Source organism: Anolis sagrei, chromosome 6 (genome assembly GCF_037176765.1).
Source record: "Anolis sagrei isolate rAnoSag1 chromosome 6, rAnoSag1.mat, whole genome shotgun sequence".
NCBI lineage: Eukaryota > Metazoa > Chordata > Lepidosauria > Squamata > Dactyloidae > Anolis > Anolis sagrei.
The window spans coordinates 36,385,298-36,492,182 of NC_090026.1; the positions used below are offsets into that span (position 1 = coordinate 36,385,298).

The 106,885-nt window shown below is 42.3% G+C and overlaps 1 protein-coding gene across 3 annotated transcripts; it reads right to left on the reverse strand.

Annotated features, from left to right (window-relative positions):
* Window positions 1-8,026: 8,026 nt before the first annotated feature.
* On the reverse strand, window positions 8,027-94,702 carry KCNH4 (potassium voltage-gated channel subfamily H member 4). 3 transcript variants are annotated; one of them, XM_060780955.2, is made up of 16 exons: window positions 94,333-94,699; window positions 55,280-55,513; window positions 48,262-48,393; window positions 43,691-43,818; window positions 36,006-36,249; window positions 34,055-34,212; window positions 30,172-30,373; window positions 28,014-28,208; window positions 25,333-25,532; window positions 23,754-24,003; window positions 23,262-23,476; window positions 16,381-16,419; window positions 13,519-13,886; window positions 11,660-11,766; window positions 10,741-10,817; window positions 8,027-9,797 (listed from the first exon to the last, which is right to left on the reverse strand). In XM_060780955.2, exons 1-16 carry the CDS (start codon window positions 94,406-94,408, stop codon window positions 9,264-9,266), a joined length of 3,159 nt encoding a protein of 1,052 aa, XP_060636938.2. In that variant the 5' UTR covers window positions 94,409-94,699; the 3' UTR covers window positions 8,027-9,263. The 3 variants fall into 3 exon arrangements, with proteins under 3 accessions (XP_060636938.2, XP_060636941.1, XP_060636940.1); XM_060780958.2 differs by lacking the exons at window positions 8,027-9,797; window positions 10,741-10,817; window positions 11,660-11,766 and adding an exon at window positions 19,177-19,198 and having other exon boundaries at window positions 13,794-13,886; window positions 94,333-94,702; XM_060780957.2 differs by lacking the exons at window positions 8,027-9,797; window positions 10,741-10,817; window positions 11,660-11,766 and adding an exon at window positions 19,090-19,198 and having other exon boundaries at window positions 13,861-13,886; window positions 94,333-94,701.
* Between the last annotated feature and the right edge of the window lie 12,183 nt (window positions 94,703-106,885).

A 106,885-nucleotide genomic window follows, 5' to 3' on the forward strand; every position in this document is an offset into this window, starting at 1 on the left:
CTTCTGGCAACCCCTCATGCCCCCCCCCCCAACCAGGTCCCAACCCCCACTTCGAAGCTTAAGATCCTCTGGGAAGGCCCTGCTCTTGGCCCCGCCTTTGTCCCAAACACATTTGGCAGGGACGAGGGACAGAGCCTTCTCGGTGGTAGCCCCCCGCCTGTGGAATACGCTTCCCGCAGAAATTAGATCATCGTCATCCCTTCTCACCTTCAGAAAGAAGGTAAAATCGTGGTTGTGGGACCAGGCCTTCGGGCAATCAGGTTAAAGGACAATTGATAATATTTGACTATGGCTTGGAAATGGATTTGGATAAGTGAAGCAGAGTAATCATTAGTATATGGCTAGATAAATCGCCACCAGACTGGCAATAGGTAAATGGATCGTAAGTATACTGTTTAATTTTTATTTTAATGTTCATGGTTTTGTTATTTTGCTATTTGTATTTATGAAGCGGCATTGAATTGTGGCCAATTGTATGCCGCCCTGAGTCCCCCCAGGACTCATAAATAATAAATATGATAGATATAATATCATAGATTTGAAAGGGCGCCCTAAAGAAGGACAATTATATGTTGCATGTTCCAGAGTAGGCAAACCAGACAATCTCTACATCAACACCGACAAAGCAACAACAAGAAGTACTGTTTACCCATAAGCATAAAGAAATAACATACATTAGAAACCAACACTTTCTCATTACTTTATCTTCCAGATTACCAGACTGGGCCACAGCAACGAATGGCAGGAGACGGCTAGTGATATATAAAAAGCCACAAACAAAGTAAAAAACTTGGCATTGTACTAAATTTCTGTTGACCAGAAGCTGGCCACTTCACGTGCCTCTGGTGTCACTTTAAGGAGGTCCTCCATTGTGCATGTAGCAGGGCTCAGACTGCATTGTAGTAAGTGGTCTGTGGTTTGCTCTTCTCCACACTCGCATGCCATGGACTCCACTTTGTAGCTCCATTTCTTGAGATTGGCTCTGCATCTCGTGGTCCCAGAGCACAGCTTGTTCAGTGCCTTCCAGGTTGCCCAGTGTTCTGTGTGCCCAGGAAGGAGTTTCTCATCCGGTATCAGCCACTGATTGAGGTTCTGTGTTTTCACCTGTCACTTTTGGACTCTTGTTTGCTGGGATGTTTCCGGGAGTATCTCTGTAGATCTTGGGAAGCTATTTAAAACATTGGCGTGCTGGCTGATATCCGAACAGAGAATGGATTGGAGATGTCAATGCCTTGGTCCTTTAATTACTAGCTGCTACTTCCCAATAGATATCAGGTGGTACAATACTGGCTAAACCGTATAATGTTTTAGCCCTCTCTGTTGGTGCCTCACCAAACTACAATCCCTAGAGTCCCATAGCGTTGAGCCATTGCCATTAAAGTGACGTCAAGCTGCATTAATTCTACAGTGTGTAGATCCACTCCTAATTATGTTTGCTCAGAAAGAAGTTGAATTAAATGGGTTGTTGTAGGGTTTTTTGGGCTATATGGCCATGTTCTAGAGGCATTCTCTCCTGATGTTTCGCCTGCATCTATGGAAGGCATCCTCAGAGGTAGTGACCTCACTACCTCTGAGGATGCTTGCCATAGATGCAGGCGAAATGTCAGGAGAGAATGCCTCTAGAACATGGCCATATAGCCCCAAAAAACCTACAACAACCCAATGATTCTGGCCATGAAAGCCTTTGACAATACTGTTGAATTGAATACTTATTCCCAGATTATAGAACTTTGAAGTAAATAGGACAGTGTTGTTTTTAGCATCTGACTACTATGTTAGAAACAAAAACAACACACCTTTTCCTTTATTCTCTGTCATTGATGTTAAAGTAAACTATGTCACTATTTGAAAAAGTTATATAAGTCCCTATATATACTCTGTGTAATTAGATTATTGTCCAGGTAAGCAATCCATTACATGTCACTTCTTTTATCTGCTATTTTCAAAAGATAATTCATCAAAATATGCTTTCTGGACAGTTTCCAAAACTGAAAATACATTAATAAGACAAAAGTAGTTGCAAGGAGAGTCGGGTAATGATGATAATAATGATGATGCTCATTGTTTAATTGGGAGAGAGATTTCTTCAAAGAGACTGGATTCTTCCCCCTCCTCAAATTATGGATCACTGGTAGTGCAGCCGGGAGTGGCAAAACAAGAATAATTAGAACTTCAGATTTTGATACACTTTTAACAAGTCAGATTAAAGTTGAGTAGATAAGCAGATCTTAATCTGATGCTGGGGAAAAACAGGGAAGTCACTGGGTGGACCTGTTTTGAGAAATTATTCCATTATTTTCCACTAGTGTTGCATCAGCAAAAGTGGTTCAGTTCACGGTCTCTCAAATTGTTGGGGGCCCGGACTGTAGTTTGCAAAAAAAAAAAACCCCAAAACAACCCCCCCCCCAAAAAAACCAAAAAAAAAAAAAAACAAAACAAAAAAGAGCATATTCCTATGCACATTGCACATACCTTATTTGTAGAAGCAAAAAATTATGAAAGAACAATGCAATATTTAAAATGAAAAACAATTTTAACCAACATAAACTTATCAGTATTTAAATGGGAAGTGTAGACTACTTTTGGCTAATGAGATAGTTGAGTCCATTAGGATTTAGAAGTCTAAAGTTAAGAGAAAAGATCGTAAATGGCCTTGGAGGGTTGTATCTGGCCTACAGGCCTTAGTTTGGGGACCTCTGCTTTAAAAGAATAATTTGCGAAGTATGGAGACCATATGTGGTTCCATAAAAAGCCCCCAGAGAACCTGTGAAGGCTGGCCAATTTTGAAAACCTTGGGTTAATTTTCAAAAGATGATGCCCAAAATATCCCAGACCATCTGCAAATGTGTCTGCAGAGTCCAACCTTCCTTATACATAGATCCGATATCCATAGTTTCACTTATCCATGTCCAAAAATATTCCTTCCTGGAAATGTTTGTAGTCTTCTGTCGGTCTCACACTGCTAATCTATGGTAAACTTCTGGCCAAGTATAGTTAAGCTTTGCTATTATCCATGGATTCAGGTGTCTATGGGTAGTGATTTTGGAGTATGTCCCCAGCAAATGCTGAGGTTATACTATACTCCTTTCCCACACCCCAGAATACTGTAATCCTTCCAAAACACAGAATGCCAGATGAAACTAGCAATCAAAATGGCATTGTTACGTGCCTTCAAGTCAACTTAAGTTCATGATAACTCCATCGTGATATTTTATTAGTAAGATATTTTCAAAGGAGGTTTGCCATTGTCTTCTTCTAAAATTGAAAGAGTGATATTTGTTCAAGGTCATCCATGAGTTTCCATAGCTAGCTGAAGATGTATATCCGCTACACAATTTTAGGAATTGATAGCATGAAGCCATAGCTGTTAAAATCATATCAAACTGCTATACTTGCATGGTGTAGATTCCTAGGCCAATATTTAACTTTACTAAAACATATTGACTCCAGTGTTAGGTTATTTTTTTTTAAGTTTCTTGATTTATAGGACACCTTTTAAAATAAGCCTTGTGACTTGAGGAATCCCAGGAGAAAGCTGATGGCTTGAAGGTGACTCAAAAAGGGACCGAGATGTGTAATGAAGGGGAAAACAAGTTCTTAAATTATCAGTGCTTCTAACAACAAACTTGCATGGCAAGTGCTGGCAGAATGGGGCCACTGGAAAAATAAGCAATGGGGAGCAGCATGCTCTGGGAAATCCTAACATTTGCAGAAATACAAAATAATCTTCAAACGAGATAGAAATAAAGGGTTAAATCAATAACCAAATAAAAGGCAATTGGAGATGTTCTACAGCTACAAAAGGCTGGAAACGTATTGGTGGTTGGTCAGAAAAGAAAGCAGGGTAGATGAATGGTGGGATAAAGTACTCAGGAAGACAGTTTCATTGACATGTGGAAAAAACAACGCTCCACATGGCAGTATTTTGTCCTTAATGTATCTTTCAAGGAAAAGGGGTTCTCGAAAGCACAGATGCAGATGTGTATAGGTAGTCCATGAGTTATAAATATCCAACTTATAAAGGACTGATAGTTAAGAACAGGGGCAAGACAATAGGAAGTGAGAGAAATCTACCACTTGGAAGAGAAAGCAACTCCCGAAAGAGTTATCATTGGGAAAAGGTGTCTTCTCTGAAGCTGTCTCACCAATGAGTTGTGAGATTTTCAGGATGTATGGTCATATTCCAGAAGCATTCTCTCCTGATGTTTCACCTGCATCTATGGCAGGCATCCTCAGAGGTTGTGAGTTCATGAAAGCTTTGACAATGTATTTTCTTACCAATTCGTGTTACCACAACAAGCCAAATTTTCAATGTTTACCTTTCCAAGCTAGTTGCTATTTTGGATCTGGCCAGTAGGGGTCGCCTCAGGTAAAGCCAAAGAAGCTCACCTTCCTTCCACAATTTCACCAAAAAGTGGAACTGAGGTCAGAAGCTCTCTTCTTGCATTCTTGTGCTAGAAGTTCTTATCCTATTTCCCAAAGTTGGTTGCGATTATTCCAACAGCCTTTGACAACACATATTCCAAAATACGTTGAGAGTCAGAGGCATTACTTAATTGGTTTTGCGAGAAAAAAAAATCAGATATGTGCTGCAAATTGAGCCTGTTCACTCGTATCCACAAATTCCTGCATCCAAGGATGCAACCATCCATGGCTTGAAGATATTTAAAAAACTCTGGATAGCAATCCTTGATTTTATATAAGGGACATCATTTTACTATATAACACAGGCATGGCCAAACTTGGGAACTTGACAGGCGCTATCCAAGGTGCTGAAATCTGGAGTCTGGTTTGGACACCATTTTGGCTGTAGAATAGGCATGAGCAGACTTGGGCTCTCCAGGTGTTTTGGACTTCAACTCCTACCATTCCTAACAGCCTCAGACCTCTTCTTTTTCCCCTTCAGCCGCTTAAGCGGCTGAAGGGGAAAAAGAAGAGGCCTGAGGCTGTTAGGAATGGTAGGAGTTGAAGTCCAAAACACCTGGAGGGCCCAAGTTTGCCCATGTCTGATATAGCAGGACTTCAGCATCCATGGAATATAAAAGCAGCCATAATTCTAACACACACGTCATTTTGAGAGAGGTTCACATGGAGAAATAAGTGTGTCTTAGAATAAAAAAATACATTATGTAGAGTTTCCATCTGAGCCGTTTGAAAGACCAATGCTGAGTTAGGTTGGGGTTAGTTCATTATCATCCCAGAAGTGCACAAAGCCCTGTCTCTGGGGCGGATGATGAAATAAAATTCCCCTTCAGGTCTTGTTAGGGAGGAAGGCAGGCCAGCGTTGCCACGGCGCCAGCAGCTGTGCGGCTGGGTTGCTAGGAGACGCGGGTCCCATCATGACAACAAGGCCGCATCCCAGTGAAGGGGTTAATCAAAGGGCCTGGCCTGAGGGACCTTGAGAAGGAAAAACGGCAGCGGGACACATAATCTGGAATGTGACGCCCCATTCCTCCATCCTGGTCTCTATGCAACTCTGTGGTGACCACCAAAGCAATGGCAACAGTTGCCGTAGCAACAAGGATGCTGCCTTGGATGCTCAGCCACAGCAGTGTCAGTGTAGCATTGAACAAAGAAGGCAAGGAAGGATGGATGGTGTTTATTTGTTTGGCGGCAGCAGCTGTTCCTCTTCCTTCAGCATCGTTGAACCCACAACTATGTGATGCCTTGAAGCACCCTGCTGTGATATCATATAAACCCAAGGCGGTCCGTCTCAAAAGTATCTGGTGCTGTGGACTGACATTATCCTCAAATGTGCCTGTGTTGTACGCACACAGTTTCCTGGGAACTCATCACAGACTGGGAGCCAATGGCTTCAATCCACAACTAGTCTATCAGTCCTTGACAGATAGTCTGTAAACCAGACATGTACAAACTTAGTCCCTCCAAGTGTTTTGGACTTCAACTCCCACAATTAGGAATTGTTAGGAATTGGGGGAGTTGAAGTCCAAAACACTTGGAGGACCCAAGTTTGTACATGTCTGGTTTATAGACTATATTTCAAGGACTGATAGACTATTTGTGGATTTTCCTGAAACAGACTAAGACAGTCCTTTAAAAGTAGGGCCCATTCTACACTGCCATCTAAAATCCAGATTGTCTGCTTTGAACTGGATTGTATGGCAGTGTAGACTCATATAATCCAGTTCAAAGCAGATAATGTTCTTTGATAATCTGGATTATTTGGCAGTGTCAAAGGGCCCTAGGTTTTCTTGTGAACAAATTGTCAAAGTGGTCAAAGTTTCAGGTCACAAATGCTGTGTGTGTGTCTGTGTGTTCAAGTTGGCTGTTAACTGTATTGTCGAAGGCTTTCATGGCCGGAATCACTGGGTTGTTGTAGGTTTTTTTCGGACTATATGGCCATGTTCTAACGGCATTTTCTCTTGACGTTTCACCTGCATCTATGGCAAGCATCCTCAGAGGTAGTGAGGTCTGTTGGAACTAGGAAAAAGGGTTTATATATCTGTGGAATGACCAGGGTGTGACAAAGGACTCTTGTCTTCTGGAGCTAGGTGTGAATGTTTCAACTGATGACCTTGATTAGCATTTGACTGCCTAGCAGTGCCTGGAGCAATCTTTTGTTGAGAGGTAATTAGATGTCTGTTGACTTATAGTGACCCTTTATCAATTTCATAGAGCAGTGGTTCCACGACCTTGTTCCTCCAGATGTTTTGGACTTCTGGAGGACCAACTGGCTGGAGCATCTGGGATGTCCAAAACACCTGGAGCATCAGTGTTTAAGAATCACTATAATAAAATTTTCTTAGGCAAGGAATATTCAGAGATGGTTTAGCCAATTCCTTCCTCTGAAATATAGCCTACAGCACCTGTGGTTTGTTGGGAGTCTCTCATCTAAGTTTTCACCAACCTTGCTTAGCTTCCAAAATGAGACAAGACCTGGAGTTGTTAGTATATTTAAGCAGGACATCTGAAATTCAAAGAATAAAATGAACACCTAGAACCATAAGCATGCCCAGTGGGGTTTTTGCTATAGCTTCTTCATCTCCTGCTGCTTTCTGGGAGCATTGCGATCTGCAGGACCTGAACATTAGGCTTTGATGACCAGTCCTAGCTCTGCCACAGAGTACCTTTGTACAAGTGCAAAACACCTTTTGTTTTTCACTGAGTAGCTGCAAAAGAACCGGCTTTCCATTAAGCAGACAGAGAGAGGCCCCTTCCACACAGCTGTATAAAATCCACATTGAAATAGATTATAGTGCAGTGTGGACTCAGATAACCCAGTTCAAAGCAGACATTGTGGATTATCTGTCTTGATATTCTGTGTTATATGGCTGTGTGGAAGGCCCCTGAGGCCCCTTCTACACTCCCATATAAAACCCAGGATGCTGGGAGTTGGGAAATAAGGGGTTGGGGGGAAAATGTGTGTACCACACAACACACCTTGTGCTCCCTAAGGTTGGATCCAAACTGCCCATATAATGCGGTTTGAAACTACTTTATATGGTCAGTGTAGACTCATATAATGCAGTTTAACTGCACTGAACTGCATTATATGGGTTTACCCTGACTATATCGTGTAGTTTAGATCCAGATTAAATTAATCTGATGTCTTATTTGAGTAGACAACAGTATTCTATCACCAGAGTGGAAGAAAGTTTCCGCTACCAGTCCAATTAACTTTTGTATCTGGAAAGGGATGACATTTTGTACTTCCTCTCAAGTAACAAAATATCTTGAGCCAGTTCCAAGCTTTGTTCGGCTTTCACATTTCTAGAATTAGGCCTTCTGCTTAGAGACTATGCAACTTACAGGTAATTTAAAGCCCTATCATAATTTGACTTAGAAAGAGAGGATCTGGTGTGAAGTCAGAACAGTATTGAACCGTCTGGATACATTACATCTTAGAGAAGATGTGAAAGCAAGAGATTGGCTTTAGCTAATTAGTCAAACTGCTTTTTTCAGGCTGGAAAGAATGAGGCCAATGCCACAGTATTTACCTAGAGCTCTCTCCTCTTGTTTGTAGGTTACCTACACCCCCTCCACCCACAAGAACTGTCAGAATAGGTAGAAAAACAAAAATCTTTAATTTTCAGACATTTCACAGAAGGATCACACACTCCCTCTGGCACCCCATTTCAACATAAATATTAAAGAAGTAGGAGAGAGAGAAAATAATAATTTAATAGAAAAACAAGTTTTGGCTGTATAGCAGGGTTGAAAAACAACCAGTGTCCAGAAGCAAGAGATTCCAGTTATGACATTTGGTGGAGGAGGAGAAAGGGACAAGCTCAAGATGGAACAAATTGGAAGAAAAAAATCACTTAGTGATTGCCTCTACCTTGAGATGGATTATAAAAACACACATACAGTTGAGGTAAGGCATACACCACACCTTGCCTCAAAGTATAGCTATTCTTTAAGGGGATCTCCAGAAATAGTGCTGCTATGGGGCAAGGTGAGGTGGCTGCCATTTGGGACCCAATCAAAGGTGGCCCAGGGAGGATAGAGTTGATCCATAGGGCATAATCCACTGGAGAACATCTCACACAAGCCTCACTGAAATCAAATGGAATAGTGCAAGTATTGCTCTTGTGCATTTCCCATTATCTTTAGTCAGGCTTACATAGCTGAATTTCCTGATGGATCATGCCTCAGGCAAACTAACAACCATGGAAGTCTAATATAGATTCACATCCCTTCAGCGCCAAAATGTTTTGGATCAGCACTATGGTTCACGTGCGTGCATATTTCTAAGTCTTAACATGCTTATTGTTAGAATAGATGGTTGCTGTTAGATTTGGGGATTTTGAATACAGGCTATATATGATTCAGTCTGCAAGTCAATGTGTAAATATTATTGCCTTCAAAACATACCAATAAGATTTTCAATTCCATTTTTTAAAAGTGCCCTGTAAAAGAATAGTGAGTTATCTTTGTTCTTTTACACATTTTGGGCAATGATTCCCACATTTTTACCATTGTTCATGTTGAGTGGCTATGTGGAGAGTTTTCAGCCAAAACATATTGCAAAGCCACAAATTCTTTGCCCCTGCTTCAAAACCCAAAAGCTGGAATCCAAAAAGCTGAAAAACCGAAAAGCTGGAATCCAAAAGTGAGCTTAATTTTCTCTCTCAGAGGAATAATTCTATCCCATCCTCCATGAAGTGACGTTTATTAAAAAAAAAAACCCTATTGGTAACAAAAAACAAACAAACAAAAAATCAGAAAGGATGGTGCTGGCCACAAAGTTTTGAGCACCAACTATCCAAAAGGAAGAGGCTGTGGCAGGAGGTTCCTTGGCATCAGCGAAAACTTTCTGAACTTGACCGTAAAAAGAAGCGTTTAGTTGGCGGATAGCTCTGCCCTGAGCAGTTGGAGAAAGAGTTTCTTGGAGAGAGTGAGGTAACCGAACACAACATTGGAGAGCTTGAACAAGAAGTCATATTGTCCGTCTGCCCATGGTGATGGCTTCTGTGTCTTGTCTCTTCTCGAGGAGAATGGTACCGGTATGCGGGACTTGCAGGGCCACAAGAGGCAGAGCCCCTCTGTTCTTGGGGTTCCAAGGACTCCGTGCAATTGGAAAATTGGGAGCTGGTGAAGGCAGAAAAGTCTACACTTGAGGAGGCCATGAGGCCACAAGTTGGCATGGAAGCGGAGGTGTGAGACAAAGGCAGTCTGCTGATAGGAGGTGTGGAGGGAGAGCTGTGAATGCAGTTGTGGGGACAGGTTGAGGCAGTGAGGTTGGAAGACTGAGCAGCCAGCTGACTCTGAAGGAGGCTCATCAGATGTTGCAGCTCCCGACTGAGTTGGGAAACCTCCCGGTTCAGGTTGCTGATCTAGAAGAATAGAGGGAGAATCAGAAAAAGCAAGCAATGCCAGTATGTGGCCAGGAAAGTAGCTTAGTTACCTCTTTCAAAGGTGTATTTTCATGACATGTTTACACTCTTTCTCCCCCACTCCCCCCTATATATATTGCATAATAAAGCAGAAGGAAGGGCCATTGCAAGTACCAGGTGGGCAGGAAGGCTGTGGTGGTGGAAAGTGCTGCCAAAGTTGGGGTCTTACTAAGAATGAGGAACATAGAGGTGATAGTGGGTGGTAGTGGGGAGAAGAAATAGAAAAGGAGAAGGCTGGCTGGCTTTGTTGCTATGAAATTGTCACCAAGCCATGCTAATTTTAAACCTTGACACCCTGAGTCAGAAACGCCAACTCCGGGGATGCACACAGAAATCTTCCCCCTCATTCCTCCCTCTGTCAGGGGAAGGACAACTCCCCCTTCCCTCCCACATACATACAGAAAGGAAACCAGGCACTAGCAGAAAGCGGTGCATTTGGACAGAGAATATGATTTTGATTTTTGAGGCCCTATATCTTTCTTATATATTCAGAAATGAGGGTCGGCAAGGAAGGGTCTCAAACTAAGGGACAAAATCTTGGAAAGGCTTAATTTTCATTGCATTCAGATTATAAGGCCATTTCCTCAACTACCTGGTTTATGAAGGGGTTTTTTTTGTAGCTACTTAATATGGTAAGAGAAATGGACTATGCTCAAAGGAACTTGTTCCTAGGAGTGTATCCAAATTGCAGAAATGCATCACTTTAACTTCAGTAGTTATAACTGTGTAGTGCAGATACATACCAGGAGGATATTTTGCATTTTAATTCAACAACTTAGCATTATATTTTCCAGGTCTTGTTTCTCTGGCATTGAAAAACAAGATGGAAGAAGGACTCAGTTATAGTGAGACCTTCCAAAAAGTAAACCTTGCTGCATCCCACCTCTTCATTGAGCCTCCTGATGTTCTCCTTTACCTCGTCAGTGTCTGAGTTGAACACAGGGCTGGTTTCTTCAGTTCCTGTGAGAAAAATCCAAGAGAAGCCAGAAGGAGAGATGAAAGGATAGGAAAAAGAGTCACAAATTGTCTTCTGACAGTAGGTTCATGTGAGAAAGGGAGCTTTTCCACCAGAATGAACCCCTGAAACATGGACTGCTGGACTGCATTTGTTGAATACATAAAACTAGGAACAGCTACAATCCACTTTTCATTTCAGCACTTTTATCAGGTAAAATGCAGATGAGGGCCATAGCACTTCATATTTAAAAACCAAAATCGTCTTTATATGGAGATGGAAATTTTACAGGGAAAGTTTCTAGGATTAGAATAATAGAATCATAGAATCAAAGAGTTGGAAGAGACCTCACCGGCCATCCAGTCCAACCCCCTGCCAAGAAACAGGAATATTGCATTTAAATCACCCCTGACAGATGGCCATCCAGCCTCTGTTTAAAAGCTTCCAAAGAAGGAGCCTCCACCACACTCTGGGGCAGAGAGTTCCACTGCTGAATGGCTCTCACATTCAGGAAGTTAAGCTTACATTTAATATACCAGTTTCTTATCCATAGGGCATACAAAACAGAAGGGGAATTAGAGGAACCCTCAGCTCTGTGAGCTATATGTAGTCAGAGAAAGAAACGTCCAGACACAGGTCCAATGCTACACCAATAAAACAATGGAATTCAACAACCTAAGTATAAATTATGAAATCAAGGTCCATCTGCACACGTTATCATTCTAATGCCTTCTTAAATGTCAAGATGGTAAATCAAAAGGAAGTTGTATAGTGTTTACAGGTGTGAACCATTCCTACTGTTTCATAATCCCTATTTCTTTCTGGTAGGAAAGTCTGTCAAGGTTACCTGGCACAGGAGGCTCTTGTACTGAGTTCTGGACAGGCTGATACATATTGAAAGTAAAGGTTTGTGTCTCTGATGCTCTACTATCATCTTCAATTCCATCTACGACTCTATAGAAAGTAGGAGACAAGTCAACTTTAGTAAGGAGTCAAAAGGTAGAAGGACAGAAGTCAAATAATGGCTCTTTGGTTCAAATATCTATTTATCCATTAAGCCTAACTTACTTCATGGAAGCGGGGTGGGGGACGGGGACGGGACAACTAAGTACATCACCTTGAACTCACTGGAAGAAAGGCAGGGGGGAAATTTAACAAAGAAAAAAAGACAAAGGTGTCACTCAACTGGACCTGAACTGTGCTGAAATTCATGATCAGCCTCAATGGTTCTGTGAACATAGACTTTGTTTCATCCCTGCGTTTAAAACTACAATCATTAATTTCCCAACACTAGTAACACAAATGATAATTGTTTTCCTGTGGAATCTTTGAAATGCAGGTACACATCATTAAAAGGCCCACAGTCATGCCCCTCAATAAAAGTCTTAAAAACAGATGTTCATGTTGAGCCACATCAACAAACTACAGAATTTCTAACACTCTTCACCTCTAGTGTGAGCAGATCTTTTGTAAACATGTTAGTTCATCCACACTACAAAATGATAGTAGTTTGACATGACTTTAACTGTCGTAGCTCCATCCTACTGAATTCTGCTATTTTTAGTTTATCATGATACCAGACAGAGAAAAGTAAGTCTCTCTTCGTAAACAGAATATTAGTTGGGTTGTACCTCTGAGGATGCTTGCCATAGATGCAGGCAAAATGTGAGGAGAGAATGTCTCTAGAACATGGTCATTTAGCCTGAAAAAACCTACAACAACCCATTGATTCCGGCCATGAAAGCCTTCGACAATATATAGTTAATCTACACTGTGAACTATAGCAGTTTGACACCACTATAACTTCTACAACTCCATCCTGGAGCCCCCGGTGGTGCAGTGGGTTAAAGCTCTGTGCCAGCAGGACTGAAGACTGACAGGTCACAGGTTCGAATCCGTGGAGAGGCGGATGAGCTCCCTCTATCAGCTCCAGCTCCTCATGTGGGGACATGAGAGAAGCCTCCCACAAGGATGATAAAAACATCAAAATCATCCGGGCGTCCCCTGGGCAACGTGCTTGCAGAGGGCCAATTCTCTTACAACAGGAGCGACTTGCAGTTTCTCAGGTCACTCCTGACACGACAAAAATCAAAAACAAAACTCCATCCTATGGGATTTGTCATTTATTGTGTCATCAGATGTTTCTGATAGAGAAAGGTAAATATCTCACAAAGCTACAAATCTCAGAATGCCAGAATAGCACTGAATTAGGGCATTTAATGTGCTGCCAAAGTACTATAATTTTTCAGTGTTGACATAACTTTAGTTACCCATTCAAGACCAAGCCAAAACAAAATACTTTGGGTAGAATCAGGTTAGTGACATTAGCAAGGAACCCGATCCAACCACTCTGTCATAAGAAATGGGAGGGAGAAAGGCAACCAGATAATGCTCTTATACCGCTTCCTCTCTTTGTTGCCAACTGCAATGGAGTCACCTCTCCCACAGCAGTGATCCGTTGGGATCAGTATCTGCCAGAGGAAGTCATGGAGCTATGAATAGGGAGCTATTATGCACCATGTGCACAATCCTAGGATTTTAGCCTTTTCATTTCAACAGGGGAGAATTCATTCTACTTCTGGATACTGTGAAAACTGCAGCTCAATCTAGGGAGATCCAAGAATAAGGATGGCAAATGATGTCATTGTCCTTCCTAATAAACTGTTCCACCCTATAAACCCTGCATTGCTCTATCCCTGTTCCTACCTGGGGCTGAGGTCTGGGGGTCCACAATTCATGAGAGAAGGAATGAGGAGTTTGCCAGGTTTCCGCGCATAGGTGATCTCACTGTCAGAGAATCGTTCCTCTCGGCGAAACCGTGGAGAAGGACTATGGCCTCGGCTGCAGCGAGCTGGAGACCGACAAGTTAACCGCAGGGCTGAGAACTGTCGCAGATCATCTCCTAGGAGGCTGCTGATGGAGCCCTTCCTCACGGGGCTGTTGAGGTTGGGCAAGAGGAGTTTGCGGTGGGCAATGGAGGCAGGAGAGGATTGGAAGATGTCTTCAGTGTCCTCAATGAATTCCTGGATGGATGGCAGGGGCTTCTCGGGGGCAGCACCACTTTCAGAATGAGGCTGGCCATAAGATAAAAAAAAAGGATTTCAATAGTGAGGTGAGGAAGGATTTTTCTTAAATCACCTTTTAATAACTTCATGCTATACATGTGGCCTTGTGAGCATCACAAATATTAAGGGTATATATTTGTCATGAAAACAACCATTACAAAATATTTCATATGTACACTTCCAATCTGTTGAAGCCTTCCTGTGACAATATGGATGGCACAATTCTAAAATGTAAGAACTGCTGGATCAAGGTTTGTTGGCAAGGTTATTCTCCCATTCTAAATATTTCAAGAACTAAGAGTGAGCCATGCAATCAAGGTAATCAAGGTAACCGCTGTGAGTTGCCTTCGGGCTGAGAACAGCGGTATATAAGTAAGGTAAATAAATAAATAAATAAATAAATATTTTCATAGTCATGGCTGAATATCTGGAATAAAGTGTCCTTCGTGATACTTAGAAAATTAGAGTTCAGATGCAGCAGTCATGAACCAAGACACAGGCTGCAATTTTATACACATTTGCAATAGATCAGAATTAAAACTGAGCATTTTAGTTTCAAACATCTGTCAAATTTAACTTTCAGATTTTGACTTTGGATGAATCATGTCATAAATCTTCTAAAAGTATTCTTTAAAGTTATGCACTTTTGAGTATCATTAAATAGGAAGGTTACAGTGCAATCTTTTATATGCTTACTCAGAAAGGAACTCCGCTGAGTTCAATGGGAGTCGCCCTCACTAAGTGGATATATGATTGCAACGTTAGACTCATGCTTAATGGTCCTCATACTAAAATCCATGTGACTTCAAAGCATTTAATTATCTCTTTGAAATAATGGCTCTGAATATTAACTATTGCTTGGGGAAAAAATTAGATTGCTTTAAATGTAAAGGTCAGGATGGTAACGATGAACCTACCAATTCAATACTTCTAACACACTTATTGTCCCCTAGTTATTTGCTGCCCTGTGTAGACACAACTTATACAAACCTTAGCAGTATTGGCTCTAGGTTTTGGGAGGCTCTTGCATAAAGTTGATTCAATGAGCCTCTCCTCTCTGTCATCCTTTCTCTTTTTCTTCTCTCCAATGCTCTCCTGCCTCTAGGCATGCATGACTGGGCAAAGAAGCAACAAAATGGCCAGTGGCTCCATTTCCCCATTCTTTTGTCATTGCTGCATGCTCAAAGGCAATGTATGCAAATGATAGCAAAAAAAAAAAAAAAAAATAAAAAAAAATTGAAAGCATTCAGACCAAGTCAGTAGAACCTGTGAATTTCGGAGCGTGCCCAATGCTTCCTGTCCCTGAGGACAACCCTACAATATGCAGCACACTCCAAGAAACATAATAGACTAGGCACCAGTTCCTTGTACCATCAAGGATCCTGGTTTGAGAAGGAAAATACAGGCAGTGAAAATCAGAGCAACCCCAGAACCAGGTACCACTCCCTGGTGGCATACATTTTCAGGCTCATTATTGGGAGAGGGTTTTTGCTTTACTCCTTTTTGTCATCATGTTACCAATTTCCTATAGCCTTTCCCAAGTTACATGACCATCCTTGTTGTCCAACTAGTTGACAACCCCCTGCGACTGCAGGAAATTCACAAAGCCCTATCAGCAGCTCCCAAGCACTTCTTGAAGGCCATCTGTGCAGTCAAGAATGTTTTGCTTTTAGCAAACTCTTGGCTAATTATTGGAGAGGGTTTTTGCTTTACTCCTTTTTGTCATCGGGTTACTGCTTTCCTACAGCCTTTCCCAAATTACATGTCCATCCTTGTTGTCCAACTAGTTGACAACCCCCTGCGGCTGCAGGAAATTCACAGAGCCCTATCAGCAGCTCCCAAGCACTTCTTGAAGGCCATCTGTGCAGTCAATAATGTTTTGCTTTTAGCAAACTCAAGGGCTTCTGGTTAATTTTCAGCCAAATATTGTATAGAAATCCCAAATGTTGCCAAGCAAAAAACCTTGTGGAGAGGGGGTTATGAAATTAGGAGTAGACAACTGAGGGTTTTTCCCAGTTGTTAAGGGTAATTTTCAGAGACATAATATTGGCTTCTGGTCTGCTGGAGTTTTCCTCCCCATTGTTGTATGCCTTCAGATCACTCCTGACTTTCAGCAACCCTGACACAGGGTTTTCTTGGAAAGGTTTGATCAGAAGGGCATTGGCTTTGACTCTGCCCTCCTCTGATGCTGTAAAAGCATGTCTTTCTTAAAATCACAGGTGGGTTTCAATGGCAAAACAGAGATTCAAACCCATGTCTCCAGAGCTGCAGTCCAGTGCTCAAACACTACACCAAGCAGGTTGACCTGCTGCAACTTCTCCTTTCCTAAATCAATAATATCTATAACTGCAATTGTTGTGTGAGTGAAATATTTAGGTTAATATAATTCTAATTAGGAGATTATGCTTGGAAATCCCCTCCCCCTCCCATCAATTTGCCATTAAGTCAGGAAATCTTCCACCATCTTTGTCCTTCTGTTCCCCAAAGAGAAAATTCAAGCTACCTGGGATAAACGTGGGGACCTGGATAATCGGAGAAGTCCCTGGAAAGGAAAACAACAATACAAAAGAGTTAATTTTTGAATCTAAAGGCTGACTTTGGTTGTTAGATGACAATTTAGCTGGAATTTAAGAGAAAATACCTGACATACATTTTTTCCTATAGTTCTGTCATCACAAAACCTCTACTGTCTACTCTACTAGAAAGCTATCTATGGCCCCATCAACACTGCCAAATAAAATCCATATTATCTGTTTTGAACTAGATTATGTGGCTGTGTAAACTAATATAATCCAGTTCAAAGCAGATAATCTGGATTTTATATGGCTGTGTAGATGGGGCCTAAGAAACCATGACGGCTACCATCTTGCCTGAACTATGAAATATGAGGTTTTCCCCTCCAGCAGAACCAAGGCAGGATATCCTCCTCTAGGAACAGCTGGAAAGTAGAGGTTTTGAACAAAGGGTTTTAGAAATAGGACCTTATCACAATATTTCTTGTACCAGAAATACAACCTGTCAGGGAAATGAATTTTTAGCACGCGATCTTACTGTGTCTCTGCTTACTTCAGCATCACGTCAAGCTTCTATAGTGATATCATCACTGTCACCTCAATTGAGGTCGGGTGACACAATGGGTTTTCATTGTGTTATATAAACTGGTTGCCTCAGGAATGGAATCTTATAGCCTGAACAACTCTTGGCCTATTGATCCTTGCTTGATCCCAAAGGCAGGCGCAAGACATTTTGTCGCATGATGGCCTGGACAAGATGGAAAGAGGCACCATTCCATGGTCATAAACTGGGTGGACTGACAGTTGGATATGGCTTCAATACTGATGGTGGAAAAAAGCCTTCTATCATACTGCAGGGTAACAAATAAAAGAAGAGGGGCTGGAAACACTGCCTGAAGCATAAAGATGCCCCTTTGCACTTTCTGCCTGAGGCTATTGCCTCAGATTGCCTAATAATAAACCTGGTGTTGCTAGATTCCTTCCTTCCCAGCTTTGACAAACAGTAGCTAAGAGATTACATCAAGCGGTTTCATGTCCTTCCTGCATCCAGAAGATATCATGCCCCAGAGGGACCGAATTGCTTATGTGTTTGGAAGGAAGGAAGGGGAGGAGGCAATTCTGATGATGAAGTATACCTGATTTCAGTTCAAAAGTGGGAAGACGACAGGTTTTGGAAGGAATGCAAAAATCTAGCAGTAATTCCCAAACTCTAGGTTTCTACATCTTTTTGGATTTCATATTAATATTGTGCTATGATAATAATAATATATTGTATTTACTTTTTACTTGTAAGCCGCTCTGAGCCCCCTTTGGGGTGAGAAGGGCAGCATATAAATGTCGTAAATAAATAAATAAATAATAAATACTACTACTACTAATAATACAATATTATAATTATATATTTTATATTACATGTAATATTACTAATAATATTACAATATAATGGTATAGTACAATACAGTAATATATAATACTGATAATGTACTATGCTAATACTAGAATATATCGTATGTATATATATCTTGTAAGCCGCTCTGAATCCCCTTTGGAGTGAGAAGGGTGGCATATAAATGTCGTAAATAACTAGGATGCAGGTTCTGATAGACTGTCTCAAAAATAATGTGGCAGAAAAAAAGCTGAGTTTGAACGCACATGGAGTAAGAAAGCCCCTTTGCGATATGTTCCTTTTCCCCACTGTTTTATTCTCTTTGTGTTTATTGTAAAGTTACGTAGATACCCTTAATGCTCTTTAAAATCTTGGGTTTCTGCACACAAAATATTTTCTATTAAAACAAGGGCTAAAGGGGCTAAAATGCAAAAAAGATTTTTTTAAACTCCACCCCAAACTCTCATACTGTTGCCAACACCCCCCCCCCCAAAAGCATTTTGAAATCATTTGTTTGTTCTTGCTTACAAAAACAACATCAAAAAAGAGAAGATATACATCTCAATATTCAATAATGGAAGATAGATTTCTAGTACCACAGTGTCAGCCCTGTCTTCTCCAAGTACATTCATCCTACCTGAGATGAATGTCTGACAGGCCCGTGAAATGTTGATAGCCTCTTCTTTGAAAATTGACATGTTCTGTCCATATTCTCACCTATGTCTTAGCAAAGTCTTTTCTGAAAACTTCTAAATTTATTTATAGATCTTTTTATATTAAAATTATACATATATAAATATATAGATACAGCAGGTTGTTGTAGGTTTTTTCGGGCTATATGGCCATGGTCTAGAGGCATTCTGGCCATGGCCATATAGCCTGAAAAAACCTACAACAACCCAGTGATTCTGGCTATGAAAGCCTTTGACAATATATATACAGCCTTGATATGTTCAGGAGAGAACCGGGGACAATACTGTTTGGACTAGAGTTACCAAAATCCCCAGCCAGTATGACCAGTAGCCATGTTTGTAGGTGTGTGTTGGGAGTTGTAGTCCAAAAAGTTACTTTTCCAAGCTCTTGCAGGAGCTGAAAATGCACCCCACAATCACAGCAGACAAACCTAGGGACGAACAATTTTCCATGTGCTACATCAAAGAGTTAAGAAGGGAAAGGAGAGAACAAAGTTCAGGATTGCTTTTGACACTGAGTGGATCGTTGTGATGCCAGGTGGGAGCAGCAAGACACATTGAGGGAGGTGATGGAGTGAGGGAAGTAGGGTTGGGTTGGGTTGGGACACAAGACCTTTCACCTCTAGGTCACTGGCTTGAATGTAGCCCAGGCCGGTAGCGCCCAAAGCATGTTACCATCCGACGGCTGTTGGAGAGCTTACGGGTACCTGGCTGCTCACGGTCTTGGTCCTAGTGGACAAAAACCACCATCACAATCAGCAGGGGTTTGGGCAAGTCCTGGCCAAGGGGAAAACTGTAAACAGAGGAGGAGGACATGGGATGAAGGAGAAATGGGGCAGGAAGGGAATGATCCAGATGATGTTCTAGGTCTTTTGTTTAGTAAAGGCTAGAAGGCTCAGGAGGAACAGGTGGGCAGCTGCAACTACTGCCCCAGCATTTGCTGCCAGGGGCAGTTTCCCACTCTGTCCTATAGAAGCGCCAACCATCCCAAACTCAGAAAGAATATCTCTAGCCCAATATAGTATGTGTGAATGAGTGAGTAAGTGAGGCCGGATCCAAACAGGCCCTTGTCCCAGAAGCATCCATGTTAAAAAAAGTGGATATTTATGGGGGCCTGTCCATACCCAGCCCAGAAATCATGTGCTTTCTGGGGTGGGTTCTCCACATGTTCTCTCGGTACTAGCCTGAGAGAATATGTGGAGGTCCTCTCCCCAAGCCCAGATCTCTTAGAAAATGAAGAAAAACTTACATTGTCCCCATTTGAAGCCCCGGCAGGCTCTCCTGGTGCGTAGAAATAACACGGCAGGAGAGCTAGGGGTGGGGGGAGAGTGATTTTCCTCCCTCCTCCCTCCCCTGCTCTTCTGGAGCATCATTTCCATGCGCCAGGAGAGCCTGCCGGGGCTTCAAATGGAGACTACATAAGTTTTTCTTAGGTTTCTAAGGGATCTAGGGGCTTGGGGGGAGAGGGGCAGGTATTCCCACAGTTTACCAGGCTTATTTAGCCCAGTAAACAGTGGGAATGGTGTCTGGACTGTAGTACGTTTATTCCAAGAAGGTGCGGAATAAATGTACTATCAAATTAATTTGCTAAAAACCGGGGTTTTCCTGGTTTGTAGCGAATTCATGCGGGACTGTCCAGAATGTTGTCAGGACAGCCCCTCCTTTATTGTGCGAGTTCCCACAATAAAGGCCCTGTCTGGATGGGCCCCAAGTGAAATTGAGAGGTATTTTCCCCATCTGGAGCCAGCAGACCCTCTACCACCAGTGGTTCACAAGAACTAAAATATGGTCCGCGGCCTCATCATTCCTACACCATTGCAACAAGAGTGACTGGTACTGCAAATCTCTCCTATAGTGCCATGGCTCATTAAATATGGTTTTCTGTGGGCAAACAGATGGTGACTACTGGCTGGTATATGTTCTGTATCATAAACTAAAGCTGATCTGGTCTCTCCAATGCAATTTTCTGAATCAGCACCCCAAATAACCAAACTGAATCTAAAGTTGAGCAAAAACTGATTTGTAACTCTTATGGTACTAATGTTGGAGAGTGGTCTCTGGTCAAACAAAGATTGGGAACCACTGCTCTCCACAGAAGGTGGCTATGTACCAAAGAAGATAGGGTTCGAGAACTTTTGACAGTTGTGTAAGTAGAATATTGCAGGCGGGCAAATCCACAACCCACATCTACTAAAATCTCCTCTTGTACATAACTGTTAAAAGTGTGGGAGCCCATATTGCTTTTTAATGTGACCACTCTTATTTATCAGCAGGTGCAGCACAGAACTCCTTTGTTATTACTGCCTTCCTATTTTTTTTAAAAAAAAACTCTTGTATTTACTGCATGTTCTTTCACTGTAAGCAGCCTTGAAAGGCTTGTTGTCATCCAGAAAAATGGGATGCAAATATTTTAAATAAATAACATTGCCTGATTCATGTGGTGAGCCGCTCTATGGCAACCATTTCCCAGGTGCTGATCATTTGCTGGGTGGAGCAGTTAAATAATCAACCAACAAAAGATACTACACATTAGGCTTATTTTGCTGTAGTTTGAGAGATCTGGGCCTATTAAGATTTTAATATTATAAATTGTCATCGCATTTTAGATTACATCGTCCCCACTTTCAGCATGACTGCTTCACAGACTTCTTGTGTGGATAAAGCAGAAAGGAAGAAAGCAATGTATATGAAATGGACCTCATTAGAGAAAAAGTGAGATATAAATGTTATCAAATAAATAATGGGGATTGTGCACTCCTATTTTCCTGCTCGATCTTTGGTGCAAGTTCCTCAAAATGCACCCCAAGTCGCTCAATGGTTGGGGTGCATTTTCTCCATGATTTAAGATCCTCTTGGGTCATTTTATGCTTAGAACAAGACTTTTTAATAGCCTTTTAAAAAAGCTTATCCTGGGCATAAAGTTTTTATGGCGAATAATCAAGACTAAGTAAATTGTTCTTTAGGACTACAGCTCTCCCACCTGTTAGGAAGAACTTCAAGAAGTTATGTTGGACTGTTGAATATGTTGCTTCAGAGCATGGCCCAGTTGCCTTTTCTGGAGGGTTTTAACAGTGGCTGGATTGCTGTCTATTGGAGGTGCTTTGATTGTGTGTTTTTGCATGGCAGAATTAGCTTGGACTAGATGGCCTTTGTGGTGTTTTCCAACCCTATGATTCAATGAAATACACTGATTATAGAATTTGAGGAGCTGTAATTTATTTAAAAAGGACCCTCCCTGGCTCTTGCTGTCCAGGAAAAGGGGAACATTGCAGCTCACTACAGATGCTTCTCAGTCCTCAGTATGTAATTGTGAAAAAAGGATCCAGAAACAACAGAAGTGTGAATTCTGTTCCAACTGCAGGAGATACTGCAATGGAAAGTCTAAAATAGCTTGATTCAGATTGATTTCAGGGACGTGTACTTTGGGCTCTATACTTTGAATATATTTACATATATATGCTTCCATTATTTTGCAGAATGGAATGTTCTTCTCTTAACTGCCTGCAAAAGAGCTGTTCAGGCTCCAGAAGACCCATTCCTAGACTGCAAGAAAATTCTGCTCTTCCCATATATCGCTTTTGAAATGACACATTTATCCACATACTTTCAAACCATTCCTTGTTGCTTTAATTGGCTGGAATTTGACCTTTAAAAAACAAGACAGTGTGCATATTGAATTTTACATTTAAAATCAATTTATGTGCTTATGTTGAATTATGGAATCTGATGGCCTACAAAACCAAAGTCAACTGACTAGTTAATGATTAGCCAAAATATTCTGTGACCAACTGAAGAGGAGTCCAAACACCCTTCTCCTTCCCATCATAAGACTCAACTATTTAGAAAGTCTTGCTGTCCCTTTCTAACACCAATTCCTGCCCAATTTATCTTCTGTACTATGAATCTGCCTTGGTAGGTTGCTTTACCCTACGGATTGTCCAGGCTATTCTGAGCCAATCTGTAACCATTATTATTATTATTATTATTAGATGCACTTATTAACCGCCATTCTCAGCCCAGAAGGCTTTTGAATTACAACTCCAAGAATCTCCTAAACAGCATGGTCATTCTGGGAACTGTAGTCCAATCAGTATGCACCCAATCATAATACTAGCCCATAAAAAGTGCTCTGATTACCTGTGTTTTCATTCCTTTCTGTGTTTGGAGTAACAGATTGTCAGGGCTGCCTAAATTTGTCACACTCACTTTTTCAGATTTGCTGAAAGATTCACCCCACCCCAGATTTTGTAGCCTTCTTATCTCTGAAAGCAATTCACTTAACAAAGAAAATATGTTTTGGCATAGGAGAAGGTGTTATATAATGCCTGCCCCTGTCCAAGAAACTTCAAAAACCTGGAAGATGTGATTCATTAGTGGCAACCTTAGGGCAAAAAGGAATGAGCAGGCAAAAATGATGGGAAGAGAAGCTTCTGTCGTACTCGTTCAAAACAATTGTCTGTCTCCATCTGCAGGTGCCTTTACCTTCCTTGCAACTTGAGAAATGGATTGCAGAGAAAGGGCAATGCTCTCTTTCACTGCTCAAAGAGGGACATAAGAAGCAATGGTAAAAGGGATGCTGATGCAGTCACACAGGACAAGGAACATGGATGTTGATGGTTTGGAACTGGGAGTAGTAAGCTTCAAAGAAGATGTGAAAGATTCCTGGGGAAGTCAAGTGGCCAGTCTTGGGAGGGACTGGCCTTTTGAGAAACAATGACTAGAAATACAGGGAAACAGAGGGGAAGAGATAAGAGGACATCTGTGTCATCAGCAGCATGCCACATTCACCTACCTCAATCTCACTGCCTTCGCGTAGGTTGAAGGTGAGGTCCTGGTGAATATCCGCCATGAATTTGGCTGAATATTCAGGGTATAGTTCCAACACCTCAAAGAGCCCACGCAAACTGATGTATTGGAGGTCACAGTAGGTGAGTGCCTTGACATCTGCGTTGGTCTTGATTACTTGGTCTTTGCTGGGCAGATCAGCACCAATGAGATCCCCTTTGCCTATAAAACAATCAAGTTTCAGGATTGGGATTAGACTACAGAGTACTTCAGCCACACACCCCAACTTCCTAGAGCTCAAAATGTATGAGTCACAAAGTGTATAGGGAAATAGTAGAGAACTTGCTCATCCTAAGAGTTGACCTAATCTAGGACAGTAGGATTGGGGCCTTGTGACAATACTGTGTAGGATCACTGCCAATAATGTGTGGAGCAAGTCCCCAAAGTGTGGGATTCTGATGCTGTTGGGTTTTGCTTCCTTCTGACCTTGAGTACTTACCCAGAATAGCCAGCACGATGTTGTCCTTGAGGACTTCAAGGGAGCCTGAGCAGACAAAGTAATGTGCTTGCAAGGCGTCCCCCTGCCGAAGCAAGTACTCTCCAGGGGCGCAGAAGGAGGTCTTGATGTGCAAAGATAAGGCGCGCAGACAGCCCCGGCTAGCACTCTCAAACAGTGGCAGTTGCAAAATGTCCTTGTTTAGGTGCATGGCGATGTCAGCACGTAGTTCATCTGGAAAGTCACGCAGGAGCTACAAGGAAAAGAAGGGAGTGAGGCATTTTGCATGGGGGTTGCGTGCCATTTGAATCTGTCACTGGTTCTCAACCTACTGAGTGTTTTCCATATAAAAACTCTATTGTATTTCCCTCCATGTAAAGTTGTTCCAGAATTTAGGAGCTTAAGATTCAGGCGAAAGAGTCTGAGAAACGTAGCTCACATGGATCAGGGGGTTGTGGGTTGTTAGAAGAGAAAAATAAAACTTAACAATCTTGCACTACAAGATTGAGAATGCTTCCAAACTGTATCAAAATGTCACAGCTCAAAGAACAACATGTTCTCAAGGACCTAGGACAGGGCTCAATTGGGAACCCTTGTACCTCGTCCATTCACCACTTCCCTGTCATCTGAGGGCACCTTTTCTTTTGGACCAGACCTTTTTTATAATCTTTTAATTGACCCTGGAATTGAGTGGTGCAAGTCCCCTAGTAGGGCCATTGCTGAGACCCGATCCTTGCACTGTAGCATTCAGCCAGCCCCATTTTTCCCTTCTCCTTTCACTAGCCTTAGTTCAGCCCATTCCAAATAGTCCAGGTCCCTTATTGAAATATTTGCCCCTGGCAGCTTACTTTGCATGAAGAAGAGAGCGGAACTGGTTTTAAATTGATTTTAATGTATATGTTGTTTAACAGTTTATGCCTATGTTTTGTATTATTTTGCATATACCACTCCAAGTCCCCTAGGGGAGATAGGGCGGTATATACATAAAGTTTATTATTATTATTATTATTATTATTATTATTATTATTAACCCTGTGAGATGGCAAGGTCATTTTGCTGCCTGAAGTAACATACAAAATAGTGCCCTCAGCCTCATTTTGTCCATAGACACACCAACTGGAGGTGGAATCTAACTGTGTGGCAGCTATAGCTCTGTTGATGGTTCATTTTTAAAATTGCCTTTCCCTATGGCATCTCTATCTATGAAACACCTCTAAAAACCTTTTCATCAAACATCCTGCTGAGCTTTCTAACTCAGGATTCCAGCTTCCTTGACTGGTTCTACTGTAATGTCTTTTTCTGCTTTTCCCCATTTTTCCCATGCATTAATGGTTTGAGTCTTGGAGTATGACTTTAGAGACCAGGATTTGAATTCCTGCTCAGTCATCAAAATAAACTGGGTGACCCTGGGAAAGCCAGACATTCTCAGCCTTATAAAACCCTGTGATAGGTTTGTTTTTTTATTAGCATAAGTCTAAAATGACTTGAAGGTATGCAATAACATTTAACTGTTGGAACAGACAGTTCCTCCTTACCCCCTTCCAAAAGAAATTAATGGAGCGAGTTCTCCTTCTCTCAATACCTCATTGGCATCAATGCCATTGTTGACGGACCATGTAGTCTGAAAGTACTCCAGCATACGTTGTTTGAGCTGCTGGGGCAGGCGATGGACGCGGATGAAATCCTTAAGATCCTTCATGCGGGTATGATAGAGGGACCGTCGGGAATACATGCGCTGGATGATGGCTGTTACATTTCCAAAAACCACAGCATGCATCAAAGCTAGGGCAGGGAGAAAAAAAGAACATAAGAAGAGCTCCATGGGATCAGACCATAATTCAGTAGCCACCTGCCTTCAGGTAACCCAGAGAAAGGAGCTGAAAACTATATCTCCTCCCCTGTTGTTTCTCTAAAGATGTAATGACTTCAGGTAGACTGCATGTGAACGTAGATTTCTTTAGCGTATATTGGCTAAAAACAGGAACTGATCTATTTTCCTGAATGCATGTCCCTACCCCACAAGTGACCTAGAACATTGCAATAAATTTAGAAGAAAATTCTAAAATTAGAAAATCATTTAAAAGGTTCCCTGCTCCCTCCCCCCCTCTCTCTACACACACACACACACACACACACACACCATACTCACAGACATTCTTTCTCACTCTTTTAGGGCTTCCCATGAGCCTTTCCCATTTGGGATTAGACTCAGAATAATTTCCTCTCCATTTTTTACCAGTTGCATTTATATGTCACCTTTCCTTGAATGAACTCAAGGCAATGCATGTGGCTCTTTGCTCCTCCCCACAACATCTTGCAAGGTAGGCCGGATTGAGAGAGAGCAACTGTCTCCCAAGAAGTTTTGTTGCTAAATGGAGTTTGGTACACATATCTTCTAAATATTTACATGCATTGAGGACCAGTGTGATGTCATGGTTTGAATGGTGGGCTACAACTCTGGAAACTAAGGTTCAAATCCCTGCTCAACCAGGAAACCCACAGGGTGACTTTGGACAAGCCACACTTTCTCACCAGAAGAGGAAGGCAATAGCAAACCTTCTCTGAACAAATCTTGACCAGAAAACCTTAGGGTTGCCATAGCTTAGAAATGACTTGAAGGCATAAAATAACAAAAGATTATCAGCACAATGATTGTGTAGAATAATGTGCTCCTCATACAGTTCCTAGTTTCTTGAACTCTTATGCTATCATTAAAATACCAGGAGCCCCCAGTGGTGCAGTGGGTTAAACCCCTGTGCCGGCAGGACTGAAGACTGACAGGTCACAGGTTCAAATCCAGGGATAGCGCGGATGAGCTCCCTCTATCAGCTCCAGCTCCTCATGTGGGAACATGAGAGAAGCCTCCCACAAGGATGGTAAAACACAAAAACATCTGGGCATCCCTTGGGCAATGTCCTTGCAGACGGCCAATTCTCTCACACCAGAAGCGACTTGTAGATTCTCAAGTCACTCCTGACACAACAAAAAAAATTAAAACACAGAGCTAAGAATCTCAGAAGACCCCTCTCTGTTTTTTATTTGGAGTCTATAAGGCAGAGATAATCAAATCAGACCATTTTTCTCAATTCCATCTGTTATGATTATTTCTGTAATAAAGATCTGTGTCTTCTTTCAGCTCTCCATACAGTACAGGGATGGACAACTGTGGCCTTCCAGATGTTTATGACTGCAGCTTTATTGACTCCTTGCTGTGGATTATACTGACTATGACAAATGTTTTGTTTTGGATTGCAGCTCCCAGAATCTCATAGTCAACATGCAGATCATACTGATTAAGGCTCACGTCCAAAAAACTTTAATTCAAATTCTGGCAGAGGATAATGGATACAGCAGTCAAAGAACACCTAGAACATTGCAAGTTAGTTGTCCACTCCAGTTTAGCTGCATCCAGATTTGGAATCCAGACTTGTGGTTTCAAAACAAAAACAAAAAAAAAAGGTTCTGTCTTATAAAGAGACCAGAATCCAGGATGCTTATTTGCAAAGTAAAGAAAGCCAATCCTGATTTGTTTAGCAGTCACTTCAGTAGGAAGAGAAGCAAATAGTCTTCCGATACAAACACATGATCTGTTTGCAATAAGACACAATTCTTTCAAATTCGGCTTTATTGTTTCAGTCAAGGAGAATGATATGACCAAAGCTTTATAATGAGTTTGGGACAAAAATAACTTCTGGTCTTTCTGATCCAAGCAAAAGAAAAGGTTTTTTAAAAAATGCACCGTGAAAATTCCAGTCATCAGACTGGGAAAAGCAGAGGAAAATTACTTTTTGGATTACAAATTGTAGAATTCTTCTGTCAGCAGGGGAATTCCAGGAACTATAATCAAAACTAGCCTTTCATACCTCTGCAGAGGTTCTTCCATCATATTCCTCCTTGCACTTTGTTCAATTAATAGCAAAAAAACAAAACAAAACAATTGAACGCCAAGCTGAAATTCTAAACCAGACATCCTGGTAAAATATTTTTACAGGTTCTTGTTTTGCTTAATATATTCTGTTCTGCTTGTGATTAGGTATAGAAAAATTATAGTGAAGAGATCAGAAGGCCTACCCATGGCCACTACCTGCTGCATTCAGTTTGGGGTCAAAACATTCATTATTAACTCCATCTTTGCACATTTAAGAAGCACAATATTATATTCTTTCCCAAAATGAAAGCTGGGATTCTCTGGGTGCCTGATTCTTGGAGACGCAAGTGTCAAATATCATGCATTTTATGGTGAACTGTGAATGATGTACTCACCGCCAATGAGCATGGTACAGATGGAGAAGATTTTTTCTGCGTCCGTATTGGCACAGACGTTGCCGAAGCCGACGCTGGTTAAACTACTGAGGGTGAAGTATAGTGACGCGATGTAGGCGCTACGGATAGATGGTCCACCCACAGAAGTGTTGAGGTACGGGGCCTCGATCCGCTTGCCCAGTTCATGGAGCCAACCTGACAGTCACAGTGAAGTGGGAATCAGATCTCAAGAGGAGCCATGTCATGTTATCACATTAAGGCGTTCAAGGACCCAAAGGCTGAGGAAAACTTGAAAGGGTGCAGAGATTCATATCAGAGAGTGTCTCTCTGAGGGTTTGATACAGATTCCCATGAGAGGGAAATTCCAGAAGCCAAAACTGCACTGATTTGTTTACTTCAAACTTTTATCCAACTTGATGCCCTCCAAATGTGTTATCTCAACATGTTGATTCTTACATGTCTCATAGTTCTTTTGGTGAAACATTATGGGTGCTGGAGTACAACACAAATGAGGAGGACAGCTGGAAAGGCTGGTTTTTTTTTTATCTCTATGGCTTACTCTTCAGAATGTTCTCAGTCAAGAAGGCAATGGACCAGAGCCGAAAAGTTACTTTTTGGATTGTAATGCTCAGGTTCTCTACAGCAATTTTTCCAAGCTCTGAATACCACATCTAAGATGCAGTCAAAGACAACACTTTTGCCTAATATGCCACTTAAGAAATGAAGTCTGTGCCCTTTTCATTCCTACAGTCTTCTTCCAGAGAAGGCAAGGTCTGAAACTTCATTCTGATTGCAACTTTGAAATGGATCCGGAGTTCTCCGGGTTTTAGTCCGAACTTAAAGAAACTGCACAAGGTGCTAAACACTACCCCCCATATAGGTTCAGGACTTTTGGATCATTTGACCCATACCATTCAAATAGGTTCAGGGTTTTGGATAGGTATGTTCAAGTACAGACCATAACCTAGAGTAGATTCCTGCAGACATGGAATTCTGCTACTGCTGCTACTACTGAAGCTTGCATTCTATAAGGTCTGATTCAGACACCAACAACTGGCAATCTACATGGTTTTGATTCTTCTAAACAGTTGCCATCCTTGGATGCAGTTTGGAATTAGACAGGGATAGACTCCTCTGGATAATCTGCCTGTGTATGTAGTGCTGCAATTCACAGACAAGACGGAGGCAGTTCCAGGGGATTTTTCTATCTCCTTTTCAATTTGCATAACAAATAAACATACCAGAAAGTCAAATATTGGCTCAACAACCAGTCTTTGCCCTTCCCACTATACTTCAGGTGCACCAATTTACCTGTTTTGATTTATTTAATTAAGCAAAATCTCTATTGGCTTGTCTGTTCATGAATGTACAGTAGACTCCCAGTAAACCAGCACCCATTGGAATTGGTAGCTGCCAGATAAATGTAGTTTCTGGTTGCTTGAGAGTTAGTATTAAAAAGAGGCTGAAGTAATGCCATACCCCGTACTATATCATACTATAAACACTGTATTAACTTGATGTCAGTATTGAAATACAGCAATTAAAAGCAAATAAAGACAAACGTAACTTGATGTAACACAGTTTTACTGTCTTTTAAAAACTAATTTTATTGTATTATAAAAATTGTTTTATTTTGTTTCTTAATTAAAGTATTATTTCTTCACTTTTTGCCAGTTACTTGAGAGTCCCATTGCTTGAATTACAGTTAAATGAGAGTTTATTCTATTTGTAAAAGTCTCAAGCTCCCAGAATAGCAAAAGCAAACAAAATGCAAAAGGGTTCTAACAAGCAGTACTTTGATGTCACTTCTGGTTGCCCAAAACAGCAGCTGAGATGACACACTAGGTCTCTCCAGAATAGACCACTATGGTCAGATTAGCTAAAAATCAGGTAATGTGGTTCTCTGGTCTCTAGAACATGCAGAGATCAGAGTCCTAAAAGTAATTTTCCAGGCTCTCTTTCTGAACCAGCCCTGGCTGGCCTTAAAAAGTTTGCATTTGACTTCATTCTCCCAGTCCTGTTCAAACCCCTACCCAGCTCTACCCAGAATGCATAGTAAGCTGGACCATAAATTCCAAAGAAGCTATATCTGATCACACATAGTGCCCTTGCACGAGATTTCTGTGACAAGCACCTCCAGACCATGCTCAAAGCTCACCGATGTCCCAGGTCACTGGATCATTGCTTTCCTGACGGCCGATGACATACCAGATGCAGGCCATCCAGTGGGCCAACAAAGCAAACATGGACATGAGTAACGTCAGGACCATAGCACTGTACTGAGAATAACGGTCTAGCTTTTGGAGCAGGCGGAGCAAGCGCAGGAGACGTACTGTCTTCAGCAGGTGCACAAGATACGTCTAAGAGTGGGAGATAGAGAGAAAAAGAGAAAGAAAGGATCAATCTGTTGTATTGTTTAGAGAGTGCGATACAACAGTTAGAACTGGGTGCCACCATCACTGAAGCAGAGAGCAACTGATTCTGGGGGACAGCAGAATTAACCGGTTATTCTATGCTTTTGGACAACAGAGTTGTGTTTGCCATTTACAGTGTCTGTTGGTGTCTTCGCCAGCATGGTAACTCTTTTGTGGGTATTACTGAACTCTCATACCAAGAAGGAGTGGGTATTAAGGGCCACTGGGCATGTGGCTAAAGTAATTTTCAAGCACATCTTGGTATCAGACATGCTCTGCAGGCCTTGGCAACAGGTTTGCCTGTGATAATGATTCAGTGGGTACATTGTGAACTGGGTTGACCGTTCCGGCAGCCATGTCCCCAAGAAGAGTTCTAAATGCCATCATGTGCATCAAACCATATCAACAAAATAGTTTCAGGATATTTGTGTCCACCAGGAATGTTTTCCAAACATAGTTTTTTAGTTGCTGTTTAGTTTATTAAGTTTAATTAGATTGTGTTATATTATCAAATGTGTTTATATTGACATAATTGTCTGTATAGTTTCTATCCAGCAAATGAATGTTTGCCTTACATGTTGGAAACCGCCCTGAGTCCCTTTGGGGAGATAGGGCAGTATACAAATAATGTATTATTATTATTATTATTATTATTATTATTATTATTATTATATTATGAGTAAGTCTTTATTTCCTTTTGATAGAGAAGGCCATCTTCTGAGTCTACTACTCCCCCTCCCTGATACACTCTATCGGTTTGAGAGGAGAATGGAGTTTGACAAGAATTAATTAAGAAGTGAGGTATTGACTTCTAGCAACCATCCCAATTTAGTCTGTATGCCATCTAGGAAAAGCAACAGGTATCTACCAGCTCAGGAACAATTTCAGAGGTCTCAAAGACTTGATGCTGATGGCACCATTGTATCCTTTATCTAGTTGCTTAACAAGACTCCCTGGGACACAGAAATGAAAGTGCATCCATTGGCAGGAAGAGGTAAACACAGGACAAGAGATTTGCGGGTGGAGAAGGAGTCTCAAGCTAGGTCAACAGAGTGTAGATCTGATCCTGTTAGAACTGAAATAAAATTTTGAGCCAATCTGAAATTCAGTGAAGGTCAGCATGGGACTTGAATCTGGAATGGTAAGTCATACAACTTGTGGTTTAAAACATTTTGAGAACATCTCCTGGCTCCCAAGAAACACTGCTAAATCTTGAAAGCTGCACCACCCCCATTAAAAGGTGATACATACACACACATGTTAGTAACTCTACAAAATAGACCAGTTTTGTGATGGCATTCTTGCATGGTGTTTGACATCTCTGAGAACCCACTCCTGATCAAAAGATGGAAACAAAGACACACATTTGTGCGTATTCCATATACAAATAGCAAGTTAATTACTCAGTGTCATCGAATGACATCATCCATGAAGAGGGGGAAGGAATAAGAGTGCTTAGGGGAACCCTAAACTTTGCAGAAATAAAAAATAAGAAAAAAGGGGGTAAGAATAAATCAGAATAGCCCTGTAAGGACAGAGTGTGTTCAGCAGACACATTGACACTGGCTGATAGTTTTGGGGCAGGGGAGCAGAATGGAGTTGTTGAAACAAAACACTTGCACATCCTAAATAAAACAGTGAAACAAATCACCATATTGCAAAATGTTGTTACATGTCTCACTTATATAAACTCTGTTTTTTTCACATCAAGAAACCCGTCTTGATTCTGATGGCAGGTTATGCACCGCATGTGTTTTTGTGTGCACATGTGCTAATCTGTAGTGAAAGCACATCTGGCTCTTGTTCAGCTGTTTGATCACTGAGAAGTGGGAAGGACTGGAGTATGAAGAATGGCTAATATTGTCTCAGATGCACATCTGAGACATTTTCTGTAAGAAGTATGTCCCAGATCGCCCAAAGTCAAAACAGTCCAAAATAAAAGAGTGCCCTTTACAAAAGACAGCTTTCAGATAAAAGGACCTGTATTCCCGGTGAACAGAAACAATAGGCACTGGTGCTTTCTTTGTCTTTCTGGAGTTCAGAACCAAGCTGGAAAGCCGTTTTTCTCAGTGGTTTATCTCACTGTTTTATTCAGCTGTTTTGTCTCAACAATGGAGATTTCTTTTAAAGCCATTGCTTTTCCCCACCCCATTGCTACTGTCAAAGAAACATGATTGCAAATGACCCTTACACTGAGTTATTTATGTCTCTGTGTTATAAAGCAAAATCCACCGAAGATCTTGTTTTGTGGCAGTTGCAAAGCTTAATTCTAGTCAAAGCTTAAGTTCAGTTCCAGAACCAGTTTTGACCCACAGATCCATTATACAAATAACATTGTGGTCTCTGAGAATGTCCAAAGAACACTTCCAACCACTGCTGGCTGACCACAGTTTTGTTCCCAATGCGTCTTTAGGGATAAGGAGTGAGATTTAAACCTGAGTCCAAAAATAGTAAACAGAATATAGAATAGCAGACTCCAAGTTGTGAATCAAGCTACCCCTATTTCCGATCTTACCTCACTCATTAGATTTCATATGCAATTTACATACATTTACAATTTATTATTATTTCCAGTATGATATCCTATACAGTAAACAGAGAATCCCTGTCTCAACTTAAGTCCATAAAGGTCCAAAATAACCCCAGTCATGTACAAAAGGGAAGACATATAGAAGAGCACCCCAAGGTTTGCAGAAATACTGAAAATCTTTCAAAGGAGGAGTCCTGCCCAGGAGGGAAAGAGAAATTGAAAAATTCTCCATGAGGTCTGACAATATTCAATAGCCACGAGAAGATGACTGACTGGTGGTGGTGGGTAGGGTGACAATTTGGGAGTGGCTGAGAAAAAGGACCAGAATATCCTGAAAGAAGGCACGGCCATATGGCTGGTTAGCCAGCTGAACTCTGGACAAAAATAGTCTGTACTGAAATATTTTACAGCAGCAGTATCTGTGGAGAGAATAATACCAATCAAAATGTCAAGACTACCAAAAACCTTATTGAAAAATGATATGTTTCTGAGAATGTGCAAAGTCTTTCTGGTTTCTACTTGGTAACTACAGTTCTTCTTCCACTTATGCATTTGAGATAACATGGCTGCGGGCATCTCTTTGCTACCACTGTTTGCCATTACTATGGCTCATTATCACATGTTGCCCATCACGTTCACTCTTGCAAGAACAGAAATATCTGCTTTCAATCGCACAGATCAGAGGCTGGCACCTCTGTGTGTAGGCAACCCTTTTTAGAAAATGACTGTTCAGCATTCACAGAGAGATAACTTGGAATCCAAATATTTGCTAATTCCAAAGCATGGATTTAAAGTAGGGGGTGGGTCATGGCTTCCAGAGCACAGAAGGTCCACGTCCTGCATTTTTGCAGGTTGCACACCCACCCTCCCTTCCCCAATAATTTTAACATCAAAATGAAGAGTCACCTTCCGCAAACATAATTTACATTAAAACCACACTGTGCCTCTTGTCTTATCATGAAAAGGGGAGGAGGTGGAAATTGGAGAGAGATACGTCATCAAGAGAGGATAATGTTGCTTGCACAGGACTGAAAGGGGGTGAAATTAGTCCCCAGACTGTCTCAAATTATCCACCATCTGTTTAAAGAGTCACTCACCACAGGAACATTGAAGACATAGAGGAGATCAAAGGGCAAGGCTGCGATCAAGTCCACAAAGAACCAGGTAGCCACGTAGTGGAGGCAGATAGAACGAGGATCATAAATCACCTGGCCCGACTGGCTAACGTATGTGGTCCGGAAATTCAAAATAATGTCTGCCAAGACATAAGAGGCAAAAAGATCAAACACTCTGCACATATTGTCGAAGCGACTCGAAGGCTTTCATGGCTGGAATCACTGAGGTGTTGTGTGGTTTCTAGGCTGTATGGCCATGTTCTAGTAGCATTTTCTCTTGACGTTTCACCTACATCTGTGGCTGGCACCTTCAGAGAGTTTCTACACTATATGCCCTTCCACACAGCCCTATGTCCCAGAATATCAAGGCAGAAAATCCCACATTATCTGAATGTGGACTCAGATAACCCAGTTCAAAGTAGATATTGTGGGATTTCCTTCCTTGATATTCTGGGATATAGGGCATTGTGGAAGGGCTCTATGTTTCCACCATGAATCACTGGGCCTTTCCACGCAGCCATATAACCCAGAATATCAAGGAGACAATACACAATATCTGCTTTGAACTGGGTTATCTGAGTCCACACTGCCATATAATCCAATTCAAAGCAGATAATGAGCAGCTGTGTGGAAGGGACCTCAGACAGAGGTTGGAAAAGTTAGTTGTCTGGATCACAATTCCAATACACCTCAACCAGAATGGCCAGTGATTGTTACTGGGGTAGATGACTTCTCCAAGTTATATTGTATAATGTACTAGCTGTACCCACCACATGTTGCTGTGGTCAATCTTCCCTCCCTCTTTCTCTCTTTCATTACCTCTTTCCTTTGCTCCCTCTTTCCTTCCTTCCCTTTTTTCTTTCCCCTCTTTCTCTCTTTCATTACCTCTTTCCTTTCCTCCCTCTTTCCTTCCTTCCCTTTTTTCTTTCCTTCTCTCCTTCCTTTCTTCTCTAGCTCTTTCCTTCCTCCCCCCTTTTCCTCCTCTCCCTCCTTCTTTTCTTTCATCCTTCTCTACCTCTTCCTTTCCTTCCTTCTCTCTTTCCTTCCTTCTTCCCCCCCTTTCTCTCCTTCTTTCTTTATTTCTTTCTATCTTGCTCTCCTTCCTTCCCTCCCTCTTTACTCCCTTCCCTTTTTTCTGTATAGTCATTTAGCTTTTCATCATTTAGCTTTTTGGGGTTTTAAGTCCTTTCTGCTCTTTTGGGGGGGGGGGGGCACTTATGAGTGATGGTCACTCATTGGTCTGTTAGGGGTGTAGTGTCCAAATTTCGTGTCAATTCGTCCAGTGGTTTTTGAGTTATGTTAATCCCAGAAACGAACATTACATTTTTATTTATATCAATTCTTTGTTTTTAATCTATTTTAAAACCAAATGTACTTTAGTTTTGTCACATTCTAAAGAACTTGATCCCCTATTCTTCAGTTCTGACTACAACTTCCATCTGCTCTTGCCATGACAGAAACTAGTAAAGGGTGATGGAAACTGTGACGCAACATCTGAAGGGTCACATCTTCCTCACTGCTCTCCTGTTGTTCTATAGTATTTATAATATTATTATAATACTTTATTTATTACCCACTTCTCCTTGCAGCCTGAGGTGGAGTATAACTAGTAGCAAGGTAGGACAAAGCATTATTAAAATACGTGTAACAAATAAACACAAGTAAAATGCAGCTTAAAATGTACTGATAAAATGCAGGTTAAAATCCATAAGGTAGGGTAGACATGCTGGAAGAGATAGGTTTTTAACTGTGTCTTAAATTCTGACAACAGATTTAGCTATCTGATCTCTTCTGGCAGATCATTCCACAAACTTGAGGCAGCAGATGATCAGAACCCTTCTCTTCCTTTCCCCACCTCACTGCTAATTAAATCGTGCAAGTGTCTATCTGTAATTTTCTGTTCCAGGAATACAAAGAGTTGTGTTGTTCTCACCGACAATGAAGAGCATCTCCACTGCGATGTCACTGACAATGGTGCTGCGGGCAGTCGCCAAGCTGTCTTCGGTGTCTGTGAAGCAGACGTTGTAAGGAACAGTCACGGCTACATAGAAAGTGGCCAGCAGGATGAGCCAATCCCACAGGGCCTTGAAGACACTGTAATGGAGGAGGATGAAGCGTGACTTCTGTATGGAGGCTACTTTATACTCGGGCACAGAGGGCTTGCTCTCGAAGACATCCTGAGGGATAGAGGAGATGAGAACCTCTTAGTCCTCAGTTTCACATGCATCAACAGGCTCAGTTGTTTTTCAGCATTTTGTAGGGTAGAACATATGATGCTTGGCCCTTCAAATGTTGGAAAGCTTCTCCCCTCAGCTTTAGCCAGCAGAGGAAAGGTAAAACATGATGGGAGATGAACAACAACATCTGGAGAGCCATATGTTTCCTATCCTTTTGTAAGGGCAGCCATGTGTAACTACCTACCATTCCAAGAACGCCCCTGAGAATAATGATGCTATGTCATGATGTTATTCCCAAGATAGCTTTATTCAGCTAAGCTAGAAACAGCCATAGCAAGGTTTCTTTGAAAAATACATTAAATTGGACTAGGAGAGAAAGAACCTTGTACTTAAAGGTTAGATTCCCACTCCTCATTAAAGGTTTTTGAGTTACACACTCAGAAAGAAATATGCACTCTTTCACAATTTCACCAAAAAGGTGGAAAATATTAAGCAGATCTTATCCATAAGCATCCCAAGCTCTGAGGATTACCTGGGAAGGAATACCACTAGAGCAGTGGTTCTCAACCTGGGGTCCCCAGATGTTTTTGGCCTTCAACTCCCAGAAATCCTAACAGCTAGTAAACTGGCTGGGATTTCTGGGAGTTGTAGGCCAAAAACATCTGGGGACCCCAGGTTGAGAACCACTGCACTAGTGCATTGCAGCACACCCAAATACCTGGGAGTTACTCTGGACCGTGCTCTGACCTACAAGAAGCACTGCCTGAATATCAAGCAAAAAGTGGGCGCTAGAAACAATATCATATGAAAGCTGACTGGCACAACCTGGGGATCACAACCAGATACAGTGAAGACATCTGCCCTGTGCTTTGCTACTCTGCTACTTAGTACGCATGCCCAGTGTGAAACACATCTCACCACACTAAAACAGTAGATTTGGCTCTTAATGAGACATGCCGCATTATCACGGGGTGTCTGCGCCCTATACCACTGGATAAATTACATTGTTTAGCCAGTATTGAACCACCTGACATCCTCTGTGAAGTAGCAGCCAACAGTTAAAGGACCAAGGCAGTGACATCTCCAGCTCATCCCCTGTTTGGGTATCAGCCAGCATGTCAACGACTTAAATCAAGAAATAGTTTTCTAAGATCTACAGAGACACTCGCTGGAACACCTCAGCAAGCAAGAGTCCAAAAGTGGCAGGCTCAAACCCAGAACCTCAATCAATGGCTGATACCAAATGAGAGACTCCCTCCTGGGCACACAGAAAACTCGGCGACTTGGAAGGTGCTAAACAGATTATGTTCTGGCACTACGAGATGCAGAGTCAATCTTAAGAAATGGGGCTACAAAGTGGAATCCACCTCATGCGAGTGTGGAGAAGAGCAAACTACAGACCATCTGCTGCGATGCAACCTGAGCCCTGCTCCATGCACAATGGAGGACCTTGTTGTGGCAACATCAGAGGCATTCCAAGTGGCCAGCTATTGGTCAAAAGACATTTAATCAACTACCAAGCTTGCAAACTTTGTGTTTTGTTTGTTTGTTTGTTTAAAAATGCAATGCAACTGTTTGGCTTGCTCCTGACATGATAAATAAATAAATAAATAATCCATGAGATGTAGACAATGAATGTAACTACTGATACCAGGCACGTGGATTCTGCAATCCTTGTAAGCATCGTGTTAAAGTGGTCCAATGTCATATTCATTTAGTTGACCGTGAGGCAAAAGCAGTCAGATATTCATAAGTCACATTAATTCCTACATTCACTGAAGCACATTTTAACCCGACTTTCAGCAAAGCTACAAAGGTTGAGATAAGTTTAAAAACATGGGTGTCGATCTGCTGTTAACAGCTGGACTTATATCCCGCTGACATTAATGAGATAAGTTGCTCATGATTAAATTATCTCATCCACTTAAGGGAATCTAGATAAGTCTTTCTAAGTTTTACTTAGATTAGCAAATTAGATTAGTGTCAGCTGCCTTTTTAAATAAAAAAGAACAACAATAATTGATCCATCAGACTCCTTCAACCTGGGGTCTTCTGGAGGATTGTGACTAAAGCTCCAGCCATCCCCAACCACCCATAGGCGGGATTATGTGGTTTATAGTTCAATATATATGGTACATCCCCTGATTGTGGAAGCCCATTTCAACATATCCTACTTAGTTTGAAAGAAAAAGCTAGGAGAAATCAAGTTTGGGAAGCTGAATGCAGTTCTCGGAGAAGACATTCAAAGTTGCTTCCCTGGGACTCTGAAACATAATTCAAAGCAAAAGTACTGAAATGCCTCGAATTTCTATTAACTATTAGGCAAGTGCTCTACGACTGCCATAGTGTGAACTTGGAATATAAGTAATTGTCAAACCTTTAGGCCCAGACATCAGCGTTAACCCCAACTTGGAATTTACAGATTAAACAACAACAAAATGTGTATCCAATATGTATGCATACATTTCCTCTTTGGGATGCTTCATCTTGCTGATGGGAAGCTTCCCACCGGAGTGGACATTATCTATCAGACAGATGGCAAGCTATTTAACCTCGGCAGACTGAAAGCCAAAACCAAGGTTACAACATCTTTAATAGAACTCCAGTATGCTGATGACAACACCATCTGTGCGCATTCAGAAGAAGACCTACAAGACACTCTAAACACCTTCGCAAGCATACGAGAAGCTCGGCCTATCATTGAACATCCAGAAAACAAAGTGCTCTTCCAGCAGTCACCAGCCAATCTCTCTCCAATGCCAGAAACACAGCTTAATGGTGTAACATTAGAAAATGTTGATCATTTCCGCTACCTTGGCAGCCACCTCTGCACCAAAATCAACATTGACACTGAAATACAACACCGCCTGAGCTCTGCGAGTGCAGTTTTTTTCTGAATGAAGCACAGAGTGTTTGAGGACCAGAACATCCATAGGGATACCAAGGTACTTGTTTATAAAGCTATTGTCCTCCCAACCCAGCTGTATGCCTGCAAAACATGGACTATCTACAGACATCACATGCAACTCCTGGAACGATTCCATCAGCGCTACCTGTGGAAAATCCTGCAAATCTCTTGGGAACACAAGTGGACAAATGCGAGCATGCTGAAGAAGCAAAGACCACCGGCACTGAAGCGATGGTCCTCCGTCATCAACTTTGCTGGATCGGCCACGATGTCTGGATGCCCGACCACCATCTCCCAAAGCAGTTGCTCTACCCCGAATTCAAGAGCGGAAAATGGAATGTTGGTGAGCAGGAAAAGAGATTTAAAGATAGGCTCAAAGCCAACCTTAACAATTCTGGCATAGACACTGAGAACTGGGAAGCCCTGGCCCTTGAGCACTCCAGCTGGAGGTCAGCTGTGACCAGCAGTGCTGTAGAATATGAAGAGGCATGAATGGAGGGCAAAAGAGAGAAACGTGCCAAGGGGAAGCCACATCAAGCCAACCCTGACCGGGATCGCCTTCCACCTGGAAACCAATGCCCTCACTGCGGGAGAAGATGCAGATCAAGAATAGGACTCCAGAGTCACCTACGGACCCACCGCACACTGCACACTGACCCTGGAGGACCATCCTACTCGGACAACGAGGAATTGCTGTAAAGTAAGTAAGTAATGGAAAGGAGGGGAAAATAGAGGAATAAGAGCTGCATGGTGTCTCAAAACAGCATACATTTCCTCTGCAGTAAAGTTATTAGGCTATTGTTAAAAAAAAAGTATTTTAAATGTTTTTGTCTGCCTGTCAACTATTCCAAATATCTGCCAGTTCTGGAAAGCTCAAGCAAGTGGGGCATTTTCCCTCCCGCCCAACACATGCACATACACACACTTCCCTCAGCTACCCACCCGGATAATCCTTTACAATTCCTCTGGGACACTTTCTTCCCAAGCGCACACCCCTTCCCCAAAAGCTCCTTAGGCCCCTAAGTGTGGATGAGGATCGGGAAGCCAGTCCTTTTGCAGGGAGATTGTCCACCATTATCAGCTTAGTGCATGTCAGTCCCTGCCCCTTCCCTCCCTCCCTCTGCCCACCCCACGTGGCAGGGGAAGGGTTTACCAGCCTGTAATACAGAATGGATAGTTTACAAGAGCAGCTGCTGAGGTTGTTGTTCAACAGTGTCTCTCTCCTCCTGCCCCCCACCATACCCTGCATCCTCCAACCACCACCCTTCCCTGAAGCAGCCCAAAGCCTTTTAATCTGCCTCGGCGTTAGGTCACAGGGGAACAGCTGTCAAGGCATGAAGAGCGGCAGAGGGAAAAAAGCATAGGTTTTAGTGGTCAGCAGGGGGCCCTTCTTGCTAGGGTTGGGTATCCAGATGTTTCCAAGTCACCGACACTTTCCTTCGAACTCCATCTACCCCATACAGTTACATACAAATAGACCAATTCCTGTGGCAAAATCAGACTGGCAACCACAAGGCACAAACTCTCAAATATGCTCTCTAGAAACAAAAACTATTGCTTTTCTCATACAATTTTTGTTCGTGTCAGGATCTTGGAGTCCTCGTAGACAACAAGTTAAACATGAGCCAACAATGTGATGTGGCGGCAAAAAAACCCAATGGGATTTTGGCCTGCATCAATAGGAACATAGTGTCTAGATCTAGGGAAGTCATGCTACCCCTCTATTCTGCTTTGGTTAGACCACACCTGGAATATTGTGTCCAATTCTGGGCACCACAATTCAAGAGAGATATTGACAAGCTGGAATGTGTCCAGAGGAGGGCAACTAAAATGATCAAGGGTCTGGAGAACAAGCCCTATGAGGAGCGGCTTAAGGAGCTGGGCATGTTTAGCCTGAAGAAGAGAAGGCTGAGAGGAGATATGATAGCCATGTATAAATATGTGAGAGGAAGCCACAGGGAGGAGGGAGCAAGCTTGTTTTCTGCTTCCTTGGAGACTAGGACGCGGAACAATGGCTTCAAACTACAAGAGAGGAGATTCCATCTGAACATGAGGAAGAACTTCCTGACTGTGAGAGCCGTTCAGCAGTGGAACTCTCTGCCCCGGAGTGTGGTGGAGGCTCCTTCTTTAGAAGCTTTTAAACAGAGGCTGGGTGGCCATCTGTCAGGGGAGATTTGAATGCAATATTCCTGCTTCTTGACAGGGGGTTGGACTGGATGGCCCATGAGGTCTCTTCCAACTCTTTGATTCTATGATTCTAGGAGTGACTTGAGAAACTACAAGTCGCTTCTGGTGTGAGAGAATTGGTCAGCTATGGAGCAAGATTATGGTACTGGATTTTAACAATGGTTATAACTGTTGCTACATTTTACAAGATACTGAATGTTGCTCTTTTTTATTGTTTGAATAGCTTGTAATTTTAATATAATTTTACTCTTTTATCAGTTGGTTTACAATGCGCCTTTGGAAGGTTAATATCTTAAAAGAGGGAATAGGTATTTATTTAATAAAAATAATAAAGCTGAATAAATTGCTCAGGAGTTAAGTTATGAAAGTGTCTCTCAAAATATCTCTGTGTTGTTTCTACTTTAATTTAACCTATCTTTCAGTGAGACTAAGAAAAGAGTTAATTCCTATTGTAATGCTTATGTAATTTCTTTGTTCCTATCAAGTGCGAGTCTTCATTTCTAATTCCTGATCAGATACATTTTCCGCCTGCAAGGACATTGTCTAGATCAGGGGTCCACAAACTTTTTAAACAGAGGGCCAGGTCATAGTCCCTCAAACTGTTGGAGGGCTGGATTATAATTTGGAAAAAAAATGAATGAATTCCTATGCACAGTGCACGTATCTTATTTCCCCACCTGTATGAAGGTCTATTTTTACGACCCCGTTCCTTTATGAGTTTCTCCCTAACAAACAATCTGCTCTATCTCTGTCTCATCCTGATTTTTAGTATTTTTAGTGTTTTCGTTTTTCATCATGCACGTGTGGCCTGTTCATTGCTATTTTATTGTGTATGATTTTTATCGTTTTTGTACTTATATGTTGTATGTATTTTATTGTGTTGTTATTGTGTTTTGGTTTTATTTTATTGTAATATGCTGTTGGGCTTGGCCTCATGTAAGCCGCCCCGAGTCCCCATTTGGGAGATTGTGGCGGGGTATTAAATAACTATTATTATTATTGCTATTATTATTATTATTATTATTATTATTATTATTGCTCCAATATTCTCTCACCCTTTGTAAGACTGGCTAAGGCTGGTGAAGAAGGCAAGCCAGCAACATCTGGAAGGCATCATGCTTTCCACTCTTGCTTTCAGTAGCCAGCAGCTTCTACATCAGTGGTTCTCAACCTATGGGCCCCCAGGTGTTTTACCCTATAACTCCCAGAAATCGCATCCAGTTTACCAGCTGTTAGGATTTCTGGGAGTTGAAGGCCAAAACATCTGGGGACCCACAGGTTGAGAACCACTATTCTACATAATTCTGCATTGCTCTGAGCAGGACTTTGGATAGCTCTCCCCTTACTATGCTCCCATAAGGTCTCTGTTACATCTGTGGATCTACAGAGTATCCATCTGTTGCACCATTCCCACCAACTAGGGAAACTCTGAGCTGCTTCAAAGAGTAAAGCCTGTAGCTGAAAGATGACCCTCAGTTGAGGCTGCAGCATTAATGGCCCTCAAAGTGGTGAGCTTAATGCTATTAACACACTGTAGGCACTGGCTTCTGCCCAAAAAATGTCTCTGGAGGATGCACTCTGCTTGGAGAAAGCATGCAATACATAGCTCTACATCAGGAGTAGCTAATCCAAAGAAGTAGTTTTGCTTAAATGTGCACAATTCCAGATGTTTGGGACCATGTGTCCCTCCAGATCAGTGGTTCTCAACTTGTGGGTCCCCAGGTGTTTTGGCCTACAACTCCCAGAAACCCCAGCCGGTTTACCAGCTGTTAGGATTTCTGGGAGTTGGAGGCCAAAACATCTGGGGACCCACAGGGTGAGAACCACTGCTCCAGATGCTCTCAGACTGCAACGAGTGGTGCGGGTTGATGGGAATTGTAATAAAAAAGCATCTGGAAGGCCATAATCTTAGTGCCCTTCTAGACAGGCCCTATATCCCTGGATCTGATCCCAGGTTTTCTGCTTTAAACTGGATTATATGAGTCTGCACTGCCAGATAATCTGGGATAAACAGAAAACCTGGGATCAGATGCTAGGATATAAGTCCTGTCTGGAAGGGCCCCATGTCCCTTCTCTAGGAAGCCTCATCAAATCCACTGGAGAAGTGATGAAATTTCCTAATGAGCAGAACTATAGATGGCTTGGCCGAATCACCCAGCCACACATCCAAAGTCTCATCTCCAAAAAGCCCCCACTTTAGAATGGAACAATAGTTTATCAGAGGAAGCTATTTGGAGAGCAGTCAAGTTACAGCAATAAATGCACCAGCAGGAACAAAACTGAGATATGTAGAGCTACAAAGAACAGTCAGCTCCCCCCTCCCCTACAAATAGGTTATATCTTTACACTGTTGATCTTCATCTCCGTCCGTTCCTTCCTGGTGAACTGGCGAGCGAGATGGTGGAGAGCTGTGCGCCCCTGTCGCCTGGCTGCCCGCAGGTGGGAACTCTCTGCCTTCTTACAGCGGTGCTTTTCTAGAAGAGGAGAGAAAGAGTTGGAGTCACAGAAGTCACAGACTTTATGGTCATGTTCCAGAAGCATTCTCTTCTGATATTTCGCCCACATCTGTGGCAGGCATCATCAGAGGTTGTGAGGTCTGTTGGAAACTAGACAAGTAGGGTTTATTAGGAGTGCTATTACCTTCCTGCCGGAGCAGTACCTATTGATCTACTCACATTTGCATGTTTTTGAACTGCTAGGCTGGCAGAAGCTGGGGCTAACAGTGGGAGCTCATACCACTCCCTGGATTCAAACCTGCGACCTTTCAGTCAGCAAGTTCAGCAGCTCAGCGCTTTAACCCACTGCGCCACTGGGGGCTCCTAATTAAATACGAATGTTATTAAAAATAAACACTAGTTTTAAAAACCATTACAACTGATTTTAAAAATCTAGCTCAGACTACAAAACTTGGAAACATTATTTATCTGATGTGTTGTCAAAGGCTTTCATGGCCGGAATCACTGGGTTGTTGTGAGTTTTCTGAATTGTGTGGCCATGTTCCAGAAGAATTCTCTTCTGATGTTTCACCCACATCTATGGCAGTCATCCCCAGAGGTTGTGAGGTCTGTTAGAAACTAGGCAAGTGAGGTTTATATATCTCTGGAATGTCCAGGGTGGGAGAAAGAAGTCTTGTCTGTTCGAGGCAAGTGTGAATGTTGCAATTGGCCACTTTGATTAGCATTGAATATTTATTTATTTATTTAAAACCTTTATATCCCGATCTTCTCTACCTCTATAGAGGGACTCAGACTGGCTAGCAGCAAAGATTCAATTCCAATAATACAATCTAAAACATCATACAAAAGGATTAAAATACATATAGAGTAAAAATACATATAAGCCAAATTGCCAAGATAAATCACGTCCAGTTCAGTTCACCTATGTGGTCAGTAACTTTAGTTTATTGCCGGTCTCAGCCATTATTCTGGGAATGCTTTGTTCCATAGCCAGGATTTCACTAGCTTCTTGAAGGTCAGGAGGGAGGGGGCAGATCTGATCTCAATCGGGAGAGATTTCCATAGCCGAGGGGCCACCACAGAAAAGGCTCTGTCTCTTGTTCCCACCAGACGCGATTGCAAATGTGGTGGGACCGAGAGCAGGGCCCCTCCAGAAGATCTTAACAGCCTTGATGGTTCGTAGGGGAGAATACGTTCAGACAGGTAAACTGGGCTAGAACCATATAGGGTTTTGTAGGTTAACACTTATTAGGCACTTATTAGAAAATGCTGATTTGGAATAGCCTTTCAGCTTCAAAGTCTGGCTGCTTCTTGCCTGTTAGGAGGTGTTAGCTGGCCCTGGCTGTTGCCTACCTGGAATTCCCATTTTCTGGGTGTTGTTCTTTATTTACTGTCCTAATTTTAGAGTTTTTTTAAATCCTGGAAGCCACATTTTGTTCATTTTCATAGTTTCATGTTTTATGTAGGTTTCAATGCATCCATTTTGTCCCCTTCGGCTTTTTTTTTCATCTTTTCTCCAGAGAATTTGCTGTCCTTCCCTTTGTCTATCCAACCAAATTGAAATGCTGACTTCAGAACCCTATATATGATTTTCAAAGTCTGCCGTTATCTCTCAGGAGCAAGTCATCTCAGATACCAAAGTTTACAATAATGTGGTTTCATAAAGGGTTCTCAAAGCTGTCAACAATAAGACAATCATAAACAGGACAGCTTTGTAAGTGAAGTGAAAAGGCAGCTCAGACAGAAGGAAAAAAACAACAACAAAAAAACACCATATAGAGCAGACAGAACAATAAGCAACCATTTTTGGAATTGGAGGATTCTAGAAGAGACCGGCCAAAGGAATAGTAGAAATAAATAAATTTGAGCTAGCTTCTTACAGCAGTACTTTTCTACAATAGCTGAGGACAGAAAGAGTTTTTGTGTACTGCTCTAAAGTTTGGGGATATTGGTCACTAGACGCAACACAAAAGTTAGACTGGGTTCTGTGGGTTCACCCATTCCAATATGCATCTAACAACAGGAATCTTGCTTTATTATTTTTTTCATTAATCAAAGAACTACTCATCCTAGATTCAAGAAATGGGCATCTTTGTGTCTAGGACGTAAGGTGGTCATGGCAGGCCTTAGTAAACCTTGTTACATTTCATGGGACTTACACCCAGCTATGTATGTATAGGCTTAAACGTTAAGAGAGTCTAAGATCATCAGCTGCTGCCTCCAACTTTATGCATCAGCAGAGACTTTGGCAAGGAATCCTAGTTGTAAAACAAGATTGCCCACTGAAATGGTGAGATCTCCTTCGCTGGACTTCTTCAAAAGGAGGTTGGACAACTCTTGCTGGGAATGATGTAGCTAGAGATCTATATTAAGCAATCAATAGGACCTAATGGTCCACACAATTCCTTCAAATTTTATAATTCCATGGGACCACATCAACTTACTTAACCAAGTAAGTTCCTGGCTATCAGCGTTCAGGAAAATGCCTCCAGCAACTTTAAGAGGCAAACTTCTTGATGACATCCAACCAAATTGTGTTTGGATGCAGCACCACACCAATACTACCCCTACCACCTATCCTAGTTATGATACCATTGATAAAGGACACAAGCATAGCTTGGAAAGGTTATTTTCAGGAGCTATAATGTCTGGAATTTCCCATCCAGTATAGACAGTGGTCATGTTGCTTAGGGGATTCTAGGAGTTGTAATGCAAAGAGCTTTGAATACAGCTAAGAACTTAATATCTGCAAATTTTGATACAGACTGATCTCTCACCCTTACACTTTCTGGATTTGAAAGTATTTGAAAGTGAATAACACTTATTAGAAATGCCGATTTGGAACATAGGAAGCAATCTTGAACTGAGACAAACATTAGTCCATTTATCCCACTATCTTCTACACATTGAATGGAAGGGACCTAAGTTCAAGGCTAGTCCTACCACAGGGTAGGGACTGAAACTATGAGCTTCTAGAGGATACCCATGTGGTTTGCTACTGAGGCCCTTTCCACATAGCTGTATAAAATCCCACATTATATGCTCCATCAATGTTTAACTTTTACACAAATGATCAGCCACTGCCAGAAGGGACAGAGAGTTTCATCTATGCTGATGATTTCAAGCAGGGAGCCTTGAAATGGTTGAACAGAAGCTCTCTGAAGCTTTAGGTGCTCTTACTGCCTATTACAGGGAAAACCAGTTGATTCCTAATCCATCTAAAATGCAGACGTGTGCTTTTCATCTTAAGAACAGTCAAGCATTTTGAGCTCTGAGGATTACCTGGAAAGGAATCTTACTGGAGCACTGCAGCACAACAAAATACCTGGGAGTTACTCTGGACCAAGAAGCACTGCTTGAATATCAAGTAGAAAGTGGGTGCTTGAAATAATATACGAAAGCTGACTGGCACAATCTGGGGGTCACAATCAGATACAGTGAAGACATCTTCCCCTTGCACTTTGCTACTCTGCTGCTGAATGCACATGCCCAGTGTGGGATACATTTCACCACATTAAAACAGTGAATGTGACTCTTAATGAGATATGCCACATTATCTTAATGAGACATGCCACATGTCTACACCCTACACTGCTGGAGAAACTATCTTAAGGTATTTTCCTTACGCTATATGCTTTGCAGCCTGGAGCTTGGGAACATTGCTTTTTTGGCACTGCAAGTGCCATAACCATATTGCTATCTTGGCCACAGGACATGTTGGTTGGCGATTTCTCAGAGGTGTCATCCAAAAATAACATTGCTGAATTCTGCCACCACCCTAACATAGATAGATAGATGATAGATAGATAGATAGATAGATAGATAGATATGCTTCAAACTGGGTTAGATGGCCATGTAACCCAGTTCGAAGCAGATATTGTGGATTATCTGCCAGCTATTCTGAGTTATATGGGTGTGTGGAAGGACCCTGAGTTATATCCCTTTTTCAACTTCCAGATAGTGCCAAAAATAAGAAGAGGGGAAAAATTTGTACATGCCTCCATTTTCAATGGAGATATGATTTCACTAAAAGGAGGCATATGTGCCCCACAAGAAATAATACACATCTTCCCTCATTAGAAAAGGCTCACAGAAGCCAACCACCATCTTGGCTATGAGAATCCCGTATGAAACCACACAAAAGGAGGAAGTCGTGCACTTTCTCCTTTCCTTTTTAATGGAATGTTTCAGATTGGTTCATAGCTAAACACTGTCTTAAGGTAGATCCCTTACGCTATATGCCTTGCTGCCTGGAGCTTGGTTACATTGCTTTTTTTGGCACTGTAATTATGATAACCATATGGTTATCTTGGCCACAGGGTGATTTCTGAGAGGTGTCATCCAAAAACTGGTGAGTTCTGCAGTCACCCTGACCATCACCACACAATCTCCTTCTCTCCTGTATGTCCCCTGTAAGATGCTTGGCAATCCCAACTCATTTCCCCAGTAGTGCCCACTCACCATCCTTTTTCTCGCTGGGCTGACTCTTCCCACGGCCGTCAGTGATATCCTTGAAGGAGAAGAGGAAAAGAACCACCTCTCCTTTTTCATTCTTGATAGGTACAATGTCCAATAGGCACCAAAAGGGTGTTCCTGCACACAGGGAAAGGCAAAAGAACAAAATTTCGTAAGTCTTCTGCATCATGTGTGTATGTTGGAGGGGCGAAGATAATAATGATACACAAACCAAGTTAACTGCGGTTGAAAGCCTCTAAATTTAACAACACAATGCAAAAAATGAAAATATCAATTAGAATAATATACATTTGTGAGTTTTAGAAGCTCCCGGGCTTCTTAAACTTCACATACTTCAGAATGGCATGCAGCTGGTGGCTCCCATGTCACTCAAGCATTGAATCTATTCTGAGTTTTAGTCTGAACTTTAAAACCACCATTGAAGGTGCAGAACCTCTTTTGGGGAGAGGGCTCAGTACTTCCAATAGTTCCTTTAAAGTTTAGTCTAAAATCTATAGAAAATTCGCATCAAAGCCACCAGCTGTGACTGTTTATGTTTAGGGCCTCTGTAAATATTAACCAACCCTAAGAAAAGATCGGCCCCACTCCCACACACACATAATCCCTGCCGTGTTCATCAGCAACTTTCTTTACTCCTCTGTTTTTCAGGATAGCCTGAAGTTTCAGGATTTACTGACCCCCAACACATCTTTTTGTGCAATTCTCCTTAAGCTTAGAGTAGGGAAAACACCATGGACTTAAAACACTCGGTCTAAAAGATCTCATAGGAATGGGTCAACTTTCCATGGGCCAGTCCAGACAGTACCTTTATCCCAGGAGCTTCCACAGCAAACAGGAGGGTGGTCAAATGCCATTCCCTCAAAACGCAGAAGCAATCGCCACAAATGGCAAAAAATGTAAGATTTCCAGGTAAGGGAATATCACAGTTTTGAGCAGAATGTGTGGATCTTTGCATGTCTGTATGTCTGTGCAATCGGAAATCATGGTATTTTTAATCTGGGTTTGTTCCCGGGGTTTTAGATGTCTGTTCCTGATTGGTTGGGTCCCAAAAAGAATGTGACACTTGAGTAGAAGGCAAAAACTTTGTTTGTTTGCCAGAAACTTCATGAAACATGTGGAGGGCACATTTTTTCTGGCTAGGACAAAAAATGGAACTTTTGCTGTTATTCGCTGCAGTGATTCTCTGCATCTTGAGGTTTTGGTTTTTTTTAAAGCCAAAGTTTCTGGTGGAAATCCCACAGCGGCCATCTTTGAAGCCTCTAAATATTGCAACAAAGCATCAAGTTTGGACAACAGAGGCAGAAATCCCGTGAACAACAGGTCTGTATATGGACCTCTTCTGAAGTCCCAGGATTTTTGCCCATTTAAAACCCGTGATTTAGTGCTGTCTGGAAGCGGCCCATATTTGCAGAATGGCACCTTTCCTCGGAGTTGTGGGTTTTTAAAGGAAAAATAGTATTGCTTTTGATCATAGGATAGCATTCTACTAGTATAATTACAAGTTTTTAACTTTGTTTATGTTTTATGGTTTTTCTATACATTATAACCATATTCTCAATTTGCTTCTGACACAATAAATAAATAATTCTACTCATACTCAAATGCTCCCTGAAAAACAAACATTATAGAACCACCCTGATGTTGATTTGGGCTGAACACAACTGCTATGATATGACTCAAATTAAAACTGCTTTGTAAATACATATTGAATGCCTAGGTTTGGATGTACCTCCAGAGAGAGAGAGAGAGAGAGAGAGAGAGAATTTCTTATGCTGCACAAGAAATTCAAGACAGCAATCTGGGAAACCAGCTTGAAATCATCTGGATAAGAATCAAGGGAACTGGGACTCAAAAAGATGTCGTTGTAGGCGTCTACTACAGACCCCCAAGCCAGGAGGAAGATCGTGATGAAGTCTTCTGCCAACAGTTGACCAAGCAGGCACAGAAAAGAGATGTAGTAGTCATGGGCGATTTCAACTATCCCGATATTTGCTGGAAAACAAACTCGGCCAAGAGCACAAGGTCCAACAAATTCCTCGCTTGCCTTGCAGACAATTTCATGGTCCAGAAGGTAGAAGAGGCAACAAGGGGATTGGCTACTCTTGATCTCATCCTAACAAATGCGGAGGACCTGATCGATGCGGTCGAAGTGGTAGGATCCTTAGGGGCAAGTGACCATGTGCTCCTGCAATTTGAGGTACAAAGGAAGGCCGAAACTAAGACAAGTCAAACCCGCATTTTGGACTTTAGGAGAGCTGATTTCCAAAAAATGAAGGAAACGCTGAGCAGCATTCCGTGGACACAGATACTAAAAGACAAGGGAGCTACGGATGGATGGGAATTTCTCAAGAGTGAAATACTCAAGGCGCAATTGCAAACCGTGCCAACAAAGAGAAAAAATAGGACAAGTGCAAAGAAGCCAGAATGGATGTCCAAAGAACTTCTAACTGTGCTGAGACACAAAAGAGACATGCACAAGAAGTGGAAAAAGGGAGAAATCACCAAAGAAGAATTCAAACAAATAGCCAACACCTGTAGGGAAAAGGTCCGCAAGGCTAAAGCAAAAAACGAGCTCAGACTTGCCAGGGACATTAAAAACAATAAAAAGGGCTTCTATTCTTATGTCAGTAGAAAAAGGAAAAACAAGGAGGCGATAGGACCTCTTCGAGGAGAAGATGGGGTAATGCTGACAGGGGATAGGGAAAAGGCAGAACTACTTAATGCCTTCTTTGCCTCGGTCTTCTCACAAAAAGAGAGTCTTCAACCTCAGCAAGATGGAGTGGATGAGGGATTGGAGGACATCCAACCCCAAATTGGGAAAGAAGTCGTCCAGGAATACCTGGCCGCTCTTAATGAGTTCAAGTCCCCAGGGCCAGATCAACTACACCCCAGAGTATTGAAGGAACTAGCGGAAGTCATTTCGGAACCATTGGCAACCATCTTTGAGAGTTCTTGGAGAACGGGAGAAGTTCCAGCAGATTGGAGGAGGGCCAATGTGGTCCCAATCTTCAAGAAGGGAAAAAAGGACGACCCAAACAACTACCGTCCGGTCAGCCTCACGTCGATACCGGGCAAGATTCTGGAAAAGATTGTTAAGGAAGTGGTCTGCAAACACTTAGAAACAAATGCAGTCATCGCTAATAGTCAACATGGATTTATCAAAAACAAGTCATGCCAGACTAATCTGATCTCTTTCTTCGATAGAGCTACAAGCTGGGTAGATGCGGGGAATGCCGTGGATGTAGCGTACCTGGATTTCAGTAAGGCCTTCGACAAGGTCACCCATGACCTTCTGGCAAGGAAACTAGTCCAATGTGGGCTAGGCAAAACTACGGTGAGGTGGATCTGTAATTGGTTAAGTGGACGAACACAGAGAGTGCTCACTAATGCTTCCTCTTCATCTTGGAAAGAAGTGACGAGCGGAGTGCCGCAGGGCTCCGTCCTGGGCCCAGTCCTGTTCAACATCTTTATTAATGACTTAGATGAAGGGCTAGAAGGCATGATCATCAAGTTTGCAGACGACACCAAATTGGGAGGGATAGCCAATAGTCCAGAGGACAGGAGCAGAATTCAAAACGATCTTGACAGATTAGAGAGATGGGCCAAAACTAACAAAATGAAGTTCAACAGTGACAAATGCAAGATACTCCACTTTGGCAGAAAAAATGAAATGCAAAGATACAGAATGGGGGACGCCTGGCTCGAGAGCAGTACGTGTGAAAAAGATCTTGGAGTCCTCGTGGACAACAAGTTAAACATGAGCCAACAATGTGATGTGGCGGCAAAAAAAGCCAATGGGATTTTGGCCTGCATCAATAGAAGCATAGTGTCTAGATCTAAGGAAGTAATGCTGCCCCTCTATTCTGCTTTGGTTAGACCACATCTGGAATATTGTGTCCAATTCTGGGCACCACAATTCAAGAGAGATGTTGACAAGCTGGAAAGTGTCCAGAGGAGGGCGACTAAAATGATCAAGGGTCTGGAGAACAAGCCCTATGAGGAGCGGCTTAGGGAACTGGGCATGTTTAGCCTGAAGAAGAGAAGGCTGAGAGGAGATATGATAGCCATGTATAAATATGTGAGAGGAAGCCACAGGGAGGAGGGAGCAAGCTTGTTTTCTGCTTCCTTGGAGACCAGGACGCGGAACAATGGCTTCAAACTACAAGAGAGGAGATTCCATCTGAACATTAGGAAGAACTTCCTGACTGTGAGAGCCGTTCAGCAGTGGAACTCTCTGCCCCGGAGTGTGGTGGAGGCTCCTTCTTTGGAAGCTTTTAAGCAGAGGCTGGATGGCCATTTGTCAGGGGTGATTTGAATGCAATATTCCTGCTTCTTGGCAGGGGGTTGGACTGGATGGCCCATGAGGTCTCTTCCAACTCTATGATTCTATGATTCTATGATTCTATGATTCTATGAGAGAACAAAAAGCACAGTAGGAGTTTTGATTATTTTTTTTAAAAAGGAAAGAGCACGCTAAAAAAGTGTTCAGCCCCAAACAGATATCAAAAGACATCTGCCAACACAAATTAATTATGTCACAATTTCCGCTAATGCCTTGATCAGGGAGAAGTGTAAATATCATCAGACAAGGAAAAACATTGTACAGGAGTCTAAAAAAGAGTTCATAAGAAAAGTGCAAGTACAAAGAAACACTCCTAATCTAGAAACTAAGCATCCCCGCTTTTTTTATTACCAATGCTATCCAAGTCTTTAAACCGGTGACTGACAGAAGGTTGCTTAGGACTGACTCTTGATAGCAGGTTAGCAAGGATTTCTGGCATCCAATTATCTGATAAGAGGAACATTTTAAAAGCAACACACCCCGTCATGCTGTTAAGAAGAGGGATTAGAGAACAACTGGAGTGGGTTATCATGTGGAATGACTTACAAACTGGGGGCCCTTCCACACAGCCCAGAATATCAAGGCAGAATATTCTACGATATCTGAGTGTGGACTCAGATAGCCCAGCTCGAAGCAGATATTGTGGGATTTTCTGCCTTGATATTCTGGAATATAAGGCTGTGTGGAAGGGCCCTTGGATTTAGTAGTGATCACAACTCCCTGTGCCAAGCCCTGTGGTTAAAAGTTTTCGTTCTTGTATGTTCACAAAAGGCAGGTGGTGATTCCTATGTCAGTATGGTGGAGAATTTATTCTGGCTTTTAGACCTGATCTTAAAGGTGCTTTCGGGCCCTTCCACACAGCCACATAATCCAGAATATCAAGGCAGAAAATCCCACAGTATCCGCTTTGAACTGGGTTATCTGAGTCCACACTACCCTATGTTCCAGTTCAAAACAGAAAATAGGGGATTTTATTCAGCTGTGTGGAAGGGGCCTAAGTATACATTTCAGTTGATAGCATTTTAAAATTTCAAATAAAGCCTGGAATGGATTCAGTGCCCTACTGCCATGGAATATATCAGCTTCCAACCTACCTGAAATCTACTATTGTGCACCTGACTCTGGCTGGGGATCTCAGGAATGCCAATATTGGCTCTTGTAAGCTAGCTCCACCAATTCCTTTTTGAAGGCTCTGTTTCTTACGCAGTTTATTTTCCAAAAATAGCCATTCGGTTAATTTTTATTAATACATTACATTTTTCCTTTGGCAACTGTTTGAGTTTCATCCTTTTTGATGTTGAGTTGTTTTTGTTTGTTTGTTTCAATGCTTGGGACTATTTTTGGAGCTTTCTTTTGTTTTCATTTTTTTTTTGGAGTTTAGGCTTTATGTCTAAGCTCTGGAAATGTACGCAATAGATAACAAAGAATTAAATAATAACAGTAATAATATACTTTTTTAGGAGTACTTTTTAAAAACAGTGATGTAGTTTATAGATATTTATAGTGGCTGGTTTTCCCTTGATATTAAGTCTAACTGTGTCTGACTCTGTGGGGTGGTACTCCTCTCCATTTCTAAACTGAAGAGCCGGCGTTATCCATAGACACTTCCAAGGTCATTTGACCAGCATGCCTGTATGGAGTGCAGTTACCTTCCCACAGAAGCAATACCTACTCACATTTGCATGTTTTTGAACTGCTAGGTTGACAGGATCTGAGGCCAACAACAGGAGCTCACCCCACTTCCTGGATTTGAACCACTAACCTTTCAGTCAGCAAGTTCAGCAGCTCAGTGGTTTAACCTGCTGCGCCACCAGTATTTGCACTAATATCCAAAGCAAATGATGTCATTAGAGAAGGGAAGGTTGTTACTCCTCATAGCTCTAATGTGGGTTGTAGATGCATACCTTCAGTTGAAAAACCAGCTGAGTAGGAACCTCAGAAGTTTTCCTTCAGTTCACAGATCTGGGTTTATAAGTTAATTCTTTCTGATATTTTCATTTGCTATAGGTCAGGAGAGTCTGGGGGTATATTTTGAAGCCTGATGCCATGGCCAACTTAGATGGTATTTGTGGACATAATCCACAATCCTCAATAGAAGAATCTGGTGGCTTTGAAGCAACTTTGGGCGACACAAGAAACAGTTTGGAGGCCATATGTAGCGCCACAGGTTCTCACCTCTGGTCTAGACACAATATTGCATTCTACAGATTGCAATGTGATAGGCCAAATCTTAAACAGATCCATACAGCTAAATGTGTTGGATTATAACCACTGTCATTCTCCACTGGTGATCTCAACATGGCCATTTACAGGTTGGTGTCCTCTAGATCTGCTAGCATACATCAACCACAGATAGAATGGAGATGTTCCCCATATATGATAGGAGTTGTATTCCAATACATAAGGAGGGCATCACCCTCGAGGAAGCTGCTTTCTAGTATTTCGGTTTCAAGATAGGGCTAGGCACTCATGCTCCCTTTCTACGTGTTTTTGCCACTTCGAGCATGATCTGTAGATGAGTTAGTCACCACTGTTTGCCTCTTGGTTGGATTGAAAAAACACAGTCACATGCAAGACAAGAGGTGTAAACCTGATTCTGTTTACATTCCTGTACTTGGATCCCATTGGGTACCACTCTACAAAAGTTGTTCACAAACTCACCGCCCTTCTTGTAAAAGCAGACTTCCGTTTGGTACTCCTGTTTTCCTTCCAACACTTTCTCGATGCGCTGCAAAACAGCTTCGCTGGTGTCGCTGCCATAGAGGAAGCGGCAGCTGCAGTTCTTCTGCATGACTTCTGTCCGGGCAAAGCCAGTGAGGTCGCAGAAGCCGTCTGAGCAGTAGACGATGGGGAACCCACGGTGCACCTGAGCATTGGCCAGGAGGAAGTTGCTGTCTGTGAAGAGCAGAGAAGAGAGACTATGGCCCTGAGTTATTATGTCAACACAGAAAGAGTGTGGAAACGATACTTTGGGGTGGGGCGGGAGGAGATAACTGTTCCAGCAGATTGTGGGAACTGTAGTCTAAAGTGGGGGGGGGGGGGGAGAGAAATTTAGATGGTTTTGCTTCAGTGGCTTATTAAAAACTCTCCAATATTATATGGAAAGAGAGAAGAAAATGTTAATAATATAGCCAGTTTAACTATTAGAAGTCTACGCCGTCAAAGGATATACCCGAGGAGGACAAAATAATACTGAGGATTTTGGGAAATTATGAATTACCAGTATGGGAAGAGCTTGGAAGTACATTTCTTTCTTTCTTTCTTTCTTTCTTTCTTTCTCTTTTCTCTCTCTTTTTTATTCTATTTTCTTTCATTAATATTATTATTTTTTAATTTTAATATTTTTATTAGTATCATTTTAAAAAAAAATCTTTTTCTGATGGTGTCTATTTGGAAATTTCAATCAAATTTTTTTTTTTAAAAAAAAACTCTCCAATATTTCACACATGAAAACTGGGACCCATGGTCAAGCCATATTGGAGTGTGGTCAAAATGGGAAAAGCTATTAATGATGAACATATGAACTTGCTTTTGCCCAAACTTACTGATAAGGGCAAGATTCAACCTATTTCTCTCCCTCCTGCTGGGTTAATTCAAACCGCAGGTTCGAATTCAGGGAGAGTGCAGATGAGCTCCCTCTGTCAGTTCCAGCTCCCCATGCAGGGACATGAGAGAAGCTTCTCACAAAAAAAAAAACCCATCAAAACCATCCAGGTGTCCCCAGGGCAACATCCTTGGAGACGGCCAATTCTCTCACACCAGAAGCAACTTGCAGTATCTCAAGTTGCTCCTGACACGGAAAAAAGAGTGGGAAATGGGAAGAGGAAAGAAAAAAATGGTATATTTTTACAGGTACTGAAGACGTGGAATGATAGGCAATTACATCAGGCTGTACTACTAAACTGAGACAGCTGGAGGATATGTTATTATGACCTGGAGATGCCTCTTCCTGCAGAAGAAGCAGGAAAAAGTTTTTTTTAATTCTGTTGGTTTTTCAGCTTATCAAAACAGCAGGATTTCAATGAAGGAGGCAACATTTGAATATAATGCACACATTCTCTGCTTCTGAATTATAACCTGTCCTGTCTATCCTTTAGCCATACCCATCCATCAGCATAACCAAAGCTAAAGATATTGTATAGATATAAAGATATTATGTCGAAATTAGATCAGCCACCTCCCTTTTAACATTCCGGGAAAAAGTCAAGACGTGGCTTTTTGAACAAGCGTTTGCAAATGCAGAGTAACTGACACAGGAAAATGGAACGACTAGACAATGAGTCCGGACAACATTTTTAACAAGGAGACACTATGAATTTATATTTTATTGATGTGTTTAGTTTTTATTATATGTTATGTTTTTAATTGTATTTATGACATTGTAAGCATTGAATTTTGCCCTGTCAAACACCTTGAGTCGCCTATGGGCTGAGAAAGACAATATACAAATACAGTAAATAAATAAATAAATAAATAAATAAATAAATAAATAAAGACAGATAGTAGCCTGCTCTCATCCCAAGTTTTGAAGGCAGTTAAGAAGGGGGATTGTTGCTCATGAGTGTGTGCATATCATCCCACTCTTTCCTACAGAAAAGCAGACTGGTAAGGGTTTTGATAGATTTTTTAAACTCCGCAACACTCATTCCACCATTACGGTTAGTGCCATTTGTGGACATAATCCATAACGGAAGACAGGCAGACAAATGCCAGTGTGATGGAAAAAGCAAAGACCACCAGCACTGAAGCGATGCTCCTACCCCATCAACTCTGCTGGACTGGCTATGCTGTCCGAATGCCCAATCACCGTCTCCCAAAGCAGTTACTATACTCCCAACTCAAGAATGACAGGAAAAGAGATTTAAAGATGGGCTTAAAGCTAACCTTAAAAACTATGGCATTGACACCAAGAACTGGGAAGACCTGGCCCTTGAGCGCTCTAGCTGGAGGTCAGCTGTGACCAGCAGTGCTGTGGAATTTGAAGAGGCACAAATGGAGGCCAAAAGGGAGAAACATGCCAAGAGGAAGGCACATCAAACCAACCGGGACTGCCTTCCACCTGGAAACTGTTGTTCTCACTGTGGAAGAACATCTGGGTCAAGAACAGGGCTCTACAGTCACCTACATATCCACCGCCAAGACACTACTATACTTGGAGGATCATCATACTTGGACAACAACAGGAGCCCCCGGTGGCGCAGTGGGTTAAAACCCTGTGCCGGCAGGACTGAAGACCGACAGGTCGCAGGTTCGAATCCGAGGAGAAGCGGATGAGCTCCCTCTATGAGCTCCAGCTCCTCATGCGGGGACATGAGAGAAGCCTCCCACAAGGAAGATAAAAATATGAAATCATCCAGGTGTCCCCTGGGCAACATCCTTGCAGACAGCCAATTCTCTCACACCAGAAGCAACTAAGTAAGTAACTATGTGATGCTAAGCGCCTAAGTAAGTAACTATGTGATGCCATTACAATGAATATTGGTATCTCTGACACTTTGTGCATTTGTCCCATTAGCAGAGAAAAGATCTTTCAGAGGCATGGCCTCTCTCCAGCCCATTAAATCATGTTACATAAAATATATTTTTTTAAAAACCTCTGAGCATGTATCAAGTAGTTCTTCAGCCTCAGCAAGGAGCTCCTGCCAGCAGCCTACACAAACTTAAAATTAAAGAGAAACACTTAAAATTAAATCAGTCCTGCAAGCTGCCCACACAAACTTAAAATTAAAGGGCTCCGACAGAGCATGTGTCTTTCTTTCACCAAAACGAAACCTGGAAAGATGAATTTATTGGATCGCTACACCCAGAATCCTCCAACCAATATGTTTCCCCCCAAGATCTGATCAAAACAAATAGATAGGTACAAGGTTCTGTACTTCCCTCTATGACACACTCTCCAAATAAAGTTTTTCGTGGGCCTTCTGTACCATTGTCAGTACTTAGACCAATACCACATTTGTAAAGCCAAACACAGGACCCTTTGTCTATCAAGACTGGAGACAAAGGCAATAGAGAAAGACCTTGCTTTGTGTTTCTGCCTCACAGGTTTCGCATTCGTAGCTGTTTCTTGTTATGTCACCTTCCTAATGGAACTCCTTCCCTCCGGAGGCTCATATGTGCTCACCTGTCCCAAGAGGCCTTTGGAAAGCTGACTAAATCTCTTTTGTTTACACTGATCATGTTGCCTTTCTGATCTCTGACAATATGGAACGCTAGGCTTTAGTGAGATAGAGAGGATAAAGGTAGATAAAGGCAGCGTATGATCCGCGATCCACATACAGGCCCTATCTAAACTGACCATTTAATGTAATTTGAAGTTAGCTTTTACATTGCGGTGGCCAGTCAACAAATCCCAACAAAAGTATGCCAAAGAAAGCCCTTAATGCACGGCAATACTCTGCAATTTGTGTAGTCACCATCTAGAATCAAACTAGTTCAAGGATTTCCTATGTAATAATCAGCACAGTCAAACCATTTTCTCCAATGTCGGTTTGAAACTGTATTAAATTGTATTTTTTGCAGCCTCCAAGTTCTTTTAGGCAACTCATATCTTTTTAACTGACAAATAGGGTTTTTTTTGTGGCAAAGGATAACATTAAAACCACCCAAAAACCTTGGTCAAAATGCACCGACATGTCATAGATTGGGTTGCTGTGAGTTTTCCAGGCTGTATGGCCATGTTCTGAAGCATTCTCTCCTGACGTTTTGCCCACATCTATAGCAGGCATCCTCAGAGGTTGTGAGGTCTGTTGGAAACTGGGCAAGTAAGTTTATATATCTGTGGAATGTCCAGAGTGGGAGGCTCCTAACTCCAGATAGATAGATAGATAGATAGATAGACAGACAGACAGACAGACAGACAGACAGACAGACAGACAGACAGAAACACACACTTTGGATAGTTGTCTGTGCCTGTGTTCAGAAAATTTCACCTCACTTTTTGTCCCTGTGAGAATTGGATTTTGGAAATTTTGGCTTGTTGTGGAAGCAAGCACTGGTAAAGTTTACTTGTCCAAATGTATCTCCTGCTATGATCTACTTAGGGCCCTAAGATCATTTGGGGAGACCCTGCTCGTTGTTCCCCCATTGTTGCAATTGCGTCTGGTGGGGACAAGGGACAGGGCCTTTTTTGTGGTGGCCCCTTGACTATGGAACTCCCTCTTAAGTGAAATTAGATCTGCTGCATCCCTCTTGACTTTCTGGAAACAAGTGAAATCCTGGCTATGGGATCGGGCTTTTGTAGATTAGATTGACTTGCTGACATGACAACTTTTATAGAACTGACTGACTGCCCCTTGGATGATGATTCAAACCGGTGACTGCTTGATTGTTTGTATATTGTTTTATGCTGCTTTACACTGTTTTACACTGTTTATTGTTATACTGCTGTTAAATTGTATATTTATGTTTCTGGCATGGGCACTATGGGGTCCCGATTTGTTGGCCGTTCTGAGTCCCTCTGCGGAGGTTGAGATAGGACGGGATATAAAAGCCTGAAATAAATAAATAAAATTCAGTGGAGACACATTTTCCCCAATGATAGCTCTTGAAAGAGTGAATTTCCTTTCCAAGGAAAAATTTATCTCACTTGCTATTGTTTCACCCCTGTCCTTAATTATGAGTTGTTTGTAAGTTGGATGTTTGTAACTGAGGGAATGCCTGTACTTGGGCTGGAAGCATATAGCAAAATTGAACTGGAATATCTAGAACAGGCGCAGGCAAACTTCGGCCCTCCGGGTGTTTTGGACTTCAACGCCCACAATTCCTAACTGCAGATAGGCTGTTAGGAATTATGGGAGTTGGAGTCCAAAACCCCTGGAGGGCAGAAGTTTTCCCATGCCTGCTCTAGAGGGACCCACAAACATTTCAGGGAGGGAGAGTATTTTTGGAACCTGAATAAATGAAACTATAGCTATCAAATCCATGCATAAGGGGTTTTAATGCATTTACAGGGGCGGCTCAACGCATTACGCAAAGTAAGCATTTGCAGTATAGTTGATTTTGCCCAGGGGCACTCTTGAGGCGCTCTTGGGGGAAAATAGACCTTGACATATGCGAGTTATAGTTACTGGGATGTATAGTTCACCTACAATCAAAGAGCATTCTGAACTCCACCAATGATGGAATTGAACCAAATATGGCACACAGAACTCCCACAACGAACAGAAAATATATATCAGTGATTGGCTGGGGGGGGGGGGGCAAAATACTGTTTGCTTACCGTTGAAAATTACCTAGGGCTGTCCCTATGCATTTACAAGCAAAAACAATATAATGAGAACTTTCTTCAGTGTACACTGGGGTACAGCTGACCCCTGTGTTATGTAACTGTCCATCACGTCATTGACTCAGCACTCAGAACCGAGCACAAGGTGTTGACACAAGGCATCAATGCTTGAACCAGGTGCTATTTCTCCCCCACCATCATTTATTCAGGTCACTCCCCTTACCTATAAAAGTAACTAAAGTTACAAGTATTCCACTTCAAAAAGTGATTGCTCATTTAATTAAAAGCATAATGGAATATAGCTATGCCATCAGTTATGTAAAGAAAAAAGAATCGAGTATCTACGTACGTATACTTTCAAACAATGATTCAGATAAGATGAAAGTATGCTTGAAAAGAAGGACAACCAATCGGAATAAAGCTATTCCAGATGGGGTTGCCCTCGCCGCAAAGAAAGAACAGGTAAGCATTTTGGATAATGTGGTTGTATGTTCCGCTTTGCTGAGAACGGTCCTTTTTGAATTGCTGTTCAGCTTTACATTTAGTGTAAAGATCAAGAACCCAAAGAAGAGATAACAAGCGGTCAACCCCAGACAGAATACTGAGCAGGCACACAGGTCACTTCAATGAATACAATGAGATGTCAGTAGTTTCCAAATATAAATCACACCATAATTATTTTTCTCAATGATCAGCAATGTATATTATACTAGCATATGCATATTTTAATACAGATCTATGTTGTCTTTTGCTCTCCTTCACTCAAATTTCTGCCCATTTGGTGCACCAACTCCTGCCTTTTGTAGAAGACACTCAATATGTCACAGTTATGCGTGCCCTACTTACGTCGAGATTAGATTGCTGCAATGTGTTCTATATGGGGCTGCCCTCAAAATACGTCTGGAAGCTTCAGTTGGTGCAGAATGCTGTGGGAGGACAGCTGACAGGAGCCTGGGTTTTTGATCAGCTTTATATAGCAGTTACTAGGCTGTCTTCCTGTTTGCTTTTGGGCCCAAATTAGGGTGATGGTTGCTCCCTTTCAATCCCCGAATCAGTCTCCTCAACCCAATACTTCCTAGACAATGCAGGGCTGCAGTTTCATTATCAACAACCACCACAAATGTTGGCTCAGAATTATGGAAGTGTGGTCCTACCCATGTGCCACATTGGTGGGTTATTTATTTATCATATCAGAAGCGAACTAAGGGATACAGCTATAATGTTTATAAAAAACACAAAGTTTAAAAACATGGCATTATACTAAATGTTCTTTGACCATTAGTTGACCACATGGAGTGCCTCTGGTGTTGCCTCCATTGTGGATGTGGCAGGGCTCAGACTTCATGGTAATAGGTGGTCTGTGGTTTGCTCTTCTCCACATTTGCATGTCATGGACTCCGCTTTGTGGCCCCATTTCTTAAGTCTGGCTCTGCATCTCATGGTGCCAGAGTGCAATCTGTTCAGCACCTTCCAAGTTGCCCAGTCTTTTGTGTGTCCAGGGGGCAGTCTCTCATTCAGTATCAGCCATGGCTTGAGGTTCTGGGTTTTAGCCTGCCACTTTTGGACTCTTGCTTGCTGATGTGTTCCTGTGAGTATGTCTGTAGATCTTAGAAAATTATTTCTGGATTTAAAGCGTTGGCATGCTGGCTGATATTCGAACAAGGAATGGGCTGGAGATGTGAATACCTTGGTCCTTTCCTTTTTGGTCGCTACTTCCTGGCGGATGTCAGGTGATGCAATACCAGCTAAACAGTAGAATTTCTTCAGTAGTGCAGGGCATAGACATCCTGTGATAATGCAGCATGACTCATTAAGAACCGCATCCACTGTTTTAGTATGGGCATGTGTACTCAGCCGCAGACACTGCATGAATACTAGTGGGTATTTACCACTAAGTAGAAGGTTGACTCAAGCGAGTTTTTAACTCTTCTCAAGAAGATCATACTTGTCTCCTGTGCTATGCTAATATATAATATAATATAATATAATATAATATAATATATTGTATATACATATAATATTTATAATATTATAATGTAATACAGTACAGTGTAATACATGTAATACAGTGGACAGTGGTCCATACTCTTGTTACATCCCAAATAGACTACTGCAATGCACTCTACGTGGGGTTGCCCTTGAAGACTGTTTGGAAACTTCAACTGGTCCAGCGAGCGGCAGCCAGACTACTCACCGGAGCATCATACAGGGAGCAAACCACCCCCCTGCTGTGTCAGCTCCACTGGCTGCCGGTTCAGTTCCGAGCACAATTCAAGGTGCTGGTTTTGACCTACAAAACCCTGTACGGTTTCGGTCCAGTGTATCTGTCCGAACGTATCTCCCTCTACGTCCCACCCCGGAGTCTGAGATCATCTGGGGAGGCCCTGCTCTCGACCCCACCGCTATCACAAGTGAAGTTGGTGGGGACGAGGAGCATGGCCTTCTCGGTGGTGGCCCCTCACCTGTGGAACTCACTCCCGAGAGAAATTAGGGCATCAACATCCCTCCTCTCCTTCAGGAGGAAAATAAAGACGTGGTTGTGGGACCAGGCCTTTGGGCAATCTGACAACTAGATAAGGACAACCAAATGACTAGGACTGACAGGACTGACAATGTGGAATTGGAAATTGGACTATGAGATAGCGAACGCTGACTGTCTATGAGGAGTAATTGGGTTTGTATTGTTTTATTGGTTGTATTGGTTTTAGGGTTGTAATGCAGGAATTGTTGTTTAACTGTTAAACTGTTAAACTGTTTAAGTGATGTTATTTTGTTTTACTAATGTTATGTGATGCTGGCATCGAATTTGTGCCTTTGTAAGCCACCCTGAGTCCCCTTCGGGGTGAGAAGGGCGGGGTAGAAGAAACAGAAATAAATAAATATAAATAAATACTACTAATAATAATATGCTATTATAATTATATATTTTATATTACATGTAATATTAGTAATAATATTACAATATAATTGTATAGTACAATATAGACACCGATAAAGCGTCATTCATGATTCTGGTTCTTTAGCAAGTCAGGCTGGGCCTCTTTTCCTAATGAAACTACAATTTAAAAGTAGACCAGAAGGAATCAATAGAATAAGAACTACAGTTTACTGCAAAGAGTACTTTGGGTTCTTTTGAGACTGAGTTTATTATCTTTGCAAGTTTTAAATAATGTGCTATTATGTGCATTTATTTTTAACAGGTGAGATAGTAAGATGAGGCAAGTCAAGTGCCATTTGATGTCATTTGATGACATTTCGAGGCCAGCAGAGTGGGAGATGGATAGATTTGGCCCATCTATCACAATAAAACAGAAGTCTTCTTAAAGTCAAAAACAACCATGCTAGACCACAACTAAAAACAAAATCCAGAGCTGGGCCATATCTTTATTAAGACGATAACAACAACAACAACAACAACAACAACAACAACAACAACAACAACAGAAATGTGTATGCTTTGTGTTCCTCAGAACTTTTAATCAGGTTAGGCGGAAGAAAAAAATAGAGGTAGGGGAAGAAATAGAAAAGTACAGAAATATTTAGGCCAGATATGTCTGCATCCAGTGGCAGCTATCTACTGGGAATAGCAATGAGGGTGAGAAAGGGGGAGAAGGACGTTCTCCAAGACCCATGTCATTGGCTGTCTCTGGCTGCCTCCGGATCTCCTTCTTGATGCCCTCCTGTTCCATCCCTGAAAATAGACATGCCCACAGGGTGTGCACTGTTCTTCTGAGCCCTCGCCCTGATGCAAATAACTCTGGATCTTAGGGCTGACTATGCACTTTGCTGCCAAGAGACTCAGCAATTGCTAGAGCTAGGCGTACATACATCCACCTCTGTCCCCTCGGGTGGTAGTGATGGGGGATGAGATGTGTCCTAAGCTGACTTGATCCCTGTCAGAACCCTTGAAGAGAAATCAGGATAATGAATGAACTGGCAAGAGTGTACATCCAGAGGAGATACAGGCAATATAAATATTTTCTTTCTTTCTTGGGGCCGGCTCTACCATTAGGCACAATGAAGCAACTGCCTTGGGCAGCAGAGGCAGAGAGGCAGAGGGGGCAGCTCCCCATGGGCTGCATTTTCCTGAACTTCCCAAGCATTATCTCCTGTTGGAGGTTGTTGTTACGTACCTTCAAGTCAATTCTAATAGTTTTCCTGGCAGGGTTAAGTCAGAGGAATGTTGTCATTATCTTTCTCTAAAGCTATTTATTTATTTATTGTATCAGGGTGCATTTGTATTGTATTTAAAACAAACAAACAAAAAACATAGAGTTTGAAAACTTGGCATTATATTAAATGTCCTTTGACAGTACTGGCCACTTGGAGTGCTTATGGTATTGCTGTGAGAATGTCCTCCATTGTGCATGTGGCAGTGCTCAGACTGCATTGTAGTATGTGGTCTGTGGTTTGCTCTTCTCCGCACTCGCGTCTCGTGGACTCCACTTTGTAGCCCCATTTCTGAAGGTTGGCTCTACACCTCGTGGTGCCCAAGAGCAGCCTGTTCAATGCCTTCCTAGTTGCTCAGTCTTCTGTGTTTCCAGGAGGGAGTCTCTCATTTGGTATCAGCCATGGATGGAGGTTCTGGGTTTTTACCCTGTCACTTTTGGACTCTTGCTTGCTGGGGTGTTCCAGCGAGTGTCTCTGTAGATCTTAGAAAACTATTTCTTGATTTAAGGTGTTGGTGTGCTGGCTGATATCCAAACAGGGGATGGGCCGGAGATGTCAATGCCTTGGTCCTTTCACTATTGGTTGCTTCTTCCTGGTGGATGTCAGGTGGTGCAATACTGGCTAAAGAGTGTAATTTCTCCAGTGGTGTAGGGTGCAGACACCCTGTGATAATGTGGCATGTCTCATTAAGAGCCACATCCACTCTTTTAGCATGGTGAGATGTGTTCCAAAGCTGAGAGAATGTCATTTATACAGTACAAGGTCACCCAGTGGGTTTCCAAGTCTTAAAACTCCCATCTAACCTTCAGACAATTCTACCAGATTGGCAGAATAGTATATACTTCACAACCTGTCCTGAGGTCTGTAAAATAGCCTCCTATCCCAGATATGGTGCAAGATGCTACCCCATTCATTGGCTGTGCTCTTGGGCTCTGTATAAGAATTAGGGATCTTATTCTTTCCCTCATGCAACAAAATGTCATGGGCTGATCATGCTTTTTCTCTCCTTCCACCCACTGCAACCAAATCCTAAATGGAAAGAGCAAACTGAATCAAGTGCTAGTTGACTATTAAGTCTGTGTACCAAAAATATTACCAAAGAGGAAGCAGCAATTCAAAGCATCTGCAAGGTTTGCTTAGGAAAATGTGCATCTATTTTAAATAATGTGTTCTGCATCAGGAGTAAGATACTATATAAAGATCTGAACTCCACTCCCTGTGAAAAATAAATAGGCGTTCTCTCCTTAACTGCATCCCCCTGTTTCTGATTTCATCAGGCATTGCCCATTTGTTCGGAAGTGTATCTTCATTCCCAGAGGGTCTAGAAACTCATTTATTTTTAAAAAAGAAATTAAACAGCATCGTGCCCTATGGCTGTGAAACCATGGAATATATTATTTGCCCTCAAATTGTTCCCAGCGTATCACAAACATAAGACATCACAGGGTTTTCTTGGCAAGATCTGTTGCCATTGCTTTCATCTTAGGCTGTGACATCCCTCACTGAGAGAATGTCATTTATACAAGGTTATCCAGTGGGTTTCCAAGTCTTAAGACTCCCATCCAACCCTCAGACAACTCTACCACATTGGCAGAAAAGTATATACATCACAGCCTGTCTGAGGTCTGTAAAACAGCCTCCTGTCCCAGATGTGGTGCAAGATGCTATCCCAGTCATTGGCAGTACTTTCAGACTCTGTATAAGAATTGGGGATCTCTTATTCTTTCTCTCACACCCACCCTGAGTCTCCTCGGGGAGATAGGGTGGAATACAAATAAAATATCACCATCATCATCATCAACATCATCAACATCATCATCATCCTCTGGGTTTCCATGGCGGAGTTGGGATTCACACTCTAGTCTCCCAGAACCTCAGTCCAATACCCAAATCACAACACTGCACTGGCTCTCAATAGAACATAAAATATATGGGGAAAGTGCAGGGAAGTTGGGAAAATGAGAGACAGACAAATTGTCTCTACTGGATACTATACATTATGTTAACTGATGATGGGAAAGTAGCAACACACCTAAATCATGCTAGATTCATTGTAGTGGTAGGTCTTCGTTTCCCATATCAGAAGGGTAGCAAATTAGCTCTGGGCTTCATCCAGAATTTTAAACAAGATATCAAAGCAGGTGACTTTGTGGATAAATCCCGAATAGCTACTTTATAGGCTTGTGAATGGCTTCGAAGTGGTTGGTTTCCTTTGGCCAACCCAGCTTGTTTGTCATGGTTGGATGGCCATAACGGCAAGGGCCCAGCTGTCACATTTTACCCATCCATAATGGAACAATGTGGCAGCCGATCACGACTCCTCCTCTCCTATTTGGCATCACAGTTGCATCCTGGCTCCAGTGTATTTTTTGGCTTAGCTTCTGGCTTGGCCTCTTTCTTGAATCTTTTTGATTTTCCTTTATTTTCTTGATTCTTTTTATTTAGGACTGGGAGTAGAGAATGTGTGGAACGGGTGTGTGTGTGTGTTTGGAGGCTTGGAGAGTCACTCTTTTAGCTTCTTTTTCTCTTCCCTTCCTCTCCTTCAAAAACACTTCTAAAAGATAATTATTATTATTAATAATAATAGTAATCCCAGCAAGCAAAAAAGAAAAGCCTCATTCTCAGAAAACTGAGTTACCTTTCCTCTAGAGTAGAAAGTAGAAACAGCTTTAAGGAAGCATTTAACCTGAAGCAAAAAAGGCATGAAGGGGGAAAAGGCACCACTCGAAGCAGAGCCTGCAGTGCAAATCAAGAGAAAAGGGAGGACTTTTTAAGGAAGCCCAGGGTGGGATAGCTCCAGGTCATCATTCTGACTTCCTTGGAAGTGGGAAGTCTCCTTAAAATGTCTTGGAAAGCTGCATGCAGAGAGAGACCGTGTGCCTGCAGCATCAGTAGCACCCATCTCCTCTAGAGTAAAAACAGTTTTAACAGTTTTATCTTAAGTATGATGCTTTTTAATCCTGGGAAGGGGAGCCCAGGGAGTCCCCCCATTACCACCAATGTCCAGGATCTAGTTGTATTTTCCAGCTGAGGTACAAAAAGGGCTATCTGGCTATCCGTCCTTTTTCGGGAGGCATACAAAAATGGATGCGATGATCTACTGGTATCAGGCCAGAATGCCAAAATGCACAAGCCTACTACATTATCATTCTAGCTAAAGTCTGGATGCAATTCATCAACCCACTGATAAAGAAACTGCCCTGCATCGTAGTCTGACAATGGAGCATCTTTGGTGCTGTGATTTACTGTATTACTTCAAATCTAAGATGCACTTTTTTCACCACATCTATAAAAACGGGGTGCCTCTTAGAATCACAGATGTTTATATATATACATATATAAAACATTTTTTTCTGTTGGTGGTACCGAAATTATTGCACATCCTACTGTCAATGGCATCTTAGAATTGAAGAAATGTGGTGTTTCAAAATGAGGGCATGCCAGTCCTGTTGTGCTTCATCCCCATCCTGATTATTCTGCTAAGTGAGGCCCTGATCCTCTGCCATAAACTCTTCCCTTATGGCACTGCCAGACCCATAAAAAGCACTCTCACTAAAAGACAAAATCAGATGGGAAATCTTTCTGTCTCCTTTCTTCCGCTAAAGACCAGCATCTCTTGGGATGCTGAAGAAAAAGAGAGATGTTGATCTTTGTTTAGCACTGTGTCACTGTTTTGCTAGATGGATTCTCTATCTTTGCAAATGGAGTTCTGTCTCGACAATGCACCAGTTTAAACCAGTTGCCTCTTTTCCCATTTTCTAAATGAGTTATCTCTGTTTGATAACATGCTTTGCGCAGTATTTTGAGTAGGATGTTGCCACCTCGCTGGTAGGCGGAGTGCCAAGGCAGACAGATGGCCTTCAGTATAGAAGGTGCCAAAGAGGACATTTGGGCTATGGATTTCCGCCCAGCAAGGTCAAAGCGCTGCCTCCAATGGGGCCCAAATCTTTGCCCTCCTTGGCAATAATCTTGCCACTGACTGGTAACCATTGCTAGTGCAACCTTTGGGCACAAGATGGGATTGTTTATCAGTCTACTTTCTCAATCGGTCCAGATCACACCATTTATGTGAAGCAAATCACTATTCTAACTTGAATCAAGATCATCTGGGACACTATTAATCACTGGGAAGAGATAGATATGACCAAGAGGGACAAACCAACAAGACGTGATTCTTCACACAGAGCCTTGAAATGAATGGGAAGGTAAAATAAACACTCTCACATGATTTATTGAAATACCAAAGAAAATCAGGCTTTCCAGTAGACCACAGCTGGAGAATGTGTGGCCCACCAGATATTGGTGTTGCATTCCAATTCGTATGATCCCCATCCAATATGAAAAGTAGTCAAGGATGATAGGAGCTGTTGCTCCATGGGTGAGCCACACATTCCCCACACACAGTACACTACATCCTTTGTTTTCTAGTGAAAAGGAGAGTAAGACTAGTAGAGGAACTGCTTGGCTGCATCATGTATTAAATCAGAACTAGAAGTCAGTGAACAATTAGTTAATTAGTAAGCCTAAAAATCTAATTTAACTGCATTTATGTCTGAAGGGAAGAATGTAACATAAATATGAAGTTTATGTTCAATTGTCATTTAAATTTAAGTTAAATTGCCTGCACTAAAAGCCTTCCAGGATGGAGTTGAAAAATGCCATTCGTGGTTTTGCTCCTACATGCAGATCAGTTTGAGCTTCTAAAGCAGGCATGGGCAAACTTTGGCCCTCCAGGTGTTTGGACTCCAACTCCCACCATTCCTAACAGCCTCAGGCCCTTTTCTTTTCCCCCTCAGCTGCTAATGCAAAGTTTGCCCATGCCTGTTCTAGAGAGAAAACAAAAAGATGTATGAAGTTTTGAAAGCCCAATTTCTCATTAACCCTGTCCGAAAAATCCTTCTGCTGCATCCTCTTTTTTTGCTAATCTCCTTGTGTCTATTTCCTTTAGCTTACAGATTCTCACATGGACAACTACCAGGGTTAAGGGTTTTAAAATTCAGTTTCCTGACGAGCAGCTTCTGTGTCATGCCTGGTATAAAACTCAGGAAAAACATTTTGATGCAAAGATGACCCACTTCCCAAGCTGCCTTTACTGTTTGTGTGTTTGTTTAAAATCATTTAACCTTGGAATCATAATATAACCAGGAACAAAACAAAAAAGTAATTTTTTTGGTGTGTGTAGGAGCAAATTGAGAAACTGCAAGTCACTTCTGGTGTGAGAGGATTGGCAATCTACAAGGGTGCTGCCCAAGGGATGCCCGGATGTTTTACCATCCTATGGGAGGCTTCTCTCATGTCCACGCATGGGTAGTTGGAGCTGACAGATGGGAGTTCAACCCGCTCCCAGGATTCGAACTGCCGTCCTTTCGGTCAGCAGTCTAGCTGGCACAAGGGTTTAATCCATTATGCTATTGGGGGCTCCTAACAAGTAGTTTGGATCCTATGATCTAAACATCTTTGAATCAAGAAGCAGGACTGCAAAAAAACAAAACAAAACAAAACAACAAAACCCCTAAGAGGACTAAGCTCAGAGTAAAGAAAATATAGTGGGTATATGTGTGACTTTTTAAAGCCCTGTCTTTCCTTTCATTAATAAATACCTTTCATTAATAAATACTAAATGAAATTTATTACTATCAACAGATCAATCAAAACAAGGAGAACCAATCAAACAATATCAATAACAACACATGTTGAATAACACAATTCGGGAATTAAATAGATACTAAAATTCCAAAGTAAGATAATAAATTCAGTTAAAAATGCTGAACTGATTGGAACCAATAAGAAATGTACCTATATGCTGAAAACATGAAGTTTGTATGTAAATCAACTATGTTACTTTTAACGAAGACTACCTAGTTTTGGTTTCTTGAGAGCATGATTTAAAACCAAATATGATTTAAAACCAAGTAGATGATTTTGGGCAACTGAAATAACACTTCTGAAGATCTGCTATATATTTTGTGCATTGGCGTATCTTTCTTCCTAACAGTTCAGAGATTTAACTGGGTAAATCAGTCTAACAACTGAGAAACCTAATTTGCTTTACATGAATACTAGTGGATATTTACCACTAAGGAGAAGATTAGCTCAAATGAGTATTTAACTGGGTTGTTGTAAGTTTTTCAGTCTGTATGGCCATGTTTCAGAAGCATTCTCTCCTGACGTTTCACCTGCATCTATGGCAGGTATCCTCGGAGGTTGTGAGGTCTGTTGGAAATGAGGAAAATGGGATTTATATATCTGTGGAATATCCAGGGTGGGAGAAAGTACTCTTGTTTGTTGTGAATGTTTCAATTGGCCACCTTGATTAGCATTTAATGGCCTAGCAGTTTTCAAGATGTGGCTTCTAACTGCCTGGGGGAATCCTTTGTTGAGAGGTGATTAGATGTCCCTGATTGTTTCTTGTCTGGAATATTGTCCTAACTCTTCTCAGGAAGATCACACTTTACAAAAAGGATATGATCATTCCAAATGGTGTGAGTGCCAATTAATCTCCAAAAGGGTCATGTTTCCAAAAGACTGTGGAGATTCTAGTTTTCCAAAAGGTTACGATTTCTAAAAGGTCGTGCCTTTCCAAAACTCCTGAATTCACCACAGTCATGGGGGCAGTCCGCATTTGCAATCCTTTGCATTACTTTTGGCCAGAGAACCATGCTACACTCTTTGCTTTTTTGTGTGTTTTTTCCCCATCATGTGCTAATACTGATATGCAAATATCTACATAAATAGACCTTGTTTACGTTTTTAAAAATTCAATCCAGGAAAGAACCACTTCCTGGTGAGAATGCTTACTTCCCAACAGCTGTTCCGCCCATCACTAATTCCTCCTCCCAATGACACAGTGAAGCGATTTTACCTGCCTAAAAGTCTGTAGACTCTTAGGGTAAAGGGAAAGGTTATTTTGAAATGGATTAAAGCTCAAAGAAATGCCGTGCAAACCAATTATCACTGACATCGTATGACAGGATCAAGAGTGTTTATGAAGTGACTATGAGTTTTTTAGTCCATGAAGACGATCCCTAAAATGGATTGCTGTAGGATTTTCGGGCTATATAGACATGTTTTAGAAGCATTCTCTCCTGATGTTTCACCTGCATCTATGGCAAGCATCTTCAGAGGTTGTGAGACCTCACAATCTCTGAGGATGCTTGCCATAGATGCAAGTGAAACATTAGTCGAGAATGCTTCTAGAACATGGCCATATAGCCCAAAAAGCCTACAACAATCTAGCGATTCCAGAAATGAAAGCCTTCGACAATACATTGATCCCTAAAATGCCTTGAGATTATTCAAAGCAAAAAGGGCTGCGACGACGTGGATCCAGTGGCATAGTATTCCTTGCTTAAAGGCAGGGTTGGGCAAACTGTCTCTGCCATCATTTCTAATCTTAATCAGGCTAGCAGATGCTGATGGGAATTGCAATCCGCAACATCTGGAGGGTCACAGATTATTCCTCTACTGCCTGGCTCTAATGGCAGGATCCTGTCCTCCTGCATTTGCATCACAGCTTAATTTGCACCAGGACTAAGCCCCACATTCTGCTTTCAGTGCTGGTTGTCAGCCTTGGGACTTGGTAATAATAATACCTTTTTGCCATTACTGAGTATCCACAAGTAAGATTTACAGCTGTGTCTGGGCTTGAATGGCACAACATACTGAAGTCCCCCAGAGGTGAAAAGGATTACCTTTTAAGAATCCAACTTGCCGAATCCTTTAGTCACCACAGCCAATAGCAATAGTGCATAAGGGACTTTAGGAGTCAGCATCCAAAAACGTCACTTTTCCATGCTCTGGCATTTCAAAGTATTTTCTCCATAATGCAGAACTAAAGAGAAGGGTTCCACCACCTTCGAATGGAAACTTGTATTCCTATTTGTGGCTTTTTCTCAAGGCCTGGCTAGAGAGCTTTCTTTCCACCCTACCCCTACCCAACTGGAGTTTAACTCACGGTCACTTCAGGTCACAGCTTGGATTAATTCAGAAAGAGTGAGTGTGTATTTGTGAGTGTGTGTGTGTATGTCAAAAAATAGTTTGCATCTGTAGCTAAGTCCAGTTTTTGGCTTCTAGGATGCGGGATTAGGGACTGCTTAGATAGCTATGAATTAAAATGTGTACTCTCAATGGTTCTGAGGAGCTTGTGTGTGCGGAGTGTGTGTAGAACCCCCCCCCCTTCCCCACCACCAACACACACACCACACACACACACACACACACACACACACACACACTATCCATGTTGAGAGACTGGCTGGGTAGCTGGCAGCACAGCCTTGGAGAGCTGCACACCCCAAGGGGACTCAAATGAACTTTTGGATGGCACACGGGCTAAGAGCAGCTCATTGGGAGAGACGCCTGGTAGTCTCGAAGTATCAATTGGGAGCTGTCCAAAAGGTCTTTTACCAATGCCGATCTGCTCAAATCCCAGTCTGTTATTCAGGTTCCAATTTTGGCTGTAATACGGAAGTAAGAAACGGAAACAAGGAAGTTTCGGCCAAATTCAGCCGTATCTGGGACGCGGAATATTGTTATGGTTTCTTTTTCAATCAAGCTCCTGAGGACATTAAAATAATATTTTTTGGACTAGATGTTTGTTTGATGACTGCAACAGAAGCTCTAGCAACTCTGACTGGCAGCAGCAGAGCTTGGAAGTTGAATGAAGTTCAACAGGAACAAATGCAAGATACTCCACTTAGGCAGAAAAAATGAAATGCAAAGAATGGGGAATGCCTGGCTCAACAGCAAGATGTATGAAGTCCTCGTGGACAACAAGTTAAACATGAGCCAACAATGTCATGCAGTGGCAAAAAAGACAATGGGATTTTGGCCTGCATAAATAGAAATATAGTGTCTAGATCCAGGGAAGTCATGCTACCCCTCTATTCTGCCTTGGTCAGACCACACATGGAATGCTGTGTCCAATTCTGGGCACCACAATTGAAGGAAATGTTGACAAGCTGGAATGTGTCCAGAGAAGAGCGACTAAAATGATCAAAAATCTGGAGAACAAGCCCTCTGAGGAGCGGCTTAAAGAGCTGGGCATGTTTAGCCTGCAGAAGAAAAGGTTAAGAGGAGACATGATGGGCATGTATAAATATGTGAGGGAAAATCATAGGGAGGAGGGAGCAAGCCTGTTTTTGGCCACCCTGAAGACTAGGATATGGAACAATGGCTTCAAACTACAGGAAAGGAGATTTCATCTGAACATGAGGAAGAACTTCCTGACTGGATGGCCCACGAGGTCTCTTCCAACTTTATGATACTATGAAGTCAGATCACAAATTCACTGCTTTTTAGGTTACAGAGAATGGGGACATGAAGTGAAGTTGGGTAATTTCCATGGCTCAGTGAAGGTTGCATTAGCACCTTCTGGTTCAACCAGAAACCACATACCATTTGGCCACAGATGTGCCATTGATAGTGTGTTGGTGGCAGAAACAACCACATAAGTGACATATACTTTCTTTCAAAGCTGACCCACCCTTTCTGGAGGCTTTCAGGTCATAGCCTAGTATACAATTTATCAAGGCATAGAGGTCCTTCAGTGAAAGTTATTTTTTTCCTCTCATTAACTTTAACTGGACTTATTGACTAAGACCCCACATTTCCTCTGAAAGGCTCAGAGCAGCTTACCTATGGTTAAGGAAACGTAGAGCTTCCTTTCAGAATGTGGGGGAAGAATGAAAGGATTATCTCTACTTAACTTGATGAAGTCCAACTGGGTTAGTAAATAAGACTGAGGGAACAGGAACTTCAGATGTAGATGTGCTTAACTGCATCAAGGGACTAGATAAGATCCTTAGCTGGACCAGTAGATACCAAAGTCAGAGTCATCTGTATCGTAGAATTTCTGATTGCGGAAATTGGAGAGTGAAGAAAGCTTTTCAGGAAGAGAATCAACTAATTTGAAAAGTGTTGTTGGCTATTCCGGACTGCCAAAAAGCAAAATAAAATTGGCCCAAGAACAAATTAAATCTGAACTTCCTTAAAAGCAACAATGACTAAATTGAGGCTGTTGTACTTTGCACTCGAGATGACATGACTCACTGGAGAAGATGATAATACTGGGAAAAGTGGGAGGAAGAAAGAAAAAGGAAGACCTCATACAGTTGAACTGACTCAATCAAGAGATCCATTATCTTGGTTTGCAAGACCTGAGTAGGATGACTGGAGGTCTCTAATTCATAGGGCCATCGTCAGTCAAAGCTGGCTTGATGGCTAATGACAACAACAAAGGATGAACTTATGAAAAAAGTGACCATACCATGCTGGCATTTGAGAATTGAGAATATGTGAATTGGCAATAACAGAACTTAGAAAAATGTGTTGTCAAATGGCTGGAACCTCTGGGTTAATGTGAATTTTCTGGACTGTATGACATTGTTCCAGAAGCATTTTCTCCTGACATTTCACCCACATCTATGGCAGGCATCCTCAGTAGTTGTTGGAAACTAGGCACGTGAATTTTATATATTTGTGGAATGTCCAGGGTGGGAGAAAGAACTCTTGTCTGTTTGAAGCAGGTGTGAATTTTGCAATTGTCCACCTTTGGACAAGCATTGAATGGTCTTGCAGCTTCAAAGCTTGGCTGCTTCCTTCCTGGGGGAATCCTTTGTTGGGAGGTGTTTTTACAAGGGGTGTGTGAAAGGGCAGGAATCCATTCTGTTGTTGTTCTGTTGTCATTTCAAAATTGGAATACCCCTTGTTCTGTTTTCAGGAAGATTTCAGGAAATTAGAACAATGGCCGTTCAGATTCGTAATTCGGGATCTGGAGTTCTGAACCTTCCTAAAATTTGAAATGTAAACATAATGGATTTCTGCTATTTTGCACACTCCTAGTTTACTGCAACTTCCTAAATCTCCATAGGCCATGCTGATAGGGAGATTCTGGATAGTGTAGTCTTAAAAAAGTAATTTTCCAAGCCCTGGCACATGTGAAAAGAATCTTCAAATGTTTATCAAGTGCTAAGCAAGATCCTGATGTGTGATGAAGTTACCAAAAAGGAGAGAAGAAATATAATTTCAGGCTGCATTAAGAGAATTGCAGTTCTGGAGTCACAAGCAATTAAAGTTTCCCTTTATTCTGTACTCATTAGACCTCATCTGGGGTTCTCCACTCACTTCCAGTTGCTGTACTTTGAGAAAGATGTAACCAAAGAGGAAAAGATTCAGAGGATTGCAATAGAAATGCTTTGGGACATGGGGTGGGGCAAGTTGGGGAGCCTGACAACATTTGTTCAATTCCTGAAGTACTGTGGACACAAAAGCAAAAGTAAAATATTGACTGCCACTGCTTCTGAAGGCAGAACTAAGTTGGCTTCAATTACAGAATGGTTGTATTTGAAAACTTTTTAAAGAGTGAAACCATCAGAGTGGATGGCCATATATTTGGAATGGTTGGGATTTCATGTCCTCTATGGTTTGAATGTTGGACTATGACTCTGGAGACCAAGGTTTGAATCCCGCTCACCCATTAAAACTTACTGAGTGGCTTTGGACAAGTCACACACTCTCAACCTCAGAGGAAAGCAAAGACAAACTCCCACTGAGAAAATCTGACAAGAGAACCCTATGATATGGTTGTGATAAGTCAGAAGTAACTTAAAGGCACAGCACAAAAACAAGCAAGCAAAGACTTGAACTAAATGGCTAACAAGGCCCTCTCCAAATCCACTGCTACATGCAGTACTTCACTGAAGCTGTTTCTGCAGTCCCTAACTCCATAGACAGCCAGCACCACACTTTTTCTGGCATGAGATTGGAAGCAGAAAGATGAAGGAGAGAGATGAATTGCCTCTCCTGTAAGCAATTTAAATACATTGCAGAGCCTCTGGGGCAGTGTTTCTCAAACTTCCTAATGCCACAACCCCTTAATACAGCTCTTCATGTTGAGGTGACTCCCCCAACCATAAGATTATTTTTGTTGCTATTTCATAACTGTAATTTTGCTACTGTTATGAGTCGTAATGTAAATATCCAATTTGGTCACTGGACCAAATTTGGCACAAATACCTAATACACCCAAATTTGAATACTGGTGGGGACTGAGTTTGTCATTTGGAAGTTTTAGTTGCTGGGGTTTATAGTTAACTTAAAATCAAAGAGCATTCTGAACTCCACCAGCAATGAAATTGAACCAAACTTGGCACACAGAACTCCCATGACCAATATACAATACTAGAAGGGTTAGGTGGGCATTGACTTTGAGTGTTGTAGTTGTAGTTCACCTACATCCAGAGAGCACTGTGGACTCAAACAATGATTGCTCTGGACCAAACTTGGCACAAATATTCAATATGCCAAAATGTGAACACTGGTGGAGTTTGGGGAAATAGACCTTGGCATTTGTGAGTTGTAGTTGCTGGGCTTTATAGTTCACCTACAATAAAAGGTCACTCTTAACCCAGCCCACAATGGATCTGCACCAAACTTGGCACACTTCCTGCATGGGCAACACTGAATACTGGTGGGATTGGGGGGTTGTTTTTTTTAATTCTGGGAGTTGTAGTTCACCAACACCAAAAGGGCTGAGAGGCCAGTCAATCACAGCAGAGGAGGGATTTTGGTGGGAGCATTTGTCTGTTTCCAAAAAGGAAGAGAAGGACAGGCGGAGAGATCTTTAGTCTTCTCTGCCAAATGGGTTCCGAAGACCATCAGAAATATGTGTTTTCTGATGGTATTTGGCAACCCCTCTGACACCACCTTGCGACCCTTCCCAGGGGTCCTGACCCCCAGGTTGAGAAACAATGCTGTAGGATGTCCTGGGGCAGAAAGTTTCCCATCCCAAATTACACTGAATGGCAGTGCCTCATAGAAGTGTAGAGCTGGAAGTGACTATGAGGGCCATACAGTCCAACCCTCTGTTAGGCAGTAATATCCAATCAAAGCACTCCTGACAGATTGCCATCTAGTCTCTGTTCCAAGCTCCAAAGATGGAAACTCTACCACACCCTGAGGACACCAAGATTATATAAGAGGTGCCTTTCCTTACCTTAACTCATGATGCTGGGGATAGAATCTAAGTTCCTTTCCATCCAAAGCATGTGCAATAATATTAAGCTACATCCTTTTCAGAAAGTTTACCATCAGGGCATGAGTTTCCCTAAAGTCTATTGTTGTGCTTAACTTCATCAATACAGCCATAGGCTAAGTCGCATCAGTTTTGATAGTGTAAAAATGTATGTTTTTCATTTCAGATCATTACAAGAGCGCTGGTAAACTGCTCATTGTTTGTCATACAAAGTACCTTTGCTCGACTTATCCAGCTGTTCCTGTAAATCTGTTACCTGAGTGATGAAGAATCTTATGAACCCTGGAAAGTAAGACAGCATCCTCGATACCCTTCATCCTGTTTTTGAGACTCACATGGGAGCTGCTGCTACCATCCCCTGAACTACCCAAGACAGATGGAGGCTGCCAAGAACAGGGCTCAGAGATGCAGGCAGCCAGTTTCCAAAACACGGGATTGGACATGAGGACATAAGGTTGCCACGAGGGAGATAATCCAGCATCAACCATTCATGTGGGAGGCAGCGAAGGATGTGAATTGAAAATCCAAAGCAATTGAGCTGAAGGATGAATGAGCTTTGTAAGCAAACAGGGAATTGTGGTTCTGTAGATTTGATGTTAATCTCTCATTTAAAAGCTTCCTGTAACATGCTCCAGCCAAGCGTGATCTATGAAAGGGTTCCCCAGGTTGAAGCTGAAAAGGGAATTCCAAATACCTGACTTTCACCACCTTCTGCTGTAATTTCTGGACATTGATGTTTAGCAGAAATTGTGACAGGAATTAAAAGTCTTGATCCTCAGCTTTCTTGCCCAGACTGGTCCTTTGTTAGAGTAATAGGAAACCACGAGGTGCCTTGGGAACTCCAAGACACTTTGCATCCGAAATGGATGAATGTTAACCTACTTTCTTCAAGGGCACACGAGACATCCTTCCCAATAAACCAGTGCTTCTCAACCAGGGGGTTGGGACCCCGGGGGGGGGGGTCATGAGGGGGTGTCAGAGGGGCCGCCAAAGACCATCAGAAAACAGTAATTTCTGTTGGTCATGGGGGTTCTATGTGGGAAGTTTTCCCCCATTCTATAATTGGATTTTAATAGGCATGTGTTAATCAATTGTTTTAATTATTGTTTTAATATTTTAAATATTTTAATGTATTGTTGATTGTTTTATTGTGATGACACCGTATGGTGTTTGTGAGGCCATCCTGAGTCCCCCCTCCGGGGTGAGAAGAGTGGTGTATAAATATAGGAAATAAATAATAAATAATTGGTGGAGTTCAAAATGCCCTTTGATTGTAGGTGAAGTATAAATCCCAGTAACTACAACTCCCAAATGTCAAAATCAATCCTACTAACCCTAGTAAGGTAAAAGTTTTCCCTTGACATTAAGTCCAATCATGTCCGATTCTGGAGGTTGGTGCTCATCTCTATTTCTAAGCTGAAGAGCCAGCGTTGTCTGTAGACACCTCCAAGGTCATGTGACCGGCATGACTGCATGGAGCACTGTTACCTTCCTGCTAGGAGTCCCGGTGGCACAGTGGGTTAAAACTCTGTGCCAGCAGGACTGAAGACCGACAGGTCGCAGGTTCAAGTCCCGGGAGAGGCAGATGAGCTCCCTCTGTCAGCTCCAGCTCCTCATGCGGGGACATGAGAGAAGCCTCCCACAAGGATGATAAAAACATCAAATCATCCTGGCATCCCCTGGGCAACGTCCTTGCAGACGGCCAATTCTCTCACACCAGCAGTGACTTGCAGTTTCTCAAGTCGCTCCTGACACGACAAAAAAACAAACAAACCCCTTCCTACGGGAGCAGTACGTATTGATCTACTCACATTTGCATGTTTTCGAACTGCTAGGTTGGCAGAAGCTGGAGCTGACAGCGGAAGCTCACATCGCTCACCTGCGACCTTTCAGTTAACAAGTTTAGCAGCTCCGTGGTTTAACCCACTGTGCCACCGGGGGCTCCCAACCCCACCAGCATTCAAATTTGGGCATATTGGGTATTTGTGCCAAATTTGGTCCAGTGAATGAAAATACATCCTGCATATCAGATGTTTACATTACGATTCATAACAGTAGCAAAGTTACAGTTATGAAGTAGCAATGAAAATAATTCTATGGCTGGGGGTCACCACAACATGAGGAACTGTATTAAGGGGTTGCAGTATTAGGCAGTTGGAATAACACTGTGCTAAACGTAGTAATGTGGTTTTGTCGTGGTCAAAGAGTCTATAATTTCTCAGAGGCAGTCTTGATTATTACTTCCTGTGCTCCAAAGCCAGGGACTAGAAACGTGTTTGCATAAACACCGTATTTTCTTTGATCAGTCATTCCCATCCACTTTTAAAGCTATTTTCAAATCCAAAGACTTTTTTCCTTTGAGTAATTTCACAGAACTTCCTACAGTAAAATCCACAAGCAGCAATGGCTTTTTTGGGTCAACTTCAAAGTGCAAATGCATTATGTAAGTTTTCGAAGCTTCACTGGCTTCTTCATCATGCAAAGTTGTTTAAAATCGTGCAGGAGCAAAATAGCGGTGACATTACAGTCACAGTCCTACGTTATGCCTGAGATGTTGTCAGCTAAGAGACAAAGAGCAATAATAGACAGGTAAAATGTTAACTCTTTTAGTAACAGGATAGTAAGTTCTCTTGAGTTCTAGGAGTTATGCTTTGGAGAAGGTTCATCTTTCAGAAACAAGAGCCAAAATAGGTATATCTGCTTGTGAATTTTGGACTTTTTTGTATTTTGTTACATTGTCAACATTACTACCCCTGAAAATATATATATATATATATATATATATATATATATATATATCAGCATTTTCTATTTCTATCAACCTTGAAGCCCCCTTGAAACCCTTGTGCCAGCAAAATATTGGGAGCTCACCGGGGAGTGGGCTGAGCTCCCATCTGTCAGCTCCAGCTTCTCATGTGGAGACACGAGAGAAGCCTCACACAGGTTGTGGGCATCCCCTGGCTAACATCCTTGAAGATGGCCAATTCTCTCACACCAGAAGTGACTTGCAGTTTCTCAAGTAGTTCCTGATATAGAAAAAAAACACACCACAACTCTGAAGTTCAGGGCCCAGGGACCTAAACTGCAGTGACTATAACTTTAAAGCAGTCTGAACTTTCACAACCCTTGTTTCTCAAAGATGAACTCTCTCCTTGGCTAAACATCTGTCTAGAGCAAACACCTAATATAAAAAGAGCAGCGCTTCAGCACAGCCAGGGCTTGAAGGATCAAAGCACTTGATCTTTCTGAATATCAGGGACAACAACATCATCTGCCATCTCTTCAAGCTTCCCTCTGAGCTTAGTTGCAATCCTCACAGAAGCTGCAGCTGTTAATGAGGGGAAGCTTTCCCCACCAACAATGCATGAATGTGAACGGTTATAGAGTTGCAATGTAAAAATATTTTGGAACAGCTTGTGATTGAATGGGCCATTAAGATCCATTAGTTTTACAAAACTCCCACTTCTGGTGGGGATTTTTTTTTTGTTGCGTCAGGAGCGACTTGAGAAATTGCAAGTCGCTTCTGATGTGAGAGAATTGGCCGTCTGCAAGGGTGTTGCCCAGGGGACGCCCGGATGATTTGATGTTTTATCATCCTTGTGGGAGGCTTCTCTCATGTCCCCACATGAGGAGTTGGAGCTGTTAGAGGGAGCTCATCCACCTCTCCCCGGATTCGAACCTGTGACCTGTCGGTCTTCAATCCTGCTGGCACAAGGGTTTAACCCACTGCGCCACCGGGGGCTCCATCTCTGGTGGGGATGAAAAAGGCTAGAACAAGTTTCTGGAAATGGATCGACACAGCTCTTTGAATTTATGGACATTTGTGGTGCAGTGACATCATTAGTGCATTTCCAAATTTGCCACTATTCCAGTAGACAAAAAACACTGGGGATTTGGCTTGGAGAGAAGCATTCTTCCTTGCTTCAAGAGCATAGGAAATCTTACCACAACAATAAGGAAGTAGTGGCTTTCTGAGGTTAAATTCTAACCACAACACACAGTTTTCTATGTTTATCCTGGGGAAAAAAGAAGTTGGTTGTTGTTGTTGTTCTTGTGTTGTTGTTGTGTGCCTTTAAGCTATTTTCAACCCTGCAGCAACCCTATCATGGGGATTCCTTGACAAAATTGGTTCAGAAGAGGTTTGCCCTTGATTTCACTGACTTAGAGAGTGTGATTTGCTCAAGGTCACCCAGTGGGTTTCCATGGCCAAGCTAGCATTCAAATCCTGGTCTCTAGAGTCATAGACCCAATGTTAAAAGCACAACAAGCTGGTTCTCAGTGAAAGCTGAGCGTCCCCTGGGCAAAGTCCTTGCAGATGGCCAATTCTCTCATACCAGAAGCAACTTGCAGTTTCTCAAGTTGCTCCTGACATGATTAAAAAAAAAGTGGAAGCTGAACTCACACCAAATTCTCTTCTCTGTACTGATCTAAATCTCTTACAATGAATTTTAGGAGCTGTCCAATGTGCTGAACCAATGCACTGCTTTTTTTCTTTGCTTTTTTTTCTTGCAGATGGCTAATTCTCTCATACCAGAAGTGATTTGCAGTTTCTTAAGTCGCTCCTGACACAATTAAAAAAAAAAGTGGAAGCTGAACTCACACAAAATTACCTTCTCTGTCCTGATCTAAACCTCTTACAATGAATTTTAGGAGCTGTCCAATGTGCTGAACCAATGCACTGCTTTTTTGCTTTTTTAAATAGATTTTATTTACATACAATAACAACTTACAGTGTAAACAAAACACAAAACAGTGAACATTTTATAAACACATAGCCCCACCACCAAGGCCTGAACAAGTATCCTTTCCTTCACCATATATTTATAAATCAACCATTAATCAAATGTCATGTCCAAAATTCCTGACCAACAAGGTTATATTGTTTTCCATTTTCACTCTCTAAAGCATATTTAATAAAGCCCGACCAGTATGCCTCAAAATCTGATCTGTTAGTTTCCCCTCAAATACCCTCATTTTCATTCTTAGTTTATCATTTAAGGCTACGTTCCATACCTCCCTATACCATCCTTCCGGTGTTAGATTAGTTACTATTTTCCAGTTCCTTGCCATTATAATTCTTGCCACTGTGAGTAAAATAATCACCAATTATTTCTTTTCCATTTCTAAATTCAACGTTGTGGTGTCCATTAATAGTGCTAAACTAGCATCCGGAGTAATATTTAGTCCTATAATGTTGTTTATTTCAATAAATATATCATTCCAAAAACTCTTCACTTGGGGGCATTCCCACTATAAATGAAAATATGCCCCTTTGTGCTTGCCACATCTCCAGCAGAGGTTAATTTGCATGCTAACCATCTGATGTTGTTTGTTCGGTGTGGTATACCAGCTCCATATAACTTTGTATACATTTTCTTTTACTCTTATTGATAGATTCTTAACCACTCTCCACTTCAGGACCCTTTTTCTATCAAAATCTGTCAGAGGCCCTAGGTCTCCTAGGACCTAAGACCACTGCTTTTTTTTCTGTGTCAGGAGAAACTTGAGAAACTGCAAGTTGCCTCCGGTATGAGAGAATTGGCCATCTGCAAGGATGTTGCCCAGGGAACGCCCTGATGTTTTGATGTTTTATCATCCTTGTGGGAGGCTTCTCTCATGTCCCCGCATGAGGAGCTGGAGCTGATAGAGGGAGCTCATCCATGCTCTCCCCGGATTCGAACCTGCAACCTGTCATTCTTCAATCCTGCCGGCATAAGGGTTTAACCCATTGCACCGCCAGGGGTTCCAATGCACTGCTAACATAATTACAACCTGGACCCTTTTGCTATCATAATAGTGAGTAATCCCTCTAAATAACTTTTAATAAAATATATTCCTCAGTTTGAACAAAGCCCCTATTTCTAACCCTTGGTGAGCAAAACTGTATTTAATCCAGACTGGTATCCCTTTTGAGGACACTGTTATCCCTGTCCTCAAAAGTTCAGCAAAAACTTCTCTCCTTCAGATATTTACACTCAATTTCTTGGCCAATTGCAGGAAGGAATAAGGGGCAAACTATCACACAGAAAGCACTGGGTGGAAGGATGGGGATGGAGAGATGGTTTATTATGAAAGCTTTCCCTGGGCTGCCCCGAAAGGAAAATGCGAAATTAGTTTTCATTGATCTTTCTGGAAGCATTTAAACCATCCTTTCCACTCGCCCCCACCCTGCCGGAATCCTCTTAAGGGAAAATCCTCAAGCCACAATATGGCATTTTTAGTTGTGTTTTTAAAGAACACGATTACTACACCTCTCATCTCCATCCTTTTTCATTGGGGCAAAGCAAGGCGGTTAGAAGAGGGATGGAGAGGACATGTCAAATGTGACAAAACTTCGATCTTGTTTTGGGGTGCAAGGTGAGATAAATACCAGTTCTGCATTGAGAGTGCTTATGCAGCTTTCAAAGGTTCAAAAATTACAAGAAATTAGACATTCATGCCTAGCTTTAGACTCGTATGACCTGAACAATCCGTTATGTACGTACTCAAAAGCAGGTAAGGAAAGACAAGATTACTCCTTATAGGACAGTGGTTCTCAACCTTCCTAGAGCAGTGTTTCTCAACCTTCCAAAGCTGCAACCCCTTAATACAGTTCCTCATGTTGTGCTGACCCCCAACCATAAAATTATTTTCGTTGCTACTTCATAACTGTAATTTTCCTACTGTTATGAATCCTGATGTAAATATCTGATATGCAGGATGTATTTTCATTCACTGGCCCAAATTTGGCACAAATACCCAATACACCCAAATTTGAATACTGATAGGGTTGGGGGGAGGGGATTGATTTTGTCATTTGGGAGTTGTTGGGATTTATAGTTAACCCACAATCAAAGAGCATTCTGAACTCCACCAATGATAGAAGTTAACCAAACTTGGCAGACAGAACTCCTATGACCAACAGAAAATATTGAAAGGATTTGGTGCGCATTAACCTTGAGTTTTCAAGTTGTACTTCGCCTACATCCAGAGAGCACTGTGGAGTCAAACAATGATGGATCTACACCAAACTTGGCACGGATACTCAATATGCCCAAGTGTGAACACTGGTGCAATTTGGGGGAAATAGATCTTAACATTTGGGAGTTGTCGTTGCTGGGATTTATAGTTCACCTACCATCAAAGAGCATTCTGAACCCCACTGATGATAGAATTGGGCCAAACTTCCCACACAGAACCCCCATGACCAACAGAAAATACTGTGTTTTCTGATGGTCTTTGGTGACCCCACTGACACCCCCCTTGTGACCCCCCAGGGGTCCCAACCCCCAGTTTGAGAAACACTGTTATAGGATAAGACAGCAAGCTTTACTTGCATTAATTTATTTATTATGACAGAAGCAAATTGGGGGTACAGTTGTAACAAGGTTAAAAACTTGGTATTATACTAAATGTCTTTTGACCAGTAGCTGGCCACTTGGAGTGCCTCTGGTGTTGCTATAAAGAGGTCCTCCAATGTGCATGTGGCAGGGCTCAGGCTGCATTATAGTAAGTGGTCTGTGGTTTGCTCTTCTCCACACTTGCATGTCATGGACTCCACTTTGTAGCCCCATTTCTTAAGGTTAGCTCTGCATCTTGTGGTGCCAGAGCGCAGTCTTGCATTGAGCTTTTATGTATGTCAAAGTAAAGAGTCCCAAGGCAGAGAGTCAGCTCTACATTAGTCAATTGCCTCAAGCAGAAAATGTTGAGATACAACATCAATGGTAACTCCTGAGCCTCTTAACTGTTATTGCAGACTAATGAAAGATAATATTTGCAATGCAAGATCAGTCATGATCAAAGATGCCAAGTTACCCTCAATACTCAAGGAAAGTCCAAACTTAGGAGGGTTGATACTATGAGACTAGTGGGATTGTAGAAGTTTTAGTCCAAATAAATGATGTTTGCCTGAGGCAAATGGACTATTCTGTTGGCTTTCAAATAAAGAATGAAAGACCACAATCTTTGCTTCAGGCAACAGAGTCTCTTGGGTCAGCCTGGCTAAGACATACAAGTGGTTAATCCTTCTCATAACATAACCCATTTGAAATACCTTCCTTGTTGACTCATTAAAGTGGCTTTTGAATGCTAAAACTCCTCTGCTGTAAGAATTCTCACAAGAGTCATTACATTATGTAACAAAATTTGAAAAAAAATGTTCCTGGTTTGAAAGTGTTATTTCCTGTTCAGTTGTGTGGTACTTACTTTGAAAGTAGTTGCTTTGCTCCAAAAACTTCATTTTTGTGGCTGCCACAAAATATGTTGGTTGAGACTCTATGAGATATTCATTGAAAAAACTGGAACAAAATGTGCTACAGGATGTCCCGCAAAAACAAAGTTTTCTCAGTTTAATCAATTTTTTCCATGTTTATATGATAGGACAAATTAGGAAATGACATGTAGAACCCAGGAACAAAAATCATGTTACATAGTGTTATATTGAAAGCCAATGTGTATATTAAAGTATACCCTTAAGTTGATCAATATGTTCACAAAGTGGTAGGATTTGGACCCAGAATTTCTTCTTACACAGTTCCCATTCTCATGGGGTTTGCCTGAGAACAATGGTTACGATCATGGGCTGTGGGTTACATGTATCGTGCTCTTCCACTGAACTTAAGACACTGTATATGACTTTTCTTCTCCCCAGTGCAGCCTTCCAACAGACTATGAGATAGGTCAGACTGAGAATGATTGACCTAAGATCACCCCATGGAGAAAGGCAAGATTAGACTGAAGGAAAGAAGCAAGCAATCAAGCTTCTAAAACTGGGAGAATTGCATCAAAGTGAATGAGGATCGTTCATGTCAGGAGCTACTTGAGAAACTGCAAGTTGTTTCTGTTGTGAGAGAATTGGTCATCTGTAAGTCATTGCCCAGGGGATGCCCAGATGTTTTATCATCCTGTGAGAGGCTTCTCTCATGACCCTGCCTGAGAAGCTGGAGCTGACAGGCAGGAACTCACCCCGTTCCCTGGATTCAAACTGCCGACCTTTCAGTCTGCAGTCCTGCCAGCACAAGAATTTAACCCATGCTGACCTTAGTAGATTTAATTCAGGGTCTCAACATAAAGGGAAGCCTGGGAGGATGGCAGACCACATTGTGAAGTGGTTGTGGAAGCACAGACAGTCGACTCATCTAGAGATAGCTCTCTAATAAGACCATTACATCTAGAGTTTCAAATTACACAATGACAGCACAGCTGTGTAGCTCTTGCCCAGTGGGTTCGGTGCAAGACAACTCCCTGCAATCAGAGCTGCCCGCTGTGCCCAAATGCCCTTTAACGCCGCTCCAAATCTTCCAGTCTGATGCCACTGTCTCGTCTTGTTTCTAGGAGCGGAGGGAGCAAAAGATTTTAAAAAAAACCCACTACAAACTACATACTTTGAAAAGTTCCTCAAAAGAAATGATGCTGTATGCAAGTCATGGTCTGTTATTTAATATCCTCGATGACAAAACACTTCCTCCTCTTCCTCATTATTGTTCCAACCGCCATGACGGATATGCTTTGCAAAAGCAAAATAAGATCATCCTTTGCCCTCAGGAATTTAAAATCTAACATTTCAACTCTAGGGAAAGCAACAAAAAAAGAGAGAAAAGAAGGAATAAGAGAGGCAAAGAAAACTTTTCATCTCAATATTATTCCATACTCTGTTTACACTCTCTGCTTCCACTAACTTCCTGTTTTGAAAGCTCTAGTGTTGAGTGGGGTGTGGAGCCACTGGGCCTGGATTTAGGAGCATGAATGAGCAAAGGGGGACCCCAAACACAATAGGACCTATTGATTTGTTTGAAAGTGATGCAATGTACCCTCTTTAGACCACTTAGCCTTGCATCTAAACTAAATGAAAAGGTGCTGAAACCTTGTGGGAGGGAGGTGTGTGTGTGTGTTTGTGGAGGGGGGGGAATCATCTCCGGTTACCTAACATGCCCTCGGTAGCGCAGTGGGTTAAACCCCTGTGCCGGCAGGACTGAAGACCGACATGTCGCAGGTTCGAATCCGGGGAGAAGCGGATGAGCTCCCTCTATCAGCTCCAGCTCCTCATGCGGGGACATGAGAGAAGCCTCCCACAAGGATGATAAAAACATCAATTCATCCGGGCATCCCCTGGGCAACATCCTTGCAGATGGCCAATTCTCTCACAACAGGAGTGACTCCTGACACAACAACAACAACAAAAAAACCTAACACCCTGCATTTGGATAGATCCTTTTATAGGCATATCTATAGAAGAAAGAAGAAGAAGAAGAAGAAGAAGAAGAAGAAGAAGAGAGGAGGAGTAGAAGAAGAAGGAGTAGAAGAAAAGAAAAAGAACTGGTGGGTTCAGAAGCCTGAAAAAGTTACACGTCAAACTACTCTGGGACTTCCAAATTCAGACTGACAGAGTTTTGGAGCACAATACCCCGACCTCACAATCGTGTTAAAAAACAAAGTATGGATTGTCGATGTTGCCATCCCAGGTGACAGCAGGATTGAAGAGAAACAACTGGAAAAGCTGACACAATATAAGGATTTAAAGATCGAACCGCAAAGACTCTGGTACAAGCCAGTCAAGGTGGTCCCAGTGGTGATCGGCACACTGGGTGCAGTGCCTAAAGACCTTGGCCTGCACTTAAACACAATCGGCACTGACAAAAATTACCATCTGTCAGCTGCAAAAGGCCACCTTACTGGGATCTGCACGTGTTATTCGCCGATACATCACACAGTCCTAGACACTTGGGAAGTGTCCAATGTGTGATCCAATACAACAGCCAGCAGAGTGATCTTGTTTGCTGTGGACTCATCTTGTTGTATTTCAAATAATAATAACAATAATAATAATAATAATAATAATAATAATAATGCTTTATTTATAGCCCACCCTATCTCCCCAAAGGGACTCAGGGTGGCTTCCAGCAATATAAAACAGAGGGGTAAACATTCAGTGTCAAGAATAACATATAATAAGTCAAAGCAAATTCTATAAAAAAACTAAAAATATATAATATTATACAAATTATAATTAATGAAGTTTGATGCTGCTTTAACTGCCATGACTCAGTGCTATGGAATTCCGAGAGTTATAGTTTTGCCATTTCTTTAGCCTTCTCTGCCAAAGAGAGCTGGTGCCTCACAGAACGATAAGTTGCGGAATTCCATACCATTGAGGCATGGCACTTGAAGTGAGATCACACTTCAGTGATTCTACAGTGCAGACACACCTTAGGAAACTAGTGTTAGATTACACTGGGTAAAACAATGTTTGTTCCTAGGTTAGAAATGTCATTCCCTAATTGGATCTATCATAAAAAAACATGGGAAAAGTTTCATAAGCTACAAAAACTTTGTTTTTTGTGGGACATCCTGCAGCACATTTCACCTGGCTATTTAAGCAAAACTTTGATAATGATAATTATCAAAGCAAGCTTTTGATAATTACTTAAATATCAGACAATATTTGAATTAATATTATAACATAATGCTGGATATTTTGACAACAGGAATGGACAAGTTAAATTGTGTTTATATTTATATTGTTTATAGAGGGCAAAATAAATACATAAATAACTTGATTTGTATTTCGTCCAATTAATGTTTTTGTTAGTATGTTATTTTAATTTTATGTAGTGATCACTGGTTATTATTGTCTTTGTCTATTGCCTATATTATTTTCCATATGTGTTGACTATTGTAAGTCACCCCAAGTCCCTATCGGTGATGATGATGATGATGATGATGATGATTATTATATACATAACAAGATTAGTACACAGCAAACAAGATCACTATGCTGACTTTTGTGTTGGATCACATGTCGGACACTTCCCAAGTGTCTAGGATGTGTGATGTATCAGCGAATAATGAGCGCAGATCCAAGTAGAGAGCCCTTTTGCAGCTGACAGATGGTAATTTTGTTGGTGCCAATTGTTTTTAAGTGCAGGCCAAGGTCTTTAGGCACTGTACCCAGTGTGCCGATCCCCACTGGGACCACCTTGACTGGCCTATGCCAGAGTCCTCTTCTCCTCTTCTCCTCCTTCTCCTTCTCCTTGTTATTGTTATTGTTGTTGTTGCTGTTGTTATAGTTTTTCAATGAATATCTCATTGATTCTCAAACAATTCAACATAGTTTGTGGCAGCCACAAAAACAAAGTTTTCTGGAGTAGAACAACTACTTTCAAAGTAATTACAGTGTGCACAATGAGACAGGAAATAACACTTTCAAACCAGGAACAGGATTTGTTTTCAAATTTTGTTCCATATAGTATTAGGCAATAGAGTAGTAGTTTTGCAAAGTCCTTCTCTGGCAAAGAGTATGACTGCCTCACTAGATCCCATATCATTAAGCCCTGACAGTGAAAGTGAGAGATCAAATCACATTCATTCTACAATAGGCATGGGCAAACTTGGGCCCTCTGTGTGTTTTGGACTTCAACTCCCACAATTCCTAACAGTCTCAGGCCCTTTCCTTTTCCTTTTATATATTTGTGGAATGTCCAGGGTGAGAGAAAGAACTCTTATCTGTTTGAGGCAAGTATGAATGTTGCAATTGGCCACCTTGATTAGCATTGAATAGCCTTGCAAATTCAAAGCCTGGCTACTTCCTTCCTGGGGGGAATCCTTTGTTGAGAAGTGTTAGCTGGCCCTGATTTTTTCATGCCTGGAATTCTCTTGTTTATTGAGTGTTGCTCTTTATTTACTGTCCTGATTTTAGTCCTGTCCTGAGTTCTTTCTCCTACCAGGTGGCTGAATCACTGGGTTGCCGTGAGTTTTCTGGGCTGTAGGCCATGTTCCAGAAGCATTCTCTCCTGACATTTCACCCACATCTATGGCAGCCATCCTAAGATGTTGTGAGGCCTGTTGGAAACTAAACAAGTGGGATTTATATAATATATCTGTGGAATGTCCAGGGTGGGAGAAAGAACTCTCATCTGTCTGAGGCAAGTGTGAATGCTGCAGTTGGCCACCTTGATTGGCATTGAATAGCCTTGCAGCATCAAAGCTTGGCTGCTTCCTTCTTGGGGAATCCTCTGTTGGGAGGTGTTAGCCAGCCCTGATTGTTTCCTGTGTGGAATTCCCCCTTTTTTAAAAGTGTTTCTCTTTATTTACCATCCTAATTTTAGAGTTTTGAACAAAATCTGGCTACTGGTATTAAAAAGAACCTCTAAAATCAGGACAGTAAATAAAGAACAAGTGTTAATTAAATTATTTAAAGCATTTATATTCCGCCCTTCTCACCCCGAAGGGGACTCACGGAGGAGCACAACATACAAACAGCAAACATTCAGTGCCGAAACATACTAGACTAGGTTTCTTCTGACATTAAGTCTAGCCATGTCCGACACTGGGGGTTGGTGCTCATCTCCATTTATAAGCCGAAGAGCCGGCGTTGTCCTTAGACACCTCCAAGGTTATGTGGCCAGCATAACTGCATGGAGCACCGTTACCTTCCCACCGGAGCGATACCTATTGATCTATTCACATTTGCATGTTTTCAAACTGCTGGGTTGGCAGAAGCTGGGGCTAACAGTGGGAGCTCATCCCGCTCCCCGGATTTGAACCTGCAGCCTTTCGGTCAAGAAGTTTAGCAACTCAGTGGTTTAACCCACTGCACCACCGAGGACACCATACTAGACTATACACACATAAAAATATGAAAATCACTTATCTTGACATTAAAATCATCTGACTAAAACTGTCTCAAGCATCCATATCAAATCTGATTGGCATAATAAGAGTTCCTATTGCTGCCTCATCGCACAGTCCCACAACACTCTGAAAATATTGTATCCAATTCTGGGCACCACAACTGAAGAGAGATATTGACAAGCTGAAATGTGTCCAGAGGAAGGAGACTAAAATGATCAAGAGTCTGGAGAACAAGCCCTATGAGGAGCGGCTTAAAGAACTGGGTATGTTTAGCCTGAAGAAGAGAAGGCTGAGAGGAGACATGATAAATGGTAAAGGTAAAGGTTTTCTCCTGACATGAAGTCCAGTCATGTCCAACTCTGGGGTGTGGTGCTCATCTCCATTTCTAAGAGCTGGCATTGTCTGTAGACACCTCCAAGGTAATGTGGCCGGCATGACTGCATGGAGCGCTGTTACCTTCCTGTCGGAGTGGTACCTATTGATCTATTCACATTTACATGTTTTTGAACTGCTAGGCTGGCAGAAGGTGGGACTGACAGCGGGAACTCATGCCGGCATTGTCTGTAGACACCTCCAAGGTCATATGGCCGGCATGACTGCATGGAGAGCTGTTACCTTCCCGCCGGAGCGGTACCTACTGATCTACTCACATTTACATGTTTTTGAACTGCTAGGCTGGCAGAAGCTGGGACTGACAGCGGGAGCTCACACCAGCATTTTCTGTAGACACCTCCAAAGTCATGTGGCCAGCATGACTGCATGGAGTGCTGTTAATTTCCCACCGGAGCGGTACCTATTGATCTATTCACATTTACATGTTTTTGAACTGCTAGACTGGCAGAAGCTGAGACTGACAGTGGGAGCTCACGGTGCTCCCCAGATTTGAACCTGCGACCTTTCGGTCAGCAAGCTCAGCAGCTCAGTGGTTTAACCCACTGTAGCACTGGAGACATGATAGCCATGTAGAAATATGTGAGAGGAAGTCATAGGGAGGAAGTCATAGGGAGGATGGAGCAAGCTTGTTTTCTGCTGCCCTGGAGACTAGGAAGCGGAACAGTGGCTTCAAACTACAAGAAAGGAGATTCCATCTGAACATTAGAAAGAACTGCGAGAGCCGTTCAGCCGTGGAACTCTCTGCCCGGAGTGTGGTGGAGGCTCCTTCTTTGGAAGCTTTTAAACAGAGACTGGATGGCCATCTGTTGGGGGGGGGGGGTGCTTTGAATGCAATTTTCCTGCTTCTTGGCAGGGGGTTGGACTGAGGTCTCTTCCAACTGTATTATTCTATTATTCTAATACTCTGAAAATAGGGGAATTCAGGCATGAAACAATGAAAAGGAAGGGGTCCTGAGGCTGTTAGGAATGGTGGGAGTTGAAGTCCAAACACTCGGATGTTAGGAATGGTGGGAGTTGGAGTCCAAACACTCGGATGTTAGGAATGGTGGGAGTTGAAGACCAAACACTCGGGTGTTAGGAATGGTGGGAGTTGGAGTCCAAACACTCGGATGTTAGGAATGTTGGGAGATGGAGTCCAAACACTTGGATGTTAGGAATGGTGAGAATTGGAGTCCAAACACTCGGATGTTAGGAATGTTGGGAGTTGGAGTCCAAACACTCGGATGTTAGGAATGTTGGGAGATGGAGTCCAAACACTCGGATGTTAGGAATGGTGAGAATTGGAGTCCAAACACTCGGATGTTAGGAATGGTGGGAGTTGGAGTCCAAACACTTGGATGTTAGGAATGGTGGGAGTTGAAGACCAAACACTCAGATGTTAGGAATGGTGGGAGTTGGAGTCCAAACACTCGGATGTTAGGAATGGTGGGAGTTGAAGACCAAACACTCGGATGTTAGGAATGGTGGGAGTTGGAGTCCAAACACTCGGATGTTGGGAATGGTGGGAGTTGAAGACCAAACACTCGGATGTCCCAAGTTTGCCCATGCCAGTTCCACAGCCAGAGTTGGGTCCAAAGCAGACTCCAGGTTTCAGCACCTTGGAGAGCGCCTTCCAAGTTCAGAAGGGGAATCAACCTGGAGGGGATTCTTTCCTCTTTTGCTTCCCACTGACAAGGGAAAGCCAAGCCAACTCTCTCAACCCGCAGGCACATTCGCAGAGGCTTAACGTTGAGTTAGGTAACGAGTTGGGTCGATTCCTTTCTTCCCTCCAAGAGCGAGACGTGGGACAAAGAAAGAGCCGGTTGGGAGGGACCTTTCCTCTGGGTTTCAATCAGGGAGGGACAATGGAAGCCGGGATGGGACCCTTCCCTTGTCTCTAGAAGCGGAATAGACAACAAGAGGGTGTCTCTTTGTCAACTCTGGAGATAAGGGAAGGAAGAGAGGAGGAGACTAAGAGAGGCAAGAGAGGCGCAACACAAAGAGAGAGGATGGCAATGCACAGCGTCCCTTTATTGTTTCGGATCTCATCTTTAGAGGCAGAGAGATCCGAAACAATCAAGGGAGAGAAGGGATAAAGAAGAAGAGAGGCATCTCTTTGACTCTTCCTTCCCTGACTATGAGTAGAGAGCAGCTAAAGAAGAAGAGAGTGATAACTAGGGGTCTCCTTTCTGCCTCTCTTGACGTTCAGTCATAGGGTGCCCTTTCTCCACTCAACTGGGTGGGTGGAGAGCAACTTTTGGACCGAGCAAAGAAGGGGAAGAGCCCGAGAAAGAGCCCACTTACGTGTCCCGTCGAACCTGTTGGCGATGTTGTCCAGGAAGGTGTTCTGCGGCGCCAGCAAGCCTTTCATCACCGGCATGGCGGCAGCAGCATGGGCGACCCCCCGCTCTCCCACCAAGAGAGAAGAGAGGAAGGAAAGAGTCTCAAGGCTCCCCCCGAACCGGGTCCGGCCCCATCCCGGCCGGCGATGGCCCGAGGCGAAGCCCGAGGCGAAGCGAGCCTCCTCGGCTGGCCCGCTCCCGCCCCGACGCTGCCATCGCCCGCCCCGCTAATCCCAAAGAGAAAGGCAGAGAGAGAGAGAGAGAGAGAAAGAGAGAGGGAAGCGGAGAGAGGCTGGAAAGGAGGGGAAGGGAAGGGGGAGAATCCCGCCCAGAGCCGGCGCGCGCGCTCCCGAGGCCTCCCCCGCGCGCCCCCGCCTTCCCACGAGACGCTGCCCTCCCTTGACACGCGTCGAGGCGCCCAAGAAGGGAAAGGCATCAGGAGAAGGAGAGACACCGTCTTACCCGAAAATGGGACTCTTTGGACTCTGGAGTTGGAAGAGACCACATGGGTCACCCAGTCCAAAGCCATTCTGGCATGCAGGGGAAGCAACTTCAAAGCATTCCCAGCAGAGGGCCATTCCAACCTCTTGTTTCAAAGCCTCCAAAGAAGGAGAGTCCACCAGCAGCTTGGCAGGAGCCCCCGGTGGTGTAGTGGGTTAAACCCTTGTGCAGGGAAAGCATTCCCAACAGATGGCCATTCCAGCCTCTTGTTTCAAAGCCTCCAAAGAAGGAGAGTCCACCAGCAGCTTGGTAGGATCCCCTGGTGATGTAGTGGGTTAAACCCTTGTGCAGGGAAAGCATTCCCAACAGATGGCCATTCCAGCCTCTTGTCCACCAGCAGCTTGGTAGGAGCTCCTGCTAATGTAGAGTGTTAAACCCTTGTGCAGGGAAAGCATTCCCAACAGATGGCCATTCCAGCCCCTTGGCCACCAGCATTTGGTAGGATCCCCTGGTGAAGTAGTGGGTTAAACCCTTATGCAGGGAAAGCACTCCCAGCAGATGGCCATCCCAGCCTCTTGTTTCAAAGCCTCAAAAGAAGGAGCGTCCACCAGCAGCTTGATAGGAACCTCTGGTGGGGCAGTGGGTTAAACCCTTGTGCAGTGAAAGCATTCCCAACAGATGGCCATTCCAGCCCCTTGTTTCAAAGCCTCCAAAGAAGGAATGTCCATCAGCAGCTTGGTAGGATCCCCTGGTGATGTAGTGGGTTTAAACCCTTGTGCAGGGAAAGCATTCCCAACAGATGACCATCCCAGTCTCTTGTTTCAAAGCCTCCAAAGAAGGAATGTCCATCAGCAGCCTGGTAGCCCTTAGTAGTGCAGAGGGTTAAACCCTTGTGCAGGGAAAGCATTCCCAACACATTGCCATTACAGCCTCTTGTTTCAAAGCCTCCAAAGAAGGAGCATGCACCAGCAACTTGGTAGGACCCCTGGTGATGTGGTGGGTTTAAACCCTTGTACAGGGAAAGCATTCCCAACAGATGACCATCCAGAGGGAAAGCATTCCCAAAAGATGACCATCCAGATGGCCATTCCAGCCTCTTGTCCACCAGCAGCTTGGTAGGAGCAACTGGTGATGTAGTGGAGTAAACCCTTGTGCAGGGAAAGCATTCCCAACAGATGGCCATTCCAGGCTCTTGTTCACCTGCTACTTGGTAGGAGCCCCCAGTGGTGCAGTGGGTTAAACTCTTATGCAGGGAAAGCTTTCTCATCAGATGACCATTCCAGCCTCTTGTTTCAAAGCCTCCAAAGAAGAAGATGATTTTTTTCCATGTCAGGAGCGACTTGAGAAATTGCAAGTAGCTTCTGGTGAGATAGAATTGGCCGTCTGCAAGGACATTGGCCAGGGGATGCCCGGATATTTTGAAATTTTGATATCCTTGTGGGAAGCTTCTCTCATGTTCTGACATGGGGAGCTGGAGCTGACAGAGGGAGCTCATCCATGCTCTCCGAACCTCCGACATGTCAGTCTTTTGCTGGCACAGGGGCTTAACCCATTGCACCACCAGGGGCTCCAATAATAAGTTTTTTTCTTTTCTTTCTTTCTTTCTTTCTTTTCATTTTCTTGTTTCTTTTTGTTCTCTCTTTCTCTCTCTGTCTTTTCTATCTCCTCTTTATCTCTCACTTTAATTTTTTTAGATATTTATCATAAAATTTAAATAAAGAATATTTTTTTTAAAAGATTCTGAGTGTAGACTCTGCAAGGAAGCAGGCGAAAGGATGGATCACATGCTCAGCTGTTGTAAGAAGATCGCACAGATGAACTATAAGCAGGGGCATAATACCATTGCTGAGATGGTCCATTGGAACTTGTGCTACAAATACTATCTGCCTGTGACAAAGAACTGGTAGGATCACAAGTCTGAAAAGGTTACGGAAGATGAACATGTCAAACTACTCTGGGACTTCCGAATTCAGACAGAGTTTTGGAGCACAATACTCTGGACCTCATGATTGTGTAAAAAAAACAAACCCAAATAAGTGTGGATCCTAGATGTTGCAATCCCAGGTGACAGCAGGATTGATGAGAAGCAACTGGAAAAGCTGACACAATATGAGGATTTAAAGGTAGAACTGCAAAGACTCTAGCACAAGCCAGTCAAGGTGGTTCCAGTAGGGATCGCCACACTGGGTGCAGTGCCTAAAGACCTTGGCCTGTACTTAGAAACAATTGCACTGACAAAATTACCATCTGTCAGCTGCAAAAGGTCATCCTACTTGGCTGTGCTGCAGCTAGTTAGTAGCCACCTGCATTAAAATCCTACTGACTGAGAAGTCATGAATTTGAAGCCAGCCCGGGTCGGAGTAAGCTCCTGATCATTAATAGTCTAGCTTGCTGTTGACCTATGCAGCCCGAAAGACAGTTGCATCTGTCAAGTAGGAAATTTAGGTACCACTTTATGCGAGGAGGCTAATTTAACTAATTTATGACATCATAAAACCTTCCAGCAGTGTGCATAAGAATAAGGAAGTATTGTCGAAGGCTTTCATGGCTGGAATCACTAGGTTCTTGTGGGTTTTTTCGGGCTATATAGCCATGTTCTAGAGGCATTTCTCCTGACGTTTCGCCTGCAGCTATGGCAAGCATCCTCAGAGGTAGTGAGGTCTGTTGGAATTAATTAATTCCAACAGACCTCACTACCTCTGAGGATGCTTGCCATAGCTGCAGGCGAAACGTCAGGAGAAATGCCTCTAGAACATGGCTATATAGCCCGAAAAAACCCACAAGAACCTAATAAGGAAGTACTCCATCAAGGGCTCAGTGTCACAAGTGAATGGTGAAATGACAGCTCCCCCTGTGGCCAGAATTGAGCATACCCTAATGAAGCTGGAAAGCTGGAATATTAAATTGCCTCTGTGTCTGTCTATATAATATATGCTGTATGTCTATGGCATCAAATGCTTGTCATGCATATGTGCATTGTAATCCACCCTGAGTCCCCTGCGGGGTGAGAAGGGTGGAATATAAATACTGTAAATAATAAATAAATTATTCGCCAGTACATCACACAGTCCTAGATACTTGGGAAGAGTCTGACATATGATCAAATGCAAAAGCCAGCATAGCGATCTTGTTTGCTGTGGACTCATCTTGTTATGTATCAAACAGCAACAACAACAACACTATTTATATTCTGCCCTATCTCCCCAAGGGGACCCAGGGCAGATTCCAGCATATACAGACAGAAGGCAATTGTTCAATGCCTCCAAACAGTGAAATACAGATACACAGATAAAGGAAAAGGCTTCCCCTTAGTCTCCAGCTCTGGGAGGTGGTGCTCACTACCATTTCTAAGCCAAAGAGCCTGCATTGTCTGTAGACACCTCCTAGGTCATGTGGCTGGCATGACTGCATGGAGCACCATTTAACTTCCGTCAAAGCTTATTGATCTACTCACATGTGCATGTTTTCGAACTGCTAGGTTGGCATGAGCTGCGGCTGAGAGCAGGAGCTCACCCTGTCCCAGGATTCAACATGGCTATATAGCCCATGGATTCAAACCACCAACCTTTCAGTCAGCAAGTACAGCAGTTCAACAGTTTAACCCGTTGCACACCTTGGTACCCTTTCGCTACCATCATCATCATCATCATCATCATCATCATCATCAGTAGTAGTAGTAGTAGTATTAACTATATTTATAACTTTATTTATACCCTGCCTTTCTCCCACACTAGACAAGTTTAAAAAGTGCAATACAAAAGTTAAAAAAACAATTAAATAGTAAGAGTGTGGTAAAAACAGAAACAGAATACAATAAATACACTTTAAATGGCACATAAAACAGCCTTTAAAATCCATACCCCCCAATCCCACCCAATCTCCTCAAAGCCTGGCCCTTAGTCTTCCCCCAAATGCCTACCATAGTTCCATTCTCTCTCTTTTAATCAAATTTGTGGAACCTATTTGGAACAAAACAAGGAGACAAGGGAAAGCCTCATCAAAGCATTCCCAACAGATGGCCATCCAGCCTCTTGTTTCAAAGCCTTCCTAAAGAAGGAGCTTCCATCATCAGCTTGGTACCCCTTTCATCATCATCATCATCATCATCATCATCATCATCATCATCATCAGCAGCAGCAGCAGCATCTGAAACACAACAAAATGAGTCCACAGTAGACAAGCTCACTCTGTTGGCTGTTGTATTGGATCACACGTCGGACACTTCCCAAGTGTCTAGGACTGTGTGATGTATCAGTGAATAATGCGTGCATATCCCAGTAAAGTGGCCTTCTGCAGCTGGCAGATGGTAATTTTGTCAGCACCGATTGTGTTTAAGTGCAGGCCAAGGTCTTTAGGCACTGCACCCAGTGTGCCAATCACGATTATGATTATGATTATGATTATTATTATGATTATTATTATTATCTTTATTTATATCCCACCTTTCTTCCCAGGGCTAACACACTAAACAAGTTTAAGAAGTGCTATATATATATATATATATATATATATATATATATATATATATAAACAGCAACAATTAAATAGTAATGTTGCGACATACGTTACCAGTTCATCTGAGTACATTAGAAGAAGGAAGAGAATGGAGACAGCATGTCAATTTCCAGGCTTTTACTATTTCTGCAGAAAATAAGGTGTTGCATTAGGACTCCAGCCAATGAATCAACCTCAGTCTGCAAAGCCTTCATTCCAGCAACAGTTTGATTTGTCAACCGTTCAACTTGTGCTGAGAGTCTTCGAATTTGTTCTGCAGAAATAGTAAAAGCCTGAAAATCGACATGCTGTCTCCATTCTCTTCTCCCCAGCTTCTGCTAACCTAGCAATTCAAAAACATGCAAATGTGAATATTTATTTATTTATATACCACTCCTCTCAGCCCAGAGACGACTCGGAGAGATTCACAATTGGCAACAATTTGATGCCTAAATAATGATAATAAATAAAACAATCATAAAATACTGTTAAAAACATTATCATACAATATAAAAACTGAACAAAGCCTTAAAACATTATTGTGAGCGTCTCCATGTCAAGTCATTGTTCAATTACGTTAACAAGTAGTTCAGTGATTTCATATAACTATGCAGCATTTGGGAAGGTCTGCTCAAAAAGCCAGGTTTTCACCTTTTTTCGAAAAGTGAGGAAGGAGCCAATCTTATATCTCTAGGCAAGGCATTCCACAGTTGAGAGGCCACCACTGAGATGGTCCTGTCTCTCATCCCCACCAGTCGCATCTGCGAGGATGGAAAGGAGGGGAGGGAGGGGCCTCCCCCGTGCGTCCCCACCTTCCCACGAGACGCTGCCCTCCCTTGACACGCATCGAGCCGCCCAAGAAGAAGGGAAAGGAATCAGGAGAAGGAGAGACACCATCTGACCCGACTCTGGATGCTTCTCAATCCTAGAGTTTTAAGAGACCTCATGGGCCACCCACTCCAAAGCCATTCTGCCATGCAGAGAAAGTACCATCAAAGCATTCCCAACAGAGGGCCATTCCAGCCTCTTGTTTCAAAGCCTCCAAAGTAGGAGCGTCCACCAGCAGCTTGGTAGGAGCCCCCGGTGATGTAGTGGGTTAAACCCTTGTGCAGGGAAAGCATTCCCAACAGATGACCATTCCAGCCTCTTGTCCAACAGCACCTTGGTAGGAGCTCCTGCTAATGTAGTGGGTTAAATCTTTGTGCAGGGAAAGCATTCCCAACAGATGGCTATTCCAGCCTCTTGTTTCAAAGCATCCAAAGAAGGAGCATCCATCAGCAGCTTGGTAGGATCCCTGGGTGATGTAGTGGGTTTAAACCAGGGGTCCTCAAACTTTTTAAACAGGTCACAGTCCCTCAAACTGTTGGAGGGCCAGATTATAATTGGAAAAAAAAGAATTAATTCATCTGCAAGGAAGGCGGGACCGAGAGCAGGGCCTCCTCGGAAGATCTTAACATCTTAGATGGTTCATAAGGAGAGATACGTTTGGATAGGTAAGTTGGACCGAAACCAAATAGATTAATAGGTATCATTCCTGCAGGAAGGTAACGGCACTCCATGCAGTCATGCCGGCCACATGACCTTGGAGGTGTCTATGGACAATGCCAGCTCTTCGGCTTAGAAATGGAGATGAGCACCAGCCCACAGAGTTGGGCACAACTACACTTAATATCAAGGGAAAATCTTTACCTTTACTTAGACATATATGTACATGATGCTGCCTTGTGTCCCGGAGTGGAGAGGGGATCTGGCCATGTTGTGAGGAATATGGATCATTTCACTTCCAGAGTTTACCACTGCTCTGGAAATGCAGTGGAGAACCCCCATCGCCAAGTAAAGTTTCCTCTCCAGACATATGACCAGTCTTGAAATAGGAAATCGACTTGAATCTAATCTAAGACCTTGCTTGCAGCACCCTCTCAAAAGCCTGCATGTGATTCCAAGGCACTCTTTTTTCTTCTTTCCTGTCATCTCTTATGGCACAGTGGAGTTTTGATGCTGCAAAAACATGTCTCTGGGATGGGGTTTTCATCTTAGCGGCAGCAGACGAACCTCACTAGGAGGAAAATGTAATGCAATATAATACTATATAATAATATTATAATTATATATTTATAATACATGTACTATTACCAATAATATTACGATATAGTGGTATGGTGAAATATAACAATGTTTAATGTTGATATTGTACTATTCTAATAATATAATATATTGTATGTAATATATACCTTGTAAGCCGCTCTGAGTCCCTTTTGGGATGAGAAGGGCGGCATATAAATGTCGTAAATAAATGAAATGAAATGAAATTTGAGCAACTTGAGCCTCTCCTGGCACTGACTTGAACCCCAAACATGCCTCTTGAAATGGTAAAAGGAGTTTCTCAGAAGAAGGGAGGAGGGGTGAACCCTCAATCTGTCTATTGTCACCATGGCCACTGGCACTGGGCAGGGCTCTGACTGGAGGAGAAAGAAAGAGAGGGTTGGGTAGCAACCAATGCCCAATCTATTGAGTACCAGCCCCCTGCCTTGAAGCCTGGGCACCATTTCAAGGTTTTGGTCTTTTTTTTTATGAAGGAGAGATTGTTTTCCTCCCTAAGGAAGGGAGGAGGTTTTACATCCTGCAGGCAAATTCAACCTGCCAGAAGTAGGATGATTTAACAGCGTAAACAAAAGCAGTCACGCTGGTCCATGAACAACTCTTCCCCATCCCGCAGCTGAGCAATTTTTTTTACTAGGACCACTTCATATCTCTTTCTTTGCAAAATCAACACAGCATCCACACTCAGAAATTACAACAATGCACACATGTTTGGCTGTATGAAAGGCCCACAATCCAAAACCAGCAGGATTCTATCTCTACAAGCTTCAAAAAGAGGGCATCTTGGGCAGATCCATAAGGAACAATGAGCTTTTTATCCCATCCTTTGTAATAAGGGACACTTGGCAACCCTAAGTACATTTATTTTAAAAGTTTTCTTTGTTTGATGTAATTTTAATTAATTAATTAATTAATTTGCGACATTTATATGCTGCCCTTCTCACCCCAAAGGGGACTCAGAATGGCTTACAAGATATATATATACAGACAATATATTAAATTATTAGCATAGTACAATATCAGTATTATATATTACTATATTGTACTACACCATTATATTTATTTACGACATTCATATGCTGCCTTTCTCACTCCAAAGGGGACTCAAAGCAGCTTACAAGATATATATACATACAATATATTAAATTATTAGCATAATAAAATATCAGTATTATATATTACTATATTGTACTACACCATTATATTTATTTGTGACATTCATATGCCACCTTTCTCACTCCAAAGGGGACTCAAAGCAGCTTACAAGATATATATACATACAATATATTAAATTATTAGCATAATAAAATATCAGTATTATATATTACTATATTGTACTACACCATTATATTTATTTACGACATTCATATGCCACCTTTCTCACTCCAAAGGGGACTCAAAGCGGCTTACAAGATATATATACATACAATATATTAAATTATTAGCATAGTACAATATCAATATGATATATTACTATCTTGTACTACACCATTATATTACTTACTTAGGCGATCCCTCAATGTCCGAGTAGGATGGTCTTCCAAGGTCAGCATCCTGGTGGGTGACTGTGGAGCCCTATTCTTGATTTGCATCTTCTCCCGCAGTGAGAAGGGGTGAGAAGGGAGGCATATGAATGTCGTAAATAAATATAATGGTGTAGTACAATTTAGTAATATATAATACTGATATTGTACTATGCTAATAGTGCATTGGTTTCCAGGTGGAAGGCAAATGCGCCTTCGGACGTGCCTTCCTCTTGGCACATTTTTCTCTTTCGCCCTCCATTCGTGCCTCTTCAAATTCTACAGCACTGCTGGTCACAGCTGACCTCCAGCTGGAGCGCTCAAAGGCGTCCAAGTTCTTAGTGTCTATGCCAGAGTTTTTAAGGTTGGCTTTGAGCCCATCTTTAAATCTCTTTATATTGTAATATTATTAGTAGTATTGCATGTGATATAAAATATATAATTACAATATTGTATTATTATTAGTATTATATTGTATTACATTATAATATTATAAATATTATATGTATACCCAATATATTATATTATATTATTAGTAAAGCACAGGAGACAAGATGGAACTGTCCTGTTTACATCATTTTGTCGTGAATTTTATGTTGATGTTTATATTCAATATTATATTTAAATATTTATATTTTGTAGGTTTTAAATTGCATTGTTTTGAATGTTGTGTGCTGCTTTAAGAGAGAGAGAAAGGGGGCATAATTTATTTATTTTATTTATCGTGTCCGAATCGAATTGAGAATATTGTTGTAATATATACAAAGACCACAAACAAAATAGAAACTTTGCCAATGTACTAAATTTCCTTAGACCAGAAGCTGGCCACTTTGAGTATCGCTGGTGTGGCTGTAACAAAGTCCTTCACTGTGTATGTGGCAGGGCTCAGACTGCATTGTAGTAAGTGGTCTGTGTTTTGCTCTTCTCCACACTTACATTTTGTGAACCCCACTTTGTAACTCCATTTATTAAGGTTAGCTCGGTATCTCGTGGTGCCAGAGTGCATTCTGTTCAGCACCTTCCAAGTCACCCAGACTTCTGTGTGACCAGGGGGGAGCTTCTCATCTGGTTTCAGCCACTGATTGAGGTTCTGGGGTTTAGTCTGCCACTTTTGGACTTTTGCTTGCTGGCATGTTCTTATGAGTATCTCTGTCCATCTTAAAAAGCTATATCTTAATTTAAGGCATTGCCTTGTTGGCTGATATCCAAACAGAGGTTGGGCTGGAGATGTCAATACCTTGGTCCTGTTCCAATGGATGTCAGGTGGGTGTACAATACCACTAAACAGTGTAATTTCCCCAGTGGTGTACTGTGTAAACATCCTGTAATAATGCAGCATGTCTTATTAAGAGCCACATACACTATTTTAACGTGGTGAGATGTATTCCACACTGGGCATGTATGCTCAGCAGAAGAGTAGCAAAGCACAAGGGCAGATATCTTCACTGTGTCTGGTTGTGATCCCCAGGTTATGCCAGTCAGCTTTTGTATCATATTATTTCTAGCACCCACTATTTGCTTGATATTCAAACAGTGCTTCTTATAAGTCAGAGTGCAGTCCAGAGTGACTCCCAGGTATTTTGGTGTGCTGCAATCCTCCAGTGGGATTTCTTCCCAAGTTATCATCAGAGTTCGAGGTGCAGATATATAAACCCAATTTTCCCAGTTTCCACCAGACTCTCAACCTCTGAGGATGCCTGCCATAGATGCAGGCAAAAGGTCAGGAGAGAATGCTTCTAGAACATGGCCATACAGCCCAGAAAACTCACAGCAGTACATTGCTAACGTATAATTTTGCAAAACTGTGGATTGGGTGAGGGAAATGACTAGGAGGGAAAGGAAGTGAAGAATTCTAGGTGGGACTGGTTAGATTCACACGGGGCTTAATTTGGACCTGTACGCGGAACAATAAAGAAGTATCCTAGAGCATGAACAGACTGATATATCCTCTCCTCCCACGCCGCCCCAACTAAGCACATAAAGAGCAGTGTAAAGAACAACATAAAGAGCAGTGCAATGAGCAAGCAGACAGCATCTGAGCATCTCTTTGTGGAGATGAAGACCAAAAACAACACACAAAAGAATCACCCACACAAAGAGATTTCTACTTTTCCAGCCAGAGCTTCCAGCTTTCTTTTGCCAATGCTGCCCCCTGGTGGCCAATGAGGGGCAAGCCAATAGAGATGCTCTAAGCAGCAAGAGAGGTAAATGTTGGAGTGGTCCACCTCGTGATACAGTAGTGATGGATGGATAGAAACATCTGTTTAATAGATAGGTTTTGGGAAACAGGCGTTTGTTCCTGTTTTCTCAGGACAACAGAGGTCAATTTGGAAGCAGGGAAGGTGATTAAAAGAGTGAAGAAGAGGCACCCGGGGGACACAGCACCATCGGAGGAGGCACCACTCCCCACAACACCATTGAGGCATCCAAGGGGGCATTGTATTGACCATGTTGTGAAGACCATGAAGCGCTTTGCCTGGCTTTGTTATACCATCACTAAAGCCATTAGTTTGAGTAAATTGAAAACATAGCAATATCTCCAAAGGACCGACCTATCCCAACTAGTACAAAGTCAATGAACACTCAACAACCTGGACTATTGTACTGAACACTTTGCATTTGGAATATTGTATTCTGGGCACCACAATTGAAGAGAGACATTGACAAGCTGGAATGTGTCCAGAGGAGGGCGACAAAATGATCAAGGGCCTGGAGAACAAGCCCTATGAGGAGCGGCATAAAGAGCTGGGCATGTTTAGCCTGAAGAAGAGAAGGCTGAGAGGTGACATGATAGCCATGTGTAAATATGTAAGAGGATGTCATAGGGAGGAGGGAGAAACTTGTTTTCTGCTGCCCTGGAGACTAGGACGCAGAACAATGAAAGAAAGGAGATTCCATCTGAACATTAGGATAAACTTCCTGACTGTGAGAGCTGTTCACCAGTGGAACTCTCTGCCCTGGAGTGTGGTAGAGGCTCCTTCTTTGGAAGCTTTTAAACAGAGGTTGGATGGCCATCTGTTGGGGGTGCTTTGAATGCAATTTTCCTGCTTCTTGGTAGGGGGTTGGACTGGATGGCCCATGAGGTCCCTTCCAACTCTATGATTCTGTGATTCTATGATTCTATTAGACAATCTCAGATTCACTCAAATGAACTCAACCTATTCCAATCTCTCCCTGATGTACATATGCCATAAACTCCTCTGCCGATGTTACACCAAAATCCCTTCACCACCACACCAATTGGGATCATTCCCCCTTAGGTTTGACATCTTTGGACTGAGGATTTTATAACTATTATTGGTTAGACTATTCAGGGGTCAGGTTTCCCAAAGGGTTTTTAAAAACTGTGGTGGGAAGAGGAGACTCAAAATCAAGGGCAGGAGAAGAGGAAGATATTATTATACTAGAGGGGAGGGAAGGTGTGGGTTTGTTTTGATTTAGATCTGAACTGTGCAGTATTATAATAGCACTGCCTGGCACTCAGGGAAATGAGAACAATAGGAATAGAGTGGATGTGCTATGAAGGGCAGGAGAAGGGTTCTTGAAGTAGGGAGAAGCCTATAGCGTGCTCCAGGGCAGGAGGGGAAGCAGGAGGAGGAGATGGCAGGGTGAACACATGAGGATTCTCACTGCCCCTAAGCCGTTTGAGATTGCAGGTAGTCTGAATATGCCAGGAGGCAAGTCCAGCAGGTTGAAAATGTTGCTGCTTAACACCAGGTCAGTAAATGGTAAAACAGCTGCCAACCAGGACTTGATCCTGGACGAGCATGCCGACCTGGGCTGTATCACAGAGACCTGGTTGGATGAGGGGCGGGGGGGGGGGGGGGTGGGGGGTGGTTAATCTCTCCCAGCTCCGTCCACCAGGTTTCTCTGTGCAGCAGCAGGCGAGACCTGGGGAGCGGGGAGGAGAGTCGCAGTACTCTATTAGGATACCATCCACCTGACCAGGTGTCCCAG

Bases quoted from the DNA above. Each gene is read 5' to 3' on its own strand.
- KCNH4 (XM_060780955.2), bottom strand. From the start codon at position 94,408: ATGCCGGTGATGAAAGGCTTGCTGGCGCCGCAGAACACCTTCCTGGAC. The intron at 48,394-55,279 runs GTGAGTTTGTGA...CCCTGTGTGCAG, and splicing joins CTGCTTTTACAAGAAGGGCG to GAACACCCTTTTGGTGCCTA. The intron at 34,213-36,005 runs GTGAGAACAACA...ATGTCTTGGCAG, and splicing joins GGAGATGCTCTTCATTGTCG to ACATTATTTTGAATTTCCGG.